Source organism: Sylvia atricapilla, chromosome 4 (assembly GCF_009819655.1).
Source record: "Sylvia atricapilla isolate bSylAtr1 chromosome 4, bSylAtr1.pri, whole genome shotgun sequence".
In the NCBI taxonomy this organism is placed as follows: domain Eukaryota; kingdom Metazoa; phylum Chordata; class Aves; order Passeriformes; family Sylviidae; genus Sylvia; species Sylvia atricapilla.
The window spans coordinates 57,995,134-58,138,637 of NC_089143.1; the positions used below are offsets into that span (position 1 = coordinate 57,995,134).

The following is a 143,504-nucleotide window of genomic DNA, read 5'->3' on the forward strand; positions in this document are numbered from 1 at the left end:
CGCGCCGCCGCAGTCCCCAGCGCTGGCCGACTACAGCTCCCAGGATCCCTCTGGAAGCGCCGGCCGTCCCTCCCTGCCTGCCTGGCTGCCTCCGAGCCCTTGTTGTTTGAAAAGGCTCCGGCGGAGTTTCGGGGGGAGCGGCGGCCCTCGGGGCGGCGCCGGGCGGGGGCAGGCGGGGCCGGCCGGGACGGCAGCGCCGCTCGGCGCCGGGGCAAAGGGGGCTCGGGGGGGACGCGGCGCCGCCGATTCCAGGGCAAAGCCCTCCCTCACCGGCCGGCAGGGAGCGGACCCGGCCCCCGGCCACGGCCCCAGCCCCGCAGCCAGACCCCCGCCCCGCCACTCCCCGCCGAGGGGAAAGCGAGCAAGGGAAGGCAGGAGCGCTGCCGATCCCCTCCTCCCGGCGCAGAGGGAGGAGGAAGAAGGGGAAGGAGCGAGCCGGGGAGCCGCGGCGGCCGGCGCTGGGCTCGGCGGGCGGGAGGGAGCGAAGCCCCCGCGGCCCTGCCCGGCGGGAGGGTCCCGGCGCGGGGGCGGCGCCACGGGCGCGGGGCGGTGGCTGGAGCCTGGATCCTGCCCCGGGACGCCGAAGTTGCGGCGGGGCGGCGGCCGCCCCTGTCGTCTCTCCCCATGTCCGTGTGACTCGGCGGCGGCGAGGAGGAGGAGGAGGAGGAGGAGGAGGAGGCGGCAAGGGGGACCCTCCCGCCTCAGCCCCGCTGGCCGCCCCGCTCCGCTCCGGCGGGCTGTTGTGCGAGAGAGACAGACAGACACACGCACACACACCCCGCGCCCCGTCCCGCCCCTCGCCCCGCAGCCCCGGGAGGCCGGGCCGGGCGCGGTGCTGCCGCCGCCGCCGATCGCGGCTCCCTCGGCCGGGCCGGCCCGGGCCCCGCCGCCGTGTCCGCTGCCTGAGGAGGAGAAGGAGCAGCAGGCGGAGGGAGCGCCCCGGCGGGCAGCGGCGCAGCCATGAGCGGCGGGGAGGTGGTCTGCTCGGGCTGGCTCCGAAAGTCCCCGCCGGAGAAGAAGTTGAAACGCTACGTGAGTGCCCTCTCCCACTCGCGGGCCGCGCTCCCCCTTACTCCCTCCTTTCCTCCCTGCCCCGCTTCTCTCCCTTCGGCGCTCCGCGCTCGCCTCCCGCTCCCGCCGGCCCGGCCCGGCCTCCCCGCGCGGTCCCTCCCGGCCGGGCCCCGACGAGCCGCCCTCCCGGCCGCCTCCCCGTTCCAGCCGGGACTTCTGCACGGCACGTCCCGTGCCGCTTCTCCAGCCTTTATTTTCCCTTTTCTTTTAATCCTACTTCCTTTCTTTTTTCTTTCTTTCTTTTTTTTTTTTCTTTGTTTATTTTTTTTTTCTCCTTAAAGAAGGGGCGCTGAGCGGTCAGATATTTCAGCCCAGTTTTTATCGCCTTTCCGAGGGAGTCGGGAAAGAGAGAGGGCGGAGTTTTCCCCTCTTGCCTTTGGGTCCGGGCTCGGTGTATTTGTATTTTTAAAGGTAAACACTTGCCGTCCCGGGGCTGGTGCCCGATCCCAGGCAGGCGGGGGGTGCCCCGGTAACGCGCCGCTCCCGCCGGGATCGCACCCGGGGCTGGTGGCCCGCAGACGGCGGGAGCCGGGGATGTCCCGGGAGCGCTCTCTCTGGGGCGGGGGGAGCTCTGCCCTTGCTCTCCGCACCGAGAAAAAAGAGGAGGGAGTTGTGAGAGAAGCGCCCATGTCTTTCCCGAAGTTGTTCCCGCTGTTGCTCGGCAGTGGCTGCGCTCGCAGGGGCTGCGGCGGAGCGGACACCGCGCTGCTGGCAAGAAAATGGAGCGCGTTTGCTGAGCGGGCAGATTCCGTGACAGGGCACAGCGGAGCTGCGGGGCCGCCGGGGAGGCTGTCAGGTCACGTAGGAGGGATGGGTGATGCCAGGAGTCATCGCTGCTGGCTGAGCCCTTTCCCATTGGCACCCGGCTTGTTTCGCGGCATCTGTGTAATTGGGACAAAATGTTGGGCCTTTTTTTCTTTTTTTTTTTTTCTTTCTTTTTTTTTTTTTTTTTTCCCTCCAGTTATTTTTTGTTTTGTTTTGTTTCCCCCCTTTTTTACGCAGCGAAGCTTCAGATTTATTTGAGAATCTGTGAATACAGGTCTTAACGTGACCATGTTCTTTTTGTCTGTTAGCGATTAGCAGCCTCTTCTCGAAGAACTGTGCTGGGCTGTTTTTTTAAATGCCGGGAAATTTGTGAAATGAGACTTTATTAAATTAAAAAACAATATTTGGGGTAGCCCATTCTCTGGTTCCCAGTGTCAAAAATCCTATTGGTGCAAAGGAAAAAGAACATCATGACGGGTCATAACAGGGTTCTGCTTCCCTGCTGGATTGGGCATTTATTGCCAGTTGTCCATGTCTAAGTGTGCATTCACGAGATGCCTCTTTACCGATGCGTAGCAATTAAGAGCAGTATTCATATTTTTAAAAACTTTTAATAAACTCTAAGTCCTGTGGAGCTTGCTGTCTGGAAATGGACAGAGTTCACCCTCATAAATCAGTCTCATAAATCAGTCTCTAAATATGCCAACTTTTTTCCATGTAGCTGCCCCTTCAGTGTATTTATAGCTCCACTTCCGTACTGGAATTACACCAGAATGTTTGAGGGGAAAACCCTGACTACAGCACTGGTCTAGTGGTTCCCTGTCCTAAAGAGGTAATTCCTTAATTTTCACTTGAAAGAGGGATCTGCTTTTTAAACAGGGCAATAATATGGCAAGCTCACGTTAGCGTGATTTGGTTACTAACATTGCATCACCGTGCACTGTAGGCTATAAGGTCATGAGTTTAAATCTTACACGGTATTTGTGACTCTTTTCTGCTTGTGTAAAAGAAAGGTACCACTTTAGAGAAGGACTTAAAGTAAAACTCCTCCTGTTTTTCTGTAGTGCCTGATCTGTTGCAGGCTGAAGGCTGACGCTCCCTTCAAAGACCTAAAAGTGACCTTGACATTACGGTCGCTGTCTTCGAGCAAACAAAAAGTTGACGTACTTAAGACGATGAACTTTAGCTGAGTGCACTGGCTGGAGAGTTGGCTTGTGCTCCCTGTAATCCTACACTTAAGCGAAGGCACAGCAGAGAGCTGCCTTTTCTGAAGCCGTGTTTTATGATGGTGGTATGTCAGGGGGCTGCACCAGTGAAAAGATGGGAAAGTGATTTCGATGGGCTTTCTGCAGCACATACTTTTCACATGTATATGTGGAAAACCGTAACTTTGCGCTCCATTAGGTTTTGCATGCAAGTGTTGGGGCAAACCCAGGTTACCATCTGGGAATGGAGATAGAAAGTCTGAAATTGCAGTCAAATATGGTTTAGTTCTTAGGAAGGCTGAAAAGGAGCACTTTGAAGCTAGTACACAGACATATGTTTCACAGGGACTTCAATTTTTAGTTTAAAACAGTTAGACATGGTATTAAAGCTAGCTTATACTCATTTTGAGGCTAAAAAAAGAAAAAGCACTCCAGCCGACCCTGTTCTGCAGGTGAAATAATCAGATTTCCTTGAGTGTATGCTTTAATGCCATGAATGTTTGTTTCCCCTCTTAGGAGTTCTGTTCTCATGCCTTGTTTATGTGTTTTTGGTATGGAATTAATGTTTTGACAGCCACTGGCACCTGCTGTCAGTTGCCTGGAGTTGGTGTTCAGAACAGTTTGTTTGTGGGAATAGACTGTCATTTCCAGCAGCAGATCTCTGAGGAAAGTACAGGTAACTTTTGGGGCTGGTTGGGGGTCCAAGATGTGGATTTAGCAGAGGAAAAGGAAAAGGGAGCTGAGGCTAAATCCTGTACAGCTTTCCACAGCCTATGCTGTGGTTTCACGAGTACATGAAAGAACTTGTTTGTGCAGAGAGATGGAGAACTGCTAAATTTCACAGCTTCTGCTATCTTCTAGTATGTTTTTCTTTCTTCCCTTGTTCCGTTGCCTTCAGCTTTGCAAACATTTATGTGTTCACTTTTACTTGCTGTGAATTTTTCTGTCCCCTTATTTGTAAAAAAATGTAATTGGAAAGCCCCTTTCTCCCCATCTCTCCTTGAAAATGTGATAGTAAACCTTGGCTTCGTGGCTTTCTGCTGCGTTGCAGTTCTGCTGTGCACGTGCCAGTTAAAATAGCTGATGCTTTGTGGTGGCAGCTCAGAGGTTTTTACTGCCATTATGCTAGGAAACCACCAGATATTTAAACACAGATGTCCTTGGTAAAGCAAGGAAGAAAAACTTGAGGGAATGGGAATAAGTCTTAAATTCTCTCCTAGAATGACTACACTTTTGTCTGGGGTAGGCTAGGGCTCAGTAGGACACCTGGATGTGCTTTAAATCAGAATCTTAGCATTGATGGTTGGTTTGTGGAATCAGTTTGTAGAAAGTCTACTGGTGTAGTATTATAATTCCCAGTATTCTGAGGGAATCTCATCAGTGCGTATAAATATCTCAAAGTCTGGTGCCAAGAGGTTGATGCCAGACTCTTTTCAGTGGTGCTCAGTGACAGGATGAAGGGGAATGTCCATAAACTAAAAACGCTAGCAGTTTCACCTTTACGTGAGGAAGAACTTCTTTACACTGAAGGTGGCAGAGCACTGGAACAGGCTGCCCATGGAGGTTGTGGAATCTCCCTCTCTGCAGACATTCCAAACCCCATCTGGACGTGTTCCTGTGTCACCTGCTGCAGGTGACCCTGCCTTGGCAGGGGGTTGGACTGGATGAACTCCAGAGGTCCCTTCCAACCCTGACTGTTCTGGGATTCTAGTGTGTCCTACTTAGAAATACATTTTATTAGATAAAAGGTAAAACTCCATCAAAAAGACTCTGTGTAGACAAAATACTTTTTGGGATAAATTGGTTCAGATTCTTCTGTATCTGACAGACTTCTCCATTCTTCTTACAGTTCTTAAGATGACTTTTGTAAGTAATTTAAAAAACCTTAATTTTGATGTAAGTCTGATGAAAAGTCCTGTGGCTTTTTGACTATTTTCCTGTTGATAGTTCATTTAGTTATTTAAAAGCAAGGAGTTTAAAATTGAGAAATTGACTTGTTCTCCCTAGGATGTAAGGGGCACGATATGATTTAGGCAAGGCTACAGACAGCATTCCCTTACTTTCCAATCTTGTCAGTTGTAGACAGTGACTAAAAAAGTGCCAGATTATTAAGCTAGTTACTGATGTTTAAACTAGAGGCTCAGACAGCACAGATACAGAAGGGGAGTATTTTGCTGTGGTTTTGTTTGGCAGTTGCTCTTTGGCACTGATCACATAGGTGCATCTTCTGTCTTGAGTAATACTTAAACGTGCTAAGATATGTAATGGTGTTAAGAAATGTTATATTCAGCAGAATAGTTGTAATTTGGTAAAAGCTGCAGTGCCTGACCAAGGCCCTTTTTCTAGAAGACACCTGTTTGTGTTGAACTTTTTTTGGTTTTGGTTTTTTTGTGGTGGGGTTTTTTTTTGTTTGTTCTGTTTTGTTTTGTTTTGTGATCTTTCATCAGCATAGTGAGCAAATTTAAGAAGTTGATTGGTTCACAGAAAAAAAAGCCAAACCAAGGTGAGCTTGTCGGACTTAATTCAGTGCTGTCCTCGTGGAACTGAGCCAAGTTAAGTTAACTGAAGACAGATGAGTATAATCAAGTAACATTATGTGACATCTTTTTTATTCTGAACTTGATTGTGCTTGAGCTGCTCAAGAAGTTGCTGAAGACCTCTCAGGGACTGGTATTCATGCAGGAAACCTTCCTTCTGGAAGGAAGTCTAACCCCTCCCCTTCTGCTGTGCTCTGGTCAGAAAACAGCAGTTTGACTTTTGATCCTTCCAAACATGAGTTAGCAAACCCTAAACCAAGAAGCTGAAAGCAGGACTAAACACAGTGTTTTTTGTTGATTATAGGAGGAAGCTGCCTTGTTTTGTGTGCCAACTAAAGATGCTGATACAATCTTGGGTATGACTTTAGGACTGTAGCTACATCCTGAGCTTGCTGTTGGGGTGCAAGGCTCACTTGAGGAACGTGGAACTCATCATACAAGTATTTGTCATCTTTGGCAGGTCAAGCAGCTCAGGTTGACTTTGCTGCCAAAGCTGCAGCACTCTTACTGCCTGACCTGTGGTGCATGCTCTGCATTAACTCCCAGAGGATGGTTGCAGAGGGTAAGAGCAGGCACACCAGCATATAAAACAAATTAAGGAGTCTAATGTGTGCACAATAAGATTATCTTCTGCTAGGTATTTTAATTTTCATGTAGTTTATCATACTATTAGTATAAGCATCTCTCAGCTCGGGGGCTCAGATGGTACCTGAACCACTTGAATGCTTTCGTTCCTTGGTGTAGATAGGAAAATTGGAGACCTAATTATTGGACATATGAAATAAGCCAGATATTCTAAATATGTTAAATGGTGTAAATTTTTTTTCCTAACAGCTGTGAAATAATAACTCTTAATTTGAGAACATGGCAGCTGAGAAATGAAGGAAGTCTCAAAATCTGACTTTTCATGATATTGAAGATGGTTCTCAGTTGGATGTATAGCAACTTATGGAGGCCTTTTCACTACTGCTTCTGTGTTTTGATAAGTCTGTTAATGAGATTTGGTGCAGCTAATCACAAGAGATTACAGTTCAATGGGAAACTAACAGGGAGCAGGGAGAGGAAGTGGGAAAACAAATCAGTGTCTGCCACTTTCTTGATGCTGCACAGTGGCTGCTCTTCCATGTAAGCAGAGAGTCTTTCAGCATTGAAATTAAGTAAAAGTATGTACTAAGCAGAGGAAATAATGAAATACCATGATTTAAATTTCTCGTTATACACAGATGAGCTTGTTTTGCATTCCTTTTAGTCAATCATCAGCCCAAAGCAGCTGTGTGAAATGTCAGTTGGATAGATTGAGAAAATAATATTTTATTGGACAGTTTAGCTTAAAAAAGTGTATAGACCTTGACTGTCAAAATGAGCATCAATTCTGGAAACCTTTGGTAGAGCAGGTAACTCTTTCAGCTGAGAGAGAATTCTGAGAGGGGTATTCAACTGTCCCTTATTTAGAGAGAGAAGAAAGTGACAAACAGAACTGTTTCTAATGTCCTTTTCTCTTCCCCTTTAAGTTTTAATAATCTTGGAACAATGGTTTGGTCACTTCTGAGGCATGTTTTATTATTGTCTTTTTTTGACGTAACTTTTGGGATCACATTATGAGAATCAAATCCTCTCTTCTACAGACATTTAGAAAACATTTACTCCCCATTAAATTTTACTGATAGCTTTGATAGTAGTGTTGGCAAAAATGTGGATGAAACATCAGTGATTCAAAATGTAGTAAATTTAAGGAAGAGGATAAACTCATGGAATGTAGATGACTCTGGCTTGGGTATCTTGGACTTCTTTAGTCCTTCTCTCAACTTTTCCTAGTCTAAAAGCAGATGCCACTGGACTATATTGGGTGAAATGCTTTCCTAAATCAAGAAGGGGAGCACAACTGATGAGGTGCAAGTTGTGTTTTGACGTAGGGCTGAGATTCGCCTCCCTATTTTTTCATTCCCACTTTTGCAGTGTTTCAGTGACAGACTTCTTGAGAACTTTTCAAAATTGCCTTAATGTTTTCAGTGCTGCAGTGAGTAATCATTTTATTGCCAATAGAAGTAAGTTGAACTGTTGCAATTTCATTGCAGCATTTCATTAGGAGGGCCAAACCTTATGTCTTGCAAATGACTTGAGCAAGGCAGACCGAAAGATCACACAGAGAGGGATAATCTTGTCAAGGCAGGTAAGTTTTGTGTACAGGTGAATATTGTAGTACAGTATAATTTGCTGCTGTTTTAGGGACTCTAATGTGAATTCAGCTTCTTATATGTACAAATATGTATTAGCTCTAGTACTGTGTATTTCTTTTTTTTTTTTTTTTTTTTTTTTTTTTTTTTTTTTTTTTTTTTTTTTTTTTTTTTTTCAGAAGGATGAAGGGAGGATTCTGCCATCTCACAACTGAATAAAATACTGTTTATTTTCAATTCCCTCTTTATCAATTCTTGATTAGGCTTTTACATTGGCTCTTTTATGAATTGTCTGGCTTGTTTGCTTTAGGAAAAGTGTTCATAGTTGCACAAATAATGTTAGCTTTGTAAGTATTGTTCAGTGCAATATGCTAGTTGTATTTGTGAACCTTTTAAAAAAAAAAAAAAAAAAAAAAAAAGCACCCCTGGCTTCCAATAAAAGGTTACGTAGTATGTTTTTTGTACTTGTGTTTGCTTCCAGCTGTTGACCAAGGTTTTGTTTCTCATTATGAACTTTTGAAGCTCTATGAGACATGCCACAGTGCTTTTAGTTGTAAAAAGTACTCTTATGTTATGTAGTATCTGACTGTCTCCTTAGCAGTATCCAGTGGGGAAATGTTTACAAGGTAACTTTCTGTGAGATGAAAGAGACTGAATTAGCTGTTGAACTCTTTAACCATCTTTTTCTTGGTGTGTTTTTGTTTTTTAACTGAGGAGAAGGAATATATCTAATTGCTCTTTATGCCCCAAAATTACAACTTTGTGATTAAACTCCCTGAGGTTATGGTGACACATTTTTCTTCTTGTATTTTTCTTGGTAAATGGCAGTTGTTTGGGGTAAATGGTAAATGGGGTATTTGGAGTTGTCTCTCTTGGAACTGGTGGCACAGCAACATGTAATTAAAAAGGTCAGGCAGCTATGTCCATATGGCTTGTGTATTATTATATGTAATATCTGTGCATAATACAAATAATTCTGTTTAAAAACATACCTGGAGAAAGAGGTGATACTTCAGCTAGGAAGCAATGCCAAGATCCAACCTCTCCAGGCGGCCGAGTTTAGGCCCCACATCAAGAAGTGAATTAAATGAAAAGCTTTTGCTCCTTTTTATTTTGTACAGCAATTTCTTGGCAGGCTGATTTAAGAACAACTACGCTCTTTCAGTAGCTGTGCTTGTTCTTTTGTCTGAGAACTTCTAGGAAGCCAGAAGAAAGCTTTTCCCTCTCTGTGTTTTTTTGAAAGGAGGTAATTTTTGCCTTCTGCCACAGGCTGGCTAGCTCAGATGAGAAAGCTTGGTGGCTGTACCTGGTGGCTGGGGATGGTGGCCAGAAAATGTGATAACCTTGCTCAGCAGGAGAAAAGTAACCTCGTTCCTTTCTTTGCCTGTTCCCCACACGAGTTTCCCAGGCAGCTGGCTGGGTGACATGTGGGTTGTTGTGCTGCTTTAGAAGTGAAAACAATGCCAGATAAACCCTTCATGGCAGTGCAGATAGTAGTGGCTGTCACAAAGTAAATCTGCTTCCCCACCCACTTCCCAGCACAGCCAGCCTTGGGGCAGGGTGATGGCAGATGTGCTCCCTCCTTCCTCCCGGGTAAGGCTGTCTCCACCCCGGCAGGAATGCCATGGGTTTCAGTGGAGCAGGCCAGCAGGCTCCTCTCGCTGGGGCTACAGCCACCACCAGGCTCTTCACTCTTTCTGCCTCAAAGGAAAAACGGGGGGAAAGAAAAACAACACAAAATTAGACTTTGGTTTATTTTTCTATGTTGTCTGGGGTTTGGGATTTAAAAGCAAAATAAACCCGCCGTAGGTGTTTATTGCTGGCAGTAGGAGTTCACTGGATTAGATTTGGGGTATGGAATAAGAATACAGGGAACTCTTCAAACATACTTAGTACCCCTGCCTTCAAATAGACCTTTGATGCAATCCACACATAAGAATTGCAGTGCTTTTGGGAGGGTTATTAAAAGGGTAAATACACAAATGATGTCAGATGAAAAATGGATTTTGAGTTTCAAATTGGAATGATACCCACTTCTAAAAAAAAAAAAAAAAAAAAAAAAAAAAAAAAACAACAACAAAAAACCATTCTGAAAATTGTGTGTCAGTTTGTCATTTTCCCTTTGTATGAAGAGTAAGTGCACTGAGTCACGTAATGTGTTAGACAAATGTTCACATTCACACTTAATGCATGTTTCTGTTACAGTTTTCTGACGTTTGTGTTTCCATGTAGATTCTTAAGCAGGATCAGATGTAGTGGAAAAGCTGCACCTGGTTTTGGGATGGTGCAAGGAGAATTGTTGCTTTATAAGGAATGCTTTTTGAAACCAGTCCTAAGTCCATATGCAGAATTTAACAAACAGTTATGTTTTTTAAAAATGTGTATACATATCTGTGATCCTTAAAAATAGGGTAAAATACTGACAGTAAGTGTGTCCCTTTGCAACAAACACTGAAAAGTAAGAAAGCTATTAGGAAAGAGATGGTGGGGATAATTTATTTGATGCTTCTAATGGTTATTCTAAGGATCGGTATGTGTTTGTTTCATCAATAAACAACCAAGAAAGAGGATGTCAGCGTAATATATGAACTTGATGTGAATTGACAATTTGTCCTTGCATTGTTTAATTTAAAAATAAGTGGGGGCAGGGAGAGAGAAGGGACTGTTGGAGTGTAGTTTGAAACAGAAGAGGCTGGTGTTTTCCAGGACAAATGAGGCAGTGGAATGCTCTGCCATGTGGTATCCACACTGGGAATGCAGGAGATTCTTGGGAGGCTTGGAGAGAATCCCCCATCTGTAAACATGAACACTTGGAGGTCTGGGCTGTGATAAGAGGAAACTTCTGAAATGTCATGTTGTAACTGATTCCTTTGGTTCACTTGTGTGATCCAGTCTTTTCCTGGTTCTGCTGATGTGCAGGAAGTGTCTGAGGTAGGCTGTGAGTGTGATGCCATCTGGCAGTCCTGCTTTCCTAGAAAGTGGTGATCTATATGAACTTAATTTGAGATTTAGGCCACAAACTGGCAAAAACTTATCTCTTTTAAATCTATTACTTGCTACATAATTCTATGATTTCTTTTGGTGCTTTTCATTAAAGAAATGTTTTTTCTTTCAGTTACATGTTACACTGGGTGATGTTCCCGTTGTGGTATTAGATAAACTTGTTGTTTACAAAATCCTTCCCTGTTGCTAAGGGAGATAACTTCAATAGGTGCCAGAGTAGGGATGTCAATAAGTGTATCTTCCTGAATCTTGCATGTCCTGGTGCATTTCCATTCACTGTTTGTATGCAATTATTGCTGAGATTATTTGCATCATGCTGTGTGAGTAAGTTTTGCAGTCTAATGGCTTGTTACTCAGTGTGAAATAATGCTCTCAAAGCTCAAAGCTGAGGTTATGTCACGCTCTTAGTTATGACCTATCTAATGCAGTTGTCTGTGTGCACAAATGAAGTTAAATTGCATAAGCTTCTCAGCACTATGAGAAATAACTAAAATGACTCTTCACTACCAAAGGTCTGTCAGCAGAGAGTACACACTTGTATTGACTCAGGAGTCAGTCATTACTAAAATAAAACCTGGTTTTTCTTTTTTGGAGTTTTGAAGTGGGGAAGGGAGAAATGGGGCAGGGGGAAGATCTAAACCGAAGAGTAGCATACAAGTGACTCATTAGTGTAAATTGGGAAACTTAACCCTGGTTTCATCCCAGGGTAATTTTGTCCTAGGACAAGTAACTGCAGAGGGCTTTTTGCTATGGTGTGTGCTTCAGTGCTAAGTTAATTCACAGTCCTTTGAATTTTTCCTTGATATGATGGCTGTGTCAGTCTGTGAATTTCTGCAGCTCCAGGAAAAAAAAAAAAAAAGGAAAAAAAAGGAGGAATTTATTGTCTGATTTATAAAAAGAGTGACAGGAAGATCTTTACTGATAATATAATGGAGGCACCACTATCATTACATAAATTTGAGAATGTTCTTTGGTGGGGTTTTCTTACAGTACAGCCATAACTCACTGTGATACAAATCTGCTTATTTGCTGTTTAACCTTCAAATAAGCATGTTAATAATGCAGATTATTACTGCAATTTTAGACACTTTAGGCTTCTGCTGGGATCTAACAAACTGTGGATGGGAGGTGCAAGGCCATGAGAAGCACTGCTGAGATTGCTTCCAACAACTGCTGGGAAGGCAGTGTTATTCCCATCGGGGTGCTTCTCCTGCCTTCTGCTTACGGGAAAAGGTTTTCCTCTCAGTCTCTGCAACCAGCATTGGACAGAGCTGGAGACTGTTCCCACTTCCCTTAGCTGGCTGGAGAATGAGCTCTTCGATCCTTTGCTCCAGGTAGTTGTTGTTTAAAGGGAGGGCATATGAAGTCTCAGTCTGCTTAAATAGGGTAAGGAATAAGGAAGGCTGTGATCTGTCCTTTCCAACTGGGAGACTGAGCTGGACAGATGTTTCTTACTCAGTGTTGAGGAGGAAAGTCCCTGGCTAGGGGCTCTAGAATGAGGGTTAAAAGGTGAAGGAATCCTATGGGGGCCTCCTGCTGCAATGATGGCCTCAGCCCTGCACGAGTGGGACTGAAGATACAAAACCTGTGTCTCTTCATCCTTTCCTACTCATTCTCCTTCTTCCTCTCATTGCAACTACTTTGTGTTTATTTTCCTACTTTCAAATTGCATAATTTAGTCCTTCCTGTCACTTCCTAATGTCTGAATCATAGGTAGCTCTTCCTGCCTGCAGTAAACAAACATTTTACTCCTGGCACCTTTCCAAACATTGAGATTGTGTTTATGAAGGTGGAGGGGGTCCCTCTGGCAGTGTGCTTGGGAAGCTAATTCACTTGAATACAGGTTGGGTAAGCTGCTTACTGCATGCTTCTGTGGCCAGCTGATTTCCTTGTCTTTCCAATCTTTCAAACTGGTGGAGCTGCTGGGCTGCTCAGGCTGAGCAGGTGAATGGTAGCAGATGATAAAAGCAGAGCATAAGCAGTGGGCTATGAGCTTCTGCACTTAATCACAGTGGCAAGTAGATTGCCTCAAGCCTTGCTGCTGTTGGTAGTGCCCCTTGGCTTTCTCACACCTTGCATGTAGGTACAGTGCTGAGGTACATGGTGTGGGTCACCTAAGCAGTCACTTGGGAGAAACACTGCCTGGTCTAACATTCAAGCTTTGCTCATTTTTTGGATTCTTTCACTGCAAGGCAAGAAGATAAGACAGGATACTTTGGAGCATGTGACAGCCTTCATCAGCCTGCTGTACATCTTAAACCAGGCTGGTAAAAGATGCAAAATTGGAGTGTGTCATCCTCACTTTTCGTGTTATTACTCTCCTTTCTTAGCTTTGAAAATCCTTTTTTTTATTTTTGAATTGACTCTGACTCCAGAAGAATGCAGAGAAGAAACAGCTAACACCCATGGAGGCTCCCCACCTCTCCTGTTGCATTTGCACTCTCTTTACTGGTTGCTGTCCTTTATGAAGGAAATTCATCTTGAATCATCATAGACCAGCCTCATAATATGTTGAGCACTACAACTCTTGCACTGCATGTGGAACTGTTAAATGGACTTCACTTGGTAAATGGAGACAGCAGAGGAAGATCCAACTTTACACTTGTACCTTCCTACCCATCTGTGCCTCCTCACTTCCCTCTCTGGTTCTTACTACTAAGGTGCAAGAAGGTGAGAACAAGTTCAATATGTTTAGGATAGATTAGATGAGGTAAGAACACCCTGAATATTATGCTGACTTAATTGTGCTGTCTTGTAAAAGATAAAGAGGTTGCCTTTTTCTTAAGTTACAACTTACCTGAGTTTTCTGACAGTGTTGTGTATAGCATGGGAAGCATATTCTCTATGCAGATGATCTAAAATACCTACCAAAACCATTTTGCAGGTTGTCCCAATAAGACAAAGTAACAGAATGTTACTGTAGCCTAGTTTAGTACCAGTTTCAGAAAAGACAATTGAAGCAAAAGAGCCCTGCCATTATATGCTGTAGGAATGCCTGATGTTCCAGTTTGTTCTGGCTGAGGCTGCACATGCACAGGGACATGGGGCTTTCTCTTGTGCTGCGTTTTCTCATCCAGTCTATAAATGAATGAATGAAGTTCCTCAGAAAGGTAAGTTTGAGAAGCTTTTTTTGACCTGAGAGCTTGTTCTAATTGTGCTTGGGTTGGATAACCTTTTTGCCATCATTGCCTACTTGCACTGTTTGTCTGTGTGTAATGAAAGAATTTACATTTTATTTCACAATTGTGGGAGGAGTTACTTTTTCCTATGGTTGGGGCTGAAATGAGTTTTCTGTCTGTGGAGTATGAAAGTAATTTTCTTGGGGGTGCAGTTTGGGTAATGTACCATTGTACATACTAGGGAATTGAAAAGAAAGTACTGTGATAGAAGACAGCATCCTCTTAATAATATATTCCAGTCTATAATCATGGCAACCTCTTTCATAACAATACTGTACCATGTGGAAACAATTATATGAAAATATTTTTATCTGTTTGCTACATGCATTTTGGAATTCTTGAAACTTAATAGTACATATTCAAATAATGCCATGTTAAGTAATGCAGAAAATACTTATGTGTCCTTTCTGCGCCATGTGGTGAAAGTTTTGCTGAATCAAAAACAAGAATGTAAGGGCTAGGTCCTGTAATTATGGTATTACAGGGCCTGTCTACTATTGTCTTTTAAGCTTGTAATATAAAGTGTTTTGGTTAGAATGAAGATAACACTGACCAAAGTACAATGAAAGCCAATTTTGCAGTCACTTGCATTACTTTGTCTTGTAATGTGCCACAGTGCTATTTTATCAATTCTAGTCAATAAACATCACAGTGGTGTGCAAATCTTTCCATTGGAATTTGGGGTTATTAAATTATACTCTTGCAATGAATTTCAGTGATTGCATTATTGTCATTCACCTGAGGCGATGACAATCTTGCCTTCTCAGAGGATGTTGGGCTTTTTATTTATTTAAGAAGACAAGAGTAGTGTTAAAGTGAAATCTGATGGAGTGCTGTATGATTTTTAGCAACTTGTTAAGCAGCGCTTCTGAGTAGCTTGTGAAATTTCAGTAAGTCTCATTGTAAAGTGCAAATATTTCTCTAGGCAGTTGAACTATGCAGCCTTAAGTTGCTGTTAAACACCTCTGTAGTATTATGAAAAAAATCATGCTAAGCTTTATACCACAACTTGTGGCTGTGAACAGGTGCAAGCCAAGAAAATGGTTGAGTCTAAAGTAGAAACATGCTTTCCCACAAAATAAAATCCAAGGATGTAGCCACTGTAATTGTGCAATAGATTATCATAAATGTGATGTCATAGTCTCTGCAACTTTCTGAAGGGGTAGTCTGATTTTGAAATCAACCAAGTAGTGAATAACAAGCCTCTGAATTGGCCGAGACAACAGCAGACAAGTCTGCATCATTTGGGGAAAGCAGTCATCTCCTTTGTGAATTAAACTATTTCAAAATAGAACTTGTTGACTCAATGTGTTAATCTTGGCTTTTCATGAAGAAGTGCAGCATCCAACACTGATGAATTATTTTTTTTAAAACAGATCCCTAAACTTAAGGCTACACAGCTAAAAAGAGATTGATCGGAGGAGAGTTCATTGAGGCTATTAAACGTAACTCTTCTGAACTGCAGGTTTTCTCTGGTAGCATTCAAACATTCTTATTCGCCTGTAGAAAAAGGTCCCCAAATGCAGATGGGATTGCAGGACTGAGCTTTTGATTTACGAGGACAATTTCACAAGGCTGAAATTACCCAAGAGTGTATCATGAAGATTAGACAGAACCCAGCAAATCTTTAAGATTTCAATGGCGTAATTCAGAAAGTTTGTTTGGGATAATTATTGTATGTGATAACAAGGACATGTTGCTTGAACTGTAGTTCTGTCAGTCACGTGTTACTGTAACTTAAAAAAAAAAAAAAAAAAAAAAAGAGTTCTCCAAGTTGATTATGGGCCTTGGTTAAAAATTAAGTATTGTTCATGAAATTATTTGAAAGAACACGTTGAAATTCAATTGAGTGTGGTAAAACTTACCTCAATGTCCAAATAAGGATATATTCTAAGTGTAATAAAGCACAGTTTATGTTTTTCAGTGATTACCAGAAGCTCTTATATATATATATATACACATATTGTAATTAAAGCAGTTCAAACAGCTTGGAAATTAGTGATGTGATGACAAAATATATCTCTGTGCCTTCCTAGTATGAAATAGGAAAATCTTCACAGAATCTCCATTCCTCTGTCCTTCAGGTGAAAACATGAGTAAATAAATAAGTCTTGCAGTGTGCCCAGAAGATTATCTGTGAGGGGTCAGCTAGAGCAGAATTCAGAGCCAAGAGTCTTCCCACAAGGTGAAGCCTTGGCTTTAACCTGGCTCAGTCTTTCCTCATGACTTTTGCAGATGCCTGCAGAGGCCTACAGGTGACCTTTTCCAAGCTGATACTCATTCATCCTATTTTTTTTTCCCCTTTTCACCTTTATTCACTTTGGAAGCAATCAAAAACTCCTTGCTTGAACTCTTGTGTTTAGCCTTGTGACATAATGCCCTGCTACCCTTGGAAATAAATTCATGTCTTTCTTAAAAGGTGGTAGTCTTTTATTTTCTTTTTTCACTTTCCTTTTGGTCTCACTTTCCCTTGAAGATCTGCAGCTTCTGTGTCAGTTTGTGTCTGTTCATCTTTGCTTTGCTTTGCCATTGATCTGGCTGTGGATGGCTCCTCATGCTCATTTTATGTAAACTTTGCATCAGTGGCACACACTCAATCTCTCTGCTCCTAAATGGTACCTTTTCTCAGACTTGTCTTCTTGTATGCTACTGCCACTAATGTTTTGCTGCCAAAATAAGTGTATTTGCTGTTTTCTTGGAAGTTATCTTTGCAGCTGACATCTCTGTTCCTTTAATATATGCCCAACATTTTCCTGACGTTTAAGTCTCTTCACCACTAGATTTGACCATTCCAGGGAGTTGTAGATGGTCTTGCCCACATTCACCATTGGCTGGGCACGTAAGCATTTTCCAGACCAAGGCAACTGTAGCTGGTGTCATTTTGTCTATACATACATACATACATACATACATACATACATACATACATATATATATAAATTTTTTTTTTTTTTTTTTTTTTTTTTTTTTTTTTTTTTTTTTGTGTGTGTGTGTGTGTGTGTGTCAGGCTTGCTAATCATATTCCTGGAATCATTAAGGTTGAAAAACACCTCTGAGATCATTGAGTTCAGCCATTAAACAAGTACTGCCATGTCTACCCCTAAACCATGTCCCTAAGGATCACATCTGTATGGGTTTTGAACTCTTCCAGGAATTGGGATTCTGTTGCTTCCCTGGGCAGTCTTTTCCACTGCTTGACCACTCTTTCCATAAAGGAGTTTTTTCTGATATCCCATCTAAACTAACCTCAGTTCAAGGAGTTGTAGAGGGGGATAAACTCTTCCCTGAGCCTCTTCCTTTTCTTCAGGCTGAAGAGCTCCAGCTCTTTCAGCTGCTCTTCATAGGACTCGTGCTCCAGACCCTTTCCCCAGCTCCATTGCACTTCTCTGGACATGCCCCAGAATCTCAATTTCTTTTATAGAGGGGCCCAAACCACAGGATTCAAGGTGTGGCCTCAGCAGTGCTGAGTACAGGGGGACAGTCCCTGCCCTGCTCCTGCTGGCTGATCCAGCTGACCCAGGCCAGTTGCCATTGGCCTTCTTGGCCACCTGGGCACAGCTGGCTCGTGTTCAGCTGCTGTTGAGCAGCAGTCCCAGGTCCTTTTCCTCTGGGTACTTTTCCAGCCACGGCCCCAGCCTGTGTTCCTGCCTGGGGTTGTTGCAGCCCAAGGGCAGGACCCGGCACTTGGCCTTGTTGAACCTCACACCACTGGCCTCATCCCATTGATCCAGCCTGTCCAAATCCCTCTGCAGAGCCTTCCTGCCCTCCAGCACAGCAACATTCCCAACCAGTTTGGTGTCATCTGTGAACTTACTGAAGGTGCGCTTGAACTCCTCATCTAGATCATTGATAAAGGTATTAATCAGGACTGGCCTGCATATCTCTAAATGCCACAATTTTTTTTTTTCTTCATAGATTCATAAAATGCAGTCTCCTTGAAGATTGTATTTAAAGCCATTCATAACTACACTGTGTCTCTATAGAGACTTATACATTATTAATTTTCCTGCCTGCTCTAGCAGATTTATCTCTGGTTTTAAACTCTGCACTAAGTTTGGGATTAAGTGATAAAACTATTTTCTGAACTATTAGAACTTGAGGGTGTTTTTTTTCATTCTGTTCTCAATCAAGATTGTTTTCTTCTGTTATGTGTACAAAGGATTTGTGAAGTTATTCTGTTCACCTGTGTATTTTTGTGAAATGCTCTTATGTCTACACCAAGGGAAGGAACTACATAAAAAATTTTCAGTAGACTTCATGGTGGAAAGCATCTCTTTCTCTGCTTGGAAAGCATGTAGCAGGCTTTACATGTAATTGCTCTTTTTTAGTCTAATCTGGGCAGATTAAGAGATTCCTTTGTAGTTTGGACTTTGCCCGTATGGAGATCCATGAAGGCCAAAATGGCTTGAATTTGTGCATGGGAACACTTGACAGAATAGAGACTGGTGAGCATGGGAGTTATCTCTGCTCTACTGGGGCACTGCCAAGATAAGCTGCTGTCCTCTGTATCAGCTGCAAAATTTCTTTGTGGTCATCCTTCAGTAAAGCCCCAAATAGAGTGCATGGTTCGAATTCCACTGAGATATAAAAACAAACACAAATATGAAAGCTGACCCCCGAAGGAATGCAATTTTAACTGTAAAGCCAAATTTTCTTTCATTTGATGATCTCACTGCTCTAATAATAAAATAATTAGTTTTTTTTAAATTTTAGTTTTAATATAACAAAACCTGAAGGCAATGGAATTCGCAACATGAATTCTGTCATCTGAATGGGGTAGAAAGCTTCAGAGTCTTCAGGTGCTTTGACAGCATCAGTCGTGTCTTCCCTGGACTCTGCCTCTATCAGGTACTTTTCTCTCAAACTGTGTCAGGCAAGTCTGAAGTGATTTGGAGCTGGAAGATACATTTACAGTGGTGACATGGCCACTGGGACTGCTGCTTTCTATTTCCACAAATCTTTGAGAAATTCTCTAAGAATGATGTGTGATGAAGCAGAATTAATTACTGTGCACAGGAGATAAGCCCTGTATCCTATGTGCCACCCCTTCCAACTCAGAATATTCCATGATTTGGTGATGTAATCCTAGACTGGTGCTGTCCAAGAGGAAATACTTGTGTGAGCCCCCTCACCAGGATCCTGCACACAGTGACACAGATCAAGGCACCGAGGGCTGCTGCTGGTTGAGCTAAAACTGACCGGGCTGCATGTTTCGAGTTTTGCAATTACCCTGATTGGGGCAAAAAGATAAAGCTGTCAGCATATCGATAGGAAAGGAAATTGGAAACGGTCCAGACCTGTTTGTGCACTCTCCAATTGTTCTGCTGCATCAATCTGTGCAAAGTATTCCTGGAAGGGGAGTCTGGGAGGGGGGTGGGGAAGGTGATGACTCGTTATTTTCTGATCTTGCGAACCTGCAGTGTTCTTAATGGGAATAACTGGAAATGAAGAGGCTACTCAGGTGTAATGAGGTTTAACTAATGTAACCAATGTTTCAACTTGTTCTACTGCATGTTTGCTCTAAGGCTTGTTTACGTATTGTATAAGCCAAACTGGCCTGTCTTGTTGGGCGAGTGTGGTAAAGTCTGCAGAGCTACGTGAATGCACTGTAATATCTTACATAGCATTAACAAAATATGCCCCTGTGCTATGACACACTAATGGCACATGAAATCTCTGTGCTTTTCAGACACACCTCAGAATGATGATACCAATATTTGGCAGATTGTGGGAAATTAGGCACACTCAAAAAAAATACTGTAATGCCAGCCTTTTGTATTAAAAAAAATAAATCAAGGGACCTGAGTTCCTGACAGAGGCAAATGGGAGTTACAGGTTTTCTTGCTGATGGTCTTCTGGATTGTTCTGAAATGTAGTAAAAACGTGTTGATGGACAGTTTGTATCAAGTGATGTGACTTATTGTTCTTTTTTTAAAACCCCTTTCCCAAGCTCACTGTCTTATTGGTCTTCTGGTGACCTTTTGGAGTTCATCACAAGAATATTTTTGCTATTTCATATAATATGGCTACTATGAACAACTTATTTCACTGAAAAGGTCTAGTGTAATAAGAACGTAGTAGTCATTGTGCATCGCATTTCCAATGCTAAGGAAAATTTTCTTTTCCTCTTGGACTAAGCTTCATGAGTTAATACAAAGCAAAATCTAGGAAAGAATTTTTCAAGTGAGCTAGTTCATCAGAGCTACTGTAAGTTGATCAGTCTTGTGCTGAACAGAAAAACATGAAATTAGTCTGCTTGTGAACCAGGTCCTGCAGTTGATATTTTTCTTGCCATTTTTGTTCATGAGAACATCTTCAGCTATAGAATCACGTCTGTTGTAAAAATTTGGGGCTTTGATGCCTAGAATTGCTTTTTGTTGTCCCTTTTGAACATTAGCATGTAATATTTGTTGGTCTCTAAGAATCTGAAGTTTCTTATAAGACCTGATGTTTCCCTCAAGAGAGTTATTGAGAATTATTGTCTAGACAAATTGAAGTATTTAATTATAATCCATTGATTTATTGACCTTTGTAGAAAAATGTTTTGATAAAACAGAAATATTTGATTAGTATTTCTGTCACAGCAAGAATGAAATACGTTAATTTTAACATGAGAACAATAATAAAATTTAATCAGAAGCCTAAAAATACAGCTCCACTGAAGCAATACATTTCCAGATTGTTTTCTTCTTCTGCTCTCCTCACTCTCCCGAAAGGTTGGAAGTAAATGTAGCTTCATAATCTTTGATTTTCCTGACTTCTCCTATTTTGATAACCTTCCAATAGTTTGCTTGGGATGGATTGTTCAGAGTTTCTTAGGGTGACTTAAAGTGGAGATAGTGAGCATATATTTATGTACAGTTTACCATGTGGCTTGTGTCTCAACATTTCTGAGCAGTTATCTGACCTCCATAATCTGTGTTACTGGAAGAAGGTTTGTGCAAAATGCTGGTTTTATAACAGAAGAGGCCATGACCCATAGTGATTTTTATCTGGAAATAGTAGCTAGAAGGGAAGATGTTCCCTCATTTGAAACTTCTCAGTAGTTTGTTTTTTTGGGGTTTTTTTTTCATTATTTGAATTTTCAGTCTATTTATTCTGCATGCCGTAAGAAACTGCTATCTTCAGACTGTAGTGATGTCAGCCCAGTGTGTGAGTACCACAGGGATGAAAACCTGACTTTCCCTGGGATTCAGAGGTGCTGGTGGAGCCAGTGAGGGGCATGGAGCACTGTGAAGGTGTTGGACTTTACAGTTCTGTATTACACTGTCTGATATGCCTGTGTGTTGAGAAAACTACAGGCAGGAGCTCAGCCTTGAAGTGAAGGAAATTGTGACTGGTAAATTTTAAACGTACTCTGGAGTAGAATAGGTCTGTCTATCAAAATGGAGACAGCAGAGGAATTCCTTGCTGCTCTTACTGCCTTAAACTGAGAGGATGCAGAGAAGAATTGAGTAATGTGGGCTGCACGCACTGTGGGTGATTGGATGGCCTTGTATATTTACATTGGACTTATTATAGTATAGTCATTCTTCTTCATCTTCTAAAATTAGCAGAGCACAGCACAATTATAATACTTTCATGCTTCGGGATAAGCTTTGCATTTCATTAGTTCATTGGTTCTTATTTATGCCATGTCAGTTCAGGAAGAAAAATGTTAAACTGGAATAACTTGTTTTGAAAGTTCAGTACAAGTGTGTGCTTTCTTCATCTCTAGTTTTGAATCTCCCACCTCTTCTGTTAATGTGAGAGCCTGCCTGCCTGTCCTCTCTGCTGAGTTGTAGACATCACCGTGGAGCAGCATCAAAGCAGTTTATTTGCTTTCAAATACATGCATACATTTGATGAGAAGTTTTTTAGTTGACACCCCACTAAATCCTCCTTTTTTTTTTTTTTCCTCTTCCCCCACGCAAATATTTTTAGGACAAGATCTACTGGTAAAAATAGCAACAAGATAGAGGCACCTTGCTTTAGCTTGGTTACGTTTCTCCTTAGAGATGTGTTTGTGCCTGTCTGTGGGTGGCTTTGTCACCTGGAGGGCACCATGCTGTGAGTGGCCACTCACTGAAAACTCTTTTTCCTAAGTCACAGCCTTCAGCAGCAGTGGTTTCTAACTATTTGGGGAGGAAGTTTGGTCAGAAATGTGAGGGCAGCTTTTCTTCTTCTCGCTCAACACTGTTGGGTGTAGGGCTGGAGGCTGCTGGCTGCACATCTCTCCCCTGCTGTGGGGCTCTGCCTTACTCCATGCACAGCCTTCCAAGGAGACCACCAAGTGTGTCTGACTGTCCCCAGGGAACCCCCAGAAGTTCCTGCCCCTCTGCCTTGGCTGGCACTGCTGCTTTGCTTGTGCACCTTGCAGGGTTTCTCCCACCTGGGCTGGACACTGGTGGGAACGGAGCTGCCCATGTTCCAGGCTCTTGTGTTTATCTTCCTCGAGCACTGCTTTAAAGTGATCTGGCAAGGAGCTCGCTCTCTTCAAAGATCACAGCCTTGCAGTATTTTTCTGGGTGCTTTGAAAGGCAGAAGAGCACTGGGCAGGGTTAGGGGGCAGATGGCTGGATGTGGCCCTGGGGCCTCGCGCGCTGCCGGAGCCGCCAGACAAAACCAGGAGGATGGGGCAGTCACATCTCCCTTCTTCCTGTGCCTTGGTGCACAGGCTGGAGTGAGGGATGAAACACCCACCCTTAGACCACTCTGCAGGGCCCAGCCACCTGCTTCATCCCGGTGTCTTTCCTTGTGGTTGATGTGGATGGAAGTGGCCTTTTTTCACCACGCATTTTTCTTGCTCGCCCGCTTCTCCGTGACCTTGCAGTGAAGTCATAAAAGCTCGAATCTTTGCTATCGCAGCCCTTGCCATAGCAACATGCGTCATAGCTGAATAATTATTTATTTAATGGGTTTAATTATGAAAACTGGAAAAGGCACTCACCAAAACTGGATCAGGTAAGGGAAAAAAAAAAAAAAAAGAAAAAAAGCACTAGTTTTAAAGTAAAAACAAGAAACAGCAACAATTTCATGATGCCTGGGACAGGAATAAGTTAAGTACTGCACCCTTGGTTTTAACTACTTTACTTTCTTCTGTGTCTGCCTATTCCTCCTATTTAATTGTTTTTGCTTGTCCACTGTGGAAAAAACATGCTGCTTTAGCTGCTTCAGTGTTTTCCCTCCACCCTTGTTTTCAAACCTATAAATACACTTCCTTTGTCATGTTGTTCCTTAAAAGCTTCAATTCCAGATAGCTTTGCTATTTAAAATCTTCCATCTTTCAATTTCATGCTATCATGTAAAAAATAATTAGGAAGCCTGAACTCAAATGCTCTTTTTCAGTCTTTAAATTTCAGATTGTCTACAGTTTTCACTCCATATGTTCAGAAATCAGTGTTTCTATTGACAAGCCTTTTCAGAAAGAACCATCTACAGGAATAAAATTTAAAGTATTTAAGAACATACAGACACTAGCACATTCATGGAGAAACTAGGCATTTTGTATAACAATGACTGCTATGCTCTGGAGGATTTCCTCATTTATTCTTATCAGTATATACACCAAAAGTTACACCATCTGCAGCACCTGGTGGACTGATCCCTAATTAGTAGTTGTTCTTTTTCCTTCATTCATGAGGCAAGAATGAAATGAGACAAATACCTCTATTGATTCCATTTCAAACTTACTGACATGTTGTGAATCTTTCAATTTGAATTGATAGAGGACTCAGTGGTCATTGCAGAAAAATACCTGGACTCCTGGCAGAGATGCACATTCCTTGTCTCTGCTTTCAGGCTGCACTGGAGCCTTGAATGAGAGTGGGAGCAAGTGGAGTGGGACTATCAGAGCAGGTTTTGGCAGTTCAGGATTTTATAGATGATTCTTGCCACAAATACACTGAAGGCAGCTTGTGAAATATGACTTGGTGACAGAGCAATGAATTGTTAATCCTGGATGGGGCTAGAATTTCAGATTTGTGAACTTTTGGCATGAAGAGAAGGGTGGAGTTTTTGGAGGAAATGAATTTGTTGAATCATGATGTTAAATGCAAAGACTTTTGACTGAATAGCTCAAAAAATAACTTGGAACAACTTTTCTGTTGAAGTTATTACCAGAGTCAGAAGCCATCATTAGTGATTATTCCTGCTCAGGCCTGATACATGGAAGCAGAATTTCATTTTTTTTGTTGTGGGTGTTTGTTATTGCTGGGATTTTTCTTGGGTTTTTTTGTTGTTTTTTCTTTTTTTTCCAGTGCTGAAAAGTGAAACTTTACATGTTGACGTGTTGGCTTGCTGGCTGACTTAAATGCTCTTTTGGTAGTCTCTTACTCACTATGTAGGAAAAGGAGACATCCACTCCCCTGCTGCCTGCAGGGAGCTTTGTGGTACATAATCTTTCTTTTTTTTCCTTGGAAAATTACTTTTTTTCCGTTTTATTCCATAGATGTGGTGCAAGATTGTGTGCAGGACTCACAGGCTGGTAACAGTATGTTGGGACAAAAGTCTTGCCTTAATAGTTACATTCTGGTTGTATCTTCTCAGCTGCCCACAAAAGTCTGCATTTTGGAATTGCAGTGTGGGAGTGCCTTGGACTTGAGAGCTATTTTGTGGCATTGCTCTTCACAAGAGGAATCAGCAAAACTCTTTTGTGTTAAAAACAGGAAAGAAAAAAAGGAAAAAAAAGCCAGTTGTAAAAAAGCAGACTGTGGGGTGGTAAGTTCTCGCTGGTCCAAATGCTGTGTGAATGACAGATGTATTTTTTAACCTGTGGATGAAAACCACCAGAGGGCAAATAAATGCGTGTGCCCCCTGGGCTACAGCAGCAGAGCCTCAGAAATATGGTTCTGGAGCTTTGTGAGGTTCACAGACTTGGTGGTGATATACTGCTAATTAATCTTTACCCTGCATTGAATCCAAGCATAAGTTTAATATTCACAATATTACTTTTTAAGTTTCTCTAGGCCTTCAAAGAAGTCATACCACGTTAAAAGTACTAATGCAAAGGTATGCAGAAGTGTGTACAAACTTGTAATGTATCTCTCTCTGCAGCTGTTTTGACTTAAGCAGTCTCTCTTAGTCAAGCTTCCAAAATTTGGAGGAGACTTGAAGTGGAAAATTTTCAATTAAAAATAGAAGGAGAGCTCCCATTTAAAACCATGACTCTGTATTGTCAATTTGGATAACCAAGAGCTATCTGGGGTCATCCTCGGCATGTTGTGATACTGTTGGCTGAGGAACTTGGGTCATCTTGTTGGTGTCTGGCGTGTGTGTCCAGCAGATGCTTCCCCGTTAGGGTGAACTTATTAGGCATCAAAACCCTCTTGTTTAGCTGAAGGGCAGCCTTTGCATTTGGAAAGGAGGTGAAGTTCTGAGACTGTCCTTTCCTCCTAAGCTACTGCCCTCTTTTCTGGATCAAAGTGGTCCTTCTACACATGGGGCAGCACCCAGAGTTTGTAGTTGCTGGGAGGAATGTGTGTGTTTGATGTTTCTGTCTGCAGCAGAAAGGTAGCACATCCACAGTGGAGCTCTGCAGGCTCCTTGAGTGACGGTCCTGGTTTAACCCCAGCTGGCAACTGTGTAACAGTTACTTGGGAAGACAGAACATCCCTCCTTCCTTCTTTTCCCTCCTCTTTATAGGTTGAGCATGGTCTGGAACATGCATCCCTTTGGCCAGTCAGGCTCAGCTGTGTTCCCTCCCAGTTCCTTGTGCATCCCCCCCATTCACTGGTGGGCTGGGGGGAGAATCAGAAAAAGCCTTGGCTCTGTATAAGCTCTGTCAGCAATAACAAAAAAATCCCTATTACCAACATTGCTTCCAGCAGAAATCCAATATGTATAGCCCCATACCAGCTGCCATGAAAGAAATGAGCTCCAGCCCAGCCAAAGACAGCACATTGACACTTTCAGGAAAAATGGTGTAGAAGATATGCAGGTGGACTTCTTTCTCTGCTGTTGCTTATCTCTGCTGGATTCCTCTTCTCTTGACGTGACAAATGCTCCTGCTTCTTCCAGAAACTTTTGTTCTTATCTTGGGCTCTGGGTATAGAAACCTGGGGAGTAGCTGGCCTGCAGCAGCCAGGCTGTGCTTCTGAGGAGAGATGGCTTACTGGGAGCTTTAGAAGTGAGCCTACACCTGCTGAGAAGGGAGTGATGGGAATAGCGTGCACCTAAGAATATAAACAAGAAAAGCCAAAAGGAATAGGAGAACTTCGTAATGTCACAGTCCCTTCCATCTTCTTACAGCAAGGTCATTAAATTCACCCTTTGCTTCCACAAAGCTTTCACTGGGTGTAAGAAGGGTTAGACTTATAATCCACAAACTGTTGACAAAACCCTGTTTCTTCCACTGCAGTTTTTTCATCTTTTTTTCCCTGCCAGTATCTTGACAGTGAAACTGTATTTCTTCAGAGGAAGATCAGATGTTCTTTTAACATTGCAGCAAAACTGTACCACTTAACCATGTTTTGATGCATAATGTAATCAGCTTGATTGCTTTTTAATATGTCATTCAGACCTACAGTTGCTGTCAGCTGGGCTGAATCTGTTCTCTTGGGGAATTTCAGTATTTCTTTCTGGTGGATCACAGCACCTGGTGGTAGCAGGGTTTTTTTTTCTTAGGTGCAAATCTGTGTCCCCAAGTAAAAACAGTGACCTTACAGGAGAGAGTTGAAGCAAGGTGTGATAAATTTGCTGGGTTCTTGGTATTCCTCTGCTTCTGCAGTGGGGAAGGAAGGGCTGAACAGAGTTTAGCCTTTCTGCACAAGTACCAGGTGGCACAGCTGCACTGGTGTATGACAGGCAGAAGTGATGCTGGGTACATACCTTGCAGGTTTTCTCTGGAGAAGAAGCTGAGGAGAATGAAATGGCAGCCTGGAAACTGTGCTACTGAGAAGTCTTCCTTCTTGGATATTAGTTGTGCATGGCTAATTATGGTTTGAGCACTACAAAACTATTACTAAGTTGTAACTGCTTTAAATGTGTTCTGTTTACTTTGCAAATCACACTGCCAGGTTCTATTAAGAGACAGGATATTTCTTTTTGAATGTTTTGCCTTTAAAGGTTTTATTGACAGTATGAGGTGTGAAAATAAGGCATACATGTGGCTGTGCTTTTTTTTTCTTCCCCATCTGGGTATTGTAGCATATCATCTTTAATATGAATGTGATCTCACTAAAATACCAGCTGGTTGAATGTGGAAGATTTTCATGTTGTGCATGCTTGATTAATTGTGAACTAGATAGGTTTAAGTAATTAAGATTTTCAGTTTTCTTATTAGAGTGTGCTAGTCGTAGAAAATAGAGGCACTCCCATTTCTCCTTCATTTAAAAGAAGTTAAAAAAAACCAACCCAAACAAATCAAACCCATGTGGACTCATTAGAAATCTGCAAGTGACATAGGTAAGAAATTACGTTTGGCATTTTCATGTGTTTGCTTGCTTAAGCATACCATTATAACTCTAAGTATTCAGAGCCTTTTTTTTAACAGCAGTGTGCCTAATTTTCTGTGGCAAGATGCTTGGCTGCAGCTTGAATGAGTTAAAAATGGCAAGTAGCTGTCTTATATATATGGGCACAAAAAAAATTGAACATAATGAAGTATTTGTGAAGTGTCCTTTAAGAAAGAAAAAGGTCTCTGTGTGGGAGTGTGAGGAAGGATTAAAACTGAGACAGTTGTTAATCCCCCTCCCCTTTTTTTAAAGAAGGAAGGATTTCTAAGTAACACTGGAGAGAAGACTATCTTGCTAATTAGAAAGGCTTAGAGATAAGAGCATATTGGTTAAAACAAGGCTAATAACTCACCCCTTCAGGTAGATTCTGCACTGCAAGTGACTTTATCTTGCATAAAATATCAGTACTGGTTTCTTATTTTTATGTCTGCTTTTTTAGCCTTTCTTTCTCCTTTCTTTTCTCTGTAGAAAACTTTTTGGCGAGGCTATTGATGCAAATTTGACCTTTAAGTTTTTGACTGAACAGCTCGTGTATCAGGAAATAACTTAGAATGTGCAAGATAATTTATTGCAGGAATTTGGTGCATTTTATCACTCTTTGAAAGTTCCAAGGCCTTTTAAAATTCCATCTCTCCAGTCTTACCCTTTACCACGGGGAGGTTCTGCTTGTCAAGTGTCTGTGCGAGGTGCTCAGTGGTGAGGCTGAGGAGGTGGTTGCCTTCCTTGTAAGTGCCTTGGTGTGTGAACAGTGAACAGCTACCCAGCAGGGAGGGGCATGTCTGTCTGTCTGTCTGTCTGTGTGTCTTTTGTTGTCTTGCACTAAAGTGTGTCATGTGCTAGGTGGCACAGCAGGTGCCAGCATGGATGTGGCGCTCCAGCACTGGTCCTGGTGAACGAGCAGCTCCCTTGCCCGTCTCTCTGCCTGCTGGCTGCCAAAGGGGGGATTGCTGAGCAGAGGGTGCAGCCCCCTCCATTTCCTCTGGCTGTCCCCTGCCTGCTGCTTCTGGGGCCGTATTAATATGGAGCAGTTGAAGTCACTCAGTTGGCTGTGGGCCAGCCTGTGCTGGATGTGCAGCTGGCTGTGAAGACCACTGGAACACACAGGCGGGGATGTGAGCCATGGAGAGGGGCAGCACCAGGGGCACAGGTATGTCTGCTCTTTCTGCCCTGCCGTCTTCAGCATATCCCAGTCCTGCACTTGACAATCCCTGGATTCTCTTTACTAGACTCTCTCTCTCTGTCCCACTGGGATAATTCTATTTTCTCTCTGGGTAGGCAGAGCGGTGCTGTTTTGTAAGCTAATGGTCTGCCTCCATTAAGTCATTAAGCAACCACGCTTCATTGGTGAAAGTCGTGTTCAACAGGCTTGGCTTTTAAGGTCAGTAGATCTCTGTGTAACAAAAGGGCAGGTGTGTACCTCTAAGCATATCATACAAGCCAAACTTAAAAATTGTAGCAGGGGTTCTTTGCACATGATAACTACTGGTACAATAAATAGAAGTAGCAACTCAGATTATCATCATCATTATTGTGTTGAAAGTTTCTGTATTAGCTGTTTCTTATTTTGGAAAAAGTAAAGCATTTTGCCTAAAATAATGTAGTGGTTACTAAATTTGGGTGAAAAAAAAAACCAGAGATTACATGAAATCTGAAGTCATCTTGATAGGGATTTCATGTCCTAAATTGATAAACCAGTTTCAGAGGCATAGAACTGGTATTTCTTTTTGCTTATAATCTCAGTGCCTTTATACTTGGATGTAAAGACACTGTGTGGTGAAACACTAACTGGATTTACTACAGTAGATAATATGCTTTTTCTTGAAACAATGTCAATTTTAGAGAAAGCAGTTCTTAATAATCTTTTTATGAGTTCTCCTCAAGAACTGTAATAATAAATAAAAGAGGAGATGTTTGAAAACATACCACAGAAAGCTAGCAAAAAAGCTCCAATGGGTTTTGCTTCCTCAGAGCATATAGCTTGAAGGAGAAAACAAAATCCTAATGGGGGTTTGTAAACTATCTGGATTCTCATAACAGCCTGAAAAAGCCTAATAAACAATTGAAATTCAGTCTTTCCTCTTGCAGTAGCTTTTTCAAACTTCTGTGCCACTGAAATGATTGGTGTTTATGTTTAAAACTGTGACTTGTAGTTTACCAAGGCTGTTGCAAAACATCTTGTTTCTTCTTAGTGCAGTAGATCTGACAAGTGCCTCAGTCCATGCCCTTAAGAAAAACTGTGAAACGTAAAGAGAAAAGAGAAACTGTGTTTTGGAGATGCCCTGCACACTGTCTCTTTGCATGTGAGGAGCAGACTTTTCCCTGCTCAAGCATCACCTGTGTTAAAGAAACTTCCATGAGATGATGAATTGTCCAGAGATAAGTGGTGTTCACTCCTCAAGTGAGAAAATGTAAAACTAACCTTGGCTGCTGTCATGTTCTGGGTGCTTATGTTCTCATGCTGAAAATAAACTGAACTCTTGCACTATTTCTGCTTTTAGGAGTTGTTGTACTGACTTTGCTTTAAAGGAGGAACTTAGCTCTGACTATGCTTTCAAGTTCACCCAACAGTAGTAAACACTTAGGAGAAGGTCTTTGTTCTGTGTTTTTGTTTTGGTTTTCTGTTTGTTTTAATTTTTAACTGTAGACTTTGGGATAGGTGCTTGTAAGACTGAGATCTGAGATATTTCTTGGTTTGTGTAAATCCTTGTGTCTCATGCATGCAGTTTTAACTCTAACTGCCTTGTTTTTTTAATAAGACTTGCTTAAGCATTTTCCTCTGGCTCCATTTAACTATCCAGTTAAAAGCATTGCAGAATAATTTGCAAAGTATGTTCTGTATGGCAAATCTCTGTAACAGCCCATATGAAATACAACCAGGATTTCTTATTTAGGTGTCAGGATCTGATGGTAATACAAAATGAGAATATCTGTCGAGAGAAGTGAAATATTTTCCAGCCACTTATTTCAGTACCACTTTGTGTGTGCTTAATAAAAAATATACAGAATATTAAATGTCCCAGAGAGGACTGGGGAGATGGCAAGGTTTTCCACCTTTCCAGTCTGTCAAACTGGATGGCTTAAAACTGAGTTTGATCTCTCTTGTGGTTTAAATTTTTTGTCTGTGTGCATGCTTCTCCTGCTGTATGTATTTTTAAAAATTCTTCTTAGGAGTATCAAGAGTATCACTTGTGCTTTATTATAAATAGTTTGTGTGGCACAAATACCAACCTCTTTGCCTCACCTCAATATGAACAAAAACTTTTTGTGTATGCTCTGCTCTAATCCATAGCTAGTGAAGTAATTATTTGTAGCTCTCAGATTAAAATTTCCTGTTAAAACATTTACATAACTCCTGTTGAAGTATTTCTTAGCCTTTCATAATTGAAGACAAAAGAAATATGTTGCCTGACAGGAGTTGGTGCTTTCTGTTTCCTTTTGACTGCTTACTCTACAAATTTTGGTAAGCTCAGTTTTACTCCTCATGAACAGGATTACAGTGACAACATGGGTTATGTCTTTCCTAACACATCCCTAGTAAATAAGATAGAATATTCTATGTTGTATCAATCACTAGGAAATACTTAGGTGTGTTTCCTGGTGATTGACATGAGTCAATTGGCTAAATACCATGGCAGCTGAGAGATGTCAAATGCAGGAGTTGTTAGTCTGGGTTCTGTGCATTACCTTTTGTTGTCACTGTTTATATTTTGCACATGTAAACCCAAAGTCAGTAACTGGGGTTTTGGCTGGTGTTTTTAAAGTTTTTTCATCTTCTTGACTTCTGAAAAGCTGAGACATGATTTGCTCTTGGGGCTACTGCTGTTTGTGCTGGGCTGCTAAATGTCTAAACGTGGACTGAAGTTGTAGTGAAAACAGTAGCCTATAACCAACATCTTGGAATTTGCAGGTGTGGGCAAGGTCTCTTGGAGATTGCTGTGATACTTTTGGACCTGCAGGTGATAGCAAGAATAGTCTTGCATTCAGATGGTATTTCAGAAAAATTCCTCGCATGTGACGTGAAAGAGAACGAACAGTTGTGTAAAACAGATGCTTGAATGCTTTTGCATATATGTTGGCCAGTGAAGGACCCTCTACAGTTTACCAAATGTATGAAATTTGTTCAAATTAATGAAGCTTCTTTTTTGATAATCCATTTGTGGAGCTACTGGTTGTGCTGCACAGAAGGGGAGAGGAGTTCTAAAAACTCAAATGGCAAAAGAGCCTTTTTTTTCTTTTTGCTAACACAGTTAATCCAACCCAATTTTATCATAATAAGAAATGTTTTCTATGCTTACTAGAAAGGATCTTTAGCTTTGTATATGGCTTAATTTTTAACTCCTTGAACTATTCTTGGTTTTATCAAGACCAAGATTATAACTGGAAAAAAAGGAATACAATGCTCTACTGTCACTTGTACACACTTTTAGTAAGCCTCAGCGGCATTGAATCATCCAGTGTAAATCTGATTGTTTCACTCAGTTCTTCACCATTTTTAGAGGATTCCCCCTGTCCCAAGACTATTTCCTTCATTTAAATTCTTTTTCTGTTATCATTTAGTCTGAGGAAAACAGTCATCCCTATTAACATGAAACTGAGGTCATTTTGATGTCATTCTTCAGAAAGAATTTAAATTTCTTTGCAACAGGACACTACTGTGAAAACTGACTCTTTAAAATGAACTACTTTACTTGCATTGTAATTTCAGCTGGGCCTTTAATCAAAGGCAATTCTGTTATGTCTCTACATCAGCTTTAGTCTGTGAAACTTATCATATTTTTTTTTCTGAATAGTTGGCACTGTGATCAGTATTTCTGTGACTTAGTATTCTAATAGTAATGGCAGCAGTGAGGAGATGATGAATTGAGGCAGTTGCCAAAAGTAGCAGTCAGTTCCTTCTCTAAATGACAGTCAGAGTGCTAAAGCAGACCAAGAGCAGCCACAGTCCAAAAGAAACACATCAGCAACAGTTTAAAATCACAGCTCCACATCTTGATGGCATCTTTTGTTTTCTTAATGGAAGAAGTGTCGTCAATGTGTTATTAGGCCAGTCCTAGTCACCCATTTTTACCAGCTGGTAGCAGGAGACTTCTAAGATTCCTTTGTTGGCTCTGAGATGTAGGACACAGCTAATTAGCAAGCTCCTTCATTTGAAGCGTCTTCATTAGAGATAGTGCTTAATCATGGTTAATGACAGTGTTTATTATAATAGTGGATAGTCTGGAGCTGCATCAAATAGTGATTTGTTACTCAACGCTGCTGAATAATTAGTTTGTTCCAGTGATCACCCTGCCCATGGTTATTTTCTTGCAAGAACATCTTGTATTGGAATATTCTGACTGGCTTGCCGTGGTTGCACTGATATATCTTGATCCTTCCTTGGACACGTAAGATTCCCAGATGATACAAGCTGTCACCCTCTTTCCTAACTCCTCCTCAAAATGATTCCACTGTTTATTATTTTCTGCCCCACACCAGGAAATAGCACAATTCTTAGAGATCAGTTGTTCTATCTTGCAGGATGTCTAAAGTAGAGGCAACATTTTCTTCTTTGTTTTCCTTCACAGACGATGTAGATTATCTCCAGGCAAGGTTAATCTTAGGCTTGTGAGATGCTGTAATGGCAAAACTTTACTGTGCAGAATTTAGCCATCTCTTTTTGCTACACACGCCCAGTCATTACTAGTGTTTTGTTTAGTTTACACAATTATCTTATGTAGATAAAATGAGTTACTTTTTATAAGTGTAATTTAATAAGCATTTACACAATATGGCATGGCTTAGATGACCCTAAATCACTCGTGATTCAACTGGTTGGGTGAGCAAATTTGCCAGTACTTATTTTATGGAAAACACAGAAACGAAGCTTTAAAATTAAACTGTATGTTAGCACAACTGCATCCCTCAGACAACTGTGTGTCATATTGAGCAATGCCGGCAGGACAGTTGATTGCAGGAAGTCTAAAAATACTTTGTATAAGTTCATTGCCTCAGACACACTGGAAGTGACTGGAAACTCAAATGTATGCTTGTTAATATCCCACAGCTTGCAGTTCCAGGGTTTGGGACAGAGAGCCTCTGTAAAGAAAGTAGTGAAACTTTGAATTTGCATTTAGGATAATGTGCTTAGGCTGTCAGCTGTCTCATCCTGTGCAGAGTTATTGCAGTTTCTCTTTCCCCCTGTAAACATCTGGGATTGTGATAATTCTCTAGATTACCTCGGAAAAACAACAGGACGTTACACTTGCAGGAAATCAATTGTTGTTCTCCCTGTCCTCCCAAGATACATGTCTGCAAGTGTGTGTGCACCCATGCACAGCTGCCGGGAGATTCTTGGAGGATGAGCAAGGGTTGTTTTCTTTATGATCTTAAGAGGCACCTCCGATCAAGTATAAATAAATACAACCAGCTTTCCCTTTTAAGTTGGAATCTTGAAGCCGAAGTATCAAAGATGCAGCCACATGCAGTCTGTGCAGACATCCTTCCTGCAGATGGCCTGGGGAAGCTGTGGCCCAAGGAGGAGGTTCGGTGGGTGGTGATGTGTGTGCCATCCCACACATCCCTCTGGAGTGGGACAGGGCATGGAGCTGGCAGGGCTTTTCTGAAATACACACAGTGTGTTTCTGCTAGTTAATGCTGCTTTAACTCCTCGGGTCTTGAGGTTGATCAGTCAGTTTTCCCTCTTCTTGCAGGTCTGTTTCTTCATGATATTTTGCACCTGGAACAGCTTACCCTATACATTTGTCTTGTCTCTGGTTTCATGTGTGTACTTCAGGGCTTCCCCCTCTTCCATAAAACTTGTTGTACTTTATGAAACATTTCAAGTGTGCTTTTAGTAAGTAAAATTAATGAGACTGTTCTGTTTTTCTTTTTGACTATAAATTTATACTATAAAATCTCATGTAGTTTTCATTCTTATGTTAACGAGTGACTACTTGGTACTCTTGGAACAATGGTTGAAATCAGTGTCTTACCAAATGCTGGTAATTTATAACTGTAAAGTCATGTTGTTTCTGGTGTATGCATACCATATCTCTGTATGTAATAATGTACAACAGAAATTAGGGGCAGGAGGCAGATTCCAAAAAAAGATGTTATCCTTTCTTTTCAGCTCTGAATCTGCACTACAGAGATTAGAAGATATCGCAGGTTGGTTATTAGCAACATCTTGGGTCTAGAGCTCACTCTCTCTGCTAGAGCTCTGCTGCCTCTGAAGACTTGTCTAGGCCAGCTTTTTATTTTGACTATTAGTAAGACAACGCCCTGGAGCTCCTTACTCTTCAGCTGGTCTGTCCCTTGGTGATGGTTGTTCCCCGCTCGCCGGCCCGAGAGAGCTGTCAGGGATAAGATCAGCAGAAGCGGTCTGAGTTCCTTGCTCTGAGCAGTTGGGATGGAGAATTTGTGTGTGGATGTGTGTGTCCCTGGGCTGGTGCTGTGCAGGGCGGGTGTTTGGTGTGCTGGGCAGGAGCTGCGAGGGCAGGCTGAGATCCGCCTCGCTGCAGACGTGGTCTTGGCGGTGCCGTGCAGCCAAGAATATGTTGAGGTTTGTGGTTCTGAACTGCATCCATTGCAAATCCTGTAGGTGAGGTTTGAAAGCATGCTGGCCTGAGGAGCACCTGTGCTTTCCCAGGACAGACTCTTTTAAATATGCAGAATTACAAAAACACCCAAACAGCCCCAGTCCTATACGTAATGTGGTCAGATGTCCACCTCCAGAAGCGTTTTCTCATCTTTAAAGTTTTCTGTGGGTGTAAGTTCCAGTGCAGCTTCACACTCTGCTTCATCATAATGAAGTCAGAAAGAAATTACTGTCAGGTGGGAAGATATTTCTTAAAGCCTTCTTTCAACACTCGCACCTATTACAATGCCCAGGTTAGAAGAGTGGAGGAAGCTGTAGATTCTGACCAACGAGAAATGTGACAGAAATAGCATGTTTTTATGACCCAAAATGACTTGTCAGGCATCAAGCATTATTATGGTCTTGCATACCAAGCTTGAGATGATAATTTCCTGATATGTGGCAGTAATTGGAATTTTTTATTATTATTTTTTATAATTGCAGTTCCTATTCCAAAATAAATCCCTATTTCATACTTGTCCTGCACTGAAAGTCAGTTTCTTCCTGTCTTTCATTCTTTTCCATTCACTGTTTGCTTACATGTTTGTGCAATTTTAAGATGCCTATCTTGGACTAGGAGAAGTATATTAGGACCTTGGAGATCAACAAGAATAAGCAAATCCAGGAATTGCATGAATCTATCACTTGCTTTCTATCAAAAGGAAGGCAATTTCTTAATTTAGTCTTAGTCTATTCTCAGTGATCAACTGTGTGCATGAATTCTTACCTTCTGCTCTCTCCTATCCCTCCACCCTATTCCAGATCCTTCAGAAAAATGGGCAGAAAGGTTGAACAGTGACTTGATATGTTTGATTTTTTAAATTTTCTTTTTTTTTTTTTTTCTTTTTTCAGGGCAGTTTCTTTTCCCCCTTTTTTATCCTCTGAGCACTCTTGGTGATTCACTGGTCTTTCACATAGTGAGATAGTACCTGGGTATCTCTTTGATGCTCAGACTGGGTCTAGTCAGCAGCACAGTGTGCTTATTTCTGGCCACAATGTGCCTTTCTGTAGTGACTAATGAAAATGATTGTGGGAGAAAAATGGTCCCACTGATAAATGAATGACAGAAAGCCAATAAATTCTGTGCTCTGCTATTAGAAATGAGTTCTCTCTTCCCAATGCAGCTCCCCTGGGCTTTATGTGACTCTCCTACCTGAGCTTAGACTTATTTTAATCTAAATGACAATTTTATAGAGCATCACACAGAGGCATTAAGCAAACTTGGGATGCCTGGTAGAACAAACTTCATATAAAGTTGATCTCTTGTTGGGTTTTTTTTGATGGTGCAGCTCACACGTTTTTTGACCTTTCATTTAATTAACATTTTGGATCCCTATGAAAACGAACATAATAACACCAGGAATCTCATTACAGATAGACCATCCAATGAATTTCAAAGTTTTAGGTTGCCTAACATCTCCCATTGTAGTATTGTCTTAGCTAAATCATGTTTTAACTGGTTGTGCTAATAACTTTTGGTCCTGGATATCTGTTGTAAGCTGTGTGTGAGAAAAGGAGTAAAAATGAGATAATTACTGGTTTGTTTAAGCAAGATGTCCTTCTTTGTCCTATACCCCATTAAATTGTTTCAGTAGCAAGGCTGAGAGACCCTGGAAGGCATTTCAGTGTTTTTCAACAAGAGCTTTTTTGAGGGGGTGGGAAAGAAAATCTTGGTCTCAGAAGGAAGAGACTTGGAATATTGTTCAAATTTGAAAACAATAGAGAGTTCCTGGATGGGACAGAATTAAATATTTAAGCCTATTAACAGCTCAGCAGTGTAAAGACAGACACTTTTGCACTGTGAGTGTTCCATGCTTACAGGCACCAGCTAACAGTTGCCCATTTTAGGTAGATTTCAGTGTTGTGCTAGTGGCAGAATAATAATGCCACTTTTTATACCAATATTTGATACTTTAGATGAAGTAAAACATTGTTAGAGAGTTAAATTTTTTCCTTCTCTTTGTAGCCAAGTCATTAATTTCCCCTCCTCTCTTCTGTCTTGTCTCCTTTTTATCAGGTCAGTTATTTTGTTGAAACAGTGGAAGAAGCACTGTTGATTTGGATTTAGAGTTTTGATTTTGTGCATTTTTCAAACTATATTATAATTTTATATTCTATTCTAGTATGGGCTAGTATGTATTTGGGTAGCAAGGGTAAATTATTTATAAGTCTTAATTATTTGAAGTAGAGCTGTCTTCCTTCACTTTAGGATATGCAAAGATGATATCCTAAAAATAGAACTGCTTGAATTGAGTATGCTTGTGGAAAAGTAGGGCAGAAAATGGAGATATTTTCAAAGATATGTGTTTTGTCTTGAATGTCAAAGTTACTTTTTGGTATCTTAATGTCTAAAAAAAAGATGGCCCAGCAAAGCAATAGTCCCAAGTCAGATCCTGGCTTCTGTTGGGCCAGCTGAGTCAGTGGCTTACGAGGCAGTTAATTTGGGATAGCAAAGTCCGAAGCCTTATTGCCCTGACACTGCCATGCTGGCTTTCCCATTTTGCATTTCCATTTTAAGTGAGTGTTCTGGCAGCGCAGTGAGGTGCATTCAGAAGAGTTTTGGATGCTTGGCCCAGCAAAATGGGGAGATAATCAGGGTGGTAAATGTGTAAAGCTGCTTCATGTTAGTTGTGTTGTTTGTGTGTGTGTTTCATATTTAGATGTTCTCATTACACTCATCTATCAAATAGAACAAGCTTTATCTGTACATGCTTTATGTTACTTTGAGGTTGGACGCTTCTGGCTTTGGTGAATGAAGGGCATTAATTACTGTAGCATTTTTATATTGGTAGCAGTAAGAGGGGCAGGGGGCTGTGCTTTGTTAGCTCCACTTGATGGTACCTGGGGAAGAAGCTTGTGCTTCAGAAAAGGCAGCTACTGATGTCCTCTGAAGCCTTAAGATTTTTCCAATGTGATATTTATTAACTGTAGTAAATTGTTACATGTAAACTTCATGTTCTCCATGAGAGCTGTGGTATAGAATGCATAGCTTGTGTATGTAAAATTTAACAGTGGAACGTGGCTCATAACCTGCTGAAGTGACATCAGTTTTGGGCTTGGAGCTGGCAGTGTTTTCTCTCTCCACAATTCCTTTTAACCCGTGGGGTAGAAACTGTGCAGGGTTTTGGTTTCTGTGCGTGGCAGTGTGTCTGTAGGAGTGATAGCAGAGTAAAGCCGATTAGCATGATTGATACTGCGTGTCAGGGGACTGCCATAATGGGCTGCCATTGAGACTGCATTGTGAAACCACACACGGATGAGGTAATCTCATTACATGATTAAAACCTTCATTGAGGCTACCAGATTGCAGAGCTTTCAGTTGTATTGCTGTTGGGAACTGATGCTAACTAAGTGTAGTGCTCTCCTTGGAGTGATGCTGAAATGGAGATCTTGCTGGGTTTTTCTCCTGGATGATAGTTGCAGCAGCTGGAGGCTGATGAAGAATGTTCCGTCTTCCTGTGTTTGAAAGTAAGTTTGCATCATTCTGTATGATGATGTAGTTTTCTCTAAGAAATCATCATCAGCCTTGTGCTAGTTTTACCGTGCTTTGCTGTTCTTTGTGAAATTCTGTGCAGTTAATGTTGGGAGGATATGCTCTGTGTAACTTCCTATGGAGTATTGCAGTGTATGTATCACCATTCTGTGTTATTCCTGCAGGCTGGCTTTGCCTTTGTGATGAGGTGTAGTGTAAGTGTCACTCCTTGTCCTCTTGCCTGTCCTGTTTACAATCACTGTGTCAGGCAGCACATGCTCACACCAGAGCTGGTGGTGTACAGAAACCCCACTTGACTTCTTCACATGCTATTTGTTTTAAGGAACCAATTGAAAACACCGAATTGAAAATTAAAAAGTATTATGCTTGGTTAGTCCTATACTTGAGCTTTGCTTTTGCTAGCAAGCTACAAAATTTCTAATTCTGGATCTTGAGTGTTACAACATTTGTAATGCAAGGATTACTAGACCAGAATTTTGGAAAGTTAGGACTGCTATTGTGAGCCTGGTAGTGACCACTGTTGCTGTATAATCAGACTTTTCTGTATTAAAAAATAGTCCAGGTAATCTGATGGGAGCTTAGGTGCAAACAGAAGAAAGATGTGTAACGTCCATTGTGTGTCCTGAGCAGTTTGTCCATTTGTTTTGCTTACAGAAAGTGCTATATGACACTAATAAGCATATCCAGTGAGATAACAGCACACATATTTGATTTTTTGGCAAGAGAACCTCAGCAATGTGTTATCTTCTGAATTCTATTGACAAATGTGGTTTAATTGTTTATCAGTTCTGCGAGGAAGTAACCTTTGTCTAGGAGCTGTTTTGGGTCTGGTGTCAGAAACAAAAATTAAAAATAATATTTAAAAAAAAGCCACCACAAAACCAAAAATCCACCATAACAAACTATTCCTGTATGTGAAGAAGTGGGGCAATATATACACTGTGAAGAGAATGTTCTTTCATGTGTATTTGACAAAAAATAAAATCACAAACTTGTCCAAGTTAGTAACTGGTTACGGACACCAGTATTGTGTGGATTATCTGCAGAGCAAATGCACATCAAGTTTTCAGGTTTAATTTTACCAGCTGACTAAAAATGACATAGCTTGATGATAGGAGACATCATCCTGTGATTGATTTTAAAATCCAGGGTTATATTGGTTATCAGTGATAGGCAAATTAGAGGCAGGCCAATAATTTATATGCAAAATCAAATAAAGTTTCCTCAAATACCAAATACTTAAGAAAATAAATGAATTGACAAGTGTTCTGATTTTTTGCATTTTGAAAAAAACCCAAAACTTTTGAACTGTTTACAAAGTGTTATTTTACTGTAATTATCTTCCTGCGTTATAGACTGAAGCGAATTGACTCTTACAATATCTGGTATGTATACTTATGCAAATATTTTCCATTTCAACTTTAGCTTGCTGTCAAGTATGAATTACCTCAAAATCTCCTTTTCAGAGACCTTGGTCAAGTCCTGATGCTTCCTGAAATGTTTAGGGCTACTCTATTAATGGCACTACTTTGCAGTTACTTTTTACTTTAAGGGCAAAGGCAGGCCTTGTTATGCAGCTGTATTTTGCCAGTGAAGGACCTGTTCCTCTAAATAGAATATAAAATTGTGGAGTGTTTCCATAAAACAAGGCAAGTGTTTTGATTATGAGGATAGAAAACCTCCTTTGTTGGTATGAGTGCAACCCAGGTTACTCTTTCCAGAGCGTCTCCTGTGAATGAAGGGCAGAAAATCACAAGTGACAGACCTCACAAGACCCTTTCCAAAGGGAATGAGTTATACTGGCTTTACTTCTTCGTGCAGCTTTCTCCTTTCTGCTTGTTGGATGTGCTGAGAAAATGAGCTGCAGGGATGATATCTCAGCCCTGTTGGCTGTTGGAACAGATAAGTGACTTCAGGATCACCAAGACAGAATGTAAGCAAGGGAGATTAATCCATGATTGTATTTGTTAGTCTGCCTTTCTTATTTAAAACTTACAACTCCTTTTCTGCTCATATAGGCTGGTTGTAAAATGGTTGAAAAATCCATAATCTCTCTTGGTTCAGATATACTTGTTTCAACTCTGTATCTGAGTCTCCTGGAAAACAGCTGTAAATGACATGTCTCCAAACACTTCTCCTGACTGAAGTGAGGAAAAAAATATTTTTAATGTAACTTTTTAGATAAACTGGGTAGAGTGGAGAATTGGAATCAAGTGCCTGAGCTGTTGCAAAAGAGAGGTGGGTAAGACTGAGCGCTGCTCCTTAGAAAATGTAGTGGAAGATCTAGGTTACCCAGAACGTGTTTTTTGTCCTTGTTCTTTGTTCTTAAAGAAAACAAATAGATTTTTCCACTGGCTAAAATTTTGATGATGGTAATTTGTGCTTTGCCCACCAATTTCCTTTCACTGTAAGAAATCTATATCCGCTGTTTCTTTTGCCTTGGGTTAAGCCAGGTGATTTAAGCTCCTCGATTGTCTGTATGAAATGTTTAGGAGTTATTTTGCTAAGCATGAACCAACTCTTGAGCCGTCTTTTTTTTTTTTTTTTCCAAGAAACTTTCCACATTTCTCAAAATAGCATGTTCACAACATATTTTGCTCCACTGTTTTGTGCTGTTTTCTTCCTTCCCACCTCCCATAACAGCCTGGTGGGTGAACCCGAGCAGCAGCTCATGCTCTACCTCTTTTGCTGTTTCTTTTGTAAAGTGTTTGCTGAGCTGGCTGGCCTGCCTCCAAAAGTGCATAAGTGTGTTTATACATGCAGCCTAACAATAGTATCATAACACCAATTTGTTTTACCTGGGCTGGAAATAACAATCTAAATATTGTGAATCAAAGAGAAAGCAGTCATTTGTATATGCCTCTCTACCCTGCCAGCTCATTTCTGTGGAGTGTGATAAAGTCACTGAAACTTTTTCTTACGTTCTGTGGGAGTTTTGTCAGTTCTTTTGATATGGTGTGATACCTCTTTTAAATGCTAAGAGAAGTTCAGCTGTAGCTTCTCCTCCAAGCTGCATCCAATGCTGCCAGACAGTGGATTAATTTCTATGCCAGGTGATTAATTTCTGTGTCTAGTTCAGGCACAAAGTATTGCAGAAAATCATCTATCCCTGCCACCATGGGGAGGAATTCATAGTACAGTGAACCATTAAACTATGCGTTTATTATAGTGTTTGAGCAGAGTTGTAAGAGGTAGAAAGCATACAATAAATACGGGTTATGCTTATTTATTAGTCATGAAGTGACTAACAAATTGATTGATCAGCATATTTTGGTTAAGGTGCCAAGACATTAAAATAAGTGCTTTTTATTGTTACTTTGATTCAGCGACTTTCATCACCAAAATAATTTCCCTCTGGATTGAAACAGTTTGGACTGTGTCCCTCAGTAGCTGATGTGAGCAGTTCTAGCAGTATTTATACTCTTCACATGCCATGGGTCCTCATGTTTTAAATTTTATGTTTTTGAGCCTAAGCTCTCTGGCTATATCATCCCATCCTCAAAATCTTCTGATCTTCATTGGGTGGTGGTGTAATTTTGCTTTGGTAAAATTTGAGTTGACTTGCCCAATCTGCTGGAATATGTCTCATTTTCTGTGAGAAATTTTTAAATGGGAGTGTAAGAATGGAGGTTCTGGCCACTCTGGCACATCAGCTTGTTACCAAAAGTGAGAATATCTTTGTTTCCATGTCACTCAGCCTTTGGCCTCTCGGCCTGTTGAGCATAACATTTTTGAGTGCTCTCAACTCGTGTAGTAGCTCCAGTGAAGTGGTACCTGCCTGGCTGGGGGCTGGAGCTGCCAGCAGCAGTACAAATAAAGTGGCATTAGCAGTGTCTAGCCTGTGCAGTCAGTGACAGTGAAGATACAGTCACTCTGCATCACTTATTTCCAAAATTCTGCCTTGACCTTGTTATTACTGGTCTTAGTTCATCTCTCATGATTCAATTTGTGAATAAGCAGCTTCAGCTCTGTGGCTTTCTGGAAGGAAGAGGCTTGCAGCAGAGGCAAAACAACATGTTCAAATTTAAATCATCAAATCAGTTGTGTCTGTAACTGGATTCATAATAATACTAGTGTATATAGGTTTAAGAGGTGGAAAATTTTGTACAAGATACTGTACAAAATTAAGTCTTGTTTCTCATTTCATGCCTCTTGCTCTTATCTCAAAGCTCTTTCCATTTTACGGACTAAAAAATGGTCATTGTTAGAAATAGAATACACTTTTCCCATACCATGGTACAGATATTGAAAAACAACCAGTGCTATAGCAAATCATTATTACTTATTACAATATAATGAATTATTATTACTCATAAGTGGCTCCAGAATGAAAAGGGTTAAGTTAGCTGTTGAGATAAAGTACCCGCTGAATTAAGTTGTTTTGTCCATTTGAGGTTATCCGCTATTAAAAATATTTTGAAACTTCTGCATGTGTACCTTATAATTCTGTTAGATGACAAACAAACTGTAGAAAAACATGTTTTTCCCTTTCCACAGTCACATTGTTCCTGAAGTGCTGGCAGTGGTAAGAGCTTCCAGTCAGTAAACAAAGTAGATGCCGTTTAGGTGTATAAGAAAGACAACAAATAAAGTAACAAGGAGTCCAGCTTTAGAGTTTCTTTCCTGCAAGTTAAAAATTAAACATTTTTATAGCCAATGAAACCAGTTATGAAACTCTCAGCAAAAAAAGGTGGAAAAAACAGTTGGGTGACGCAGTGCTTGCTTTTCATGTCGAAGAGCAAAACGTATAAATGTGAAGTACTTTGCAGACCAGATGAGGTAAAGGGTAACACTTGAATCTGCTCAAAACTACAAAAGAAATAATAAAAATCTGGTGGGGTTTAAATTCTCAGAGCACTGTTGGTAGTTTAATGGTAGATTTTTTTTCCTTTACAGTATTTTTAATGTTTTTCTCTATTCCGTGATGTGATCTGATACAAATGAATAAATGAACAATCTCACTGTACTGAGCAAACAGCAGGCTAATTGTTCACTTTTTATTGAGTGCACAGAGGAGGAGGGGAATAGTTTGTGGTGAGATCAGAAATTTTTGTTTTCCATGAATCTCTTAGTTACTCATCAGAAGGATGCTGTTATTAAAAAGAGCAAGAACAACAACCTCCACAAGGATAAATGCTTAAAAGAAGAAATCCTTCTTAGCAGTAAAAGGTGGAGATGAATGGTGATATTTAAAATGTCTTGAGTTCGTGGGCATTTCCTAGATTACAAGGATGATCTTACAGGGCTTTTTGCCTCGTCTTGTTCTTTATCCAGAGAAATGCCTGGCAGGAGAATAAATTTTTAGTGAATTTAGCATTGAAACCATACCACATAGATTATTTATCCTTAGCTTATACCAAAGATGTTTGTATTCATCATCTGTCCAGATGCACAAAGCATGACTTTTCTTATGCTTAGATGAAGCCTTAGATGTGGGATGCTTTTAACTGAGCAAAATGTGAAACACTGGACATTTGGTAAACTAAATGCCCTTTGTCTGGTAGGTGGTGAGATGCAGGGAGCAGTTCAGCTGGAGCTGCAGCACAGCTGTGGTATCTGGCCTTGGAAATGAGGGCTAACAAACAAGTTCCTCCTTTCATAAAACAGCTACATAAAGATATTTTTATTTCTCTCTGTTTACTTACTTTTTATCATACGATATTTAGAGCAAAAGAGCGTAAGTCAAAATGACAAGAGCTGTTGAAGAAAGATTTCTCCCAGCAATTGTTGAAGGAAATGCTTCATTTGTAGAGAAAATGACATAAAGCTTCCTATCTTTTCACTTACTTAAACTTAGCATCCGAATTGATGCTGAATTCAAGGTGAGTCTGGGAAGAAGCATAATTATATCTGTCACCTTTTAGTTCTTTTGTTTTTACTTTTCTCCTCCTAAACATGCTAACTCCCTATTTTTTCATTTTCATTTTATTTTTAATGAAGTCTTCGTGGACCCTGGGGGTTGGCCATTAATTTTAGGCCATTGTGTGAATGCTAACTACTTAAAAATAGTCATGGAGCCAACCTTGCTTCCTCTCAGGGTTTATCAGTTGGAAGCATCTTCTTTTTATCCCATGTGTGAGCAAAGACCTCTCTGGATTGATGATTTGATCTGTATAATGGAAAATCTAGGCAGGATATCCTTTCTCTGTTATTCCTTGGTGTGATGGCATCAGGTTGTGTCTTAAAATGGGGGAAGGGAAGAGGAGGATCCTATTAGCAGACAGAGTGGTATCAAGGGACTCCTAAACGGCAGGCTGGCTGAGGACCTCGTATTTACTTTCCTTGTTGAGCTATTTGCGCTTCAAGCTATTCCTGTGATATGTCAGTGGTGGCTTGTGCTGCTGTGCCCGTGTGCTGTTTGAATGTTTTGTATTTGGAAGTTGTTGTTGCATACTGAGGGCTGTGAGGGGCTTCTCTGTAGTTATTTTGAGCTCTAGCAGACCTTAATGAAATAGTGCATTGACAAGGTGGTCTTATCCTGCAGGAATGCAGTGCCTGAGCTTCCCCTGCCAAGAAAAGAATGTTTCTCTTGTAATTCCATTATTAAAATGCCTTTGAAACAGAGCAGGGCCTAATGTGCAATAGAGGTGCTGTGAATGCTTGACAAAGTGTGTGTGTGGGGTAGCAAACATACTGAGAATTATGTTGGAACCCTAGTAATGTTGGAAAATTATTATGACCTTGCATTTCAGCATGCTTGTATCTATTCCATGTAATACTCATAGCTGGAACGTGTGCTTGGTGTTTGCAAGGCAGAGGAGCCTTACCAGTCTCTCTGAATGTGGGGGAACCTTGGCTTTGCTCATCCTGTGCTCAGGACCAGGACTCTGTGTAAAGATGACACTGACCCTTTATCCCTGCCCCTTCCTTTGTGCAGAAAACACAGTGCAGCTCTGGTACAAGAGATCAGTCCCTCTCTGAGTTGATGCTTCTGTTCTTCTGACTGTGACCTCTGTGTGTTGTGGGCTAACCACAGAGGAGGAACCTGGGACGTGATTGTGGCTTTGCAAAATGATAATCAGCAGGTACTTGGGGTGCAGGGCAAAAAACCATTAAAACTAATAAAAAGAAATACTGTAATTGCCTGTTTGGACTTTGGAATCTGTAACCCTCCAGTGTTTGTGCCAAGCTGTTGGTGCAATTTAAAGTACATGAATTTTTTACTGCTAATGAAGAGATATATGGGATCTTCGCTTGGGCTTTTATGTGAGGAGTGAAGATCTTTCCTTCTACACCACAAAGTGCATCTTGGCTACTTAGAGTTAGCAAAAGTCCTTTTTGTATTAGCAAACTGATCTGTGGCTTTCCATCACCGTGGAATAACTGCAGTGTTTAAATGGACGCTTGCACTTCTTACGTCTTCTAATGTTATGGGACACAGACCTATTTCTGATCTAAAAGTTCAGATAAATAAGAGGATTTTTAAAGACAAAATGCTCTAAGAAGCTTCTACTGCTCTTGCTCATACTGCTGGAAAACTAAGTTTGTTGTGTATAACAGCCTAATGACTTAAACACAAAATCTCAACATATGCAAGCATTTGTACCTCTGTGCTTGTAATAGTGCCTAGTAAAAGTTTTGCAGTTTTTAGCCCCATTCAGCCTGGGATTTTGAACTAATATTTTAAGTCTATGTAGATAACATGTTTTAAGCAGCTGTTGATAAACCAAAGCAAGGGAAGTTTTTCAAATCTTAAGCCCACCCCTCATGTATTAAATCATTTGAAATCTTACAATTGCTGTTATTTTCAGTCCATTGTGTCTGCTTCCTGTTGGTCAAAGGTTATGAGGATAGGGTGGTGTAGAGTGAGGTGGGAAGCCGGCAGGAAAAAGAAAGCTTTGCTTATTTTGGGGTAGACAAAACTACTGAAATGGCCACGACACTGCTTAAATTTTCTGAAGACTTGAAGAGGTAAACTAGACAAAAACTGTGCTCTTGATGTTGTTTACTTTTCTGCTTTGTAACTTAGGTATGGGGAGAATGAATTGGAGTGTGTAAACTGGGGTTTCCTTAAAGAACATTATCTTTGTGCTTGAATTTTTTTTTTTTGTTCAAAAAGAGCTTTTGTTTTGATTTGCAAGTTAACTTGGTGATTTCTGTTTCTGAAGCAAGAGCCTAAACCTCTCTACCTGTTTGTTCACTCCTATCGCTAGCTCTAAAAAACAAAAACAAGAGAAAGGTTTTGTGCCGTGAAGTGCAAACAGAAGCTCTTTGATGTCTGTGATGTATTGCTTCAGTACATTGTGGGTATGTGTTAGGTGTGTTCATACAGCCCTCTGAAAACACAGTTTATCCTAGTATTTGTGCTGTTACTGAAGAGCTGTGACTGCTTGTCTCTTCACTCGGCTGTGATGCGTATGTTCTGCAGAGCTGTTCATCCTAACAATGTACGGTGCAAGGGTTCTGTTACAGTGCAGCAAGGAGCAGAAAACTCTTTTATGTGAGCTGATGAGAGCTAGAGGAGTGTTTTGTAAGCTAATCTGAGTAATTATATTGAAGCATCTCAATTTTCAACTATCCTGCTATGTAGCTGAATTTGCTATTGGTATATGATATTCCTGGTTTCTGAATTACTTAACCATTTTGTTACTGCCAATGAGTTGTTTGAATCTAAAAGTATTGTTTGCATTGTTGGAAAAACAATATTTTTGCTACAATAGGAACTCAGGGTTAAGGAGCATAGCGAAAGGAATTTATATATCATCATGTATTGCAAAGAATTTGGACTTTGTGCTTGTTGATCTTGAAATTAATTTTTCTCTGGAGTTCTTCAGGTCAGTTCTGCTCAGAAAAAATTGCTGGAGCCTAACTGGTAAATATTTTCAGCTGTGTAAAGTGAGAATGTATTTATCAGACAGAATGCTGATTTTTATTTTATCTTAGCTTTTACTTTTCGTAGCAACTCTCCTTGCCATCTCTGCAGAGTATATCAAAACTACTGTGCTGATTCTCCCTGTGAAGCTTTGGCAGAACAATAGGTTTCCTTTAGCTGTCCCTTCACTGTGGCTGAGGCAAAGGGCTTGAATGTCAGTCCTTTTATTGCTGGAGCAGTGGCTGAATCGTTTGCAAGAGAAGGCTCCTGCTTTGGTCTGCACATTTGCAAAGATGTCAGTGACTGTACATCCTTGCTCTCATGAGGAATGGATAAGGATGGAGTGTCAACATGTCCTAAATTTAATTTGTAGGGATTATTTAAAACATAATCTGAATTTCCATTGGAGACTAGACTGTGTGTTAATGGATGGGTAGGAACCTCTTTAATACAGCTGCTAGGTTAAACCAGGTTAGTTACTTAGGAGGCACGTTGTAGAAATTATGGGCTATCTTTGTACCATCATCCTTAATTCATTGCTAAATCCCTCTTAATTCATCATTCCCTATTGAAGTTGGAGAAACTGATGCTTCTGTAGCTCAAATCCCTTTTCTTTTGTGGGGTGTACAAAGCATAGGATTTAAGCCTATGAATATTTTGTTGAAGAGGTGATGTACAGAACCCTCAGCCTCTACTACTGAGGCATCTACCCTGCACTGTTTGCAAAACGAGCATGCTTGAGTGATCCAAACATGAAGCAGTGATGCAAGCATGTGTTGTATGGTCATTGCAACTGCAGTGTCCTTTAGGGGATCCAAACTCCTCTTAGCAATGGCATGTTTTTACAAAATTCTAGTGTCTCCTCTTGCTTTTCCTTGTGTGTAAGTCTTTCACAAATGATGAAGGTAGATGTCTACATGGGAGAGTAAGAAGGAAAAAAAATAAAACCCAGTTTGTAAAAATACTACAGGAAGCACTGGGATTGTGATCTGGAGAAATGGTGTATTTTCCCCTACAAACACTGCTTCAAAATTACTATCTTCCTAGGAAATGAGGAATGAGTAGGTGAAAATATATGGTGAAAGAGTTAATTCCCAGCCATTAGAGGGCAAGCAGCTGTTGATATCAGTGGAGCGTAGGCTTGACTTCTCAGCTTTGAATTTTTCACGATTTTATAAATACTGAATTCTTTATTTTTCTGGGTGTTGCTTCATGCAGCCTGCCCCCATGAGCTCAGGGGAATCTAAGTCAAATGGCATGGCTGGTGTCTTCTATGTTTGTCTTGTTGAGGGGGGCCTGTCAGCACGCTGGTAATCCTTGCGATAAGCAATGTACGGAGGCTTCTAAACACAGGGCAAAGCTTGCCCCGAATGATTTGCTTTCTTAGATTAAGAGTTGTGGGGAGAAGTGACTTCTAATTAAAAGCTGATGAAAAGACTGGAGCAACTTTTTAAAAAAGCTTCAACAAACAAACCTTTGTCTGGTGAATACACAAAAACATTATTTCTTAAATAAATCCATGTGATGCAAAGCCAGATTGTAATTTAGTTGGGTGATCACAAGCGCTGTCAAAGAGGCTGATCTTTAGGAGGAATCTGAAGAAAGGAGATGTCTTGCCCTTACTTATGGAAGCCTTCAAATGAAAGATGAGAGATGCAGGAGAGAAGGAAAAATGATCCAAATCTGGTATCAGTGGTATTGCAAAAAGCAATAGGGGGAGACTTGCAAGAGGGACAGGGTCAAGTAAGAACACAGATCTTTCTAAGTAGAAATAGCCTCAAAATAGGAAAAGAGGCCCAAAAGTACAATGAAGCCAGTCAATAAATGGAGAACTTTAAAATAGAAGATGATGTAATCAGAATGAGAGAAGGGAGATTCTCCTGGCAGCATTATTTCACATAGGATGGATATGGGAAAGACTAGAGAGGGGGATGATGAGAGCATGCTCCTGATCAGAGAGGAAATGACCGAATTTTAGAAATATTCTGGGAAACAGGGCAGCACACCAAAGACCATGTAGATGTGTGAGTAAGGGACCTGCAATAGCTGTATTTCTTCTTGTGCCAAGACAGACCTCATGCCACGAGTGTTGTGTCTTCATTGCTGACAGAGGAGTGAGATGGAGTGGTGAGAGGAGATGGCAAAGCTCGTATCAGTGATGGGGAGCGTGTTCCCAGCAAGTTCCTAGGAATTATGTCTTGGCCACACAGGATGGGTGGTGGAGAAGAGCAACCAGAAGTGAAAAGGTGGGTTTGCAAGAGATCAGAACCAATGGAACTTTTATAGGCATTTCAATTGCATTAGAGGATGCAGGAATAGGGAGAGGAGATCTGGCCACTGGTCCTGGCTTGGGGACAGTGAAATGGGGGCTCAGTCCTGGTGCTGCTGCAGGGCTCCTGCTTTATTGCTCTGTGCAGCTCTGAATAGGTTCTCCTTGGGTGAAGAGATGGTGATAATTCCCTGGTGTGCAGGAGTGAGTTTGTGCTTGCCATTAGAAAATTTCTGGCACGCTGCAGAAAAGCAAATTTACTGAAACCAATTGTAATGAGGATCAGCTTAAAGTGAATTAGATGATACAAACCTGGCTGCACAATTGCACATTGGGAAAGGGATAAGGATGTAGAAAAAAAAGATGCAAAAGGCAAGAAAAAATTAATAATTCCCATGCCAAATGGAGAGAACAATGAAGATATTCAGTTACTTTCAGGTTCACAAAATAAAGCAGCAGTTTGTGCTACATTGTCTGCATTTTATTTTGTACCTTTTTTGGCCCCTTAATTAACACTGGGAGAGTAATTCATATGCTGAGACATCAGTTATGGAACAGAGCTCACGGTAAATGTGTGTGGAAGTATTGTTCTGCTGGATTTTCAGTGTTTTGTTTATTTAACAAGCTAAAGTTAGAATCGACAGCACAAGACTAGAAAATGGTGACAATAGTTTGAAAACAGGAAATTTTGGCCTTGTGTGTATTCGGAACAGATGATCAGGATGATGGCCAGGAGAGTGGAAACTTCCACTGAGACTGTTTTTTCCTTATTTTGCTCAGTGAGAAAAGATGGTGCTTCCTGGAAAACAAGTCTTAAGTATTTAAAGAAAGTCATAACATATTCAGTATTTTCCTCATATCACATTTGTTTGTTTTCCTGCAATCTGTTTGCACTTCTTAGTATCTAGCAATACTAAGAGTAGAATGTTTGGACTAATGTCAAATCATGGAATTGCAGATTCTGCTATACAGAATGGAGACACTAAACATGCTTTGGGGTTTTGGGGGTTTTTTTGTTCTTGGTTTACTTGTTCTGTCTTAGGTTTCAAAAAATAAAGGGCATAATTTTTAGGGAAGAGGATAAGAAGATATCTATTGCCAGTTGGTGTTATGACAAGGGTTTCAGAAATAACTAGCGATTACATATTCTTCAGTTCTTGCTGCTCGTGATACGACCTTTAAAAAAGAAACCAGATTTAAAAACCCCACAAAACCAACCAACCAACAGAAATGATTTAAAAAGATTTATAGAAAATGCTTTCCTTAAAACACCCCAAAATAAGGTATCTATATAGAAATCCATATGGAAATCTGCAAGTGTTAATTTCTTAGGGAAAACATTCGAAATTTTGCAATTTGACCATGTTGGAGTTGGCCCTGCACGTTGGAAGAGCAGCAAGTGGAAAAAGTAAAGTCCTGTACTGAAAGTATCGTCACCTAATGTGACCTCTTTCTGCTGCTTCCCGCCAGTCCTCCCAAGGACGTGCCTTGTGGGATGCAGCTCCTCAGTGAGAGTTGTCACTGGTCTAGGCTGACCACAAACAGGATTTAAAAAGAAGCACAGTGTGAAGGAACTTTTTATTTTTGTCTCATTTGAACTTCTACTGGGGTGCAGAGCACGGGTCTGACGCCCGAGTCAGTGGAGCTGTGCCAGAGGTGTGTTTGCCTTCTGCCGTGGCTGGAATACCTGGACACTGGAAATGTGGAGGCAAAAAGGAGCAGAAAAAGTCAGCTGCTGTTTGGGATCCTTTTTCTGGTTGTTTGTCAAAGACATGTACCAATTTCACTGTTGTTTAACCTTTGCACTGAAAAACAAGTAGAAAGAGAGGAATAGATGGGAGCAAAAAGCATAAAGAAAATTAAATCTTGATCCCAGCAGACAACTGAAAAATGCTCAGTAATAGCTACAAGACTTAAATGTCCACAAGAGCATTATGAAGTCACTTCAGGCTGTTGCACTTCTTTTGCTGTTACTTCTCTCTGATTCATGTTTTGCCTTCTGTCTTCTGTTTACTTCTTAAGTTCTTTTAGGCTAAGGAAATGTTTTGTTGTGCATTTATGAAATACCAGGTAATTTTTTGGAGTCTTCCTCGTGCCCCTGGGTAGGTAGTTTCTTTCTGCCAGGTCTTCATTGATGTCTCTGAGGAAGGAGGATGCCAACAATGCCAAATAGTTCCCTTTTAAAGTACTCTGTGAGTACAGAGATGAAAACCTAAGCACAGACATCTGCACACTTGAGAGATGAGGAGGAAAGGCTGAGATTTTTAGTTTTGTTCTTGTGTTTACTGGTCATACGTGGGGAAAGGTTTATTAGCAGTGTTACTGGGGTGGTAGGGATATCCTCTTTAACTTAGCCAGTGCTCAGGAGTTTTGAAAGGTTTTTTTGACTGGGGTGCTACCCAGAAGAAAAATGGTGGCAAATACTCTAGAAGAGGAGAAATCAGCTTTAAACAGCCTTAGAATGGTGGGTAATAACTGTAGGGAACTACAGAAGGATAATTGGTCAGTTTATCAGTCAGCAGTCCCTTGGCCGTCTGAGAACTAAATCTGTGAAGAATGGAGCAGAAAAAGCTGTCTTTGATTTAACATCTCTAAACTTTTATTTAAACATGTCATGTAATCATTTTGGCCTCCTCAGCAACAGCTAATGGGAATCTAAATGGAAGGTTAAATCTTTTTAAAAATATAAATTATCTGCTCTTTCCTGCCCCTTCCTCCTTGCTTTCCCTTTCCATTTCCATATACATCTACTATTTCCTATGTCTTTGAACTACAGGCAGCAGCTGAATGAGGTACATCTCGAGTGTATATGAGGAGAGGGGAGAGGAAAATAATCCCTGAATGTAAAGATTAAGGGAAGTATAGCTACAACTTCTTTAACAGGTATACTTCTTGTAAGTAGAATATATAGGAAATTTTGTGTACTGCACACAGTAGTATGCAGTGGTTAAAAAAAAAAGCCCAGACCCAACTAAACCCTAACAGTGCTGCGTGATGCTCTCTGTCAATTTCTTAGCTCATTCATTCACATTGAAATGAGCAGTTTGCATATACCTTAGTGAAAAAAAAAACCTAATCGTAAGAATGTCTTGGGTTTACTTTGTAACCTACTCAAAATGCTGTGTGAAAAATACAGAATTCCACTGTTCCTTTGATCAGTTGATGCTCTGTGGGTGAGCAGCTTGTCACATTTCAGCCTCCCTCAAAAGCAGGCAAACAAGCTCGTTTCTATAGTTATGATGGTCTCATGATACGATGGTCTCATGACAGAAGCAGGACAATGTTTGGCAGGCGTGGTGGTGTCCTGTGTTGGGCCAGCTGATGTGCTGAGCAGCCCAGAGGAGAAAACAAGCTGAGAGGCACACAAGGCCTTTCTTAGACTGAGGGGAAAGCAGCAAACCTTGTTAAATTGTGTTTTGTAATAATTTACAAAGCCTACACAGGCTTTGGGTGAACTTGATTGCCACGAGGTTTGCCTTACAACACTTGTAAAAGGAGCCATTTTTCTTCTGAGTTAGGCATTTGCTCTGCAAGCAGTGTTTAGTGACTAAGTGCTAGTATAGTTATAAAATATATTTTAAACCCTATTTATATTAATAACATATTTTATATATTTGAGTGAATCTTTCATTTTAAATTTTTTTTTCTCAAATTTCTTCCCAGAATTAAATAAAAATGTTTAAGTAGTATTCTGGCTATTTTTTCAACTTCTCAAATTTAAAGCAGTTGACTTCTAGCCCCCAGTTATTGTAATGTATGGCTGATAATGACATCAGTTACATGACAGATAAAGAATTGGTACCTTTAACTTTCCTGCAACATAAATTGGTTGCATCTTTTTTGAGTGATTATGAGAAATAGTTTGTAACATGCTCTTCTGGAAGAGAAAACACAAAATTTTCAAGCAAAAATGGCTAAATAGGCTAAAAAAAGCGAGAAAATCATAAAACTTGCATAGGTATGTATTTGCACACGTGAACTCTCTCTTTTAGAGATTGTTTTTTGGGAAGCTCCTGAAAGAGCTCTTCCTTGCACATATAACACAAATGACACAATATTCTGTACTTCAGTGGGGCAGTGCACAGCTTTCGTTGCAGCGGCAAATACTGAAATGTTAAAAATAGATCAAGCTTTAAGAATCCCAGATATTTTCAAATAACAAAGGGTGATTTATGTGAGCTCATTTTGCACTTTGACAAAGTATAGAGGCGCTTTTGTACTATGATTAGCAAGGGTGCTGATGTCAGTTCGCTTGTCTAGCTTTAAGCTTTATTCTGCTGCTAAATTGTGCTTTGTACTGTAGTCCAGAGAACCTTTGTATCTGCCTTATTAGTGTGTAGTTTATGGAATTGCTTTTGTTTTTGAATATAATCTGTGCCAGTTTCAGAGTGTGACTCACTATAGGACCGAAATAAATGTTCGCATATGCACTGTGCGAAAACTCTTCAAAAATAGTAGCAGGTGCTAGCAGGCTAAATTCAATGTTTTAGATAGTTAAGAGTTGCTGTTTTGTAGCCTGAAGGGCTGAAAGGAAATTCTTTTTAGCTCAGTGGTTTTTCTCAGTTTTGGAGTCCTATTTACTCATCAATACTCAACAGAAATTGTCAGGATTGCTAATTCATTCCCTAACACAGCACTAGAAATAAACTTTTAGCAGAGGCACGCCTGGTTGATACAGAGTTGATGGAGGTTTTTCACATGGGGTTTTGTTGTTGCACAAACTGTGAGAGAAAACGCATCGTGCTTTTCAATTGCTGTGGTTCCTCTCCGATCTGTAATCTCTTTCCTCCTGATTTCTGCTTTGAAAATTTCATCTGAGTGACTGAAGGCTGAGGTTAAAGATAAAGCTTGTTTCTGAAGCAGTTTGTAGCAGTTATCTGTAATCAGCCTTGCCTGGAGAGAGGCTCATCTGCTGAAGTTTCCTGTTATCCCAGCATCTAAGTTGTCACTTGATTTGGAAGCAGGAAACAAAACAAACTCTGCTAATGTTTTTGGGTCGCTGTTAAATGGTGCTTATCCAGCTGTGCTGCTGCTCACATTTGGATTCTAAATCGAAGGGGTTTAATCTATTACATCTTCTACATTTTAACTGTTCACCCAGTTAAACTTACTGCTACCATGGAAATAGTTGCTTGAGACTTTGACTTGATTCACGTAGTTCAGCATTTAAAACCAGATGCTGTTGTTCAGAACTACAATAAATACAATTGTTTTGTAAAGTATAGACATTATCTTAAAGTCAAAAAACTTTTAGCACTTTGGTAGTTGGAGAATGGATCACAAACCTTAATTAAGCTGTCTGTCCTTTTTCCCTTTCTCCTGTTTTCTGTATTATCTTTTCATAATAGCTTTCTAAGTTTGATGCCTCACAAAGGCATGCCCACTTCACAGTTAAGGGTTTTCTCAGGCTCTGGGGCAAAGCTCTCGTTCAGAGTGGGTAGATGGCAGTGCAGTTCTTGCTCCTTGTCCCATTTGTCCTCCTTCCACTAGTTTGTTTGAAGGTAGCACCTACAACAAATAAAACGAATGCACTCGTGTGCCTCACAAAAATGGCTCTGAATCTTTCCCTAACACACAGTAAGAAACTCTTGTTTTCAAAGCTGCTGTCCCAGTGTTTAATGGACATCACACATTTGAGCCCTTCTGGGACCATCCTTGCTGGTTCTGTTCCTCTCCTTGGTCAGCACACAGCCAGGGCTGGCTGAAAAGAAAATGCACTCACCCGTCTTATTTATGCATTTCTTCTGCTGTTTTTTTGTTTTTTGTGTGGTTTTTTTTGTTTTGCTTTGTTTTTGTTTGTTTGTTTGTGTTTTTTTTTTTGGTTTGGTTTGGTTTTTTCCAAAGGATTTGCTGACAACCTTGTTTGAATATCCTAAAGAAGTTGACAGTGGTGTGTCTTTGGGCATGGTGTGGGTCTGTGGTGTAAGGCACAGCGGCTTGGCTACTGCACTGATTTACCTTGGTCTCCAACTTGGCTGAAAAGTGTAAGATGACGAAAACAAAACAAAAACAAAACAAATGGATGACATGGGAGTGGCTCCCCACTGTGTCTGGGCTCTGCTTTCAGATTTCTCAGTGTGAAAGCAGTGCTGCTCTCCTAGTGAGCCACGGCGGTATGTCTGGTTTCTTCTGCTGTGCCCATCACCCTGCATACACTGGGGTATACTTTTATACTTTTTATACACTGGGGTGTAAAAAGAAGCTGCTATCATAGTATTGCTGGTAGAGCTGAGGAACAAAAATGCAGCCAAATGGGGCAATAAAGAGGCTGTTGGAAGCAGCAGGACAGCTGTATGCTGAGCTTGGTTGTGCGGTTTGAGTTAAGGTTTTAGAGAATTATGGCAGGTGATGGAGGCCCACAGGATGAAAGGCAGCTGAGGATTAGTTAGAGAATGAGACATTTTGCTTTTGCTTTTCTCCTAGACCAGTTTCTTTCTGCAGCACCAGGAGGGCTGGTATAATAGGCACAGTGTCAATCTATCAAATTAATTTCTTCTGTATCTTCCCCAAAGACTGGGTTGATGTGGTAAAACTATAATGTTGGGTCATTCTCTCCATCCCCATCTCTCTAACAGTTCCAAAAAATAATAATGTTGCTCTTTTTCTGTAAGAAGTGCTGCTGTAGAAATATGATGAGGTTCTGAGTGCTGAGTTCCCCTGGCATCGAGGTGCACATACAATGTGAGCATTGTCTGTTCTTTAAATGCAGGCCACTCGTTGAGTATCAGTGAAAAATTCAGTTAAAATGCATCAGTCTGAAACAACAGATATTGGAAACAAAACCCCATGGAGTGCTTAAAGATGTATTTTATTTTGTCTTTCCCATGCTTGTGAGAACTTCCTTCAGAAGCCCTTTCTGTGTGCCTTTTTCCCTCTCTCCTGGTCTCCACTCCACTTTTTTCTTTAGCGTAGTCATGATTTCTTGTTTTGTAAACAGTGATTTAATTTATATATCCACTTGTTACAAACAAAGCCAAGATATAAAATTTAAAATACAAATTCACTGATCCTCTAGTCCACTGCTATAACAATACCTAAATAGTGTTAAATGTGGGTATTTGGTCTGTAATCTCTAACTATAGTAATTGAACTACTTATTATTACTTGGTTCAACCAGGATAAAACCACACACAAAAGGTCCTAAAGTGTGATTTCTTCTTTCTAATTTTTCTCCCTTTTCTCTCTCCCCAATTTCCAGGCATGGAAGAGAAGATGGTTTGTGCTTCGGAGTGGCCGCTTAACAGGAGATCCGGATGTATTGGAATACTACAAAAATGACCATGCCAAGAAGCCTATCCGTATTATTGACTTAAATTTGTGTCAACAAGTGGATGCTGGATTAACATTCAACAAAAAGGAGTTTGAGAACAGCTACATTTTTGACATCAACACTATAGACCGAGTTTTCTATTTGGTAGCAGACAGCGAGGAGGAGATGAATAAGTGGGTTCGATGTATCTGTGATATCTGTGGGTTCAACCCTACAGATGAGGGTAAGTCCTGTTGTTTTTTCTGAGAAAGTGCAGTGCCTACGTGTGAAGAATGTTTCAAAGATCAGATGGCTATCTTTAGCTGGCATATGTTTTAAAACTTGTGTGTGTTGGCATTGAAACTTCCTTGTTACCCTGGAAAAAAAGTAAGCAGAACAGAGGGAGATATTCAGAATTTGTTACAAATTAAGCGTGCCGTAGAACTTGGATGACGCTCTTCTGTTCTGCTGCGTGATGTTAGGTCTTGGGAGTACAGGGAAAATCTCTAAGTAAAATCATGCACAGCAGTAGATCTTCAAAATCATCAAAGGAGTCCCATTTGGTATAAAAACATATGGTTATGCAAGCAGGAATGAGTGCAAAATGTCAGGTTTCTAATATTACCGTTTCTCCGTCTGCTTTTAAGTTCGGGGGAAAAGAAATCCACCCCCCATCAGCTGAAGCAAACAAAAAATAACCTGTAGTTCTACACTACCCAACTCTAATCCTACCAAAATAGATATTGTATGAAGGCAGCTTGTAGGAAACAGGATGGTGTGTTTAATTCCTTGCAAATACCTTGTGGCTATTGCTTGTCCTGAATCCATTTTTATTTATTTACCTATTATTCCTGCATTCCTTTTGGAGATTAGCGAGTTACATGACTTGCTGTAGTTCCGTGCACAGTTCCAAGAAAAGATTAAATAGGAGTGGTAAGAGGGTTATACATAAGGCATGCCTGACTGAAGGGGCTAGAATTAAATCCCTGCTTTCTGTAGGACTGTGGATTGAGGGACGTGAAGGAGAAAAAGGGGCTTGCGTCACTTTGCTCCAGCCAGATCTTCAAAAGTGACTGGGAAATACTGCTCTGTTCTGAAGAAGGGGCCCTTTTCTTTCTCCTTATTGCAGTTTTAAACTACAGCTTTGTCATGAGAACCTCATCTTTGAATTGCCACTCTAATAGCTAAGTCAGGGAAGGGTGCTCCTTTTTATGAAAGTTCCAGCGTGTTTTTGTGGTGTCCTGAGCACAGCCAGGACCCATAGCACCTCTCAGAGAGCCACTACCATGGGATTCACTGCTCAGCCTGCCAAATATCCCTGTGTTCCAGAGAGGGGTGGCCAGGGGGGCAATGCACCAGTGCAGCTGTGGGCAGAAGTCCTTGGTTCTGGGGGCAAACTGGGAATCTGGGATCTCAGGAGGAAACTTGTTCACCTGGCAGGTCTTTGGCAGAGCACAAAGGATCATGTGTCCATTGCACAGAACAGAGAGCTGGGGTCCCATTGAAACCATCAGACTTTTCCTCTGAGAGCTGGTGTATTGTTAGCCCTTAGTTTTGTCACTGAGCTGAAGATTAAACCCACTATGGATGTGGAGAGATGTAACTATGCCCTCACAAACTGAGTTTTTGCTTCAGTCAATTCTATTGATAACTTCTCCCCATTGTATTCTCATTGCATGTTTCATCTTTGGCATTTTAGCTTTGGCCGAATTATTCCAACACCTTTACTCACATTACTCAGAGTTGACAGTACTGTCTGTTTTATGGGTTTAGTGATGCTTTGCAGTGCATTGAGGAAGAATTCTTTAAAAAGGAAAATGGGAAAATCAGTTGCTGAGTGTTTATTGCCAAGTTCTTATTTTTCTAAGATGAATCTTCCTGCCAGTGGAAGAGCAGGTTGTAAATGTACTTTATAAAATCTGTGTTCACCTGCAGTTTATTTTGGGAAGTTAAAGAACAAATGAAGTTCAGACAGTAAAAATGCACTATTATTTTAGTCTGGAGCTGAACAAAAGGAGTATAACCAATCTTTCTATTAGCCTGTGGAAGCAGAAGATGGTTTTCTTCGAAGCTGGACAAAATGTCTCTTGCCAGACTGATTAAGGGCTGTGTTGTGAGCATCCTGTCATTGGCATCCTTTGCTCAGTCAGGAGCTAGGGACCCCACTGCCCTCTTGCTCCTGCTGGGGTTCATTTGGAAATCCAGGAACATTTGGATTTGTTCCTGGCCTCCTTGGATTTATAAAAAAAAAAAAATTTGCAAGACAGCAGTGGCTAGTGCTGTTATAAAACAAATGTGGAGTTGTTGTTTTGGTGTTGGGACAAATGAGGGAGAAAGAGTCGCTCTTACCTGTAGAGAAGAATAAAGCTCAGAGTAGCTCTGAGCAGCTGCTTTCATACATAGCAAAGACTCAGCAGTTCCTGTGGTGTAATGTTTGGGTTTTGTATTATTTCATTAGAAATTATTTTGAGTATTCAAAATAATTTTTACCTAATGCTTTGTTTTGACCATGCAACTAGAAATTGATCTATGCATGTGAAATCTCTTCATTGTGAAGATCTGCAATATTACATTTGTATTTGGACAGAGTAGACAAATTTATATTTTTCAATCGTATTTACAAGCATTGAATGTTCACATTTCTGGTTGCATCATTGTGTAGTGCAATCTGTAATGATTGCATTATGATTGCAATATATGCAATATTTGGATTTTTATAGGGACTTTCTTTTAAGAAAGGTTTCACAGACCTTTAGGTATTTCAAACTTAAACAAGACTGAAACAGGAAGGATTTTTTATTTTAAATAAGGTAATTATTTTACTTTTAAAAATTAAATTTCTGGGTACTTCATATGTTTTCTTCATCTAATGCTTCTTGTTTTCAAATGGAAGCTGCAAAACCTTTCTGTAGGTTTTTTAAAAGCGTCTTTTAAAACCTCTCTGTTTTAAACACCTGCAAAGTTGAGGGGTGCTAAAAATGAGCATTGGGTTTGGGTTTGCCACAGAGTTTCATACTGCACTTTTAGCATTCATATTTTCTCTGTAACATCATGGTATAATAGATCATCTAGAGGTTAAAATGTAACTATAAGGTAAAAATATGTCAGCAGTGTTTCACTTTGAACTCTAGTGAGAGACAATCTGGGATGGAGAGACTGGGTGGACCTGATGGGTAATGGCTATTTTGTGCCTGCTGCTGTGGAGACGTCCTCTGAAACACCATGGCCTGAACTTTCAGAAGGATGAGGATAAATGTTTAAAGAAAGGTAGAAATAGAGGAAATGTTCTTTTAAAAGTGATTGATGAGAAGAAAGATGGAAGGATTTTTTTTTTCCCTGAGAAGAAAATATGGAGGGAAGAACTGACTTTTGAAAAAGAAGCTGTGATAAGCAGGACATCGATCCGTTGTTATCTGAAGAGAGAACTTGTTTTTCTCTCAGTGAGTGATGTAACGATAAAGAAAACCCTTCGAAGGATATCTACGCACAGGCTGTGAAAGTCCTTCCCTGGAATTTAGTAGACATCTGTGATGAATGTTTTATATGTGATCCAGCTCCATGTTTCTGTAATTTAGTGAATTGCGTGCTTGGCAGAGCAGGAGAAGGAGGAAATGATCTTACTATATGCAAACATGTTACTTGCATGTATTCATTTGAATAAGGATGGTAGTAATAGCAAAATAAACCAGATGAAATAACAAGGTAGAGAAGAAGAGGAGAAAAGGGAAGAACAAGATGTTGAAATCTACAATTACATTCACACAAATAATAAAATGTGGTGAACAAAAGTTTGTCATCTTAAGGGCCATACATTGAAGAACTGCAGCTTGCTTCACACATGGTGCTTTCAAAGTTTCTGTTCAGGCTGCTGCTATCTGATATATGCCCTCATATCTTTTTGCCTTTGGAACAATAAAATTATTTTTGGTTAACCAAAATAATGCTTTTTTTATAGGATGTTCTGATAATCCGTGCACTGCAGGTTGATCATAGCTTGAGTGCAATAACAGACACTGACAGGATGAACATAACTTCACCCTCCCATCCTGATTCCTTGTCTTTGATTAATAAATAGTGGGTAAGGGAGGTGTTTAGGTGCCCTTCCTACATGAAGGGTCTGCCTGTAAGAAATAAAAAATGTCCTTCTTTGACAGCTTTAACAAGTTGATGGTAGGGCCGGGCACACTTGGCAAAGCAAAATCTCCATCCTGATAGCATATGTTGAATATTTGAGACCTTGGTCATTAAAGGGCTCCAAAGTGAAGAGAAATAGCTGAGCTGATGAGGGAAGGGAGGCTCTGGAACAGCATAAAGATAAGTACAAGGACAGAGTAATAAGATTAAAAAAATTGCAACAAGTTCGCACTATGGAGATGATGTCCTAATGAAGGGTTGAGGCGTTTGTGTATCTCTCAGATGTGATTAGCTAGAAAGAATTGTTGGCTCAAAGGTGAGATGCCAGAAGGATGGGTGACTGATGGTCTGGAGTGCAGCAAAAAATAACAAAAGAACTGAGTTAAGCATTAGGAGAGAAACCCTCTCCACTAGGAGAAAAGGGTTGTGGATCTGTTGTCACAGAAGCCAGGCAGTAGGTTTAGAAGGAATAGTGGCACAAAGGCACCTCTTTTGTGAAGGCTTTTATGGTTCCTTACTTTGAGTAAGTAAAATTTGGGGGATAATGGCCACTGGGACAAATACGATTTTTTTAAGGCTGGAATTACTGAGAGGAAAATGATAGACTGTGAAGAATTATGTTAGAACTTTCTAGCAAAACTGCATAGGAATACTCAAGGGTTGGGTAGAGCTGATAGCTGGTGGCTAGAGCTGAGATGATCATTGCCTTTGTTATCCAAAGGAGAAATAGAAGACAGCAGACAGGACTAAGACGTCTTCTTCTTCAGATGATGTAGTAAAAGAACAGGTGGTTAAGTGAGATGATGATGATGAATAGAACACAGAATCTTCAGCAGTAGGTTTCCCTTACAAGATGTGAGGCAAAATAATAATTAAAAATAATTTACTATCAGGGGTATGATCAGAATCTTAATCTTGAGTGTTTGAGGTCATTATCTTACGCTGACAGCTGCGTATAACAGAAGTTCACATGGAAGGTGATTCTGCTCTTCCTGGAGGAAAAATAAACTGAATCTATTATGCCTAGGTAAATAACTTAATTTTCTCTTTTTCCTGCTGGACACCTCTTGTGCTATTAACAGTACTGCTGAGTCTCTGGGAGAAGGATTGGAAAAGTGTTTTGCAGGTTGCTGTCCCATGAGTTGTGAAGTGCTGGGAGGCAGCACAAGGAGTGATGGAAGCCCCTCTGGAACACAGAGATAGCTACAGTCCCGGCATCGAGCTGGAGCCCCAGCTGGGAGAAGGTCACCATGTGGTCAGAGCAGCATGCTCTGCCAAGGAAAGCTCTGGGCCTTTTTGGTGAAGAAAAAGAATTCCCAATTTCCTTTTTAGTGGGGTGGCCTGCACTGTTTCTCTTCGCGAGCAGCTACAGAAGTTGGTCTGTAACAGGACTCCTTGATTATTTTTCCTGCATCACCCAGCCTGTGTGCCATCTGAAGATGTTTCTCTTATTTCTCCCTTTAGATGAATAGTCTTCAAAAGAAAATTGCAGGTGGAGAGGAGGAGTCAAGCCCGAGTGCAAATGCTTTTGGTATTTCCAAATTTTAAATGGGTAACCAGAAGTGCAGCTTAAAATTACACACAAACTGCAGATAGCAAGGACTAAATTTTAGATGTTAGCTCTGAAAGCTGGAAACTTCAGTGTGTGATGGAACCTGGAACAGTCAGTCATGATTCTGGTTCAGAGGCAGGGTTGTCCTGGACAAAATGTGCAAAGCTGAATTACTCATTCCTTAAATGGGGCATCATGTTTATTCTCAGAAAGAGAGAGACACTGTGAGATTATATTAAACTAAGGAAATAAACTTATGAAATGCATAGGAAGCTTTTTTAGAACATTTGAAAGGACTTTCTCTGGGTGTAGCAGAAAGGTTCCGCATGGAGCTTTACTGCATAGATTTCATATTGATGCCAAGCTGATCACTTAATGCCAAATCCTAAATCCATGCTCATGTGTCTGTGCCCCTTCTGGGCTGGATCTGGCTCCCGTCCATCGAGTTAATGTGTGAACAGAGCAAGTGCCCACCAGCATACACGTGCCTGTGCTCTGTGCGTGCTCATGTGGCCCTTTGATTTCAGGATCTCTCAAACAAAGAGATTCTTTTAAGGTTTCAGCTGAAGTTATGAAGGGTTTGTTTGTTTGTTTAATAATGGTTCTTACTATTCGATATGTGAATTTATGCAATAAGTTATTGCTCTGATATTTTCTTGGCCACTGATTATTTAATAACACTTGCATTATAGTAAGTGGATGGAACGAAACATCTCAGAAGAATAGAAGAATCACACTATTGCACATCTGTTGCTGGTTCACTGTTGCAATGGGAAAATCCTATTTCTGTTTTCGTATTTCTACTTAAAATGTGCAAAGAATTATTTTTCTTACTTTGATTGCAATTTTGGCATTTAAAGAAATGCGTGCTGTAATGAGGCCTCTGCATTTTGTTCATTATGAGAATATTTCAAGTTTTTGCATAATTAGAATATTAAGAGACTGTACATCATAGTGTAGAAAACAATTTAATATTTGCTTTCATTAAGAAAAACCCCAAAAAACAAACCCCAACCAAAATACAAACCCAATCCTAAATGGAAACTCCCCCACTCAGATTTTCTAGGTTGTACACAAAGCACAGATATATAGGAACTTGTGGAATAAAGAAGTTTTATATAGCTAAGAAGGAAGAAAGCGGAGCCTTTGTTATTCTTGTTCAGAAAATGCTCTTTTTACCTCATCAATTTTATAAGATCGGAAAATGGTTATGAGGAAAAAAGTATGAATTCTAGTGAAAATGAAGCCTGTAACTGCTCATTATGAGCCAACTGAAAAAAGATAAAACTCTTGCCCTGTTTTGAGAAAGCTGCTTGTTCTAGCTCTACTGAAAGCAGGAATTATAAAAACAAAATAGGATTCTTGTTAGACTCATTTGCATGTTAAATATTCTGGCTGTTTTTCCAGCTCCCAGTTATTTCAAAGCAGTCCGAGTGTCTGAGCTCTGGGAACAAACCAAATGACTTACAACGCTCTTTGGTGTGCAGATGACCCCTTCCCTAAAAATCTGCTAAATCCAAAGGGGAGCAAGTTGATGATTGTACTCTTTGAAATCATAATGGGCTGCTGAGAGAGAAACTTTCCTTCAGAGCAGCTTCAGGAGTACGTGGCTGAAGAGAATATTTGGGAGGGTGCCGATAGGCAAACAGCCTTCATTTGCTCAGTGATGAAAGTTTTAACATTATGGCTTCCCTCGAAGTCAAATTTGAAGTGGCATCAGTGCATAAAGCAAATCTGAAGTGCTTTAGACCAAGTTCAGTGGATCTTTAAATCTGGCATTAGCCTACACTGTTTAGCACATAAAAAAATGCCTGTGTGAGGATGGATTTCAGATCAGAAAGTTGGTATTTTAACAGTTAATGCTCTATATGCTGAAAAAACCCCCCCCAAAAAACCCTCAACAAAACCACACAAACGTCAATCTCAAACAAACCCCACACACATCTGTAGGAGGATCAGGGATTTTATCAAGTATTATCTGTGTCAAAATAAATGAGGCAACTCATCAGAGGAAAAGTGTCCCTAACGATCCATTAGCATTAATGGGCTCCAAATCCTTGCTCAGAGAACAGATCATAAAGCTTGCAGACAGCTGGACAGCCTCACCTTGAATATTCAGTAACAACTGGAAAGGAAAGGTTAGGAAAGGAGCAGAATGAATCATTGTTATGTCTTTGTAAATCAGTAAGTGTGTTCCAGACTTTTTTTTGTGCTTTGTGTGAAATAGTTAGTTTTCCTTCTCAGGAATGAAAAAGTAGCAGAGCTAGGAAAGGTGAGGGTAAAGGGAAACCAGATGTGCAGTGAAATGGCTTCTGCACCAGGAAAAATTAAGCAGCACCAGCTCAGTAAAAACTACGACAAAGTTGCGTAAAGTTGGGAATGGGAATTATGAGTAGAAGGCAATTGTTCACAGTTTCTTTGAAGATGAGCTGAAATATATCAAATGAAGCTAGCAGGCAGCAGATTAAAAGGAAGTGGGTTTTCATGTCATGTGTAATAAGAGGTGGACCTCACTGCCGCAGGATGGTAGTAAAGGTCAAAAATATAAAAGCCCTCAAAGAAACAGGAGAAATTCAGAGAACAGTGTGCCAGAAACTGGTCAGCAGCTTCCGCAGCCTCTGTCTTGGGGTGCCCCAGAAGCCAGAGCAGTACATCAGACTTTGTGGATACATTGGTTCTCTTTCAAAATTCTTGATTTTTTTTTTTTTCCCTGGAAAGTTACCCTCGAGTCTTGCTCGTTCCTGGGAATGGCAGTTCATGGTCTGTTTAATTGCATCAGGTCACGTAGGCACCTCACTGTGTACCTGTTGGGCTCTTCTGACTGCATGAGGGCTGACTGACACACCCAGCTTCCCAGAAAGCCCCAAGGATCTCCTGTTTGATTGCTTTTTTTCCCCTCGTGTGAACTTGGCACCCAGCAGTCCCAATGACATGAAGGTTGTGCGTAGCCAGGGCCCAGGAATGGGGTGGGGACTGTGGCACAGGAAAACTCTTGAGGATCTCATCTCTAAGTGTGGTCAAAGACCGATGTATTTGGCAGGAAACTTTTCTTCCCCACTCTTGCTGGTGCATAAACTTACTTGTATGTCTCAGATCTGCAGGGGACAGGGCTTGTCCTTTCTCCCACTGCCACTTTTCCAGGAACAAGAAGTACATTCCTGGTAGGTCCATTCAGGCACTTTTCTGTTCCTGCTGTTGAGCCCCTGCATTAGGAGAATCAAGAAACATTAGTAGGTGCCTCAAAGAGGCTCCTTCAAGCTCTCAAATTTCCTAAATGATAGAAAATTGTTCATGTTTTGTATTTCAGCATGTAGAAAATGAACTACTTTTTTAGTAGCTTTTGCATCCAAGTACTGCTGTATTTGAAAGGGAAAAAGAAGTGACTCTAGAATACACATAAATAGGAAGTGCGCAGGAATTATAAAGGCAAGGGCATTTAAGTAAGCATCGGCTATTTTAAGTAACAGTTTTCAGGGAACAGTTAATGCAATGAATTTTATCTTCTTTTCCCCATTTTTCAAACCATAGGAAGTGGTCAGGAATTTTCAGGAATACTTGTTTCAAGAAACGTAATATATAAAGGTTTTATGAATTCCAAACATCTCTCTACTATTATTTATCTAATTGGGGTGCATAAATTTATTTTTTATGTGTGTGATCCCTCGATACAGTCTGCTTTTTTCTTTCTTCTGCTAACTAGTTTGATGAATAGGTCAGCCACAACCCTTCATAATAACTTTTTTTAGGCTATCCTACCTTTTCAGGTAGGTTGAGTTGAAGAATTTTCATACACCTAGACTTCTTCCACCCACATGGGTGTGGTGGGATTTAATTTCTGAGCCTGTTTAGGTGCCATGGGAGTTCAAAGCAAGTGCTGCTATTTCTATTTCCATGTCTAAATCCCTTGTACCTGGTGTAGAGAGAACTGGAAGCAGGAGGGCTGTGTTCTGGGCTGCTCATCTGGTTTTTCCCAGGGTAGTGCTGGGAAGCAGTAGCTGAATGAAGCTACTTTGTAGTGCCTGTAAGCCTGACAGGAGCAGGAGCTTTGGATAATAATATGTTCATTTAAACAATGCTAATAATCAGAGTCCATTCTTGGGATGTGCAAATTGGAATGTACAGCGAGCTGCGAGGGAGCCTTGATAATTGGGAAATAGTTTGCTTAATTATGTTGTTCTTAGTCAATGTGTCATTAAAGCAATGAAAAAGCCAAACGATTGTTTAATGTTTGGCGGTGTCAATATTTTCTAGTCTCCCAGATAATTTAATAGTCTGGATACTTGTATTTCGAAGGAAAAAAGAACCTGCTTTAGAATATCCTATGGGTAGGAGATGGATAAGAATTATAAAGATAAGGTTATTAAAAAAAAAGAAACCACAGTGCAACACCTCCTCTCTCCTCCACTCCAAAAGAAGTCCAAACTAAGCCAAAGGAAAGCAAGAAAAGGAAACCAAAACCAAACCCAACCACAACTGCTTCATTTATTGCACAGCAATAAAAAATTAGCTATGTCATCAGGGGGCTTAGTGGAACATGTTACCTGTTGTACCTTTGCATTATTTTGGTAGTTGTAAGGGATCTCCTATTGCAGCAGTTTTCCTGTTGATTTTCAGATGTTGAGAGTGGCCAGGCCTTGCCTGGTGACTAATCTCAAATGTTGAAGTGACCTTGGTCAAAAAGGAATGAATACTTGCAAGTGCTGACTCAGGTTGTCATGTTCAAGTAATAACTTACGGGCTTTTGTCTGCTCTTGATTAAAACAACAGATTTGTGTTTTTAGCTGTATTACCGCAGCTGTCAGTATCTTTGTTCTTTCTGTGGCCACAAAGCAGGTTAAATAAGTCATTAAATAAGGCAGAATCTCTTGTTTCTGAGGCTTACTTAAGAAATTGCAGTTTGAAAATATAAAAATTGATAAACAAATGTAAATACCCTGAGACAAATGTTAACATCCAGATGTTCTCATGTCCAACTTCACAAATCTGAACTAAAACCCGAGATTATTTGCATCCTCTGTTGATAATTTTCTTTTCCTATTGTTGAAAAGCTATTTCCTTACTGTACAAAGAATGCCTTGCTTCTGTGTTTGCAGATGCTGTGAAGCCACCAGTTGCTTCCTTACAAACATCTGCTGAGTTACCCTTGCCCATCAACACTTCACCACCTTCCATGCAAGCAGAATCTTCCCTTCCTTCTCCGTACCGGCTTATTAACGTCCCCCCTCTGGAATCTTCCTCTGGCCAAGAAGATCCTCAAGACTACTTACTGCTAATAAACTGTCAAAGTAAAAAACCTGAACCTATGAGGTTAGTGGCTTTTGTTTCTTAATAACATTTATTTGTATTGCAGGCCAAGAACGTTCGTGCTGAACATGTTTTTTTATTGCCAAGACACCGAGCATTTGGATGCACGTACCTACACAGGGAAGCTGCCTGTAACTTTTCCTTCTTTTCTTTCCATGCATTAAACCTTTTGCTGCAATAGTAAGTTGTGTGATCATTGCCAGACCCATACTGCATTCTCCAAAAGGATGGACAGCAATATGCCAACATGAAGTATCACAATAATGCAGCAATCCAAGCGTTTCATTGGAGCTTGGAATGGTGCGTGGCACAAAGTACCCTTTCTTTAGCCACAAACTGCTGTGCTTAGTCCAGTTTAGTACTAAAAAAAGCTGGAGGAATTTAGCCTTTCTCCCTCCTGGCATTTGTTGCCCCAGTTTTGCCAGTTAAAGCTTTCATGGGAGGGGTTTAGAAAATGTGCTGATTTTATTATCACCTGCCGGGTTACCACATCACTGAGTACAGTGATCTTCAAGTGGCATTTGTTTACTATTTCTAGCGTGGTTCAGACTCTCAAACAAGAAAAAAACACCCAATTATTTTATGATAACTAAGAGTGCAGAGACTGAAACCACTCAGTTTCCATATCCTGAATTTCAGCTTTTTCCAAATCATATTTAAAAGGAAACTCAAATAAAGCTTTATTTTTTATTGAATAAAGAGTATCTACACAGTCACTTCTCTAGAGAAGTGCATTAGGAAATCTGAAGGAAAATTTGGAACTTCTACTGAATTAAATCTCTGTTTATTTTTCCAACTGCTACTTCTAACTTAAATAAATGCACTGCACCTCCTGCATAGGCAGATATGATATTCATAGTAGATACCTGGGAAATATCACTATGGTTTGCCAGAATGGATCATGGTGGCCATTCCTAGAGCAGGCTGCCCAGGGACATACTGTCCCATTTTTGTTTAAATAAAAAACTATTTAAAAGAACCACACATGAACTTGAATGGACAAGCTCCTGAGGAGCTTCACCTGCTTTTGAAGAGTTTGCTTAGAGGTGTTGGAAAAGCTGAGCAGATAATGTCCAGAGGTCCCTTCTGACCTTGAGCATTCTGTAGGAGAACCTTTCAAATCCCTCTGGCAAGCTTCTTTTCTGCAGTAATTTCAAATAAAAACTGCTGGGATATTTCCAGAAAAATTAACAAAAACATCTTATTCTTTCCGTGATTACAGACAAGTATGTGGAAGGCTGAGGAAAGCTTCTTTGAGAGTGTTTTCATGACTATTTCACATGCTTCCTTAGGGCCATACCTTTTAGTGGCAGTGCCTTCTGCATCAACACCTTGATGGTCTGCCAATTTTACCTGTGCCATGTGCTCTGCACTCTCTTGGCATTTTTATCTTACTCTGTTGTGCCTGAGGAGTTTCCTGCTCCATTTACTGATGATTATGTGGTAGAAATGTATCCACCCTTTACAGTCTTCCTTATAAAACAAGGGAATGAGCCTACAGTTCCCCCAGAGTATGGAATGTGCAGGTTACAGGCAGCATGGAATGCCACAGAACCTCCTGCAGGGGAAGGGGAAACCCAGTGTTGAGGGTTTCAGTGTTTAGTGATGTTTAGAAGCTGAAGAGGAATGTCAATGTTCCTGCCAAAAGCTATTAAGTTTGGTATCACTTCCAGAATGGCTTGGCAGAGGAATTGACTTGGATTTCAGCACTCTGGCCCATCAGAAATGTGTCTGAGTTCCCATTTGCTTGTACAAGGGACAGGCTCAGGGCAGAATTTTACCACCACAATGTGAAGGTGTTTTTTAGGAATTAGGAAGGTTGGGATGTGTAATTGACCTTCTCACCCGACTTCCACAGTTATGTGATGTGTGGGTTAAGTAGAGAGGCTGAGGAGACCATAGAATGGGCCACAAAATGGGGCAAACTCTAGAGTCCATGATTAGCCTGCAAAATTTCTTGAGGAAGTCACTGGTGACACAGGGGAGAAGGTACTGGGGAAGCCAAAAGGACCAGTGGAGATAAATTGCCTAGTGAAATGAAAGAACAGAAGAAAGTCTTTGGGAGTGCAGAGATTGTTTAAATAAATGACTCCTTTATAGAAACATTTGAAGACATTGACATTATGATCACTTGGATATTATATGGGCTTAGTTTATTTTCTGTAGCTAAATAGCTGTGTCCTTTCATTAAAAAGGCTGTGATAATGAAAATTCAGAATGACAGTTGTGCTGGGCTTTCAATCCCACCTAAAAGGACTGCCTATGTTTTATGTCTGGTAAAGTAGGTAAGCTGCTGGATTTGGGAAAGAGTATAGAGCATATAGACATTTTCCTATGGAATGAGAGCTTTTTGTATCTGTGCAGCAATTTACTAAGATGATTAGTAAGAGTGCGCTCTACCCCAGTCCACTTCCTTACAGGCAAAGAAAAAAATTAAATGGCTGCATCATTTTCCTATTTTCTGGGCTTGGAACAATTTATCTGTGTATTTCATACAGACTTAGTGCGAAGTGCGAAGTGCAAGGCTTAATAGCTGTAACTTAAATGTTACTGTTACTTAAATGTTTTCCCTTCAGACTTAAAAATTACCAATGTGCAGAGGGAACATTTTCTATAATGATTCTGCGTGTTACTTTATAGGTATTCTGGGAACCACTGAATTTTATTTCAAGGCTTTGAGGTTCTTTTCTGGGTGAGATGGGTAACTGAGAAACATCGATGTATCTGAGTCGTCTCTTTGGGAATTATGAGAATTGTAGTGTTTCAGACCTAGCAAATAATAATTAATGCTCCATTACAGTGTCATAGAGTGCACCACATACTGTTGTGAGAATGTCTTGCATGCAGCAATTGCAGCTGTAACTATCATGCAGTATTTTGTCTAAAATAGTTTCATGCTCTGATCACTGTTGACTGAAGAAAGAGCATTGTTTCACTGTAGCATTTAGGGAGATTTTAAGGTTTGTATTTGGATCCCAGATAAGAAAATGCAGCCAAACATTGCTTCCAAATCCCTTGTTGTTCTGGCTCGTTCAAGAGGTGTATTGAAAAATTAAATGCTGTCTTCCTCATCTTTCCTATATGTATGAAACAGCCAAGGGTCACCTTTTCTCTCGGAAGAAGGGCAGGAATATCTGCTATTAGAAGACTTTGAAAGTAAAAAGATTCCACTGCAGTGAGTGAACAGTAGCCATTCTTGGAACACGTGTGAGAAATTAATCACAGAGCCATTAACTTGCCTGAAAATATTGTTTGTTTGAGACTCATCTTGCATGGTGTTCTGTGAGTTTTAACAGAAAAACTATGTAACTTTGGCTTCCATTTTCTGTAAAGAGGTCTGGTTGTTATTGATTTTTATGTCTATCCTGTTTTTTCTATGCTTGCTGTTGCTGTCCCAGATTGCTGGCACACAAGAGCAGTTTTGCTGCCATTTTGTTCATAATATTCTGTTTAATCATATTGATTCCTGCAGATGGGAAAAGAATCAGCTGAAAAAGATGAGTGATCAAGCCAGCCCGAATACTTTATTTGCAAAAATAAGATGATTACCCCGCAGACTGAAACACTTGATAACCCTTTTTCCTGGATCTCTGTCAACAAGTGGTTTTTAGTAGGTGGAGGCTGGCTTTTTACTGGGCTCCCCTTGCCTCAGTGCCCCATCTCATCTCCATGCACCTTAATGCCCAGTCCTTGTAGATCAACAGGCTGGACAGTTTTCTTTTATTGGTATGTGGAAAGAGATGGCCAGTCCTAGCACTGAGTAAGGGCTGGTTTGGCCACTTACCATAATATGCACATATCTGATGCATACATGTGATAACACTGAATTCATGTCATAGTCATCCTCTGCTTATTAAGTGAGGAATTATCATTGTGTTAGATCCAAATTTGCTATTATTTTAAACTGAGGTGCAAAAATCCTTTAATGCTTATCGTAATAACCAATTGTTAATGGAATATTTAAGCCAATTGATTTTTTTAATTGAGCTGTACTAAAGGGAAAAATAAAAATTCTTGAAGTACAGAAGTTATTAGAAAAGAATCCCAAACCAGGAGTACAGTCTGTTCCTGCCAACTGTACATTTTCAGAATTGTATATGGTGTTCTTATCATGATCACTGGTTAATGATGACTTTTAAAAATAGTTAAAATTCTGAGGCTGAATTCCCTAGCTTCACTTTGGCATAAACTCTTTCTTTATTTCAGAGTGTCTCCAAACTTTCAGTCATGCAAAGTCAGATTGCTTACAACCCATTCATATTTTGAAAACCATTTCAGTAGACTGAGATGTTGATTCCAAAAGATTACTTTCAAAGTCATGAATTAAATCAGAAATGGCCTCTTGTAATAAGAAATGTAAGCTGTTGCCATCAGCCAAGCAATTGACAGACCTGGCTGCCTCATGTGTAATGGTTTTTGAAAGCCTTCTGTTTGCACAAGTGCTTGTGGTCAAGAAAGAAGAAGAATCATTCACTTAGACCCATAAAATCTCTTATATTTTAAAAGGATAGCATTTGTTGCTTGAATTTAATGGGTAACCCTTAGGCTCTGGCATTGTAAATATGCTGTTGTTTCATTTTGAGCTTTGGTTATATGTTCCTGCATGTTCCTGTAAGATAAATGTAGTGTTTATGTATTATTCCTCTAGTTTTAGAGGGTTTTTTTTCTTCCTTTTAAAGTATATCCTAGTGATCTGGAACTAATAATTTTGGTTCTGCAATTGATTGTCAGTGCCAACTTTATTTTTAATATATAAAAATTAGAGATCCCAATCTCTGCCATATTTGCTGATGTGAAAAATGCTTGACTTTTTCTGGGATTTTGGTTTAAATGGGTATCATAGAACTAGGAGAGTATATCTAGAAAGTGAGGGACTCCTGAATCAGTCCTTTGAATAAGGAGGAAGGGCTGCAGCAGGGGCTGAGCTCAGAGTGTTCACAATCCATTATGCACTGTGTAACCTCATGTGCTTCCTTCAGTCCTATGTGTTCTATATTTTGCAAGTGTTTTAAACTTCGAAGGGTTCATACATGAATTTTTGAAGCTCTTGAGGCAAAGAGCTCTGAGGCAGCTGTTAACAAACAAGAGAAATATATATTCATGATGAGCATCATGAGGGATGTAGGAAGTTTTACTTCCTTGGTTGTGCTAAGAACAAATAATGAGAAAATTATCTTCTTTTTGGGGGAGTTGATTAAAGGAAATGCAGATTGGAGTTGAGAGTTACCTAGAAACCAGTTCTGACCAGTGACAGAACTGAAATCTATGTTTAAGATAGTAACCACAGCAAAATTACTATACTTTTTCTGGTGGAAAAAATGCTAAAACAGTAATAATAAGCTGATAGGAAAAGGTGATAAAATTGAAGTGAGGACTGTCATAAGCCTCTTGTCCTGATGGCAGATTGTATCTTTGCTGTTAAACAGAACAAAAACCAGTTGGTGACGTGAATGACATTTCTCTTGAGTGCAGATGTCCATTCCAAGCTGATCGTGTTGGTTCCCCTGACAGCTGGCAGAGATGCACTTCGAGAGTGATTCACTGGGTTTAGATGGATATCTAAGGACAGATTGTGTTTCATACAGTCTCCATTCCTCTGAAGACTGGAGAGGGCACCTAAATGATTAGCTTTTCTGTATTCCTTTTTCCTCAGATTGCCAGAATCCTGGGAGATAAATCCAGCTGTCCCTAACGAAAGTTTTGTATAAACTTATTGGCAAATTAAATGTGAATAATAAATAATGGTTGTGATCACTTTGAGGTGCAGAACCTGTTAAAAGTAAGGGGGAAAATCCTTCTTGAGGTAGTGAGTGTACTTTATGTATTTTATTCCTCTGTGGTCCAGTTGCTTAATAGATCTTACTAAGAGTCGTATTGCAGGTATTCATTGATACACACGCATGCTGAAATATTTACATATGCATGTATAAATTAACACAATGGTAGGGCATTGAGGTAATGAAAATAGAAAATATCACAGTATGTTTGATCAAAAAGTGTATGGATTTCCTTAACTACACCACTAACATCTCCAGTGTTAGTATTGTGCCACCGTTTTGACTTTCATTTAAGCAAGGAGCCAGACTGATAAGAGAATTTCTCTGCCTGGAGCACAGTAAATGGGGAGGTTTAGAAAGGAAATCAAATGATTGTAATGTGGTTACTTTCCATGTAAGTTTACTGGTAGTGGTTAGCACCAGTACTAACGAGTGCTGTTGTCATAAAAGAATTTCCTAAGAAATCAAAAGTAAACTGCTCTGCAGCTTTATCTAACAAGACCTCCTTCATTTGCATTCAAGACAAAAGCTCTCTGTTGCACATGCAACCTATGAATTTTTTTCCCTCAAAGAACATACTATTTTCCTCCTATTTATGATCTTATCTCTTATTATCTTTTCCTTACATATTTCAAATGAGTTTTATATGGTCTATAACTTCAGGCACTCATTTAGGGAGGTTGCAAGCAGTTATATTTTTTCTCTTAACATTTTTTTCATAATGATTTCAATTAGCAAATATTGTACATCCAAGAATTGAGCATCTTATTTTTACCTTTAACAGTGCCAATAAAGTGCTGCTGGTTTGCAGCATGGGTTAGAAAAATAATAATTAAAAAAACCCCAGCCCCTAAACACAGTTGGCTTCAAAGTGGCATCCTGAAAATCACTTGCTTTATGAAACATCAACTTTTTGTGGATAACGCTTCACAGTTGTGGAATGTATTTCACATGCATGGATTTGTATGAATGTAGTTACTTAGGATCCCTAGGTACTCATGTTTGTTTAATAATTGAGTTCCTGCATCTCATTTAAAAACAAATTAAAAAATTGGAAGACACTGGCAGACTTTTCAGTTGGTTACATGATAAACTTTGTGTTTATGGTTTGCAATGTTTGTTTTCCTCTGCGTGCTCACCAACGTTCTAATCTCGCCATCTCACATGTAGATCTCACGCTGACTCTGCAAAATCCAGCTCTTCAGAAACAGACTGCAACGATAACCTGCCCTCCCACAAAAACCCTGCTCCGTCAGGGAGCAAGCACGCTGTGAACGGCTTCTTCCCGCAGCAGGGCGTCTACGACTCCCCGCCTTCCCGCTCCGCGCTGACGCTGGCAGACTCCAGCCTCTACAACCTGCCCAGGAGTTACTCCCAGGATGTTTTGCCCAAGGCGGCGTCTCCATCTGGGACCGACGCCGAAGGAGAGCAACACGTTTTCAACGCCCCGTCGGCAACGTCCTTAGACGCACAGATGAGGCACATCTCCATTAGCTACGACATTCCCCCCACGCCAGGAGGTACTTATCAGATCCCACGAACTTTCCCAGAAGGAACGTTGTCTCAGACTTCCAAACTGGAGACTATTCCAGACATCCCTCCACCTCGGCCACCCAAACCTCACCAGGCGGCGGATCGATCTCCCGTGGAAAGCTGCGGCATCAGCCGCACCGCCTCGGACACCGACAGCAGCTACTGTGTGCCCGCCGCGGGAGCGCCGCCCGCCCGCAGCAACACCATCTCCACGGGAGACCTGAACGTCTTCCGCAAAGGTCGGTGCTCCCTGAGCTGTCCCGAAGAGTTTTTGCCTCCAGCTCGGTGATCCCAGTGATACAGACGGGGTGAATGATGCGAGGGGCGTCTCTAGGCTGTAGGAAAAAGTGTTTAGCCCCTCACGCAGTGGCCTGTGTTCACTGTGTTTAGAATACGTAAGAAAGAGGAAAGGAGATTTTTAAACTAAGCCATTGAAACAGCAAAACACAGAACATCCATAAGGGATGGATATTGCATTGTGGCATTCAACCTTGGCTAAAAATATGTGAAGGTCTAGATATGCTCATTTGGTAGGAATTCAATAATTTGAATTCAATACTACCATTGTCAGTCTTTCAGAATGACCGAAGCGAGCTCAGTGAAGTGTGGCCCAATCAGCAGAAGCTGAAGTTGTTTCATGAAGATCAGTGGGATATGGTGTATACCCAGAGCTTTGAGATCAACCCTGATTTGATGATCATTGCCACCAACTTTTCTATCTGCCCATGTGATAGACATGCTTACTGCAGTCTTTTAGTAGAATCAAAGTTGTTTCTTGTGGCCACCTAAATGTTGGTGCTCCAGATGTGCTGTAACGTGTATTGTCTTGTTGACCACTCTTGGGCTAAGGGTTCCATTTTCTTTCAGATCTCTGAAGCAGGTGGGTATTAGAGTGTTGTTTTTAAACCAAAATTCTGTATTGGTTTAAGTCAATACTAATGCTAGAGGTGACTTGGAAGGAGAATTGTTTGAAATGTGGGATGAATACAGGGCTTTTAGAGGAGGCAGTATACAGAATGTATGGGATCATACAGATGCTCAGATACTGTTGTTCTATTTATCATTAATTTTGTAGACCAAGCATAAAATATTGGTGGTTTGATAGTGTGTTAAAATTACAAAGTAACATTGTCAAAGATCCTTGCTTGCTTTGCTTATTTTCTCTCATTTTGCTAAGTTTATAAGTGAGTATTCCTACACTGAATCTGAGATTGTCTGCCTCAGGAAAAGTAGTCTTTCTGAAAACACTGTTTAAATTTGGTAGAGCAGAATTTTAAATTTAAATTTAAGAGCAGAGTTGTTTGTCTTTCCTCTGTGGCAAAAATCTTAAAAAAAAACTTCAGAGGTTTTTTTCAGGGCGAGGTGGGGATAAACCCCAGATTTTGCCCAGCTTCTGTGCTGGCATTGTGAGGAGGGGCATCCCTGCCACCACAGGGTAAGGCAGCCTGCTGCCCACATAGATGAGCAGCACGAGGGAGCCAGGAGCCTCACAAAGACCCCTGTCCAACAAAGAACCGGCCATGGAGCTGAGGACATGCTTAATGGGGAGTGCCAAGAGCCAGGACTCCCAAAAGGGAGAGATCTTTGGTCCTGGAGCAGTCCACTCCAGCTGAAAGCCCCCAGAGACCACACTGGGGAGCTGAGAGAAGGGATTCACCTGTTCCTGCAGCAGATGGGATCCTGTTGAATCAGCACTCTCTAAGCAAAGGACATCACTCAGAAAACCTTTCTCCAGATGTTAAACTACATCTGCTTTTTGTTTATTTTAGAATAGGTTTTTCATGAGGGCCCAGATTCTCACTCTTACATTGAATTATTACACCTGCTCAATTGAAAGGCAGACCCTGCTGCTTCTTTAAAAGCAAAAATTCATTTCTCTTTTCTTGCCATGGAAAAATGCCACTGTGAGAGCTTCAAGTTGTGACTGATGAGTGCTAAGGTTGTTTTGAGCACAGTCCTCTCAAATATAGATAAATCTAGGGGCCACAGCTTCAGGAGGCATGTTTCTGTACTCTCAGAAGCAGACAGTAAATAACAGCAGACTCTAGATGCCAAGTGACAAGAACAGGGGTGATAAATGACCAATTTCTCTTCTTGTTTCTTCAGAAATTAGTTCTCAAGACTGTTATGATATTCCACGAACGTTTCCGAATGACAGATCTAATTCATTGGAGGGCTTCCATAACCACTTTGTAAGTATGACTTGATCTGATGAGAGGCAACAGTGACAGTGCTTGAATGCTCTTTGTTCCTGTGTTAGAAAGCAAGCTGTGCAGTGTTTGTGATTTTTCAGCTTCAGTAGAATACATTAATCTGAGTAGATTAGGTTAAAAGACTCATATGATTCGCAGCTGATTGCATAACTTATTTTGTTAAAGGAAATATATGTTAATTCTAGAAAAACAGAAGCATGTTGACAGTGGGAAGTGTTTCAAGTGAAGAACTAGATGAAAATTATGTCCCAATGAATCCCAACTCTCCTCCACGACAGCATTCCAGCAGCTTCACTGAACCCATCCAGGAAACAAACTATGTACCAATGATACCAGGCACGTTTGATTTTTCATTATTTGGAAAGCAAGTCCCTCCTCCTGCTCACATGGGTTTCAGGTCCAGCCCAAAGACCCCTCCCAGACGGTCGGTACCTGCAGCAGAATGTGAGCCACCGCCAGTGGATCGGAACCTCAAACCAGACAGAAAAGGTGAGGAAAACCTCCATGAAAACCTAATCTTTATCAGCTAAAAAGTAACATAGATCTCTCAACTTCTGCTTAGTGGAAAATTATCATGTTTTTAGCAATTATTTTTAAAATAATTTTTGTCTTACCAGATAACCAAATCACAGAGGAGCTCTAGGATTATTTTTAGCATTATTAAAACATCACATTAACAATACCAAATAAAAGCACGGGTTTAGATTTTATTGCCCTAGTTAATAATGAAAAAATGTCACTGAATTCTTAAGATTCAGAAGTGTGTCCTTGTATATAGAAGACACTTGTGATGCAGAGAGAGAACACAAGGCATTGGGTAGAACAGAAACTTATAGCGTTGTTGTAGCATTTATAACAATGCTTGTAATGGGATCAGCACACATAATCATTGTAGAGGGCCTGTTTGAATCTATCCTAAAAAATTAATCTCTTAAACCTGGCACATAATGTGTTTATTTTTCCTTAAAATAAGGATCATTTTGGTGACCAGAGTTCCTGAGGAGCAAAGATGATCGAGTTGCAATGTGTCTATAAAAGATACTTGTATAGAGAATCCCTAATAAATAGCTTGCATTTTCCAGTTTATCTAAAATGTTTTATCAGACATCTTACTAGAAATACAAGCAAATGGCTTAAAGAACTTGTTTCCCTACTAAGTTTTTGAGACAAGATAACTAACTTTCTTGTAGAAGAGGGAACTAAAGAACATTAGGTCAAATATCTGCCCTATTTTGCATTTGAGTAAGTCCTATTTTCAGTTTTATGTTCTTGAAAAAATTAGTATTTACATTGAGAATGGCTGACTCCATTGTGGGAAAGCATGATGGCAAATATTCAGATGATCTAAAATATTCACTAACTAAACCTTTAAATTAGTATTTTTACCACAAAGTGAAAACAGGCTGTAATTAGGGGAAGTAGAGACCACTGCTGTGATAGATGAGCTGTGTGAAATGGAAAGTACCACATCCCATTCTGCCTGCCCATCTTCAAAACTCGAGGCATGACCTTTTTTTAGACTTTTCGCCCTCTGTTTGTGTCTAATTGTTTCTATGTTACCACACAGCAGTTTTGCTTAGTTCTTAAGAAATACTGGACAGGAAGAGTTTGATGAAAGTTGGTACTGGAAAACATTCTCAGAATAAACTGAACTGAACTGAGCTAATATAAAATATTTTCCCAGATTGGCCAGTTTGTATATTTTACGCATAAAATGTTTGAGCTTCAGAAGTGATAAATGTATGTATTGAAAGCATCTCACTTTTGCTGTTGGCAGTGCAAAGCTGCCACACAGATGTTTGCTGGGGCAGCATCGTTGCTCTTGCATCTCTCTTTTTGGTCTGAAGTAGTGTTTCATATTCAGAAAGTGGCATGTAAGGCTCCTGCTTTGCTTCCATCCTCAAATGCTTTACAGCTAGGAAGATGTACCTAACACCAGGGGAAGGACTTTAAGATATGTTAACATACCTTTTACTGAATGTAGAGTTACTGGATGAAATTTTTGCCTGTAGACTTTTGGAAGGTGTTATCACTGTGAAATAATAAGATCCTTCAGTGTAATTTACAAACTGAAGTGATTTTAAAGTAAAACTGTCCCTAGAAGTAAATATGGTATAGTGCTTAGGGGCCAAAAAAAAAAAAAAAAAAGTTTGGTGAATATCTTGAGCTGCCAAACGTGGTAATGATTCTGATTTAGCACCAAGGGTTTTATCCTAGTAGCACACACACACAGACTGCTTCACTCTCATTTTATCAAATACACCACTGCAAGTTTTCCATTGTTGTGAAGAACAGATCTGGTGACAATAAGAATGGTGAAATAGTCCCATTTCAGTAGTTGGGATCTCTACTCAAATAACTCCTTCCAGATACACCTTTGGAAAAATAAAACTGCAGGTTCCTTTGAATAAAATTAGGTTAAGCCCTTGTTTAAGTGGACCTTTACCTAGACTAAAACAATGGTGTGCTTTATATTCCTCTGTGTTGCTTTTTGAGCTTTCAAGTTCTTGCAGCAGCTTCTATTATCAGGTTGTTTCTGTTTATGTAAATGTACTGCAATGCTCTTCTGCTACAAATTAGTGCAAAGGAGGTGTCAAATAGGCCTATGTGTTCAGTAAATCTTTGGCAGACACAGAAAGGAAAGAAATGGAACATATAATATTTACCTTCAGGCTATTTCTCCTTTGAATGTTGAGGGGATTTAATATGCCATTGGTTCAAGAACTCCTGTTGAACACCACTGGTGCTTCTCCAAGAGATGGTCTCTAAAACACTGCAGGGATCAGATGTGTTGCGGAGAGGAAGCTGCTCTGTCTTTTTTGGGTTTTTGTTTTTGTTACAGATTGCTGCAAAAACAGTGTTTGCACTGCCCCTATGCTTTTTGGAAGCTATTAAAAATACTTACAATATTAGAATACACCAGCACCTTTCACAAGAGCATTAGCTGTAGCTCAGCCATGTTTCTGTGGGCCAGGGAGGTTTGTTATGTCCAGTGCTAAAAATGCATTTGACAAAGAGATAATGCAGTGAAACCAGCACATAAGGGACACACTTTGTTGTCAAATGTATGCATTTAGCATCTCTTCTCTTTTCCTTTGGTTTAATGGCTTGCTGCTTACAGCCTTAGGCTCTTTGATCTCCCTAGCCTCTTTCTTTTTCCACTGGTCTCTAGGAGAGCTTTGTTTTAGAAAGTGGGTTAAGAGATAATAATGAATAAAAGCATCTACAGCTTTGAGATTACAATACAGATTCGTGTAGTTTCATTTTTCTACCTCACAGCTGTTTCTGTAAATATGGGGAGCTTCCAGTACTTTCTGGAAGTCTTGAAAGTAATTTCAAATCATGGTGTTGACTCTCTACCCCAATAACTTGAATCAAAACACTTAACTTTTTCTTTAGAGAAGCATACCAAAAGGTAAGTGATACATTGCTTGGGACAAAATGGAAAGTGTATGGCAGGCGCTTTTCTGCATTCACCTGTATTTTAATGACAAAAATAATCTCTTTTTTCATTTGGTTTTTTTCAGGGTGCTGTTTCTTTAGTTACATAGGACCAATGGCTATATATTTTTTTTTTGTATTTCTGCTTTTTGGCTGCTTTAGCTTGCCACAATTGCATGTAGTCCTGATGCTAAACTGGAAGTGTGTTTGCTGGTAGAAGGCATCAAGCAGAACAATATTGCATCCACCCATGCAGATGGGTCTTACTCTCTGAGTTGTTCAAAGACAGTGACAGGTTCTGCCAACAGAGCAAATATGACATTTGTTGTGACGGTGACATGCCTTCTTCAAAATACTGTTTGTCCAAGAAGGAGCAGTAGGATTGAAGGTGCCCAAGTGCTGTGAGGTGAAGGACTCCCTAGACAGACTAGGCAGCAAAGAACAACCAGGTTCTCTTTTTCAAGGGAAAAGTTCGTTGTCAAAAAGAGAATTTAAAAGGTGTGAATTGTTTTTTATCGGTCAGGAGGAAGCTGAGTGGTACAGCATTTGAGAGATGGGGATCTCTGTGAATCTCTGGGCATGACAGTGAACACCTCCTGCCCCAGGACTTGTTTCCATGGCTAGGGCAGAGGGGTATCTCATCATAAAACTTTAGGACCAAACAACTACAAAAACAGACCTTTTTTTTTTTTTTTTTTTTTTTTTTTTTTTTAACTGTTTAGAAGCTGTCCAGAACAAGGTGTGTAACATCATGCCATCTGTAAGGCTGAAATATCTTAAGAAATATGTGCCTGTCATCTTGACTGATGAAATACAGTTTTTCAGTATCTGAATCAAAGTGTTAAGTCAGTAATGGAATTGGTGATGGTGGAATTGAGTTCCTCAAAATCTCAGCTTGATGCCCAACTTTCATTCAACTGGGAACTTATTTTTTCTGTGTTATAGCACATTTCTACCAGAGTGGGCTTTTTAAGAAATATATGAAAAGAAATATATGAACAGTGGGCATATGGCTGAACTAAAAATTCGTGGCCATGATAAAATGAAAATCAAAAGTTAAATCTCATTCATTTGAATATAGTATATGAATGCAGTGTATGAATGAATGACTATAAATGTCATTTTTTTAAAGTTTTTGATCAACAATACTTAAAAGCACTTTCTGAAAGAGTTCCATTTAGCCCAGGTCCCAGTTCAGGGTCATGGTGAGCTGAGATAGAACAATGCCCTCAGGATCATTCAGCAGATTGCTGACAGAAGCAATACAGAATTTAGGATTCCCAGCTTACAACATGGTATTGGACTTTGCCTCATTTGTCTTGAATAGCAATTTGTCTGTTTGTTCAAATATTGTTAGGGTTTAATTGCATTCAAGATTATTTTGAACAATATTTCTAGTCCTATTTTTAGATTGGGTGGCACAGATTATTTTGCTGATAGCAAAAATAACCAATCGTTCGTGTGGTGCATTTTAGCTTTTTTTTTCTTTTTTTTTTTAATGGTTTATGTTCCAACAAAAATATATCAGCATTTAATCTGAGAGGCTTCCTAAAACTTAAGTCCACATGATTGCCTTTAAAAGAGACTGCTGCTTGGCCCTGATAATTTTCAGCCCAGTATGTGGTAAACTTGGATTTAGAGACAGTGAGTGATGCACACATTTCTTTTCATGCCAAGAAAAAGCTTGAAAACAAAAAAAACCAAACAAACAAAAGAAACCAAGGGAGAGGAAGAAAATTCTCACGGAGCTGGAAATTGTGATTGTTTTTAAAAACGTTAAAAATTTTATCTTGTTGCTTTTCCCATAGGTTTTTTCTTTTTTCCTCATTTAAGATGTTAAAAGACATAATCTGTGCGGTTAAACCACAAATATGTGGCTCGCTTCTTAAAAATGTGGCTGTATCTTTGGCACCACCCTTCATGAGCGTGTTCCAGATGGATTAACTTCACAGAGAATCGCAGTTTTCTTTATAAAAGAGCCCAGGCCCACTTTGAAAAGGTAATTGTGTCCAGAGCTTTCCCGTGGCAGGAAGCACCTGCCACATTCTGGTCCCCAAAGGACCCGTTGTGATGCTTCTGGATGACTGGAATCATCTCCCATTGTTGCAGTGCAGCGTGGTGCTCTACAAATCCCAGGCAAGGCAGGTAGTTGTTAAGGGAAATTAAGAACCCTCGTTAATCATGCAGGTAGCTATAAATAGCTTGATGAACAGTTTCCTTGTTAGACACTCAAACATGTAAATATTTAAGTTGGACACTGTGAGCATATTGCAGGTCCTGATATAGCAAGAGCACCACACCATCCTTAAATAAAACTTCAGAGAAACACTGGCAGCATTTGTGACAGTGGGAACTGACAATTCTTTTAAAATAATAATAATTGGGAGCTGGCAGCACTTCAGTATTCCACATTATCACCATTGTCTTGCATATTCTTTAATAAAGTTTCAGTTATGTTCTGAGGCTTTAGGACAAGTAGGCATTCAAAATATGACAATGGTGATTTCAATCTGTAGCAAGAACTGAACTCAAGATCTGCTGAAAAAGAAACTAATTTTTGTGATGACTTTTCTAAACAGAAGCATTGTTCATTTTGCTTTTGAGAAATCCACACATTTTATCTTCTATTCTCCCTTGGAAGCTACACCCTTTGTTCATTCCATTTAGGAATTTTAAAACATTAAGCTTTTGGGAGATGTTCTGATGCTTTCTCAGAGTTTGTAAAACAAGTTGAGTACAAATTTATTGATTTTTTTTTTCTTCTTTGATCTTCCACAAGCTCCCATTTAGCTGAAAATTAGACTTCCTCCATGCCTGTACTAAAGTACTTGTACAAGTCTAGTTTTTTAGTTAATGGCTTTAAATGAAGTTTACATAACTCCTTGCTGTGATGCACCAGTCCTTAACTTGCAGCTGTGATTTGTCTTCTAAAACTTTGAAACAACAAATGATTTCAATAAAGATTTCATTTGGATGGCTGCATCACAGCTGCAGAGGAAGCTGCACTTTGCTGGACACAATGGCTGTAACAAAATTAAACCTGCCAGTTTTCTAAAGACAACCTGCAATACTTGTTCTGATACTAGTGCTAGGGATGTTTAAGTTAGGGATAAGGGCTAGGGATTTTTTTTTTTTTATTTTTAGGTAATTTTAAACTCCAAAGATATGAGGTAGAGCAGGAACAAGAAAAATAATGATGTATTTTTATTTCTCTTCATAAATTTTTTTCTCTTCTTTGCTGTGTCCTTATCACTTTTTTCAAGACAATATAGTTTTTGATGCACATATTTTCATGGTATTCCATTAGTTTTAATAGGCTCAATGTTAAGCTTTAGTTGCTTGGTGAATAATTTAAATTTGGTTATTTTTTCTGGGTTCTGTATTTGAAGTCTGTTGGACTTTGTGAATCTTAGTGCAGCATTAAACTGCTAATCAATAAATGCTCCAGAACACTGTACTTTGGTTTTAAAACAATCTTTGTCATTGAATGCTTTTAGTTCATCATGCTTTGGGGGCTTTTAAAATACAGACATGTAGAGTTACTCACAAATTAGAGCAGTCCAATAGTATTTTGGTGATTAATAGCTTTGGTATTCTCTGAGTAGTTTTATGGCATTTGCCAAACATTTTAGAAATACCAGTGAACCTTAGCTGTCAGATCCAGTTGGCCTTCTTCATAATCAGATATTTTTTCCAAATAATTCTTAATTTCTGTAGCATTCAAAGTACCAGTTTGCTGTAAAAAGTTATTTTGAGGGGGTGAAGATGTCTGAGAAGACTGCAGAGTGACTCTATGGGACTGCTTTTATATTTCATAACATTGAAGAACAAGCTGATTTCAATTTGTTTTTATTGTCCTAGAGACCACAGTTATCACCACCCATATCTTACCACCAACCAGCACAAAGCACATTATTGATATTCCTGTTTGCTGGTGGATAGTAGTATGGAAATCCATTTGAATGTTGTCTAACTAAATATATGTTTCTAATTAGAAGTACCTTGGCAGGGAACAGTCTTACAAAAACAGAGATGAAAAAGCAAATTCAGGATATTTGTAGAGTTCTGTGTTGAAGACCATGTATTCAGGAATCAGGGTTCACTTGGGTAAGGAAGAGAAGAAAAGCAGGAGTTTACTCAGCAGAATTGAAAACCAAATAATAAACCCTGTGGGAGCAAGACAGTGAGTTTCAACCTTGTTTTTCAAGGAAAAATCTGCAGTGATTCTGAGTATGGGAATTCTTGGACCTCAGTGCAAATTTCAGTTTCGTCTAATTACAAAGAAAAGGGGGCGAGATTTGTATTTTGTGGATGGAAACAAGAAACTGTGGTTAGTTATTTCTCTCTGAAAGTACTTTTGTGTGGATGCAGAGCACTTATGTGGCTGGTTTTTCCTTCTGCTCTCCCCCTCCTGTCCCAAGCACAGCACGGCTCTAGCATTCCTACATCTGATCTCCTTGTCTCATGAGGATTACTCCTGTTGGCCAGGAAACAGCATTATCAGATCATGCATTTCTCAAATTTTACATCACGTTGGTATATTTACCTTAAAATTTTAAGCCCTAAATAGCTGGTATTTAAATAGAAGAGTTGGCCTCTTCTGTGAGGATGTTTGCAATTTCCTGACGTGAAATCCCTTGCCAGCAAGCCATGGAGCAAGCAGCCAGTCAGGAAAGAAGTGTCCTTAACAGAAATCATGTTTAATTCTGCTGTTTCAAGGCAATAGTCTGAGAACAAATTAATCTTTTCAGCATTTTGTCCTCAAAACCAAAAACATGAGGACCCACCTACACTGATGCAGGAATTTACTGCAGTGGAACTTCCCCCCCCTCCCCTCCCCAATATTATATTCCAAGTGGTCTGTGGAAAACAAGAGCCAATGCAAAAACCAAAAAGGTTTTTCAGTTTAAACCGTTGTTTGAAACACACTCAAACATGTGAAATGGACTCTTCTCCTGGTGACTGTGCAGACAAAGGCAGCATTGACGTGCCCCAAATGCCAGGAGCAGAATTCGTGCGTCTGAGTGCGCTCCAGTGCCACTGCCATCATTGCCTGCTCTGCCTGGCAGCTTCTACAAGAAGCCATTTGTTAGAAAAATAGACTTCATTACTGATTTTTCAGCTCAGAGTGCCCTTGTACAGTCTGATAGAACGTGCAGAAGTTGAGCTTCTGTCTCCTGGCTGTAGCATTTTGCATTTCACAGGTGGTGACTTGACTGAACAGTGAAAACATCTAATTTTCACTTCTTGTTTGGTTGGTTTCACTTGACATAATTTATTTGGGTTTTTTTTTTTTCCTGTGTAGGTTTGCATCCAGTAGTGTTGTAACATTTAGTTCCTTTTCAGTTAGAAAAAAAAAGCAAAATTACATAAATGAAACTTTTTTTTTCCTTTGCCCAGATTTATCTTTCCCAGAGTAGGTATGTGAGTTGAAAGTATTTTCTTTCCTGAGATGAGGTAAATCTGAGCCTGTGGGAACCACAGGAAATGTGTTCCTCAGTATTGCTGGTGTTGAATGCTGAATGGAGCCAGGCTCTCCATAGAACCCTACTGTCACTACACTGATTTGAAGAACAGTCCTGTGACATTTCAGTGAGTATTTGTGGATAGAACAGATGTGGGAGACCAGCCTGCTGTACAGGTGGAAAGCACTTTCTCCTCCATATTTTAATCAGTTTTTTGCTTTTCAGAGATAGAGGGATGTGCTCCTGGGGAAAATTGTCTTTTGAAGGTAGTAAGGGATATTATTAAGAGCTTTCAGTGCCCTGGCTCATGTCACTTTATCTTCTTAAATGGGCAAAAACAGGGTGAAACAATTCTGCAGTTACACAAATATGTAACCTCAGATTTGTGATTTTGATCCCCCCCTCCTCTTTTCCTTTGCCTGGTGATAGGTCTTTCCTGTTGCACAGTATAAGCTCCTCAACAGAGATTAGGCCTTTAGGTTTTTTGTTTTGTAGGGAGGGAAAAGAAAACACTCTGCACAAATATTTTAATTCTCTGTGACACATTAAACTCGAGGAATTGCATTATCCTGGCTAGTTGGTAGCAGCAAGCTGTTTTGCCACCAGATTTATTGAGGCTGAACAGTCTTGCAGCAGCAAGAGATGAAAGCTCAGTGAGTTTTGTATCTTCTTGTCTCATGTAGAAGTATTAAAGGGACCTGTACTTATTTATATAGCTCTTCTGAAAATCTCAGAGTGGTTGGTAAGTGCTAAATTAAGTGTAAAGCAGGCAGGCAGTTACACAATATCCATGTTTTACAAATGGAGCTAATCCCAGTTCAGGAAGGTTGGCTGTGCTAGACCATGTAGCATCATTAACAGAAGGAGAAATAATGAGTCACAGCCCGGAGTTCCTTGAGTTTATCTCTTTATGATGGATTTCGGGCACTTTAGTCTGTTTGATTATAAGAGCAGAGGTTATTAAGTGCACCTTGCTTAAATAATTTCATTAACTCTCTTACCTCTGCTAGTTTTCTTACTGTGCTTCTGATCTGTGCTTCTGTATCAGTACATATTAACCTGAGTTGTATTGGGCTAGATTTCTTTTAAATCAGATTATAGAAGTGTGAAATGCAAAATTATTATGATCAGGTAATGATATTTAGCATCAAATAATTAATAATAAGTGTTTGGATTTGAACTTCTGCATCTGTTCAATCAATTTTAAGATCCTGATCTTTTAAATAGGCAGGCTTTTATCAGAGAGTTATAGGCAAGGACTTAAGATCATTGGATCAGCTCAGAATTCAGTACACCAACATGTTGGCTCATGTTTTTGACTTGGCTCTAGTCAGAAATACTTCATGTTCCACTTTACAGTGTGTCTTTGGTCAGCATTGCCCAACTGTTCACCCATTTCATCAGCACATAGAGCCATTTAAGGGAGCATCTGATTTTGAAATTGGAAAAGAACTGTCTGTATAAAATAACTTCATGTCCTTTTCTTTTTAAGGAAATTGCTATGCAGCATTACTAATGAATAAATAAATTTTATCTTACCTGCACGGTGTCTCAGAAGCACTGTCTAGAAGTTAAGATACGGTACAAAACCTCTGTGTTTACCTTTCTTGTTGTTACTTGATTATTCCCAATACTTCAGTGATAACAGTAATAGAGCACTTCATATGCAAAACCCTTGGGGTAGAGATTTGCAAACTTCTGGTGTTTGTTGCCAAGTTTATTTTTTGCAAAGCATTCTCACCCATTGCTGGGAGTAGCAGCCCACACCTGAGTCTGTACCAGTCCTTTTCCATTCTGTGCTGTAGGGCAGCTTTCTAACATAATCAGACTTAAACTTTTCATTTGGTGTATTCATATGGCTTCTTGGTGTACCACTTGAAGGCACTTGCCTTTTTTAATATCAACACTTTGTCAGGTAGGCTTTAATGAAAGCTTAGGGCTATTACACATTATTGATCAAGTTAATTTAAGATAGATGGCGTGACCTGAAACACTTGCAGTGTGGTCAAGTTGGCTAAAGAAAATCCTTGTTGGGAGAGGGGGATTTGTGTTGCTGTCTGTAGGATTGATATTTTCATGCCAGGGTCATTTCTGGTGGAGGTTGGGTTGTGCCTTGGAGGGAGGACAGTATGCAGGCTGAAAACTTGGGAAAAAAATCCTGCTGTGTCTGCAGGGTCAGAGTGGTGGGGATTGGCACAGACAGATGGAGACCTCTGGAGAACAAGTTTAACAAATACACTGTTAAAAAAGATTCTTGAGGCATCTCGAGTGGGAGAGACACAGTGGGTAGAAGAACTCCCAAGAGCACCAATGGAGTGGAGATTCCCAAGAGTCATTATTTCCAAAGTCATTTTGTGACAAAAGAGGATTTAATTTCTCTGTGGGTATTTCAGTTTGTATCTGAAACAGGACTGTTCTCCTTTCATGCCAAATATGCCTCAAATATGTATTTTAATTTTTTTTAATGAAACCAGGTAGTAATGATCAGTTACAATATTTTGATGTACTTTTTAGCCCTTTTGTACACCTTTTACGCTTGCCTCCAAGAGACTTATTACTTGCATGCAATGTTTTCTTTGTTTCTGGTTTGGTGCTTAAGCCCTTAGTGTGAGCCTCAGCTAGACTGTAAAATCTCCTTCAGCAGCTTGCTTATGCTTATGGCATTAACCTTTCTGCAGGGGGTTGTGATGTTTATTTACAAAATTCCAGTTTTCCACTTACAAATAGAATATTATTAAGAGAGTCTTCTTTTTGCCAATTAGGTCAAAGTCCTAAAATTTTAAGACCTAAACCACATGGTTTAGAGCGAACTGATTCACAAACCATAGGTGACTTTACTACAAGAAGAAAGGGTATGTACTTTAGCACTGTATGTATATGGAGCTTTATAAAAATAAGTGAAGCAAAAATTAAGAAAACTGTTCTTTTAGAATAACGTTAACTCTGGCATATTCTTTTCTGTTATAGTCTAAGGTCATGGATACATTTTCCATGCCAAGCAACCAGTTTCCTGTATAAGGAATTAAAAGAGTTTCTGGCTGGAACAGTGCATAGAAACTTTTATTTGATATTAACATGAATGTTCTGATCTCTTAAGTTGTAGCTGTTCATATTTTGGATTGACTTTTGTCTGTTGATTTAGAAACAAGTATATAATAACTTGTAAATTGTACATAGTAACTTGTAAGGTACTTGAAACTTTTGTTAGGCAATAACCTGAATTCACTTAGGTCTCCTGAAATGATGCAAAATATTGATCCTCTAATCATACACTAGTACAGACATCTATTTATGCACCTTAAAGAGGATTGCAATTAATTTGACGGGCTTTATTGAAGATGCTGAGTTGGTGCCTTACATAGTCACAAGAAGTAGAGAAAATAATGAACAACATTAAAAATCTCAGAGAAATGCCACTGATTACCTTTGGGTTTTAAAGCCCATTGCAACCGGATTAAATATTTCTGCTGTTCTTGGTGGGCTTTGGATAAGTCCTGGCTCTGTCTCTGCTGCAGCAGTACCTTGCCCACTGTTTACTCCTGCCAGGTAGTCTCAGACCTTTACAGAGGACTTGAGCCAAGCTGATCAATTTTTGTGTCAATCATGCTTTAGTATCATTTTGCCTACATCATGTTCAGTTCTGTCACTACATGCCTTGACACTTGATCTTAGTGAACCTACCAAGAGGCAGAAAACTCATGGTGAGAGAGAGCATAAGGAGAGAAAGGGCTGTTTTTATGATGACACTGCATTTCGTTTTCTAAAAACAGTTTTAGGGAGGATAAAGTTGACAGCAGTTTGACTCTGTGATATTTCTTTTTCCACAAGCCTTTTTGCACTTTATTTTTTTTTTCTAGTGTTTAGAAGGGGTGAGACATATAAACTGGAGCGAGGGATAATGTGTTTCTTGCTAATAGCCTACTCATGGTTCTGTTCTGAAAATGGAATTTAAAAATGGCACTTTTTTGGAGAACAGTGTTAGCTGTCATGAGTGGCACATTGCTCTGCTCCACTGTGGATGAGCACTGAAGCGAGCCAGGCTCTTCCTGCTGTTGGCTCATTTCTCACTTTCGCAGACTTAGCCTTAGCTGCAGGTTCTGCCCACTCGTGGAGCTGTGAAACCTCTCCAGTATAGGCACATGTACACAGTGAGGGCACAGTTTGCATATTAACTGGCCCTGAGCCAAGGAAAGTCCCCAGAGTCAGTGCTGCTGAAACAGCCCATCAGCCCTGCCCTGGGCTTGCCAGCTCAACAAGTCATCACGGCAGAATGAGGATAGAACACGATGCTGCCACTTTCAGAATCTCTTTTCAAACCAGAATTGCTACCTACACTTATATGGTGCAAAATTCTGAAATTGCAGTGGGTTTTTTTAATTTTATATTTTAATTTTTTTAAATGGCGTTTCTTCTCATTACCTGAAAAGATTAAAACCACAAGTTAATATATCATATCTTTCTGAAAATAGAAGTGTCTCACTTTCCTTACTACTATTTACTATTTGAAAGATAGAGTTTTTTTCTGTATTTAGGCTGTGAAAAGCTGTTAAATTTAAGTTTGTTTAAAAATGTTCTGTGCTTTACAATTGTCCGTTTCTTACATAGCAAAACCAGCTCCACTAGAAATAAAACCTCTGCCTGAATGGGAAGAATTGCAAGCTCCAGTTAGATCTCCTATCACCAGAAGCTTTGCACGAGAGTAAGTTCCTTGGCTTTTTCTCATTCAGAATCATCATTTTTGCTGACTAGAGTGTTAATAAATGTGTGTACATCTGTATCATATTTTTAGCTTGTTTGTAGCTTGAAGTTTCCTTTGGAAGAGTGTGAGTCTGTGTGTGTATCTGTGCATTGAAATAAAGTGTGTCCGTGTGAAATTCTGTTCTGTGTTATTAAATATAAGGGACTGTGTATAACCAAAAAATGTGACACTCTAGTAAACTTGAATGAAAATTTCAGCTCTAATATGCTTATTTTTTGTTGTTTACCAGGAGGTTTAAGATATTCGAGATGTATTGTTTGTAAAATAATTCCTGGTAATTAGCTCCTCCAGGTTTCCCGTGTCTCCCAGACCGGATTCAGTTCATAGCACAACTTCCAGCAGTGACTCGCACGACAGTGAAGAGAATTATGTATCCATGAACCCAAATCAGTCCACTGAAGACCCAGTATGTAAAATCTACATCTTAACTACTCTCTTCCTGTGCAGTCCTTACTTTTAAATCATGCAAACACAGATCCTTCACTCAACATCACTCCCTTTTATACTTCTAGATCAACCGAATGATAAAAAAATCTGCATAGCAAAGCTGTACTTTTGGTAGGATTTCACTGAAGAAGTTAAGAGCATAAAGAGAATGGTTGATACACATATCTATTATATAAAACAGTTCAAGACATGACTTTTTTCCTACCTCTTTCCTAGAATCTGTCCCCTCTTTGTAATTGCTTGTCCTTGGGCTATGCACCAGTTGAGTATTATGACATCAAGGGAAATAAACTTCCTAGGAACCTCTTAGACATGTTAAAAAAAACTGTAGTAAAAGGACATCTTCCAGGAAATGTAGAAGGAACAAGGGGGATAAAAGGATTGATACTTATTGTATACATTCTATGAAAACGGAACCATGTGTATTTTATTAGGCTTCTTTCAAACAAGAGGATAGAAGGAGTCTTTGTGTATTGAGTATCAGTATTTTTTCCCCTTTAGGGGAGAATTTTCTCAGATAATGAAGCTTCAGATACTCAGCATGGAGTGCAGCTAGTTAGGAAAAGTTAATGATGCACACTGTGGTTTTTCTTCAGTGAGGGGAAGGAGAGAGAGAAAAAGAAGACCCAGTAGCAGTAGTTTTAAGGAAGACAATAGCAGCAGACCTAGGCCTAAACTAAAATGTGGTTTAGAATATACACAAAACGCAGGAGGAAACCTGTATCTTGAGCTCAGCTTTTTGTCCAGTATAGAATCATGGAATGGTTTGAATTGGAAAGGACCTTAAAGATCATCTTGTTCCAGCCTTCCATGCCATGGGCAGGGGCACTCCACTAGACCGGGTTGTCCAAAGCCCCATCCAGTCAGTTCAGTGCACTCGCATGTTTGGGTTCTTAGCAGAGAATACAGCAGCATTTTTCATCTTTAAATCATGTCAGACCTTCTTTGGGGAGAGCCTGTCTAGCACCTTTTTTGTTCTGTTTCTGTGTCTGCCTTCTTATATGGCATGTGCTGGCCCATCTCACTGCCCCCGACTCTCCTCTCGCAACGCTCTTCGCTTCCCTGTCCCCTGCTGCTCTGGATCCCCTCCCAGTCTCCTCCAGTGTCCCTGCCCCCAGCTCACCACTGCTGCCTCTGGATGCTGCATCCCAGGTCCCCCTGGTGCCATTCCCCGTGGGAGCTGGCGGGGTGCAGGCTCCGGAGCCTGCGGAGCGCCCCGAGCTGTGCCTTGTGCCGTGCCTGTTGTGCTTCCCAAGGAAAAGGCACCGAGCACGGGGGAGCTGCTGATGTTAAACCTTAGCCCCTCTCTTGCACGGGCCATTGGTAAGTAAAGGGTGACATCCCATTCCACAGGTGCAGGAAACATCCCATTTTACACCGGGGATTAGCCCCACCCGTGCCCACAGTTCTCTCTGCACGGAACCACAGCTCAACCTGGGCGTTTCTATTGATTCTTAAGGCTGTTCCAGGGGCTTAACATCCATACCAAGATGGTACAATTAGTGCCCCACCTCATTAATATCTTCTGTTTGCTTGTGCCAGTCCTATATTAAGGTTATTCTACAGATTTCCTTTCTGTTTCATTTGCGTGTAATTAAAGTTTCTGTTTCCTAATGCATATTCTGTTTCCTAATGCCTGCCTAGTTTGTGTGAAATAACAGATTATTTTTTGTTTAAAGAGTAACAGCTTTTTAAAATTTATGCTGGAAACATTGATACGGAATCTGATTTTTTTATGTTTAATATGCAGGAATTTGTTCAGAGAATATGAGCAGCAAAAATGAACTTCATATCAATTGTTTGTGTTTGTCCTTGTTACCACTTAATATTAAATGAGTTGGACAATAAAGATATAATGGAGAACTTCAATTTAAAATCCCAGCCCATTTGGCTTTAGCCCAAAAAATATCTTATTTCCTAAAGAACCAGAACATGTCCAGATATCTCACAGCCTTTGTTTTAAAATCTGACTTTTTGAGAATTTTTACTTGTTCCAACTCTATCTTAGCAAGATGTCTGTATTTCTTCATGTTTTTCTGTCATCAGCTTTGAAGCATCTTGTTTGGACGCGTCATACTTGTGTTTTATTTAATAAAATCAGCAATATTCTGCTTTTTCTTTCAAGTTGCTCTCAGCCTTACCCTTCTGTCTTTCCTTCTTGCCTTCCTCTTCATTTTTTGCTGACTGCTGCCCTCTGTCTTCCTGTTTTTTCTTTATCTTTTAGAGAAGAGTCCTTCTATTGTACTGTTCCTATAACACCTGTTAAGAGGGAGGGATCAGGCTGGGAGAGGACAGAGGAGGTGAGGTTGTAAAAGTCTGGGCTAATTGAAATTTAGGTATATACAATGCAACTTCAGTTCAGGCAGCCCTACACATATTTTCCAAAGTTTTAATATTTGGATCTTGTCAATTGAACAATAGTCTTTGATTTTCAGCTTAATCATGATGACTTTTGAATGAAATGTTAAAGTATCATTTTTAGCTTTGTCACTACTGTAAAGCAGAAACTATTGTAGGTATTTAACAACAATTTAGGGAAATAAAAATGTTTGCGCTTAAGCATTGCTAAATTTGAAACGTAACAACTACATTTAAAAAGAACAAAACACGCTCTATTTCATGATGTGAAGGGGACATTAAGTGGAAGGCACAGATGGGTTTGGTGGCAACCTTAAATTTGGGGGGGGTGGTATCTGGGTTTTTTCCTCCCATTGGCTTTTGACTCTGTCCCAGTTTTGACATAGAATGTACCCTCCTGCCATACAGGGCCAATGAAATTTGCATGATTTAAGTGACTGCAAGAGTCTCAATCATTTCCTTAACCTTTTACATTTTGGCAGATATAGTAAGCATATTTGATAGCATCGATCACTAGTCTATACTTCTGTGGCTGAGGTTGTTTATGTTATGATTTCAGAATTTGTTTGGAAGCAACAGCCTTGATGGAGGAAGCAGCCCTATGGTAAAACCTAAAGGAGACAAACAAGTGGAATATTTAGATCTGGACCTAGATTCGGGAAAGTCTACCCCACCTCGTAAGGTAAGCAGACGTTCAGCTCTTGCAGTTCTGCCATCAGGAGTTCAGAATTGCCTTCAGCAAGATGATCTTCACGGTCATTTCTCAAAGGATCCGTTGAGAGACTGTGTCGGACCTTTCAGAGAAACCGGTTGTTCTGTATCTGTTTGGGACACCCCCTTGTCGTTTTGTCGTGAATTGACTTGACCTTGTTTCTCACTGTTCCCAGAAAAAGAGCAGTGGCTCGGGCAGCAGCGTGGCAGACGAGAGGGTCGATTACGTTGTGGTGGACCAGCAGAAAACGCTGGCCCTGAAGAGCACGCGGGAGGCGTGGACTGACGGCAGGCAGTCTACCGAGTCCGAGACGCCCACGAAAAGCGTCAAGTGAGAAAACGCCGCCTCGTCCTCGGAGAACGGAGAGAAGTGAATTTTGAAGAATCACAGAACCACAAAGGCGGTGTTGTTTGGCTGTACAGTACCTGATTCCCCAGGGGGTGGGAATCAGCGCCTCACCAAACGGGATGGAAGCCAAAGGACACTTTGAATATATCAAAGGAACTTTTTAAGATCATTAATTGGCTCTGTGGTGTCTGGAAAAATCACGGCCTGTAAATAACATGTAAAATAATACCACTTAGCTTTCAGAAAACCTTTTGTTCTGTAGTTAACACATTTGTAGTATTACTGTGTTTATGCACTTTTTCAGTTACAATGTTGGTTCAGGTATTCCCAGTTAGTGTACCTTAATGCCTAATTCAGCTGGAGAATTCTTTTTTCCTCACACTACTATTCCTTACAATTTTAGGTTAATTAAGCTACATGTAGATACGGAAATTAATATTTGAACTTCATTTTAACAACTCAAAATTGATTTTGCAGAAATACTTTCACAATTGAATAATCTACTTGAAATGCCAAGAGACGACCGTTAGTTACACACTTGTTTCTATTTAATGCACACAAGATCATTTGGAAGTCTACCGGTTACCTTCCTAACAAAAAATTGCTGTGAGTAATAATAATGAACTGTACTGGGTTTAGACCTAAAATCCCGGCTTATATGTTAGTTGTTAGTGGTGGAACTTCTATTGTATTTTATTAATGACAGTGTTCTGTTGTTCAATGGGTGAAGATTCTGCAGGGTAGGATCTTACACTTTCAAAGACTGAATAATTAAAAGTCAAGTAAGCCTGCAAACCACTGATGGCATGCAGTAATATTGTGATCTCACACTTATTAACAAGAAATAACCTTTATATTATTTACAGAAGGTAGAGTATATAAATCAGGTACGTACCAAGCACTGTTGTGCTAATACACTGATCAGGTTTAGACAATGAGCTTTAGTTTTGTACTGTTTAGAAGTTCTAATGTCAGTTTTCAGTTCAAGATTAATGGGACAGTTTGATGTTCACTTTTTGTAGTACTAGCAAAATACTGTGATTTTGAATTAGACATTAATTCAAATGGAAATATTATGTTTTAACACCATAGTGCCCTTCTTATGAGCTCTATTTTACTTTAATCTCCTGCTTGGCCTTATATTTAAATCCCTATGCAACTGATATTTTATATCTCTGTTTTTAAAAATTAGATAATATACCTAAATGATCCCCTTGTAAACCACTTGTTGCTCTTTCCTGGTACAGGATTTAAGCTCTGCATACTGTGATCTTTTATTTTACTATGCCAGTTCCAAATAATAATCTGCCTTGGTTTAGAAACACTTTTTGTTATTTGGAAGAAGATAGAAGTCTTTAAATACGTGAATGAGTTAGGTCTAGATAGAAAATTTACTAACACTTTTGTTTTATACAAATGCCCTCAAGTAAGTGATTGGTTTCATTTTCCTGCCCAATTGTTTTATTTTGTCCAGATCATTTAAAAGTTGAGCATAAAGCTGCATTGTTTTCTGGCACGTTGGCCTTCGTACTGTGCCTAATCTACCGTCGGTTGTTTCTCTCCCCTCACAGCCACAATCTACAGTATGTAAATTATCTTATTCTTAACAAAGGTTCTTTTTAAATTAGTAATATTTTGATGCTTTGAATGTTCATTTTAAAAAAGAAACTAAACACAATGCATTTTGAGGTGAATTTTAAATAAATCAAGTTGTTCAGTTTTGATGTGTAAACTCTTCCTGTGAAGCAGCAAACGGATGTCAGTGTGTCTGGGAAAGCGCCTGGATACCAACCACATTTTGTCAGAATTGCAGATTACCTCCTAGTACCTCTCAAAAAACAAATGTACAGCTAGAGCAATTTTTAACATGAATCTCTGATTAAAAACCCTGCACCAAGAAGCCAAATAATGTGGGTTCCTACTCTTCTGAGAGCCAGGAAAAAATCAGTCTCCTAGGCTGGCCTCTCTTGCTGAGCTAGCGATAGAAGGTGCTCTGAGTTTGCTGATATCAGTCCTTGATTTACAGATTACACTTACACTCTCTTCATTTAAAATTTGGCAGGATTCACAGCATTATTTGTTATTATGATTGAGAATCCACTGTTAATTTCTAGGCTTTTCCCCTTTCTTTTGCTAAGGAAAACAGCAGCTTCCACACTGTGTAACTTCCACAGTGTAATATTTTCTAAGTAGCAGTCTACAATTTCTCCTTAATTAAATTTCTAAGCAGTTTTCTCCCCCATATTCCAGTATTACATCTTATATGTCGTCCATGGTATGTTCAGAATCGGGGGTGTGATATGAACTTTGGATGATACATCTCATTTTCACCAGTGGAGCTACAGGGGCTTCACAGTGCAGATCTGTCTGAGCCCTTGGATGGTCTAAGGATGTGAATATGAAATTGAAAATGTGACTCCTAAAGTTGTAGGTGGTAGAAAGCAAGTGAAACTGTTATCAGCCCTGTGTCGCTTCCAGTTACTACCTTTGTGAGGACACTCTAGTTTGAGGCAAGCTGGTGGAAAGTAGATACTGGTGCAGAAGTAGCTTGTCAGTGTTGCTTGTCAAGTGTTGTTTTTTCAAATAGGTAAGTTGTTTCTTGTTTCACTCAAACTACATGTTACCAGTTCCAGATACAGTTTTCATTGCTGTATGTGTCATAAATTGCAAATGTATATGTGCAGTACTTCTCTTACAAATACACAATATATTGCTCTTAAAAATCAAAAGAAAACTTGATGCCTTGTGCACTAAGATTGACATGAGAGGTGATTTGGTATCATTCCATGGTGAGATCTGAACATTTTTTTATCTGGTAAGTACCAATGGCCACACTTTTACACACTGTGACATAATCACTATTACCTCATGAAGTGTAGGTGCAAACACAGCTGCTCTGTTCCACTAAAACTTTGTGACGTTGAAAAAATCAAAAATGTGATCATTAGTCTTTTTTCGTTACTGACATTTGTATTTATGTAAAAAAATAATAACAGTCCATTCATGTATGACGGTTGTGACATAGTGCCACACTTAGGGAGTACAAACAAATTACAGTAGGGCTGTTTGATTAAGTAATTTAGAATTTAGTAATTACCTACTTCTTGTAGCTAATTAGGGTGTGATGGGCACCTCTGTCGCTTTTACAGTACACTATGAGCTAAGCAAGATTTTTATCACAGTAAAATTTAAGTTTAGCTAATCCTGCAGCAGTAAATTTTTTTGTGTGTGTGTATATAGGTATGTATATATGTGTGTGTATATGTATATATATAATATATATGTAGTACTCTTGGAAAAGTACTTTGGAAACTTAGCAGCCCTGGAAAGAAGTGCCATTCCCTCCTTAGCTGTAAAGGTTTGTGTCACAAAAAGTGAGTGGATGTTTATTTGCTCAAGGAGAAAGTACTGCCACACAATATCAGTATGCAATTTGGACAGCAGTGGTGTAACTTCATCTGTTAAAATATTTCATACCTCTAGTTTTTAAGAAGCTATCCACAGGTGAATTTACATTTGGAGATTATCCTCCATATTTCCTACACCTGCTCTTGATCTCTGTGTATTGCACCAAACTTCTTCTTAAATGTTCATTTCTTGTTGTTTGTTTTATTACTTGGGTATACTAATATGGCCTATGATCACAAAAAAAGTGCTTGTCTAGCAATTAGTGTAATAAGTGTTCCACAAAAAAATTCTGTTGATTGGGTGTAGATGAACCAAATCCCAAGCAATGAAGTTTCTGGTTTTTTGCCTTAACTGAAGAAACATGTTGAGTTCGGCTCTCAGCCTGACAAGGTCCAGAATGAGATACAAAGAAAAGGTGTTGAGAGGGTTATGAACAATGTCTTTGACATTTTAAGTTTTCCAGATTATGTGTACGGTTCCACAGCCCTGATGTTAATTTTCAGTAGCAAAAGTGGGAGAACAGGTATGGAATGCATGACCAATTGAAAGGTTTTTGCCATCTCATTGTTAGGTAAACAGAGTTAGACTGTTCTGGTGCCAGCGGTTTTCTTTCTAGATGGTATAGAAAAGAAAATTTCCATGTTTTATTTGAAAGGGTTGATGTATGTTTGCTTCAGCTGTTTTATAAAGAAGCAGGCTAGCTGAGTGTAGAGTTTTGTAATCTGATGGGCAATCTAATTAAAAAATATTTCATGTTAATATGTTAAAATGGAATAGAAAAAAATCCTGTACAGTTTAGAACATAAAGTACCAAGTTGGTTAAATGGAGACTCTCAAAGTTTTCCTGCAATTGTAAAGCCAGCATTTGTAGTAATCATCATGATTCAGTCTTGAAAATTGTCCCAAGATCTCTCATCATTGCCAAGCCTTTTCCTGGTAAGTTATATCTGCAGTGAAATAAAAAGAAAATGTATATCTCATTTTCAGAATGGCCAATCCTAGTAAGATTTTAATAAATGCTATTTGAGGTCCTGGGTTTAATGTGTGTGAGGGGGGCTAGCACAAGGTACCCAGGTAGCTCAGTTGTTTTAATCAGAAAGCCAGAAGATGAAGAAAATAAAACTATGCCTTATTTTCCCTAATTCCTCCCAGGCTTTAAAATATGTAATTTTCTGTATTTCTATGTCCTTTTCAGGGAACATACTTTAGAGGGAGGAATCACGACTTGCTTCTGTACACTCATTCTGGTTTTTGCACAATTACAAACTATGCAGGCTAGCTGAAATGTTTGGGGTTTTGTTCTTTCCATTATGTGTTAGAGGTGAAGGATACAGGCCTGGGAGTTTGGAGATGCCTCGGACTGGCCTGCTGGTGTACCTCAGAGTCTGGAGTTAATTGCCTCAAAACAGTGATTCAACCCTCTGCTGAGGTGATTTTCATAGTAATACCTATAAATCATGGTGTGCATATTTAATTATTTTTAAAAAATTAATCATAATTGAAACCCAAGTGTTGGAAACAAATGGTGTTTAGAGTTAAGCTCCCTAATCTCTAGTCAGGCATAGAGCAGCATTATGTGTAACAGAGTACAAATTCCTCAGGCACATAAATCTATTTAGGATCCTTTGAGGAGCAGAATTTTATATTCAAGGCACCGCTGTCCTCTTTAAGTAAGCAAAAGTTTCAAGAACTTTTTCAAAATATAATTTCTACTCAATTATGTAAATGTAAGTTTAGGAATTAAATTCAAAAAAACACTTGTTTGTGTTTTAACTGTATTTTATCCTTCATAAATGAAGGAAGTGATGGTTCTTAAGACATTTCTGCCTTTAGCTCTACTCTCTGATCCAATATGAGGAAGCACAAAATAGATTTGGCCCTTGAACTTTTTAAAAAGAAGGAAAGAAAGTAAAGGAGCCACCTGGGATCAGGATTTAGCCTCTGATCCCCACATACACCATGGGGTGCAGCTGCCCCCAGTTCCAGTGCTCACCTTAGAAGCTGGGACACAGATCCTGTGGCCAGTACCAGGGAAGCACCAACAAGCCCCAAAAAAGTGGTTTCCCTAAAAACAATATCAAGAGTTGAAGCATAAATTTAGTTTTGGAGAGGGTTGGTGGGTTTGTTTCCTTTGTGTAAAATGAATAGGACAATATTTAGGATTGTGATGCAAGTACAGCCAGTACTACCCTTTGGGAGCTGTGCTGTGTCTCACTATGAATACGATTGTTCTCCTCAGTTTTTTGATATCTGCGGTCTGTATTTTTTGTACAGCATTTGGTGTACCAGGAGAAGGACCATCTTTAAAGTCTGGGATCAAGGATCAGAAAACATTGGCTCCCAAAACCATTTTATGTTTACAGATAAATTTCCAATGGATAGTTCTAAGATCTTGAGATTTTCCTTTAGTAGGTGCATTTTAAATAAGGATGGAAAGTTGAAGTTAAGCGTGCAGTTATTGCTCTGTAAATGGGGTGTTATTCTGCTTTGAAAAACTCCAAATAAAATTTTAAAAAAACCCTAAAATTATTTAAAATTATCCGTTCTGCACACACAATGTCAGACTTTTCTCTTTATAATTTTTATCTCCTCTGATAAATTTATTATTTAATATAATTTGTATCTCCCTTCCCTGATTTATGCAGATCATAATGATCTGAATAAATGCTGTTACATTTTATCCAGGACACTTAGTTCTTGGGTGAAGTCTTACTTTGATTTCCTGTGTCTTTCTGACATGATTTTCCCCCCAACTATTCTCTTTAATTAAAGGAGGGTTGAAAACCAATTGCTCTTATAAAAGCTGCTCTGTTTTTTGCGAGTGAGCAGGAGGGGTTTTTTAAAGTAGCAAATCTCTGCTGTGATTCAGAATAATCACTATTGCAGAAAGGAATTCAGACAATGTATGCAAAGCAGTGGCTATAGGCTAATGCAAAAGGCATATTCATGTCTAAAACCAAGGGCTCAGGAAATACATGTGGCACAAAACAACCACAGTCCACAGCACACACGAGAGCCCACCATTTGTGCAATAAAAGCTGTGTTGGAAGCCTCTCTATGTCCTATCTATTCTGATGCTATAGTTACAGGAAAGTAGATACTTGTCAGTGTGAAGTAACAAAGTGTTTCTCGAGGTCTTTCATGAGTACTATAGTTTCTAAACGCTGTGGGGAAAATTTGGCCCAGATCACAACTGAGGAGAAACGTAGCAGCATAAGAAAAGCAAGAAAACCATGAAAATCAGATTAAGATGCCATGGCAGAAGCATCAGTGTCTGAAATTTGGGTGTAGAGGCAGGTAGATACCTGTGTATATATGGAATCCAACTAGAAATATTACTTAAGGGATAAAGTGCCCCTGTATTTAAAACAAAAAAATCTTTTTTCAGATTTATCCCTATCTTTCACTAAAGGTCTATATCCAACTTCCTAAAATCCTTTTTTGCTCTAAGAATAACAGCAGCAGGAGGAAGTCTTGATGATCTCAAATGTCTTTTCCAACCTAGTTTATTCTGTGATTCTGTAAGTCAGATGGTTTACATGCTGTGCCAATAGGTGGAGGAAGTAAGTTTTCCAAAAGTCTTTCCTTGCCCTGTCTCCCTCTAGCTGCAGTATTGTAAGGTGAGGAAGGAACTTTATGAAAGAAAACAGGGCCGGGCAGAACCTGGTTCTGAGAGGGAGGAGAACCCGAAGGTTTGAAAAGGGAAGGATCTGTGTGTGTAATAAGGTGTTTGTGCATTATTTTTTATTCAAAAATGTGGTTTACAGATTGAAAAAAATATATTTTTTTGTCTTTTGGTTCAGTCTTTTCAGTCATAGCAGCAACGAAATAAAATCTGAAAGCATTTTATTCATTATGGGGTTTTTTTCTGTGAGAGTGCTGCTTGTTAAAGAATCTCCATTCTTTGAGGACTTCTGTAATGAATATCAGCAGTTGACTCCATATGGGGTCTTTTTTATTTTTATTTTTTTCCCCATGGGTAAATTTTATTGATCAAAGGGCTTGTTTTAAACTGGACACAAGCAGTGTCTGATGCCATGTTGCTGTTACCAAATATTCTCTGGTTTGTGGTTGGGCAAAATTTGAAAGACTTTTGGTCTTGGTATTATTTTGACACTATTTTTGTAGTCTACTTTTTGAAGGTATACACCCAGCAGGCTTACAAATGTTCATTGCAGTTTGTTTAAGCATAACAGATGAAGTCAGGGCTGTTTATTTTCTATGAAAAGCTAATTTTACTAGGATGGCCACACTGTAATTTGAACAATCTCATCATCTTCATGGTACTCAAAATTTAAAGAGCACATGGATGAAATTTATAAACATACATGTGGTAAACTCCAAAACATTTCCATTGCATTAAGGAATCTACTGCAATTAATATATGGTATTGTTTGCATGTGTTGGGATTTTGGTTTGGTTTGGTTTGGGGTTTTCTTGTGGGTTATGGTTTTTTAATACTGGAAATCAGTGCGTTGTCAGTTATGAAGCTGATGACAGTGACCTTTGCTGATGGGCAGAGGGGTTTTGGGGTGGGTTTTTTTGTTTTGTTTTGTTTGTTGTTTTTGGTGGGGGTTTTTTTTTTGGGGGGGGGGTGGGTTTTTTTGGGTTTTTTTTTAAGATGTGGCATGATTTTGATGGCTTCTTTAACTGATGATGGTGCTTGTGTGTGTACACACCACCTGTTGCCTGCAGCACTGTTAATCTGAGGCTGGAAGAAAAGGGACAGTGACAGAAGTGATGCCTTTGAAATAAGTCTATTTGTATTTACTCTTGCTGGGATAGTCCAGCTCAACAATCAGCCTTGTGAGGAACTAGAAAAACTGTCAGTATCTCGTCTCACGTGGGTCATATCTTGGTTGGGCATTGCAAACTAAAAAAAAAACCAAATGACAACCCTACCTTAAGATCTGAACACAAACCAAGTTCTCACCTTTCTCTTGGCTTCTTGAACCCAAATGACTGTCATATGTCTGATGGAGCAACCACAAATAACTATTTCATTCCTTTTGTTTCCCAAATTTTGGGAAGATTTATAGTGTTGATACATGTGCAGCAATGCCTATTAGCATAATTGCTGCACAGCTAATAGTATCATTTAGAGTTGCTCTTACTTGTAGTGTTTCAATTTCTTGTTTAACAAGGAGACATCTAAAGAATATTAATTAAAGTTACGGTTGCACAACTAAGCAACAAAATGGAAGGACGTGTCGCCCAAGAGATTTGACAAAAATCTGTAATTAAACTGTTCTTTCCTAACTTCATAAGCATGTTAATAATTAGTTTTCTCTAGTTTGGTGCTGGCTAAGGGGGGATTTCTTGCTTTATTGTGTATTTGAGGTGTTCAGCACATTGGTAACATCTGTCATGAAGTTCTTTATGCCACTGTTGCTTTCAATTTAAAGTTTTCATATTTGGATGCTGTATGGACTGTAATGATCTTGTGTGTTCATGAACATTGTCGTGTTAACTTGGAAAGTCCTCTTTCCTGCTTTGGCTGGGGTTTTTTGGGGCCTGGTTTGGTTTGGTTGCTGTTGTTGGGTGGGATCTTGTTTCGGTTTTGGTTTTCTGGGGTTTTTCTTGCACAGTCTTCTGCTCTGCTTTCAGGACTTCAGGAAATTCAAAAAGAAATTTAGAGCCTTTTGTCTTTTAACTTTTGGCAAGAATTTTTTTTTTCAATTATTTTTCCTGTTGAAATAGAGGTGAATGTTCCCCTCTTCTGATACCAAGCACACAAATATCTCAACACCCCCACCCCCTAGCATGGTGCTGTTTTATTTTGCTGAATGGCCAAGGATCAATGATATTTGGACAGAGGTTGTGCTTTTCTCCCTTCTCCATCAAACCACACTTTACCTGTCAGTTTTAGTCTAAGAGATGATGTCGAAGGTGCTGAAACATCCTCACCACTCTTCCCAAACACCTGTCTTCTTCCCAAGGGCCTTCTACTCCATTTTCCTTCACAAATGATTGTGTGGTTTTGTTCATGTGCTTTGCAGGGGAGACAAAAGAATGAAAAATGAGAAAGGGGGAGTGTAGGTTCCTTCCCACCCTGACCTACACTCCTCACCACACGGAGAGCACGGCATTATCTGGAGCAGCTCTGGGAGAGGGGGCAGGAGCTGAGGCACAGCAGGTGGACACAAGGCTATGCTGGAAGAGTATAGGTGGCTAAAATAACACAGTTAAGTGTAATTTGCTGCTGTATGTATTTTAAAAGTTCAAGCTGTGTCCATGAATAGAAAGAAAAGCACTTAGCAAAGCTCAGGGACTGAGTTTTCATCTGTGATAAGAGATTACAACGAGGAGTGGGAAAATATGTCAGTACATTTGTGATTAGCTGAGAAATCCTCTTCCAGGAAAATTGAGATTTTCTGGGAATTTATTATTCTGAGTAGTTCTGGCAGAAACAAAGCGACACAATCTTTTGGAAATGTCAAAGCTAATAATTTTAACTTCAAAAAATGTTAAAGGATGTCTGTAATAAAAGACAGTGGAATGAAGGTTGTAATAATCATCATGAAGATGGTCTGTTTTGCTCCTGCATTCCAGGTTACAATGGTTTCTCAGGATGTGGAAGATGCAGCTTCACAAACCTGTGGAGTGCACTCAGGGGCTGCATCTACACTGACAGCACTTGTGAATATTGCTGGAATACTGGTGTGACAAATCAACAGGAGAAGATGTGTAGTGCAGAGCAATTTGGATGATGTGGAGGATGTAGCTGTCTATGCTGTGAACCAGTCAGGAGACTTCTGCTTCTGACTAGCTCAGGCTCTTTGGACAGCCTCTGTTTGCACCTGGAGTGATACACCAGTGCTCTTAAGCAGATGTTCCTGTTCAGTTTCATCCCGTTCTGTGCACTCTGGGGTTCTGGGCTGCACACTCTGGCAGCTGGCACCTGGCAGGTTATCGGTGAGGGGGTGCACTCCTCCTGTGAGCAAAGGCAGTGCAGGGGTGGATCCCATCCTAAAAGCAGGGAGCAGACACCGTGTTGTTCTATTCAGGTGGTTACAAAACTGCACTTCTGTACCTACAAATTTGGTCTGGCTCCGTCAGCCTGAGCAAGGGAGAGCAAGGTGCTTGAGAGGGTGGCTCTGTGACACCCTTTTCGTGAATGTTCAAGTCCCTCTGCCCAGAACTCATGGAGAGATGAGGAACCCATGCGGCAACCTGAAGCTGCCTCATCAGTAACTTACTGTACAGCACATCGCTGTCACCCGCTTTAATCGCACACCGCTGCTGCTTCCACCCGAAGCTGCTGCTGGGCTCCAGCCAGAGCATGGCTTCACCTCCTCGGGGGATTCCTGAGCCTTCCCTGGAGGGCTGTGAAGATGGGAAGGGCCTTTAGGGGAAGCCGTATGAGCAGCGACTGAGGTCACTCGGTGTGTTCAGCCCGGAGGAGACTGAGGGGAGACCCCACTGCAGTCACGGCTGGTGGGGAAGGAGAGGGGCAGGCACTGGTCTCTTCTCTGTGGGGACAGTGACAGGACCCGAGGGAATCGCCGGCACTTGTGTCGGGGAAATTTAGGTTGGACGTCAGGAAAAAATCCTTCCCCTTGAGGGAGCCTGGGCACTGGAACAGGCTCCCCAGGGAAGTGGTCACAGCAGAGAGTTCACGAAGTGCTTGGACAATGCTGTCAGGGGCAGGGTGTGACTCTTGGGGATGTCCTGTGCAGGGCCAGGAGTGGGACTCCATGGTCCTTGTGGGTCCCTTCCAACTCGGAATGTGCTGTGACCTTAGGCAGGGTACGAAACCTGACGCCCGCCCAGACTTGACCTGGTATCTCCTGTGCGGCCCTGAGCCACGGGGAGGTGAGGACCCCGCAGTTACGGAGACAACTCCCGCTCCGTGCCGGGGCTCGGCGGGACCCCGGCGTATCCCAGAGCGCTCCATCCCGGGCGCTCCCGGGAGCGCGCGGGCCCGGCAGCGCCCCCACAGGCGGCGGCGCGCGCTGCTCGCTCCCCGCCGTCCCCGCCGCGCGAGGGGAAGTCTCGCGAGCGCGGGGCGCGCGGCGCGGCTCGCGCGCTGGTTGGCGGCTCCCGCCGGGACGGGCCGGGCCGGGCCTCGCTCCCTCCGCCGGCCGCGCTCCGGGAACCGCAGGCCGCCGCCGCCTCTGCCTCTTCCTCCGCCGGGATCCCCGCCGCCGCCCGCCCCTGCCCGCAGCGCGCAGACCGCCGGACGCCAGCCCGAGCCTCGGCGGAGCGCCGTTTCCTCCCGGCGGGGATCATGTCCGCCGGGCAGCCGCCGCAGCCGGACGAGCCGCCCGCGCCGCCGCTGCCGCCGGGCGCCAACACCGGCGAGGCCGCGGGGACGGGAGCGCCGGGCGCTGCCGGCCTGGCCGGGGGTGACATCAAGATGGAGGTGAGCGGGCTCTGCCCGGCGGGGCTCCCCCGCTCCCCCGGCGGCAGGTGGGACGCCCCGGGCCGCGTGGGGCCGCGGGAGACAATGGAGGAGCGGCCGCGGGGCCGCACCTGGCACAGCCGGGCCGCGCTGCGGGCCCGCCGCCCGCCCTCTGCCCTCCGTGCCGCCGGCAGCGCGGCCCGGCGGGCTGGGGGTGTCTGGGGGCTCCCGTCCCTCCGTGCCGCCTGACCGCCGCGCACGGGGCTCGGGAGTCGCGCTCTTCTGCCGCCGGGACGCGGGGAAGGAGGCGCTGCGGCCGGAACGGTGTTTGTTTTGTAACCGGGGCGGCGGGAGCCCCCCGCGCACCCGCAGGCTTTCCCTCCGCTCCTGCTTCCCTAGAGCCTGCCCAGCCTTTGCGCTTCCTGCTCCAGCCGCCAGCCAGCCCGGCGTCTAAAAAGTACGAGCGATGTTTGTCTGCTGAAGTGCTTCGAAACTTTATTTTTTTTTTCCTTCTTTCTATTCTTCTTTTCTTTTGGCGGGGGATGGAAGACGGTGTGAGAGGGCTGTTGGAGGGGTTGTTTTGGCAACAGGTTCATGTATTCCAGAAATTTCAAGGGGTTTGAAGCGATTGCCTGGAGATGCTAGTTCTATCGCTGTATTGTTTCTTTAATGATAGAAGGAAACTGGTCGGTCCTGCTTTCAGCGCTGGGTGTTTTGTACTCTGAGTCACGCTGGGCTGTCCAACCCACTTGATCTAAATAAATTTGCAAATGCCATGTTTTTCGGATGAACAAGTAGCCAGAGCACTGTGGGAAATCAGTCTTGCTCGAACGTGCAGAAATAGGGCAATTCCGGGCTGGAGTTCAGCGTGTGGAGGCTGAGAAACGCGTGCTCTCGAGGCGCCCGTGTGCGAGGGCTCTCCGTGCTGCCAAGTCCGTTCCTTTTTTTACCTTGGGAAAGGATTTCCTGGCATACAGTGAAGTTTGAGTTGGAATACCTTGGAGTCGTGAGCATCTGAAAGACTGCTTTCCCTGGTCTCCAGCTAAATTGCAGGGTTTTGTCATCTGTGCAGCAGATGATGAGCTCAGTTGGCCGTGCTGCTCGGCTGCTGTGCTTTCCAGGTTTGGCATTTCAGGAGAAAGGGGAATTGTGAACAGAAGTTCCAACGGTCCTGGGCTTGTGCTCACTGGGTGCTGGCTCAGTCCAGTGAGGGATGAGTAAGAGGATTTGGTTATGGCTTCAGAAGAGCTTTAGCCATAGCTTCTTATGCTCAATTCTTTATATTTTGACCAGTGAATTAAATTTGTGTTAGGATTTTTCTGTTTCCACATGCCTCACCTGCCAGAGGCTTATGGGGAAATACCCAGTGACAAACATCCTGTTTCTTGCCAGCCCTTGTTTCATTTGTTTCTTTTCCTGTTCCTTTGTTCTGTATTGGCCAGTAAAGATTGAATTTAGCTCCATTCTTACTTGGCTCAGTTAAACAGATGGTTAATAAACACTTGAAAGCATCTGATTTGTTTCATTTTCTCACCCTTTCAAGAGTTATTTTGTAGTTATATTTACATATTTGTATGTTACCTTAGCATTGTTTATCAGGGAAGGATCATCTCACTGCTTTTTTAGTTTTAACAACGGAAGATGAAAGTTCATATGGGAGATGATGTGGAAAGAGTTAACCTAATGACAGAAGAGACAGGGATAAAAAAGCTCTGATCCGAGAGAGTAATTGAAGGCAGTATGTTAAGGATTTGGCAGGAGGGGAATGAGGGAGGACTGCCCTCTCCCAGCCAGCTGGTTTTTCTGTTGTTAGTAGCACCATGGGTGATAAATATAATTTGATTTAGTAAACTTCACAGAAGAAAAATACAGTTTCCTAAATTCCTCCTCAGCTTTCAGGACAAGACTGCAGTCTGGATTCTTGTTTAGATTTGTTCCTTTGATAGAGGGTGATGAGGGATTGGAGTAATCTGGCAAAAACCTTGAAATTACCCTCACTTCAGACCTGGAGCTGCTGCTTTCACAGTCTGCCCCAGAGGCAGCTCCAGGGGGGTTGGCTCAGCACCCGAGAAGTGACATGCTGATCTCCTGGAGCACAGCTGTCTCCCTCATTCACGTTGATGTGATGCTTTAATGATGGAGCTAAATCGGATTACAGAGACCCAGCTCTATCCCTCATCCCGTGGCAGGGATCTTTGATCCATCTCCAGGTAATTGTATAGGAAATAATAGAGAGCTGACTACTATCAGGTGCCAAAGCCAGCTTTTGCTGCTTTGGTACAGTGTGAAACAAGCTTGTTCTCCTTTACATGGGCATCTTCCCTTTTTCAGAAATATTTCTTTTTAATTCTTTTTCATCTCAGGAGTCTTTTGATGATGCATCTCTGGCGAAACAGAAAGAAATCCAGGAAACAGATCCTACATATGAAGAGAAAATGGTATGTAATATTTGGGACTGTGTACAGCTATTCAGTACTTATGCACTTATTTAAAATAAATTTGAGTTTTCTGTTTGCTTGTTTAAACTATCTTAACTGGATTTATAAAGATTTGTCTAGGTATTAAAAATATTTAAGTAACTTGAAACAAAAAATATCCAGAAGAACGCTCCTTGGAGCATTCTTCTTTCCAGCATCTTAAAGTTACCTGTAGAGCAGTCCATCACTCAACTTCTCAGTCAGAAATGGAAAGATTCTCTAGGAATCTCTTTGTGAACCTTTAATTAGAGTGCTCAGGTTTTTGAAGATGGGTGGTGATTCTGTGCTTCACAGACTGGAAAGGAGAAAATTTGCTATTTACCTTACTTTTTATTTTTTCATGGTTTCTATAATGTAAGAGATGGAGTTGCCCATTCCTCACCATCTCAGTGCAGTTCTTTCTCAGTTGCTCCCTGTTTGCTTTTATTCCTGTTTGCAATTTCAGTATCTGTGATTCCATGTGGAATTTCCTCATAGGAAAGTGAAACTGATTCTTACAATTTGCTGCTTCCTGTGTTATTTCTTCTTGCCACTGAAAATAACCCCGTCATCTTCTGCATATTTCTTTGTGCTACTTTCTGGCACAGTGAAGGAGGTGAACTTGGAATTGTCTCCTTTAGTCTCTAGACAGACACAATAACAAGGGCAATTGTGTTTTAGAGATGCACTGAGAAAGAAAATGGCAAGATCATCTCTGTTGGTATAAGGATAGCTCAGGGCTGCAGAGTACAGCCTGTTCTTTCCAGTGTCCTGTCTAAAAGATAATGTTTGTTAGTTCCTTAAAAGAACATCCTCAAGTGCAGTGAAAGCAAGTGTGGGGATGTGTGCGCAGGGCTAAAACTTGCGGAGGATTCTTCACTAAAACTTTGGAATGAGGAACCTTCTGCAATGCAGTCTGCGTCTCTTCTACTTCTCTTTTGTACAGCCAGTAAAAATAGATCTTAAAAATAAGGGTCAGCAATTTGAATGGTAGTGGGATCTTACCTGCTTTAAACTTCAGAAACTCTTATAAAGTAAACAAACAAAGCCAATGAAAAATAGACAGGAAAACTTAAAATTAGTAGATGTGGATTGTGGCTGTGTCATTGAAGCTTAAAATACTCTTAGAGTGAGTCTGAGTCCTCTGTGGCACATCAAGATCTCTTCTGTGGTATCTCTATTCTCTAACACTGTCCTTCTGTCTCTTCCATAGTGCAGGATCTACTCACTCTAAGGAGTAAAACACTCACAGAGCTGCCATTGCTCTTGCAGAAGCCTGGAACATGTGTTCCTTTTTACTAAGAAAACTGACTGACTTCCTGTAGCTGTGCTGCAAGTTGCTAAATACCAGGTTATGCTGTGGCAGCTGGCAGAATGTCAGAGTGGTTACTGTTAGCCTTGGAGCTGTTTTTAGTTTGTTTGTCTGTTCAAAGTTTTGGTGTGGCCTTGGCAAGGTGTATTGATTCCAAATGGAACCTGTCTCAAAGAGAAACTGAACCTTTCAGATACTAATATTGTCTGCTGTAATCTTTCTTGCACAGCAGAAACAGGAACGCCTATCAAAGGGGGCAGCCTGATGGGTTAGGCTGAGCATATCTAAGGTCTCTGCTACTGAAGCAGATGTTCTGACTCGTGGCTTTGAGCTGCTCTGCCCTCATTGCCCTTTTTGATGCCAGCTCTGTTGCTTATCTGCCAGCCCAGCTAGATGCTATATCTCTCTGAGCAGGCAGGTCACCAGTGCAGTAGGGAGCAGTTGTTGCTTGTTTGGTGAGAGATGAAATTAGCACAGTGAAGAATCCTCTGTGTGATGGTTGGGGGGAGATTTCTAGGAGTGGGAATATCACTTTTGATAGGAGAAAGTTGTTAAGGGGACTCTGGCCTTATCTTGTGAGACTTGTGCAATCTTTGTGCCAAAGTCAGATTTTAGTCTTGGCACAGGTCTGTCTCGCAGCTTTGATCTTGCTGCATAGCAGAGATGAGCCTTGGTCCCAAAAAAGAGTATTGAATCTGTCAGGAGCAGGCATATTGATGTTGCTCATCTCTTCTTTGGTGTTGTAGTGATGTGTATAAAGTAATGCAAATCTATGTTTAAAAAGTATTTGTTTTCTTTTTCTTTTGAATGAATACATACTGGAATGTCTCACACTTGTTCCATTTAATTTCCCTTGTCACCAGCAAACAGACAGAGCAAACAGATTTGAGTATCTGTTGAAGCAGACTGAGCTCTTTGCTCATTTCATTCAGCCTGCTGCTCAGAAAACTCCAACTTCACCTTTAAAAATGAAGCCTGGACGTCCACGAATAAAAAAGGATGAGAAACAGAATCTACTGTCAGCTGGCGAGTGAGTGATGACACATAGGCCACCTTGTACTGTAAAGAAGATTTTATTGTACTTTAAATGTGGAAGTTGAACTTTGTAAGCTTTTGTCCTGTGGCAGTGTGTGTGCCTTTTTTTTCAACTGCTCACCTGTAAGTTGAGGATTAAGAATTCAAGGAGTTACAAGGGATTTGTCTTGATGCTAAAGCTTTCCAGCATGAAGAAAAGCAGGGGCAGAAGAGTAAGGCAGTCATGGCTCTAAACTGTAAGAGCTCATGGAGAACATCACTATGCAACATCTTGCAGGCAGCTTGAAAATTATAAGTCTAGAAATTTGGATTGCTTTTATTGCAGCTTGTGTGGCTGCAGTGTTTGGCAGATGCAGCCAGAACTTAAATGCAGTGTTGTTCCCCATCTTGTAGTTAAAGGCCAGTTCTGATACACACATTAATGCCTTTCAGGTCACTTTGGGCTGACACTTGAGCCTGCTGAACATGAATTCTAGTGAAGAATCTTTGGGAATTTCTATGAATTTCTTTGGGTGTTAGCATTCTGTATTGCAATATATACAATAACATACATTAGATTTTGTTTGGCAGCAGCTTGATTCCCTTTCAGTTTCTCCACAAACTTTCTACTTTCTTGGACTTTTCCAGCTATAGGCACCGCAGAACAGAGCAGGAAGAGGACGAGGAGCTGTTAACAGAAAGCTCCAAGACAACAAATGTCTGCACTCGATTTGAAGAATCTCCATCATGTATGTTTCCTTCCTTTTTTGTTTTTGCCTCTGTTCTTTTTCTTCAAAATGTTTAAAATGGACTTTATTTGGCATACTCCGTAAGGATAGTGAAGTAATTTGCTGGGACAGGAGAGGGAGGAAAGAATCCAACACCAATCTAATGGTACAAAATGTACCATTGAGGAACTGCTGCTTATTTTCATTCGGGCTAGAAAGATGGTCTAGTGAGTCTTATCCCTTAGAAATCCAGTTGCTATATTTCAAGTAATAGGAAGGAGTTTTTAAGTCTGTTATCTTATCATTTTTACATATGTAACCTAAAATCTGATACAATTTAAAGCACCTAACAGCTTCCAGTTAATTTAATGGAATTCAGTATTCTGTTCTTTTAATGTTTGACAGTGTTCTCATTTGGACAGTGGTGATAGATTTGGAACTTCTGTGGAATTTTTTTGCAGAAAACAAAGCTGTTGCAGCAGCTTGCAGAAACAAAATTAACATATTGCTGTCTCCACTCTGCATTGTCCTTGAATTTATTACATGAATTTATTACTTGGTTTTGTTCTGTAGCATTGGTAATCACTGTCAATTAGAAGCCAACAGGTGGTGAAATTCTTTCCCAAGTTTTTGTATATCTTTTAGTCTATTCTTTGATGTCTTTTAGATGTGAAATGGGGAAAGCTGCGTGATTACCAGATCCGAGGACTGAACTGGCTCATTTCTCTGTATGAAAATGGCATCAATGGCATCCTGGCAGATGAAATGGTATGCACAGAGCCCGTGTTTAAAATCACTTGAGAACACAATGCCATTTTACTCCAGCAGTGTGTATATAGATGGGAGTTTAAATAACACAAAATGCAATATGTAGTTTACCAGTCTTATTTTTCTAGTGTGCTTAAAGTCACTAATTTTTAAAGTGTCAAAGGTACTTTATTTTAAATAAATAGTGCAGGCAGGTTTCAAAAATAGACATATGGAAAGGGAATCTGTCAACCTTTAGGAACATGAAGTTGGTGGAGGGGAGTTGTTCCACAGAATGACATGTCCTCTGTTTTATTTCTCTCTAAATTACAGGTGTTTTGCTATGGTATTGTCCAGCTGCCCTTGTGAGGAGAGTATCATATATGAAAAGAGCATCAAATGTGGAAACACAACCTGTTGTTAGGGCCACGTGTAGATACCAGAATATGAGTGTCCTCTGTGGACTGATGTCCACAGAACAGCTACAGGAGTGGGAATTATCTGGGAAAAATGCAAAGATAGATGTAGCTAGAAAGCTGTGTCAAAATTCCTCATACACGATGACCATGAGCACATCAGTTGGCACTGGCCATAGCAGCTTTTGCTTCTGTTTTTTATTCTTTTTCCCTGAAAGTTAAGGGATGAATGCAGAAGAAATTGTAGTTGTTTCAAAGACAGATGGTTTTGTCCCCTTAATAATTTAGGATGTATCTCTTTTTTATAAGGAGTAGAAAAGAAGAAACAAAATTCTAAAATCTAATTAATTTCAGTGTATTGCATTTCCAGTATCTTGTAATTTCCATCTGATAAAACTTCAAGATAAGTTAGACACAAATGAGTTTAAATTACTGTTTTGTAACATGCTTCACTTTAAATACATAAAGGATTTTCTTAAACATACATGCTTACAAATAGAGGATTTTTTTTTTGGCTAAGTGGAGCAGGGTTGTTTTCATGAAAGCACCTTGGAAACTTTGAGTTTTTGGATTTGTGTTATTCCAAAATCCGTTTTGTGTTAAAGAGATAAAATATTATTATTATACATTTTTTTCTTTATTCTTATGTACTGATCATTTTGAAGTTATTAATGCTTTTCACCCAGTCTATAAACACTTCTCCACATCTTGTACCCGGTGGATTTTGGTTATTTTGAAAACAAAGACTTAAATTTTAGAACCAAATATTACTTCTGCTGATGCTGTTTGGGGTTTTTAATTCCTGTGCATTTGAATCATATTTTTGAATTACTTACAGTATAGGAATGATCTGGTTTTTCAGTTCTTCCTCAGTTTTGTTTCAGTTAAAATTATATGTTGCAGATACCGTGTTTTACCAGATGCTCAGTATTTGTCGTCTTCTTTGGCATATGCAGTTTTTTACACTTGTTTGGATCTCTCCTCACAGGAACTGATGTAATTTCTGGCTACTGTGGAAGCCTCTGTTTACATATTACTTAAGGACATACTTGCAATTATAAAGCATTAATAATAGAATAGTTATAATATATAATATGGTGACACTGTTATTGATATTAATGCTTAATTAATTGAATAAATTTTAAAATCATAAGGGTTCTTAATTAATTCACTTTATTTCAAATTTAAGAGAATACCTAAGTCCGATTTGTAAAGTTTGATTTCTGCATAACCTGAGTACACCATAGTCTACAAAATAAAGTTTTAGGAAATAATGTTTCCTTGTACTTTTAACAAATTGTCTTACTTGAAAAGTAAGGCAAAGTTCTAACTTCATAATCCAATGTTTCAAAATTATACTCTTGGTACTTGGGTCTGATGAAAGGTGGGAGGCCCTGCAAGCTTTTCCTAACCAAGACTTTGATGCCCTTTTTGTATCGCCCTCATTTATTCAGGCTGCTGTGCCTTCCATGCTGTACTCAGGCTCACTCTTGGGTTTTCGTAAAGGTGTTTTCTGACAGGTTTTCTTTTCTCTTAACACATTAATGTGTCTTACAGGGTCTTGGGAAGACACTGCAAACAATTTCTCTTCTTGGCTATATGAAACACTACAGAAACATTCCTGGACCTCACATGGTGTTAGTTCCTAAGTCCACTCTGCAGAACTGGATGAATGAATTCAAGAGATGGGTACCAACACTTCGAGCGGTTTGTTTGATCGGTGACAAAGACCAGCGAGTGAGTCTGGGTTTGGTGGCTTTTCCTGGGTATTCCTGCGTAAATCCAGCATGTGATTTTGCTGTTCTTTCCCTTTCCTTCCCTGGGAAGGATGTTACTTGGGTTTGTAGTGGTTTAAGACCTACAATGCTGCCTGTCTGGGGTATAACCAGCCTAGAATTCATGTGTACGTTGCCCAGCTATTGCTTCATCACTTTATGTTCAGAATTTCTTGTTCAAAGATTTGCAGTCCCTTTTATGAAGGCAGGACACTGCCTTCATGAGACTTTAAATAGGAAAATTGTAACAGTGCTGCTGTGTTCTTTTTGCTTTATCTTTGACAAAGCCTCAGTAATTAGCTGTCACCTTGTTATCTAGGCTGCCTTTGTGAGAGATGTGTTGTTGCCTGGAGAATGGGATGTCTGTGTAACATCATATGAAATGCTTATTAAGGAGAAATCAGTATTCAAAAAGTTCAACTGGAGATACCTTGTTATAGATGAGGCCCACAGGATTAAAAATGAAAAATCAAAGGTAATTTATTTTACACTGAAAAAGAGATTTGTTTGGGTTATTAGGTGGTGGTGTGGGGGCTAGTAATGTTTTATGTTTGCTTATGTCTCAATGTCCTTCAGTTATCAGAAATTGTGAGGGAATTCAAGACTACCAATCGGCTGCTATTAACTGGAACTCCACTTCAGAACAATTTACATGAACTCTGGGCACTTCTCAACTTCCTTTTGCCAGATGTCTTTAACTCAGCTGAAGTAAGTCTTTATTTCTGCTAATCAAATTCATTTTGCTGGTTTGCCACATAATAAAGTAGACCTGGATATGTATAGTTAGGTGTGTCAGTTACGGATAAGTGATAGATTGAGTTAAAAACATTTGAGTTATAGAGCTTTTCATAAAATAGGCTGATCATTTGTTCTTTTATTTCTTGGCTATATAAGAGTTGTATTTGTTCACCATTGTGATGCTGTGGCACCTTGAAAGGAAGCCTCTTATAAACCAATGATTTTGTTGATACAGGATTTTGATTCGTGGTTTGATACCAACAACTGTCTAGGGGATCAAAAACTGGTGGAACGCCTTCATATGGTGAGTCCTTCTGCCTTTTGTACAAGTGTTACGTTGACCTAAACGTAGGTAAATTTGTTTTAATCTTAAACAATTCTTCTAATGCTTCTTATGATGGACTGTTAGGATAAGAGAGATTATTCCACAAATTTTCAGTCAAGGAAAACATAAGTCAAAGGACACAGATCCATATGAAAGATGATTTTGACCTAATCTTTGAGCCTTTCAAAGAAAGCACATGTGTATCCCATGTATAGCAAATAATCTCTCCATATAGGTTGCTTTTTCAGATTGTCTAATAATAGGTCTGCAATCTGTGATAAAGAATATCTGCCCTGTGTTTTGTCCTGATTGACCTGATCAGTGTTTCAGTTTCCAGACTGCATTTAATGATGTACCTCTTTCAGGTGCTACGACCGTTCCTTCTCCGTCGCATCAAGGCTGATGTGGAGAAGAGCTTGCCTCCGAAGAAGGAAGTTAAAATTTATGTGGGCCTCAGCAAAATGCAGCGAGAATGGTAATTAATGCATGTGCTTGACTGGGCTGTGCTTAAGGCTCAGAAGGAATGTGCTGTCTGTGACTTGAAGGTTGTGTGGAACTTGATTTATTCTCTCTGGTGTACTCCCAATTTATACCTATTTCTTGGTGATGCTGCTCTGACAGAACCATGTCAGGGAGATTCACCTGATTAAGTGAAGGGTAGGGTGAGCTTTTGAAAATATTTGCTGCTTAAAGAGGGATCAACTTCATTTTAGAGAGAACAGAAGGTTTTTTCCTGTCTTTGCTGTAGGTATACCCGGATCCTGATGAAGGATATAGATATCCTGAACTCGGCTGGGAAGCTGGACAAGATGAGACTGTTGAACATCCTGATGCAGCTGCGGAAGTGCTGCAATCACCCGTACCTCTTTGATGGAGCAGAGCCTGGGCCACCTTACACAACAGACATGCATTTGGTCACCAACAGTGGCAAAATGGTAGTTCTGGACAAATTGTTACCTAAGTTGAAAGAACAAGGTATGCATCTTCTTTCTGGGGTTTTGAGAGTTTTTTGTTTCAGTGATATTTCTGTGTATTCTAAGCAAAAGCCAGCAGACTTTGGCCAGGATTATTGTTGGTTTCTAGTATGATACCACCTTGGATCAATAGTCCATTATGGCTTTTTGTGCTGAAGTGTTTTGATTTCTTTTTTTTCCCCATTTTTTTCATCTCAGATAAGTTGAGATCACAGGAACATCAGGGCTTTAGGTTTTCTTTCTTTGTCTTTTTAGCTATTTGAAATACAATTGTGTAGTATTTTAGCCACACCTTTGATTTGCCATGAAGGACCATTTCAGATCCAGAGTCCTCATGCAGGGTTAAAGTCAAATCCTTTATGAAATGTTGGATGTGATTTTGATTTTGTGTATTCTGTAAAAACTCAGACATGGGGGAAGTCTTGAGTTCTTTTAAAGTTATTTGATAGTAGGGATGAAGCTTTGAAATGGTTTACTGTAAAACTCACGTGCCACAGAGTTTTTGACACTGGAATAAATTTTTAACTTGTTTTTTGACTATGCTTACTGTAGTAGCTTTGCTAAAGGAGTTGGAGCTAAGTTTGTGAGTGGGGACACTGTAGAAAAACAAAACCACATCCAAACCTCAACCTTCTGCAGTATAAAAGTAACCTGTACTTTGTATCTAGGTATTATCCAAGCAGCTGTGGCAATGTAACTCAAGACTGAAAAACAAACAGTTCAGTGGTTCCTGTGCTTTTTTTTGGTCTTGATTTCTTCCTGTTATCAGCTTTATTGATAAGGTGTTGTAATTAATTCTGGTCTGGTCTCAAATCAAATTATCATCAATTAACAGTATTAACCCTTGAGTCCAAAGGACAAAAGGAAGTAGATACTTTGTTATATATTGTGTTGTACTTAAATTTCTCCAGTAGACTGAAATGGTTGAGTGTGTATGCATAAAGTACTGAACATTTAATTTTTTAAAAAAAAGTTGTTCTTGGCAGGTAAGTAAACTGACAAATCTGTAAGATTTCACTTTATTTCTAGAGATCTTAAATCCAAAACATACAAATACTTCAAAATTTTATTCTTTATACTTGATAATGTTTTTTATATTTCTTTTACATTCCTACTCTGCTGTGTCTGGGAACTTTCTGTTGAGGAGTACAACACAAAACAAAAGGGAAAAAAGGCAGCCATTAGATAGACAGTGACATGTCAGAGTAAGACAAACGTGACCCGTGGCATGGACGTGCTGTGACAGCAGCAGCTGCTGCCCTGCATTGTACTTTGGTGTCTGAAATTCAAACTACTTTTCTTCTTAGTATATGGAATTGCTTTCCTTCCTTTTCTGGTAGTGCAGACTTGCAGAGTTTGTTAAATCTTATAGTTTGGTGAAAGCACATGAAACCTTTTTACCTGAACAGGCTCAAGGGTTCTAATCTTCAGTCAGATGACAAGAGTCCTAGATATCTTGGAAGATTATTGTATGTGGAGGAATTATGAATATTGCAGACTGGATGGACAAACTCCTCACAATGAACGACAGGTATTTACAATTTTAAGGATGGTATTTATGTAAAAATACTACTTGTAAAACGTTTTGTTTAACTGATATATTCTTTTCATTTATTTAGGCTTCTATTAATGCATTCAATGATCCTGACAGCTCAAAATTTGTGTTCATGTTGAGTACACGAGCAGGAGGTCTTGGAATCAATCTGGCTACTGCTGATGTTGTAATTCTCTATGATTCAGACTGGAATCCACAAGTAGATCTCCAGGCTATGGTAAGATTCTAGATGGAAATTTTGTTTTTCTTTTCTTTTGCTCACAGAACTTTGCTAGAAATGGGTGCTTCCAAAATAAATTGGCATTTTCCCATTTTAGCACAGGAGCGGGATTTGTAGGACCAATTTTCAGTTCAAGTGCAGCTTCCACTGTGTGGAACCATTAGTCCTTAGTCACATTTGGGTTATACAGTGTTTTATGCAGTGGGAAATGCTGGATGTATGTTACATCTGTTAGTGTTATTTAATGAAAATAGCCTACTTGATTAAGTAAAAATGAAATAAATCTAGGTTGTTAATTCCCAATCTATAAAGCTTTAAAGCTTTACTGTTGTGGGGAGTGGAGGTGAATGTGTTTGCACTGTTTTTCCTGAGATCTTGAAAATGAGATAAAGAAAAGTTGAATTAAACTTTTCAAAAACTGCTTTTATGTTAATGGTAATGGAAGAATCTCATTTTAGCAACTATCTCTAGGCGGGTTTTAAGTACATTTTAAGTAGATTTACATGCATCTCTGTCCTGGATACATGTCAAGGACATTAGTAACCACCTAAGAAAGCAAAGCTTTTTAAAAACTGCCAGTGGTTTGGGTTTTTTTGCAAACAAAGACTTTCAGTGGCAAGTCTTGGTAATCTCTTTAATTGTTTCAGTTAATCTGTAGGGTCTCAAGTATTCTAGCAAAAATTACTTCAAGTGAATGATGGAACTGGTGTCTAGAAGGTCAGTACCAGCTACCACTAGAGGTGTATGTTGAGAATACTGATTCTCACTGGTTCAGGTTTGGCTAGTCTCAGGAGAGGCAGGGTATTGTATTTTTCTTGAACTATTCATGGCACTACTAAAGGATTTTGAGAAAGGTGACTTTTGGTCAGCACAGAGATGATTTCTTCATGCTTTGATTTTACAGAAGGTTGGTTAAGGTTAGAAGCATCCAGGTTTTCTCCCCTATGTGATTTAACAAAGAACCCCAAAGCTTGCAGTGTAGATAAAAATGTAATATCTTGGGTAACCATGGATAGCTGTAAACATTTAAGTAACTTATGCTTTTCTGTTTTGTAAATTCATGTGCTGGAACTAATGAAGATCTTAAGCCTAATTACGTAGTCATGGTGGAAGGCAAGTGCTGAATTTTCTGTTACTGTTTTTGGCAGGATCGAGCGCACAGAATTGGCCAGACCAAGACTGTGCGGGTGTTCAGGTTTATTACAGACAACACCGTGGAGGAGAGGATAGTGGAGCGTGCGGAAATGAAACTCCGCCTGGACTCCATCGTCATCCAGCAAGGCAAGTACATGAAGGCACTTTGTATCTAGGAGGCACCTCCCTTCTCCCATTGTCAACCACGGTGGAATCAGCCAGTAAGAACCTGTGGGAATGTTGCTTTTCCCTCAGCTGAACCCTGAAGAGAAGGTGCAAAGGCCTCATCCACTTGAAAATTTATTTTACTGTAGGAGTAGGCATTTCCTCACTAACTTTTTGCTTACCTCCCTAGTGATATGTGCATAAAAGTGGATGTAGTCAGATTCGGTTTTTTAAAGCACTCAGCTTCTCATTTAAACTGAGGAAATTAATGCCATCCCTTTTTCTAATAGATAAAGTAAGGTAACCTTGGTTGACTTGCTTGGAATCAGTAATGTATATCTTGTATGTGGAAATATAAGGGGAGAAAAATCCTGTGTTGTTTCTTACATAACATAAACTCTTTAGCGAGTTGCTATCCTCAAGCATTTTTGTCTTTAGGAAGATTGGTGGATCAAAACCTGAATAAACTTGGAAAGGATGAAATGCTCCAAATGATCAGACATGGAGCGACACACGTGTTTGCCTCAAAGGACAGTGAGATTACAGATGAGGATATTGATCACATTTTGGAAAGAGGGGCAAAGAAGGTGAGAAGGTTTGAAAAGGGGAAGCCCACATGTAGATTTAAATGTGATGGCAAGATAGTGAGTCTCTGGATGATAACTTGGTTCCAAGCTGGAGAGAAAACGGGTTCTGCTGTGGAGGGTTTTTGTGTTGCTCAATCATGTTTGTTTTTTCTGATGTTGTCAATAAGATGTTTTATAGTCGAGTACCTTCTAGAATGGCTCCTCTTCTTTCTGGCAATGGGATGTTTTAAAATGAAGTACCTTTCAGAGTGGCTCCTTTCTGGGAATGAGGTGTTTAATAATGACGTGCCTTCCAAAATGGCTCCCGTTCTATCTGGGAATGAGATGTTAAATAATGAAGTACCATCCAAATGGCTACTGTTCTTTTCTGTATCCCCCGTCCAAGACTGCGGAAATGAACGAAAAACTTTCAAAGATGGGTGAAAGCTCCCTTAGGAATTTTACTATGGATACTGAATCTAGCGTGTATAATTTTGAAGGGGAAGACTACAGAGAAAAACAGAAGGTAATGTTTTAAGTTTCTTTTGGAGGAATGCACTAAATTGCTTGTTTTAATCATACTTATTTTAAGAGGTATTGGGTAAAATAACAGTGTCATCTATGATAATAGTTTAAATAAAAATACTACTAACACTTATAATGAAGTAGATGTAGATCTAATTTTATGTAAAACTTGTAGCTAGTCTGATGATGTTGCAAGACTTAATTTTTGTTTTTGGGGGCGGTGGGTTTTGTTTTTTATAGTTGGCATTTACAGAGTGGATTGAACCACCTAAAAGAGAAAGAAAAGCCAATTATGCTGTGGATGCTTACTTCAGAGAGGCTCTTCGAGTCAGTGAACCAAAAGCACCCAAGGTGAGTTGACTAATCAAAATAAATTAATTGTTTAAATATGCCTGCTAAATGGCTAAAGCTGTAGGCAACAAATAAGTATTTAGACATAAAACCTGCTCTCCTGCTTTGTTCACTTTTATAAAGTGGAGAGACTATTTAAATTTAGAAAAAAATTCCAAAGGGCTTGAGACGAACTTCCATGAGAAAAAAGTAAGAACAATATGAAACTTGTAAGATGGTAGGAGGGTATGATCAAGTTTTTTCTGGTTCTTATTTAAACAGCTGTAAATTTACCTGTAGAAGATTGATGCTTTAAATATATGTGACTTTTTCCCCAGCCACCTCCTCCCAAAAGACCTCTCTTCCCCTTCTCTCACTGTCTTTTCTTTAGCATGGTGTCACTCTTCCCCCCCCCCCCCCCCAAGTTAAGACAGTTCATTTTTGTAACAGTAAAGCTTTTTGTTTGCTCATAAACTTAAATCAGTTCTTACAAGGAAGCAGATTCTGGATGTGAAAGGGAGCCAAATGCAAACTTTGTGTTTCAGGCTCCACGGCCTCCGAAACAGCCAAATGTACAGGACTTCCAGTTCTTTCCTCCTCGCCTGTTTGAACTATTGGAAAAAGAGATTCTCTACTACAGGAAAACAATTGGTTACAAGGTAACTGAAGAATTTGCTTGACCAGAGGGATGGATCACCTCTCTAAAGAGGAAAGGCTGAGAGTTGGGGTTGTTTAGTTGAAGAAAAGGCTCTGGGACAACCTGATTTTAGCTTTTCAGTACCTAGAGGGGGCTTACAGGAAAGCTGGAGGGGACTTTTTACAAGGGAATAGCTTTTAACTGACAGGGGGCAGGTTTAGGTTGGATATTGGGAAGGAATTCTTCACTGTGAGCATGGTGAGGGACTGGCACCATTTGCCCAGAGAAGCTGTTGATGTTCCATCCCTGGAAGGTTTCAAGGCCAGGCTGGACAAGGCTTTGAGCAGCCTTGTCGAAGTGGAAGCTGTCCCTGCCCATGGCAGGAGGTTGTTAAAGAGTTATCTTTAAGGTCCAGGCCCTTCTGTGTGATTCTCTGAATTCTCACAGTGGAACAGTCTAATGCATGCAACAGCAGGAGAATATGTACTTTTTCAGCCTTTCACAATAATTTAAATGGAATAAAATCATGTTCAGCTGAAGAAATTATTAGGTTAAATTAACAGAAAGGTGACAATTAGCCATTATCAGTGAAAAGTTCATTCAGTTTTACAAAGTGCAAAACCTTTCAGGTACCTCGTAATCCTGATCTCCCAAATGCAGCCCAAGCACAAAAGGAAGAGCAGCTTAAGATTGATGAGGCTGAACCTCTTAATGATGAAGAACTAGAAGAAAAAGAGAAACTTCTAACCCAGGTATTGTTGAGTCTTCACTGAGGTTGAAATCAGCTGAAGCTTGTTTTGTGTTTCACAGCGTTATGGGAACATTTCTTGGTCACTGATTGGCATGTGCCATAGTTAACACATCTGCAAATTTTGGTTCTGACTGAGAAGAGTTTCTAGCATTAGGTTTGTCATAGGCCCATGTCGTAGGATATCTTTGAGGAACGTGTACCAAGTTAGTGCACTTGGATTCTCCTGAATCCTAGCGTGGCATTGACTGTAGACTGTGATTGGGACCCTGCAGATTGGCTGCAGAGTTGGATGTGCTGCATTCCACATTATTTAATGCACATCCTCTGCCTCTGTTTCACACCCATATGGAAGTGAATCTTGGGAGTCTGAACAGTCAGTTTTCCTAAACTACATCTGGTAGTGGATAGAGCCCCTCTCTAAAAGAGGGTGTGAGCTGAATAGGTAGATAATTAGGAAGTGTGTATATTTAAATAATTTAAAACAGGTGAATGCCTGATATGCCTTATTTGGATATTGTATTTACACATTGTATTTTGGCAGGGGATCGGAATTGCAGGACAGGATTTCTTGCTTGCGTAGTAATGAGCTGGAACAGCTCACTGTGGAGACACCAGAATCACAGAGGTCAGGAATCAGTACAGTCCAGTAAGCTGTAGCTAAATCACAACATGGCTGGCAGAACTTGATACTTCCCACTACTTGTAAAAGTTACTGGTTATATGAAATGAACCTACTTTGGCTCACAACCTCAGCAGTGCTACCTGTGTCCCTGCTGAGTGTCATCATCACAAGATAGCTTTAGTCGTTCTGAGGGAGAGTGACCAGGTGCAGTGGCTGAGGGTGTCTGGCACTTGGGGGGCCTTTTTGACAAAACAAAAGCCATTATAGACACTCCTTGCTTGAGAAATTTTTTTTTTCTTAAAAAGCAATCCCATGCAGAGACTATCAGGAGGAGGGATTAATTTATCAGCTGAAAACTTATCAGAAATTACTAGGTAACTGAAGAACTAGTGCTAGTCATTATGCAGTATTTAAATTGAGAGACTACAGTAACTGCAGTATAAAAACAGTTCTTCTACTAAATCAAACTGCAGAGTAACTGTGGAATGATGGAAGTGTTACAGGCAATTTAAAGAAACCTGCGGAATCAAATCTGGACATGGACAAATCCTGAACCTCTGTGCAATGTTACCTCTTGATTGCTGTACAGGGCTTCACTAACTGGAATAAGAGAGATTTCAACCAGTTCATCAAAGCCAATGAGAAGTGGGGCCGTGATGACATTGAAAATATAGCACGAGAAGTCGAAGGGAAAACCCCAGAGGAAGTCATTGAATATTCAGGTAACTTATTTCTGTTCTCAGCTCTGACAGTATCTAACTCTGCTTGCCTCCTTTGAGCTGCCTGTGAGCATGGTTACATCTTACTGCTGAGAATTTCTTATACTGCTATTTAAGATTTTTGGGGTAGAAGTATACTGATGGATTTTGGATCTACTGATCTGGCTTTTACCATCAGTAGCACCTATGTCATTAAAGCTGTACTAAAATGCACCTGTAAACTCCTGCTGAGCCACTTCACTATATCCTGAATTTAACTGGGTAGCACTGTCTTCAGTTCTTGTTGATTTTAGCAAAAGGAAATGCTGAGACCTAGTGCTTAGCTGGAGAGATTTCCCTTTTCCTTGTATTCACTAACCAGAAGTTAACCTTTAGCTTCTCCTCGAGAGCACAACACATTAAATACATCATGACTAGTCATACAGTGACCACTGGTTTTTGTAACCAGTGAGTCTCATGTCTCAGAACTTTCTTTCACTGCAGTGTAGCTACAAAGTCCTGGTACTACATTTCTGAAGTTATAGAGCAGGTTGAAAATGTGAAAATTCTTCTAAAAAAACCCTTATTTAAACATCTAATCATCTTTTAGGCACTTGCTTGTCTTCGGGCACTCAGTTGCCCTCTTGCTTCTCTTGATAAAACTGTATTCTGTTACAACAGTTTCCATTTGAAGAAGGAAATGGGGAGACTGACACTAAAATCTTTCTGGCCTGTATTGCACCTCATTTAAACTGAAGATTCCTTTATCTACCCTCTTGAAAATAGCATTTGTAATACTGAAGCACATGGTAGCCAAAGGGAAGGTTCCTTACCAGCTAAAGGCATGTGTGTTATTGCATAGCAGTAAGCTCTGGTAAAAAGAACCACAGCTAACATTCTTTTTTAAGGTTAAACCTCTGACTTTTACAATGCATAAGAAACTGACCAGTTGTGTTCTTTTCTTAGCTGTGTTCTGGGAAAGATGCAATGAACTCCAAGACATAGAGAAGATAATGGCTCAGATTGAAAGAGGAGAAGCCAGAATTCAGAGGCGAATCAGCATAAAAAAGGCTCTTGATACAAAGGTGAGTTTGCTCAGTTTCTTACTTTGTTTCCTGGTGCCAGTGAGGAGATGCATGACCCCTGTCTGGCCAGTGCTGCTGATGTATGAAGACATCTTGGGCATGACAGTGGCCTCTTTGCATAACACTCAGCAATTTCTTCCTGTGGCTTTTCTATCCCACGGAAGTGCTGCGATGACAGCCTTAGCCATGGCTTACCTACGCTGGTGTTTATAACAGTGCTGTATTACAGCACACAGTTCAGAGTGCCGTGTAACAAACTCCGCAGAGTGCAGGCTGTGGGGAGGAGCACAGTTCCTCCTGTAACTGAAAATAGGAGAGAGAGAGATGGGGCGAGAGAGGAGGTAGGTGGAGAGAGAAATGGAGAGAGAGGTAGAGAGATGGAGAGAGAAACGGAGGAAGACAGTTGGAGAGAAGGTAGATAGTGAGAGACAAGAAGGAGTTAGAGATGAGAGACACCTGCCTAGAGCACTTAAAAAGACAGACTTACCCAACAGAGGAGGCTTTTGTTCTTGTCTGTGTTTCACCAAGCAGTATTTGGTAGTGAAGAGATTTGTAGTTAATTAAGACATTTTATCAGAATTTTCTCCCCACTTCAGGTTTGCTGAGTTAGTTCTAGGGAAGAAGTGTCAGACTCAATAAACCAGAATGCAGCCGAACCATGTGCTAACTCTCATGTACTCTTACTCTTGATTTTACCAGTTCCTGTAGATTTGTGTTAAAAAGGATTGTTTCCATTTGAATCCTGATCAGTCTGTTTTCAAATGTAGTGAAAGTCTGCCATTAGTCAAAAGATAACAAAGCTGTCTCTTTTCTAAACCAGAATTTGCCAGTTTAGACAGCTTTGATAAATGCACTGTCCTGAAACAACAGTCCTTTTCTTGTGATGACTTAGCATGGGAGATCCTTAAAGATCTAGTTTTCTGTCTTCATGTGATTTATTGCTTTCATACAAAAGACTTCCATGCTAATTCCTGACCTATTTCTTAGCTTTATGTGGTCTTATTTGTTTTGTTCAGATTGGGAGATATAAAGCCCCTTTCCACCAGCTAAGAATATCCTACGGTACTAATAAAGGGAAGAATTACACTGAAGAGGAGGATCGCTTCCTAATCTGTATGCTTCACAAACTAGGATTTGATAAAGAAAATGTCTATGATGAATTAAGACAATGTATCCGAAACTCACCGCAATTCAGATTTGACTGGTTTCTCAAGTCCAGAACTGCAATGGTATATATATATAAATATTGCTCTTTTTTATTCATTAATGCCTATCACAATATTAAGTTAAATTATTTAAATTGCTGCTGAATTACTGAGGTAAGTACATGGGAACAAGGCTTTACCTTTTTATAACTTTCTGACAACTGTATGGGTGTCAAATGCAGCAAATGGGAGAAGTTCAAAATTCTAAGGTACCCTTTTCCAATTTGAGTTAAATAAAAATGTGTTTTACAAAGCAAACATCTGCAATCAAACCCATTCCTGTGAAGCCAGCCAGTAAGTAAGTATCAGGAAACATTTCATTCCTTGTTCTTCTGAGAAGATCCAGCAACACACTTACCTACTCACCAGCATTTTTAATATTCTAAGAGGATTTTTACATTAAGTAGCTGCGTAAGGTACTGATTGAATATGTTGTGTAATGCAGGAGCTGCAAAGGAGATGTAATACTTTAATCACTCTCATTGAAAGAGAAAACATGGAACTGGAAGAAAAGGAAAAGGCAGAAAAGAAGAAACGTGGACCAAAACCATCTTCGGTAAGATTTAAGAGGCATTTCTGTGAAAAAGCCCACTTGAAAACAGTATTTTTCCAAGTGTTTAGGACAAGTGATATCTCAAGTTATTTGAAACCAACAGCTTAAGAGTGTAATGTCAAAAGCTGCCTAAAGATTGTGTCGGTGTTCCAGCTAGTACATTTGAGGATGTCAGATGAAGGAAAAAAAGATTCCTAAGTGTAGCTCACATGCTTTGGAGCAGATAAAGTTGTTATGTTTTGGATCACTGGGTTGGTACACTGTATAAATTTACCCTGCTAAATATACCAGGGATGTATTTGGCATTTTGGTTTATATAATCTGCTAAATCATCCACAGATCTATTTACAAATGGGTCTCTAGAACTAGGTTTGGGAAAACAGCAGCACGTATGCTTGACAGCTCTCTTTGCTGACTAAATTCAAAGTATTGCTAATATGCAGGCCTGTTTCATAAATAAAATACCACCTTTACCCATTTACCCATGTAGCAAAAACTTAGAAGCACAACTTACCTGACAGACATGCAGAAATCAGTAAGGTTAATGGTGATGGATTATTAAGTTTCTTAGACCTGTTCATAGAACATTTAAATGGGTATTTAGAAGTAACTTTTCATAATAGGAAGCTTTATAACATCCATACTTGCTTTTAGACACTTTTTACCTCTGTGAAATCATGCTCTTCCAGACTTGGGGAATGAAAAACAACAGCAAAGATGTGCACATTTACCATATGCCACATTTGCAATTGATCACATTTTAAAGCTGCCAGGGTGTCAGTCTTCTCCACCGGCTTTGTTTTGAAGCACATTGCTTGCTTACAACCTTTTTGTATGACACTAATTACTATCAAATCTTTCCCTGCAGGCACAGAAGCGCAAAATGGACGGCACCCCTGATGGGCGTGGCAGAAAAAAGAAGCTAAAGCTGTGAATGCGGAATTTTTTTAATCTCTAAATTTAAGAAGTAGTTCTTTAATTTACGGGTCTTCATAAGATGTACTGTATAATGCTTAACTGTTTTAAAGAACATTGGGTTCATCTGTTTATTGAACTAGAACATAGTACTTAATTGTAGTTTCACTTTTTTAAATGCAACAGCTGTGCTGAATTTTTTTTACCATTAACACTTGAAGTAATAAATGGTCTTCATTTATTAATAAGGCTTCTTGTGACCTTTTTTTTTTTTTTTTCATTAATTCCACTTCAATACGAATTTATTTAGTCATCCCCCAGTTTGTTTCCTCTTAGGGTGTTGTGAACGTTATGATAAATAGAACTGTTTGGTGGTGTTTTCTTTGCTTACAGGCCACCACTCTATTTCTGGAAATTCTGTGGCTCTGACTTTACTGAATTTATTGTACCAATAGGTTCGGTTCTTTAAAATTTTTGAAGAGGCCAGTTATTCACTTTTAGAATAATGATTGCAACAAAACTGCTAACACTTTGTGCTTAAAATCTTAGCCAGAAGAAAAGTTGGTGAGTCATGCTGAAGTCTGCACTTCATTAGAATGGTCTAAACGTGGTGGAATTGGGTCTGTTGGCAAACAACCACAAAGTCCGAACAGGAAACGTGACAGTTTGGGAAACAACCCCTTCTCTCTCACACTCAGCTGTGGTAAAAGCAGAGATGGTTGTGACTGGAGTGGAAGGAGCTGGTGCTGTCTCCAGCTGTGCACAGCTGTAGTTAGCAACCCTCACTCTGCCCTGGGCCAGTCAAACAGTGCCATGCACAAGTGATCCCTACAGTGTCCCTTCCTGGTGCTGTATCTGGCATCTGCTGACTGAGATGCCATCATCTAATGTAGCATAATTTTGGAATTTGCTAGGAAGACAAACAAACCAAAAGGGAGCCCAGTTTAAGAACACAAATCTAAAAGGGCAGCAGTTTTGTGTAGAAAGAAATGATGAAAAGTCAGTTTTGCTGAGGAGTCCCAGAGGCAGCACAGTTCTTACTGGCATAGGACATGTGTTTGTGCCTGATGTGTAAATACCTGCTGAGAACAGGCTCAGTAACCACACTTGGCTATTCAAAAAGTCCAATCTGATAATGTGAAGCACCATTAACAGCCAGACCACACCATGTCACGCCTTGAATTGTCCTGGCAGCCCTCGAAGAAATCTGTTTAACTGCTTAAACTTGGCATACCCTAAAGAAAAATGCTTCAGTGCTGAAGCCTTTCTTTAAAAGCATCCATTTTCACCAAAAAAACCCCAACCAAATACTATAAAAAAACCCCAAAGGAAAACATGAGTACTTGTTTTAAACTAGGCTAAATAAAAACTTTTAGAGTGAACAGAAGGGAAAGGTTTATTAATTAGTTAAGCAGCACTTCATTTGTAATGACTTGTCATGTGTCCACATGCAGTAAGTGAAAAAAACTAACGTTTACTCTCCCAAATGGCATCTTACAAGTTAGAAAAAACCTGTTTGTTTTCAATAAGTAGGTAAAACAAGCAAAATGTTTTACTTGTAGATGATTCAAGTGTTTTCCCAGTGTCATCTGGAAAAAAAAAAAGCTGCCTTTTCATTAAGTATTTGCCTGTATTTTGATGTTATTGTCAAGCAAACAAGTAGGTTATTACTGTACAATATGGGAAAGCAGTCATTATTATTGTTCTGAAGTGCTAGAATCTGTTTAAGAACGTTTGAAAGCACCTAAAGCATATTATTTTTCCAGTGTGGCTTTACAATATAGTTTTTCATTCTCACTGACCACGTGCCATGCTCTCCTTGCACACAGCTGCAATTACAGCCTTGCCTGTGACAGCCTACTGTCCCTATGGCTTGGGGTGCTCTGTAAAGTTTGAGAAAACGCTGTCTGCCACCTTAAAAATTACACCCAAGCACACAGAAAGCCCTAACAAAGCAGAACCCCCCCTTATGCACGTTTACTATAAACTAGAAAACACCAAGCATCAGATTCATTGGGACAGAGGTCCCAAGTCTGCTGTGAAATATCTTAAGTCAATAGCAGAAAGAGGCACTTGGAGAAAGGATTAATCTTTCCTTATGGCAGACTGCTGAAGTAGACCAGATAAAATATTTCTAAAACAGCTTATTTCTCCTTAGTGTGAATGCAGTGAAGCTATTGCATTTATCTAATAAAACATGGGTCTAATTTAGGCAAAACTCCATGGCAGGAGACCCAAAAGAGAGCAGGAGAATTTGAATTAATCTGACATAAAGCAGGAGGCATGGTTCTCTCCTTTAATTTCATGTCATATACACACCAATCACTTTTTAAAAAATGTTTTCTCTATTCCTCCTTTTGTTCCAGAGTGTTCTGCTGAGGAAAGCCAAGTGATGTGACCAAGAGCCGGCCTGACCTCAGACACTGAATGACACAGAATTTCCTGTGTCCCAGACTGGAACCCCAGTGCCTTAACTGGGTGTCCAGGATGTAAATAGTTTTAAGTTTTCTGTTCTTTTGAAACCTTACAAACGGTTAAACGGTTTTGTTTTGGTTTTTGTTTGTTTGTTTGTTGGTTGGGTTTTTTGTTTGTTTTTTTTTTTTTATTTATTGTTCAATGCAGAGATCCTGCTATGTTTGTTTGTTTTAAATACAGTTGTAAGTTCTTTTGGTTACCCCTGGAAAATATTGTGGGTTTTGAGGGTAATGCTTTTCTGCCTAACAAAAAAAGAGATGGTGGTGGTACCTGCCTTTAAAATGACCACATGCAATGAATTGTCTGAATGGCCCCATGTGCTGATGGTCTATAAACTTGTCTATAATAACTTACTGGACAATATTCACACCTATTGCCGACAAGGAAATCTGCACTGAGACTGTGTTTCTGAGGGTCTTGCTCAGTTTGTCTTGCCAGACACAAGTTTGGGGGGCAAATTGACACCCAGAGTGTGGCTGGAAACAGTTCTGCCTATCTTCTGTGCTGGAGGAATGGGACTCAAAGGGGAATTCATCCTTGGACTGATTTTTGGCATGTGGGTTGGTGAGGGTGGAAAACTGCAATGGGTCCCTGGGATTGCTTGGACATTGTTGTGAGTCTGAGAGCTTCCAGGGAGATGAATATCTTCTTATAAAGAAGGGATTAAGTGGCTTAATGTGGAACAGAAGGCACATTTTGCATTTGGATATTTGACCAGTGGGTGTGAATCAGCACCATAGACATGCAGAGGGGTGACTTTTACCGATGCCAAGGGAGATAGCAGTGCCCTGCTCTCCACAGGGCTGTGCTGGCTGTTCCTGTGGCCATGGGCTTTACAGAGCTGTGTGTGCATTTGCAATTTCTCCCAGCACCTCAGTTAGGCGTGCTGATTTGCACTGTCCTTTTTATTTTTTTTCTTTCTTGGAAAATGCATTCATTGTACATGCATAATGTACAAGCAGTTCTTGGCTCGTGTTAAGTCTTGCCTGTCAAGCAACTGTTTCTCACTGGCCCTGCTGCCACTCCCAGGAACAGCCAGAGCTGCAGTTGCCTGCTTAGAGTGTAGTGGCATTAAAATGCCACAAAGTGGCAGCAACACCAGCCTCGCAGGCTGAGCCAAGGAGGAATTACAAATGCGAATTTCATCTGGCTGCCCGTGCTTTATTTGCTACTAGTTCCAGTAGAGAAAACGTGCAAAGCTTTAGCAAATAAATACAGGTGTGGTAAAAGCAGCCAGCAAAAAAAATTAAGCGGAGTATCTGGAACAGAATACTTGGGTTTGCAAAACTCTGCACTGCAGTGATGCTGAAAATAGTTCCAAGAACTGTTTCAGCCTAAATAAGGAGAGAAAGCCCCATTTGATTGTGGGAACAAATTAGAGTTAATAATTTCCCAGTAATTTGTTCTAATTAAGCCTGAATGGGCTAATGGGCTGAATTTTTAGCACCTGTTGACAACTTGTTTGTGAAATAAATCTCAGTCTCATTTGATGTGGGAGCCACAGTCCCATCACACAGGATCCTGCTGAGCATCCTGCAGCTGTCCCAGCAGACACAGCAAGCAAGGTGCTGCTTCTTGTTCTCATCCTGGTTCGGGGCAATTAGGTTGGGCTGGAGTTGGGAAACCCTGTAGTCAGTGTTGCATTCCCAGCACCTTGATTTTATCTTTGACAAACCTTTAAATACTCAGGAATTTCCCTGGGTTGGTGGGGCATGACTCTATTCCTCAGTGATTGCTGTTTGTAGAATTTTTTTTGCTTCTTGATGTGTGTATCATGCAGCTTGTTCCCAACCCCTAGAAGAGATGGAAACACTCCACAATGAAAATGTTGCTGCAAGTGGAGGTAAGGACACCGAATGAGCTCCTGCAGCCAGGACATAGGAAGGCACCCTGACCTTAAGTAACTGCACACAGAAAGTTCATGGCAGCAAAATGATCTCATAGAATCTGGTGCCTCAATAGCCTTAGAACTGCTGCACTGCTGAATGCAGTGAGAAAGAGGCAGCTCACCCAAGTGCTGGTTTCAGAATCTGCTGCTAGCCCTGCTGTTTAATTAGCCTCCCACTTCTCTGTGAGAGTCTTACCAGATCACAGGCAAGGTCTCCTTGGTTATGATGAATAAATTGTTTCTGACATGTTCAGTCTGCCCTAGGGGTGTAGTCTGTTAACCCTACAAGGGTTACCAGCACTGACACTACAGTAGGTGCTCCCAAATCCCACGGCATCTGAGAGATCCTGGAGACAAGGCAGGGTGTCCCTCCTGGTTCGGGATCATTGCTGCCTCCTGCTGCTTCTCCCGTGCATCATCCCCAGGTCACTGGCTGATGCCTGTTGGTTGTGTTGATAAACACGCGGTGTGAGCAGAGCTCTCTGCCAGGGCAAGCCCCGTTTTCTCCAGGGCTGCATCCCCCCCTGCAGGCAGGCGTTTCTAATCGAAACCATTTTCAGACAGGAGGGAAGTCTGCAGTCTTTCTGATAGGACTGCACATATGTATCTGGTTTGTATTTTAGAATATGCAAGTAACAAATGCTTTGTCTTCTAAAATTTTCTGTTCTTAGCCGAGTATTGTAGCAGGATGTTGAATTCAGAGTTTTTCTTCCAGCATGACTATGGGGAATAAGACTCCATTGGGAAAGAGGAGTATTAAATAGTATTTGAAGCTGGGAAGAGTGTAACCAAATGGACTGCAATCTCCTTTGAATATAAATAAGTAAGGTGAGGAAGATAGGGCCTCCTGCCACTGTATGGCTGCTCTGTTCTGTAGCATGGAGTGGGGGGGAATATTCCTTTGTCATCACTGTCCCCTTGCCAGGACAGGTGTTGAATCACAACGGCTTTATGTGCAGGTAGGTCACTGCAGTTTGTCACCATAGTAATCCTGTATTTTTATTTCTTGCTCTACTTTGTCGTCATTAGCACATTTTGAGCAATAGCGATTCTAAAACCAGTTCTGTACAAAATATATTTAGCTCTGGTGCCATCCAAGATTAACAGTGTGGGACACCTCTTTTCTGGGAACAGGGTTGTTCCCTGTAAACCTGCTTTGCAGTTATCTCACCAGTCCTTAGGGATACATCTCCAGAACCCCTGAAGTGTTGGGGCGGGGGTGTGCATTGAAATACAAATGAGGTGCCTGTTTTAGGATCCTGTTCAGAGCTAGTACCATGTGACTTCCAGCTCTTCCCACACAGCAGAGAATCACAGAGGTTTTGCTGTAGCCTGATTTCCCTGCTGAACACTTCTCCTTTGGTGCCTGGCAGGTGCTGTGGTCAGTGTGGTGCAGGCACGTGAGTCATCCACAGGCTGCACCCACGGGTGTCACCTTCCCACCAAGAGGAGAAATGGATCAGCTGGCAACCTGCACTGCTGGGCTACCTGGTTTCACAGTCACGGTTTTTGTTAGCCGGGACATCCATTTGGTCCCAGATAGGGAAGCTTCATCACTCCTTTCCACCCCTCAGAGTCAGGTCAAGAGTCACGAGGGTAAGCACATCTTTGTGAGGATGGCAGCAGGGTGGTGCAGCCCACGGCAGAAATGCAGGGCTAACAGAAGCTTCCTGTTGAGAAATACTGCAGAAACCAAAAAATACTCAGTGCTGTAATGTTTCCCAGCACCAGTGTGTTCCAGACATACAACAAACAAGGTGCTTTGTAGTACAAATGTTTTATTGCAATGTTTCATTATTTACAGTACTGTTCACTTTGTCCCTGGGTGCTACCAAAGTGAAAAGCCATTTTGGGCAGGAAAGCCAAAGGATGGAAACTCAGCAGAAAAACACAACTGTGCCTCCTCACTCCTGCTTGTCCTGCTTCTTCCCAGTCCTGAATACAGAGAAGTTTGCTGCTCTCCCTGGGCATTTGGAACAACCTGGTAATTGTGAAACTTTGGTCACAAAGGATTTTCAGCTGGTGGTCTGTTCAAGGTGATGCAGGAACAGGAATCTGCAGTCTTTCCAGCAGGACTTTACTCAGGATTCAGGGTTTGCAATGGCATAACAAGACATCTTTGTATGCAGGGCTGTCATGTTGCTATCTCAATTTTTGATGGAAGTACTGGTTTATTCCAAATTGTCTTTCTTGCTGACTCTCTTTGGTTCATTTAAGGTTTTGAGGTTATTTATCTGCTCTCTTAAAAGAGCAAGTAACTCAAGAATGTTACCAGAGTTGCTACTGGATACTGAAATCAGACAAGTCTTCTAGAGTTGCACCTAAAAAGTTTTACAGAATACCACAAATTTTATTATGCATTTCCATTTTGTATAAAAATGGTGATTCAAACACCACTGAAGCCTACATTTTCACACATTATCCTCTCAAAATAGGACAAATTACACTGATTACTTCAGGAAGGACCTCTCAACAGAAACTCTCCTTTGGAGAGGGGGGTAGTAACTACACATTTTATGGAAGTATTCCAGTGGAAACTGAGGTCAAGATTCTTTCCAGCTTTCTAACAAGTTTATTAGCTCGAGAAAGTACTTTGAACGAGTTTTCAGACAGAATCCCTGCAATTTCCAATGCTGCCAGCACTGCCTTGGGAGGTGAGCAGTGAACTTCTCTGCCTCAGTTATTTCAGTGTGTATCAGGGATGTTGTTACTTCTAAAACTTGAGACACCTTCTGTTACAAAGCTCTTGTGCAACTGGGAAACGTTTAAGACTCCATTCCAGAAAATAAGTTAAATGAAATGGCACTTGAGCCCTCCAGAGAACACGCAGCAAGGCTGTTGGGGGAAGCTCAGCAGCAGTAGGTGCTGCTGCTCTCCTCACCACATGTCTGATTGACAGTTCAATATTGAGTCCTTGCAACAGCTGCCTCAAATGATTCTGAAATTACAGCTTCTCAAAAATGGGATGATTGCAGTTCTTGGCAGGTTTGTTCCCGTGAGTCACACTTTTATTCCTTGTTTTCACAGGATTTTCTGCATCACAGTTGATAGAAAGCCACCAAAAGCTTTGCAGTTGCAGAAGATATCATTTTCACAAAGAAAATGTCCTAGATTTACTCCTTAACCTACCATACAAAACACAGTGTTTAGAAGCTCCGTGGTGCCTCCCTTGTAGCATTCCTTTGGAATTTGGAGGAGGGGCAGAGCTCACATGCAGTCCACAACGTTGCTGGATCCTTGGCCCACATCCCGGATCTGGCTGCTGAGACAGGAGCACACGGCCACGCCCGCCCCCGCCCTGCAGTGTGACACCGAGCCCACCAGCTCCCACCTACGGGAGAAAAGAAAAAGAAGTTCCTGCCCTTTCTGAGCATCCTGGAAGTATTTTCTGTGCCTGAAATTCTATTACACTGCCTAGGCGTTCACTCTGCACAGAAACGCACCCCATTCAGTGCAAGATCGGACTGAAACAAGCAGGAGAATATAGACTGTTACTGAATGAAAGGGTGATGACAAGGGATAGAGAGGAGCAGAGGAGGAGGAGGTGCTTAAATATTTATAAAACTGCCCTAGTGATATAAGCAGCAGTCCTGCATCGATAGTCACAGATATTACTCTATTATTACTAGGAAAAACAGCTAGGATCCTCCTGCACACTGTTTCTATGCTGCTGTGTTTTCATACAGGCAGATTTCCTTGTCTTATTAGGACAAACAAAACATTTGGAATTACCTGTTCACTATGGGATCAAATGCTTCCACTGTATTCAGGTACACATTGCCATTATGACCTCCAACTGCAAAAATTTTTCCCATCAGTGTTGCTATGCCAACACCACCCCTCGGAGTTGTGAGCTCTGCCACGTATTCCCATTTGTTACAGCGTGGGTCAAACCGCTCCACCGAGCTCAGGGGAGAGTTGTCATCAAAGCCACCTGCAAACAACCATCACAGGGTCAGTCTCCAAAGCCACCTGCAAACAACCATCACTTGGCACTCCTGGTGCAGTGGCTATCCAAGACTGGCATTATCAGATCATTCTCAGCATTCAGGGGGTCCTGTCCAGCTCTCTCTTTACTAGAACTTGACAAGCTCCTAAACGTTAATCTAACAGCTCACGCTCTTCTTACTGCACAAGCAGCACCCAGAGCAATAATTTTCTTCTACTCAAGTTGAAATTATTCTAATTTTATTGATTTTTCTCCCTGAGTTCATCATACTTAAAATGAAACAACTTCCCATTTGGAAAACAAAGCAAAAGGATGGTCTCAATCTTGAACTTATTTTTACTTTATGCAAAACACACTCGAGCAGTGTTCTCAAATTACAGCATTGGTGAATATTTGAGTAGGGAAAAAAACTTTTCATATAAGACTCAGTGACACGTTCCTCTTGCTGGGGAAGCTGTCAGAGGAGCATTTTGGTCAAAACCTATTTAAACACTTATGATAATATACAAGTCAGAGCTTTTTAAACTATCACTGTGGCACACCTACCTGGCATCTTCCTCTCTCAGGAAAGCAGGTAAATACAAGGTAGCATACAAGACAAGAAGATGTGGAATAAGTGCAAAAAAAGCTACTGTTGTCTACACTCAGAACACCACTGGAATGCTTTGAAAGCATGTGAACTTAAGAATAGTTTCCTAAAAGGAAACTCAAGAGTAGTGAGTCTTGAGAGGATTTTCTAAAACAGATGTATTGTCCTGAGCAGATCAGCCCTCCTGAAATGTGGGTTTGGAGCTGCTTTTCATTTCCTTGCTAACATACCCTCGTTTAAGCGTGCCCTGGCTGTGCTTGCATTCTTCTGCCCAAGAACACCAAGTACAGGTCAGCTCTATCTGTTCCCAGTTCCTCTAGCAACAACAGCCTCTTCCAAAGCCCAGCACTTGGCAGCAGCAGCACTACAAAATGCCACATCCTTACTCACCCACAACATACAAGCAGCCGTGGAGCTCGCTGACACCGTTCCCAGCCCTTCGCTGACCCATCTCTTTCACTTCTATCCACTTATCCAAGTGGGGATCGTATTTCTCCACACTGGAAAGAGATGCTACACCATCATTGCCACCCACAGCGTAAACGTGGTTCTGGAATACAGTTGTACAAAGATTATTTGTGATTGTAGTTGCCTTTACTCAGCTTTTCATAAGCAGCGTTATAATTATAGGAAAATGTGATATATCCACTTTTATTTAAGAATTCCAACAACAGAGTTAATTACCCAACACAAATGCTATCTCTTCCAGAGAAAGAAGTGCAACAGTTTTGTTGTGTTGCAGCTGTTTTTCAGAGCTGATTCAATCCCAGAGGGATTAAAGTAGAGCATGCATTTGGTTCCTTTAAACATAGTGACCATGACAAACCAGTCAACTGAGTGAGACAGGAAGCGAGAAGGACATGGCTATCTGTCACATGTCATGACTATATGTCATACACAAGGTACTCCTCAAACACTTTGAAACAGCTCAGTTTGCTGTGAGTATTACCCTAAATACGCTCACTTTTTGCCCAGGATTTTAATGCCCAGAGTTGCTCAGGCCCACCAGCTGCATTTTGTCTCAGAGCCTGTGAAAAGCAGGGCTCCCCAGGTGGCCCCAGCCCTGGAGGAAGCAGCGACTCACCACCAGGGCTACGGAGCCGACGCCTCCGCGGGGAGTGTTCATGGAGGCCACGGTGCTCCAGCGGTCCGAGTCGATGTCGTAGCGCTCGGCGTCGCTGAAGCACGTGTTGTCATCCAGGCCCCCGATGGCGTAAATGGGGCCCCCCAGGGACGCCAGGGCGATGCCTCTCCTGGGGACCCACAGCAGCAACACCTCAGTGCCAGGCCTTAACCAGAGGGAGACACACAGCAAGCGCCATGGTACAGGAATGGCGCCTGCTTCGAACCGGGGGGAAAAGAGTAATGGGAATTTTAAAAGTGGCATCCATAGTAAATCATGTCGCTGGCCCTCTGCAAGCCCGTGTCCTTCTGGCTGAATGTCAACTCTAAGGCCAAGTCCTCTGCTCACAGACTTGGATATATGACAATGTCTTAGATATGATTTCTCTATCTCATTAAACCTGAAGAGGAACCAAAACCTGATGGTTTTAGCTGTACCGGTATAAATCACTGCTATCATCTGAGAATGACTGGGGGTGATACTAACACATATTGAAAGGCAAACCTGTGCTGGTTTTAAATAGCTAAACTCTAGCAAGATTTAATTGCAGTTTCTTCCATTCTGGTGTTTTTTAATTAAGTTTTTAAATGGTTGTCAGATTTGCTTCTACTAAATCTACCAATATGAGAGTACAATCAGTACTGTAAAATTACAAGTACTGTCTAGAATGTGAGCATTAAGTTTCTGCTTTAACCACCAAGAGAGGTGATTTACCACATTACTGACAATATTCTTGTCTCACTAAAGAGCACAGGTTCAGAGATACAGAGGCAGGAGCAAGGCAGGCACAATCTTTCTACAGAACAAACATTGTGGCAATATCATGGCCTTATCTTAAACTGCCTCAGCAGATAACGCAGACACCACTTAATGGCGGCAGTTCTTTTCTCCACTAAGTATTCCAAGATCTGAGTGAATGGGAGGAGTGGAGCTGGGAGGTAGCCAAGGCACAGCAGCCTTTTCATTTACCCGGGTACTCAGCAATAAATGTCACAGAAATCTAGGGCTGATTGTTGCTGAGATTATGCCCTGGGGTGGTGGCAGGAGGGAGGAAGTAGAGCCAGCCACTTCTAGCAGTCTGGGTCTTCTACTTTAATTAGGTCACAGCTACAAATAGCTTTTGGACTTAAGCCATACTTGATATTTCACTCCTACTCATACTTGATGCTTTGAAAAACAACAGACAACAAAATGTAATGCAGAATTAGGGACACTGATTTAAGTAACAGCAGAAACAAAAAAATTACAGATCTGTGAGTCTAGTGATTCCTTTAATGAATCTTAAATGTCAAGGCAAAAAAAGTCCTCAAACTGACTTTCAGATTGTGTGCATATGGCCTTTTGTGTGAAAAACATAGGCGACTATTTGTTTCCTGGTGAAGTATTTCACTTTTTTTAAGATTTTAACTATGAAGTATTTCACTTCTCATGTTATGCTGGCAGTTATCTTGCTCATTCTTAAAAAGAGCAAAAACCCCACAGAACCAGTTCATCAGTTCCCAGTTGTTTACTGGGCACATCAGAAAGGCCCTGGATACCAGAATGAAAGCATAGCTGGAGTAGCAGAGGTCCCTGGTCCAAAAGCCAGCTCCTCCAAAATAAGGACAGAAGGGTAATATATTCATAGCATAAAGTTCCAAAATAGGGGAAAGAAATTCCTAGAAATAGAATAGACTGAAAACCCCCTAAAAAGGCAGGACAGACAGAATGTTTTTAAGCATCAGCAAGAAACAGCACATCACAGACTAGGACTAGGAGCATGGGACACATATACCTCTTTGTGTTCATTGATGCCTTCATCATCCACTTGTTTGTGAGAGGATCAAATACTTCCATGCTTCCCAAGTGTTCATTTCCATCATGTCCACCTACTGCATAGACTTTACCTGAACACAGAGACATCTTTTGATACAGAGACTGCTTGGCAACATTTCAGCTTTCATTTATAAAATATCCCTGCCTATGTGGAGACAAAGAGGTCAAATAAAGGTTAAAGTTTTTAAATGTTTTCATATCAGCGTTTTATATGCTGTACTCATGCAGGAATCTGTTCTAATGTGAACTTTTACACAAAGCTTGAGGTTATGTAGACAAAAATGTCTTCCCGTTATTTAAGTACTGCAGGTCCAATCAGTTTGGACACATGTACCAGTCTCTGCAGATTTTCTATGGAGAAAAATAATCTCTGTTCTGCTGCAGCAACAGAGGGGCTGCCACATAAAAGAGAAGCATGCATTATTGGTGCTAAGCTGCTCTGAACTGCACAGACCTGTTTTCAGAAGATGAAGACCCAAAAATAAAGCTGTCTGCTCTTGGAATTGTTATGGTCTTGGTAACTTTCCAGGATGGATTTAAATAGGAAGGGAGCCAGTATGAGTACTAGCAAATTCTGAGTGACTGCTGTGTAAGGCCATTTCTTTTATAATGGATTTTTAAAAAGTAAATCACCTATTTAATACAAGAGGCTACATACAGTTCAGTTGGGTTGGGAGGAACCTTTAAAGGTCATCTAGTCCAGCCCCTCTGCAATAAGCAGGAACATTCTCATTTTCAGGTTGCTCAGAGCACCACCCAGTCAGACCTTGAACACTTCCAGAGACGGGACATTTACCACCTCTCTGGGCAACATGTTCCAGGTTTTCACCAACCTCACAGTAAGAAAAACCTTCTGCTTCATACCTAGTCTAAATCTACCCTCTTTTAGTTTAAAACCACTACCTCTTGTCCTGTTACAACAGACCCCACTAAAAAGCCTGTCTTCATCTTTCTGGTAAGCTCCCTTTAAAGTACAGAAAGGCCACAACAGGATCTCCATGGAGCCTTCCCAAGTCTGAATAGCCCAACTGTGTCAGTTCCCAGTAATGTCTTTTCCATAAGCACAGTCTCAGACTGGCTCAGGACAAAACACTCCTTCAAGGGGGAGAAACTTTACTAAACTGAAGACTATCCAACAATTAAGCAATGAGTTTACTTCTTGTACAGCTGGTAGAAGTACCAACTCAGCAAAAGGAGCAAACAAGTGCCTTTTGCCTGGGGTTGCTTGAATAGTGTTACTGACCTCCCACGGAGATCACACCCACGTGCCTCCTCCTGCTGTTCATTTCGGGGCCGAAGAACCAGCTGTTCCTACTGATGGAGTAACACTCGATGCTGCGGAAGGGGTCACCCGATCCACCTCTGCCACCGACACAGAACAGCACACCTGCAGAACACACAACAGGTTTCCAGAGAACTAGCAGGAGGATGGGCAGAAACAGCTGTATAGCAGAGCAAACTGAAAATTACGTAGTTCAGGGAAGTTGTATTTCACTTCAAGGAGCACAGTCATTGCCCTTCATAACTGGATACTGGATTTTGGCCTTTGCTTGACATGCTGCTATGGCAATCAGCTATCTATGCTGTTGTAAAAACAATGCATATTTTAAATATGCTTTTTGTGATTTGGCTTAAGGCAATAAACCCACTGTTCGTTAAATATAATGATGTAGAAATTATGATCTGTGGTCAACATTCATCACTCACTTTTGGTGAAGGTTAGTCAAAGACTTCAGAAGTCAGCTCAACCTTCAATGCCAAAAAATAACTGTCCACTGTTTTCAGTACAGCTTTGAACAGATTCCCTGGTCATAACACACATAACAGCTCTGGCTTTAATACAGATAGAGCCAATCAGGATAAATTATTAGTGCTTTAAAGAAAGAAAATGACTGCTAAAGTTCTGCTAGGAAAATGCAGCACATCACCGAAATACCAGAGAAGTACATAATGGCTTTCCCCATTTCGCATTAAGTCATGAACAGCCCTCGATATCAAGCTATACCTGCCTGATATCAAGACACCTGCACAGATGTGCTGCCTTTTCTTCACACCACTCCCTACTGGGTAACCAGACACACATTTAATTACCAGCAGTCTGCTTCCTTGGTGTTGTGCGAATGGAGTACTCAAAGTCAGGCACTGCCCTGCTGCTCAGGTGAAGGTGGTAGTTCCTTGCTTCATCCAGCAAATCCCTACATTTTAGATTCTGCTTGACAATCTCTTCCTTTGCCACAACACCCATAAGGAAGCAAATGGGCAAGAGAGGCAGCCGTACCTGACACAGAAATGAACAGAGTTGGAGACAGTGGCTGAACTGCGGAGTGTCACCATGCAGCACTGCGCATGCACCGGCCGGCAGCTCCGGAGCAGCCGGCAGCCCCACGCTCCTCACTAAGGACAGCAGCTCTCAGAGTTGCTCCACACAACAGCAACATCAACAGCTCTTTTCGGTGGTATTGTTTGCTACAACCGTTTGCATTTCAGCCACAGTGGAGAAGTGTCCCTTGGCCCAGGCTGTGCTGAGGAAGGAGACAAGCTGCTGCCCATGCTGTGTGCACACCTGCCCGGCGTGATGCAGGCAGCACCTGTGGCTTTACCAGGGCTTTATCAGGTTACTCTGCTGTTGGGTGTCAATCTCCAGCCCACTGCTACACCAGTATAAGAGGGTTTGTGCTAAAATGGTTCCTTTTCTTTGGGTGGCAAGTCAAAAAGGAAACACTTAGTCACCGTGAACTAAGTGTCCGTGAAGGAGGTACTGCTAGTGCAGCAACACCTTTCTCTAAGGCAGACTGGACAGACTTCAAGCTTAAAAAAAAGTAATAAATAAGGGGAGCTAATTGTTTCTTCTCTAAATCTTTCCTGCCATTTATTTCAGCAAACCTTTCATCCTCCTTTGTAAGACACAGCGCAGAATAAAAAGTACAATCAGAGGCAAAGGTGGGACATATGTTAGTGAGGGGAACTGAAGCAAATCTCCACCTGACTTCCTAAGGTTTGGAGTCAACATAGTCAAGCAGCTCTCAGCTGGCTCACAGCAATGGTGCAGAAGTCCAGTAGCTCCAGTGCTTCTCAGAGCAGCAGGACGGGGCTGTTACAGCACTGTCTTGAAGCAAGAATGTGTCTCTCTCTACTTGCTCTTCCTCACGTCCTGCTTTCAGTCCCACTTCTTCCTTTATTTTGGCCCAGCTTATTTGAGGCTACTTTAAAGGACCACTGTAGCCCTGCTGACAAGCCCCTAAGGTTAGTGATGTGGTAAGAACTCCAGGCTGTTAAATTCAGAACCTCATTATAACAGTGAAACCCATCAGGCTGAATATGACATGGATAATCACTGTCTAGAAGTCCAGGCATGTTTTATGCTAGCAGTAGCGTCCAAGTCAACTGATGACTCCATATGCTCTGGCAAATAACCCAGATTTACAAGAAGGGTTTTACTTTTTCTTTGCGTAAATCTGGTGTCTGGTTTCCACCACCAGAATAAAAATAGTAATCTCATCTGCTAGCCCAACTGAGCAATAAATATAAATTTCTTTTAAAAAATCTTTAATTATATTATATAGTAATCTAAGTATAGCACAATAATGAAGGGCTTTTTGTACCAAAAACTTCGTGCTAG

General features: G+C 40.6%; 3 protein-coding genes across 8 annotated transcripts in view; 2 read left to right on the forward strand and 1 right to left on the reverse strand.

The window, feature by feature from the left end:
* The first annotated feature begins 275 nt into the window (after positions 1-275).
* Positions 276-96,580, forward strand: GAB1 (GRB2 associated binding protein 1). 6 transcript variants are annotated; one of them, XM_066318005.1, is made up of 12 exons: positions 276-1,032; positions 56,755-57,049; positions 67,585-67,798; positions 70,890-70,970; positions 74,743-75,344; positions 77,212-77,297; positions 77,504-77,807; positions 88,987-89,076; positions 90,830-90,923; positions 93,655-93,730; positions 94,348-94,470; positions 94,676-96,580. In XM_066318005.1, the coding sequence occupies exons 1-12, from the start codon at positions 961-963 to the stop codon at positions 94,832-94,834; spliced, it is 2,196 nt and encodes a 731-aa protein (XP_066174102.1). In that variant the 5' UTR covers positions 276-960; the 3' UTR covers positions 94,835-96,580. The 6 variants fall into 6 exon arrangements, with proteins under 6 accessions (XP_066174102.1, XP_066174105.1, XP_066174101.1 ...); XM_066318008.1 differs by lacking the exon at positions 93,655-93,730 and adding an exon at positions 91,266-91,389 and having other exon boundaries at positions 282-1,032; positions 77,597-77,807; XM_066318004.1 differs by lacking the exon at positions 93,655-93,730 and adding an exon at positions 91,266-91,389 and having other exon boundaries at positions 283-1,032.
* Positions 96,581-106,336: 9,756 nt separating this feature from the next.
* SMARCA5 (SWI/SNF related, matrix associated, actin dependent regulator of chromatin, subfamily a, member 5) lies at positions 106,337-128,294 on the forward strand. The gene is made up of 24 exons (XM_066318010.1): positions 106,337-106,621; positions 108,964-109,038; positions 111,232-111,398; positions 112,031-112,131; positions 112,778-112,878; positions 114,831-115,010; positions 115,368-115,523; positions 115,625-115,756; positions 116,022-116,090; positions 116,477-116,586; positions 116,860-117,086; positions 118,495-118,616; positions 118,705-118,857; positions 120,009-120,145; positions 120,602-120,746; positions 121,132-121,251; positions 121,491-121,601; positions 122,126-122,239; positions 122,847-122,969; positions 124,180-124,312; positions 125,255-125,373; positions 126,390-126,602; positions 127,024-127,134; positions 128,000-128,294. The coding sequence occupies exons 1-24, from the start codon at positions 106,487-106,489 to the stop codon at positions 128,063-128,065; spliced, it is 3,120 nt and encodes a 1,039-aa protein (XP_066174107.1). The 5' UTR covers positions 106,337-106,486; the 3' UTR covers positions 128,066-128,294.
* Positions 128,295-134,170: 5,876 nt separating this feature from the next.
* Positions 134,171-143,504, reverse strand: part of KLHL8 (kelch like family member 8) — a 20,986-nt gene continuing 11,652 nt past the window's right edge. The window contains exons 4-10 of the mRNA XM_066318011.1: positions 141,977-142,163; positions 141,129-141,272; positions 139,845-139,956; positions 138,032-138,200; positions 137,338-137,497; positions 136,142-136,343; positions 134,171-135,740 (exon numbers count right to left, since the gene is read on the reverse strand). Coding sequence (XP_066174108.1) covers positions 135,617-135,740; positions 136,142-136,343; positions 137,338-137,497; positions 138,032-138,200; positions 139,845-139,956; positions 141,129-141,272; positions 141,977-142,163 — 1,098 coding nt within the window. The 3' untranslated portion in view covers positions 134,171-135,616. The remainder of the gene's footprint in view (positions 135,741-136,141; positions 136,344-137,337; positions 137,498-138,031; positions 138,201-139,844; positions 139,957-141,128; positions 141,273-141,976; positions 142,164-143,504) is intronic.

Excerpts from the sequence above, each read along its gene's own strand:
- GAB1 (XM_066318004.1), top strand. The coding sequence starts at position 961 with ATGAGCGGCGGGGAGGTGGTCTGCTCGGGCTGGCTCCGAAAGTCCCCG. Across the intron at positions 75,345-77,211 it reads CCTGAACGTCTTCCGCAAAG|AAATTAGTTCTCAAGACTGT; the intron begins GTCGGTGCTCCC and ends TTGTTTCTTCAG. Across the intron at positions 77,298-77,503 it reads AGGGCTTCCATAACCACTTT|AAAAACAGAAGCATGTTGAC; the intron begins GTAAGTATGACT and ends TGTTAATTCTAG.
- SMARCA5 (XM_066318010.1), top strand. The coding sequence starts at position 106,487 with ATGTCCGCCGGGCAGCCGCCGCAGCCGGACGAGCCGCCCGCGCCGCCG. Across the intron at positions 116,587-116,859 it reads AGCAAAATGCAGCGAGAATG|GTATACCCGGATCCTGATGA; the intron begins GTAATTAATGCA and ends TCTTTGCTGTAG. Across the intron at positions 118,617-118,704 it reads CTCCTCACAATGAACGACAG|GCTTCTATTAATGCATTCAA; the intron begins GTATTTACAATT and ends TCATTTATTTAG.